Consider the following 137,156-nt stretch of genomic DNA (forward strand, 5'->3'; position numbering starts at 1 on the left):
ACGAGAGTCTGACACCACGAGGGTGGTTTGAAAAGTTCTCGGAGTCACCACGAGAGGTCAGCGCTAGCGCAACGAGTTGTTCACGCGATATTCATTGGGCTGTTGATGTCGTGTTGAATTTCTAAGTCTTAAGCGTCGAAGTATCAGGTATTTGGTAACGTTCAGTATTACGGTTTAATTAAAATTCCTTACAGTAAATATAGTTCTAGTTCGAACAGAACTGACAATATGGTTGTGAAACCTACTAACGAGGCTGGCGCACATTGCCTATTCTTTCTATCCACAGGCATGAAGCCTTATGCCCACCTCTAATTCAAGCTGGCCAATAATATTTGATTGATCACCAGTTCGATTACTCCCTCTTCCCGGGTATCCGCGTTCGAACTGACACCACTGTCCCTCCCCTCGCTGCTGGTTTCCAGTACTTGGACAACATTGCACACACGGAACTCAATGCCCCTATCACTACACAGGATCTCATTGCTACACTCCGCACAAAAGGCAACACCGCTCCTGGTCACGATCGTGTCACCTACCGCCACCTTCGTGAAGCTCCTGTCTCTTTACTCTCCACCCTGGCCAGGCTCTACAATGTAGTCCCGTCCACTGGTTACTACCCCGACCTGAGGAAAACCTCCCATATCCTGATGTTCCTTAAACCTGGCAAACCGCCATCCGCCGTCTCCTCCTACCGTCCCATCAGCCTTACCTCGGTCTTCAGCAAGGTCCTGGAATCTATCCTCACCCGCCGCACCCACTAGCATCTCCGCCAGCACTGCCTCCTTCCCGTTACTGAGTGTGGCTTTCGACCGTCCTTCTCTTCCGACGACCTTCTCCTTCACCTCACTCATCTCCTTTCCGAACAGCTTAATTCCCGTCGCTCCGCAATCTTCCACTCCCTGGACCTCGAACGAGCTTATGACCGCATCTGGCATTCCGGTCTCCTCTTCAAGCTCCAAACCTTCGCCCCTCCCATTAACTACGTCCGTCTTATCGGCTCCTTTCTCTCCCGCCGCCCTTCCTACGTCACCATCCATAACACGGATTCCTACACCTTTTTCCCCTCCGCCGGTGTGCCCTTAGGCTCCGTCCTCTCCCCCCTTCTGTACCCTTTGTACACGGCGGACATGCCGCCGCCGTCACCCCCCGTCCACCTTCTCCGGTTTGCCGACGACACCGCATTCCTTGCCCTCGCCCCCACCCTGCAGCGGTCTCAACACCTTCTCCAATCCCATCTTGACCGGTTCACCACTTGGTGCAACCAGTGGTTGCTCAAGGTCAATCCCTCCAAAACCCAGGCGATCATTGTAGGCAAAACCACCCCTTCCTTCCGCCTCCTTGATTTCTATCTCACCCATCTATGGCCGTCCTATCGCCCTCACTCCCACCTTTAAGTACCTTGGCGTCACCCTCGAGCGTCGCCTCTCCTGCACTCCCCACCTCCGGACAATCCAAGCCAAGGCACGCTCCCGACTCAGTCTCCTCAAACTCCTCTCCGGCTGTACGTGGGGTCTGGACCCCTCCACCATCCTCCACACCTATAAATCCCTCATCCGCCCTATCCTTTGTTATGCCCATCCGGCTTGGATCTCCGCCCCCCCTACCTTTTATAAATCCCTCCAAATCCTTGAACGTCTTGCTCTCCGCCTCGCCTATCGCATCCGTCTCCCCTCCCCCATGCAGATCCTGTACGATCTCATCCCCTTCCCCCACCTCCTCCTTTTCCTTGAAAGGATACGGATCCTGTACACCTCCCGTGAACTCGATCCTCCTCACCCGCTCGTCTCCCCGATCCTCTCCCACCCCCACCCGCTGCCGCGCCTGTATTCCCACGTCCCACCTGGTCTCCATCTCTTTACCCTCCTTAACCTCTCCCAAGGTGGCTTCCGCCAGCTCCCTCTCCCTGATGATGCCCTCCTCCCCTCCATCTACCCCTCCTACCAACTGTGATCCTCCCACCCTCCTCCTGTGCTTGCTCCTCTGGGCACCCTCCCTCCCTTCTCTCCCTTTTCCCTCCCTCCTCCATTTCTCCCCACTCCTCCCCTGGGCTTCCCTGTCCCTCTCCTCCTGCCCCTGTATGCTCTGCCATTGGCATCCTTGATCTCCCCTCTCCCCCACCTCACCTATGTTCCTCTGTTGGCAGGTCCCCGGACTCGCACACGCTAAGTGGACATTCGCGCGCCGGAGATCACTGCCATCAGTGTCACGTGTGTGCCGTCATGTTTAGTGTTCAGTGTTCACCGTCGCACTCCATCGTTCACCAGTGCCATCGGCTTCTTCAGTGTTTGTGCGTCGTATCAACAGTTTGCAGTGTGGATTATCGTCGAGTGTGAACAGCTCCGTGTTTGTGTTTATGTGTCTACTGTTTTATTGCCCACCATTCTGTAACTTATGTGTCTTCTCAGTGTTTTCTCTCATTGTGTATCCTATGGCTGAAGAGCAGCGTAGAATGCTGCTTACAGCCTGCCTGTTGTACAGGTTTAAAATAACAATAAAGAAAAAAAATTGATGAGATCTTGACGCCAATTTAAGCTAAGTTTAATATTTATGCAGTATGGTTTAAATTATTCTTCCATAGGCAGATAACTTTGACATTGTTGCTCTAAAGAGCAAATCTTTTTTAATGAAAACTATAGCGTTTTCCGCGTGGTCACGCTGTATACAATGTAACCTTTGAGATATCAAAGGTTAGGTTGCAGACTATATTTTGTAAATGCTTAACCTATGTCGGTCAATAGTATATAAGCAGTGGCGTTGTTCGCCCTGATAAACCCTACTTTAAATATTAGGTCCTTATTTCTTGGTAGTGTATGTCACAATTTCACCACGCTCACAATAATCCTCATCCAAATTGTTAATAGCCTTACAGGCAATATCCTAAGTAGGTAATATCTGACACACTAGTGTGTATATTTCGACAATTACGGTAGCATAACCTATGTAAATGCATAGGGGTCTTGAACCCACTACTAACTAATAATTAACCTTTCCCCTTAAGAGTTTTGTTCCACGTCACCCTTGTGACTACATATAGTTGGTGTGTGTTTGGTTAAGTTACTACAGGTTTACTAAACACAACGTTGACCATCTGTGCATAAAGTTATAAATGATGCTCTAAGCTTTACACACCCAGTCAGTTATAAATCCGTAGTAATGTAGTGCAGTAGTATAACAACTTTAGTCAAATTTCGCGTTAACAAATTGACGTATTGCTCTCTGTATAATGGAAATTTTTTCATTTCCACCTTGTCCTAGCCCTGAGAAGTTCTCGCGTTACGGACATATAACCTTACTCATCCCCCACATGAGATCGTGCGGAACCATACAACATAGCGGTGATAATATGTGGTTTTTAATGTAACAATCTGAACTTAACGTCTAAGTAAATTTCTTATCAGTTAATAAGGTGTTGGGTTACAGTTAACGCTCATCGGGATCCTATCTACTTAGTGCCTTGTCCTCTCACAAATTTACAGTTTAACATTATAGGTAATTTCCCAGTATGTAACATAAAAGTCAGCCAATGGCAGGCACCTCTGACTTTCCGTGCGCGCATGCGCGTGGTCCGCCGTCTCAGAACATATCCACGTGCCACAGTCAGTTGCGACGTAGCGTCCGCGGCTAACCGACCACTCTCCAAGAAGTGGGGCCGGGGCTGTTCCTCAGCTGAGTGACGTAGCCTCACATGGCACCACGGTACTGTAGCTTTCTATGTTTGACCGTGCCTTGTTCTGACATGTGTTAGTTTATTTTACGCTTCTGAAGAAGGCTAGATTAGTCTAGCTGAAACCTGGGTAAAGACCAGTAACATTTCGCAACTGAGGTGGATTTTTGACGTATTAATTTATCACAGTTGCTGACAGGGCTGCAACGCGTTAAAAATTCTTAGACTGGACTGTTTGTCGCCTGTAAACACGGGCCACGTCAGCGCTCTCTGAAGAGAGCTGTGGCGGTGACGTGGCTCTGTTGTTGTTCCGGCGCAATGATTTGCGAAGATGGAAAAAAATTGAGATTCGAGCAGTGATTAAAGAAAGGTGTGAAAGCAAAGGACATTCGTGCCGACTTCCAGAATACACTGAGGGAATTGGCCGGGAGAGATTAGGTAATGATCCGTGCAGTGGTCGGCCAAATTGTGTCACTACTTCAGAAATCATTGCAAAAGGCGGAGGCGGAGGCGTGTTTGTTGCTGTCAGAAGTAGTTCAACTTGTCGCGAAATTGAAGTGGATACTTCCTGTGAGTTAGTATGGGCAGAGGCCATTGTTGGCAACGGGAATAAAATAATAATTGGATCCTTTTACCGACCTCCCAGTTCAGATGATACAGTTGCTGATAGGTTCGAAGAAAACTTGAGTTTGATTTCAAACACGTACCCGACTCATGCGTTAATAGTTGGTGCTGACATTAATTTCCCCTCGATATGTTGGCGAAAATACTTGCTTAATTCCGTAGATGTGCATAAAATATCATCCGAAATTGTGCTAAACGCATTCTCTGGAAATTATTTCGAGCAGTTAGTTCATCAACCCACACGAATACTAAACGGTTGTGAAAACAGACTTGACCTCTTAGCAACAAATAATCCTGAGTTAATAATCAGCACCAAAACCGATATAGGGATTAGTGAAGACAGGTTTGTCGTAGGAAGATTGAATATTATAATCCCCAAATCCTAGAAAAATAAGCGAAAAATTTACCTATTCTAAAAAGCAGATAAAAATTCACTTGACGCCTTCCTGAGAGACAATCTCCACTCATTTCAAATTAATAATACAAGTATAAACCAGATGTGGCTTAGATTCAAAGAAATAGTATCGGCAGCAAATGAGAGATTTATACCAAATAAACTAACAAACGACGGAGCTGATCCTCCTTGGTACACAAAAAGGGTTAGATCACTGTTGCAGAAACAACGAAACAAACATGCTAAATTTAAACAGACGCAAAATCCCCAAGATTGGCGATCCTTTACAGAAGCTCGAAACGTAGAACGGAGTTCAATGCGAGACGCCTATAACAGTTTCCACAACGAATCTTTGTCTCGAAACCTGGCAGAAAATCCTAAGAGATTCTGGTCATATGTGAACCATGTTAGCGGAAAGACACAATCAGTGCCTTCTCTGCGCGATAATAATGAAGATACTATCGAAGACAGTGCTGCTAAAGGAGATTTACTAAACACAGCCTTCCGAAATCCCTTCACAAACGAAGATGAAGTAAATATTCCAGAATTCGAATCGAGAACAGTTGCTAACATGAGTAACGTAGAAGTAAACATCCTCGGAGTAGTGAAGCAACTCATTTCACTCAATAAAAGCAAGTCTTCTGGTCCAGACTGTACACCAATTAGGTTCTTTTCGGAGTATGCTGATGCATTAGCTCCATACTTAACAATCATATCCAACCATTCGCCCCACGAAAGATCCGTATGCAAAGACTGGAAAGTTGCACAGATTGAAAGATTCACGTCTACAGTCCTAGCCTAGGGACGCCAGATGAAAGTTGATGTCGTCAAGCCCTGAATGAAAATTGCGCAACGGATGACTGGAGATGGGAATTTGAGAGCGCTACCTAGAGAGCGTGTCCTTTCTGTACAATACTAGGCAAGGGGCTCAAGGGCTCACACGCTGATGTGTGGGTCCCTGCATTCTATATCTTTTATTTTAAATAAATTCCTTTAACTTGACTTCTTTGTGATTTTTAAGGTATGTTAAAGATTGATGACAATTGATTACCTATTTATTTTAATCATTATCACCCGATTTTACAGCGATTGCACCAAATGTTCCAGTTTACAGATATTACAATTTTACAACTTTTAGCTCGGGTATATTATACGCAAATTTCTATGGGCAAAGTCTCCCAATATTTTACGTAGGACATCCACTATGTGAGGAGGATAATGGGCAAACTGAGGACCAGAAACATTAACACAGGGAGTCAAATTTCCGAAGTTAAAGAAGAACATTCATTTCCTTACACAATTCGAAGCTGGAAATAAAAGAATTAGTGCAAATATTCAAATACCTCTCTTCCGTGCGTGAACATTGAGACAGACGCACTGAGGGCACGTCTGCTCACTCACCCGTCTTCTGTAACACTCCAAGAATATGGCGGGCACCCAGAGGTCTTCCTGGGCGCGGTGGAGGGGGTGGTCGAACCACTTGGCCGTGACCAACCTCTCCACCACAAATCTTGTGACACTGGAAAGTCTTTGACTTTGACCTGCTTGTGGTGTCTCTCTGATCCCCTAGCCAGGAGTAAGGTTGGCACTACTATACTACAGAACTACTTCCCAACAGAGATTTGGCCACGCTTTAGGGAAAGGTGTGAGGAGGATTAGGAAAGTTCATGTGCAGATTCACATCCTCGTACAAGAAATGCAAATACACAACACATATAAATACTTATTATGAAGCCTGACACATTTCTTTCCACCCGTCCACATGGGTTCTGTTGCACCCGCGGCCGGCCGTGTCGTGTAATAAAATTGTCTGCGGAGCCGCCTCTTTGTATTTCCGGGTGCGAGCGAGCAGCGAAACCTGCTGCTTATAGAGCGGAAACTACTGTACCGTTTCATCACCCCATGCGTGGATGAAAAGAAATGATCCGAAATGTTCTTCTCATGTGAGGACAATTCTGGTTCATTTCTTTTGCCAATCTTATGTTCTATGCTTACGTAACAGAAAAATGAAAACAATTGGAAACAGTAGTTAGTGCTATAGAAAAGGATAAAAAAATTGCAACGTCCTGCTCTCTGGCATGAATGAATATTCCCACTATGAACGGATCAAATAAGCGGCCACTTGGCATATGGCGATGGCATTTAAACGACATAGTAAGTGAATAACTTAGGAAATGTCTAAATTAACCTCCTAGGCAAACAAGTGATGACCATTCAAAATCATTCATTTCGTGATGAAAATTTAAGTTAAAATGAACCACAGAAATGTCATTTGTAAAATCAGATGGTGCTGCCAAGCGAATGTAAATTTCTAAGTGAAAAGTACAAGATCAACAAACAAATCCAATAATGCTAAAATAATATATGAAAGAATTTACATTAAGATGAGCCAAAGAAATGTCATTTGAAAAATCAAATGATGCTGAATACACTTAAAAATCTGAGTGAAAAGTGCAAAATTAACAAATAAATTAGGCATAAAATTCAGTGGACGCCCGTTTTACACTAAGGGCAAAACAAAGCAAAATATTGTTATGGAACGACACAATACTATACCACATCACGACGTCCGTGTCTTAGCAATCAATTATCAAAGGATTTCTCAAACACACCTTAAAGACAACTAATTTTACTTATCTAGCTATGATGTAAGTGCAAAACTAAAAAATTCATGAGAAATATCAAATTATTCGTGAAAATCGTAGTTCTATAATGGAGACAAAAGCTTTTTTTCCTTTTAATATCACAAACATCACAAAATAGAAGAACACCTTTCAATAAAATTATGTTCATTAAATCCTTACCAACATGGACGTGTGCAAACACACATCAACAAATTACAATAGAACTATTCTAATGCACATAAAGGAACATCAAGAAACGATTACAATTATAAGAACACAAGTTATACTAAAATTAAATGTTATCTTATTACACACACAAAGACAAAAGCCTCTAAACTATATGGGACAACGCCCACATTGTGCATGTCACAACTAAGTCCATAACTTATATACACAAAGAAAATAACATTTAAGTTGTCTGCAATGGTAAAAACACTGTGCATAGTACAGAAACAACAACAAAAGAAACATACTTCAGCTACATAATAAAATTAAAGAACCACTAACCTAACCTGTTGACAAATTCCAAATGAACATTATAAAAAACGTCACCAAAAAAACTTCAAGTGAACTATCATAAAGATAAATTATCCAAACACAACACTGTACCACATAGCACTAAAACAAACGTACAAAATAGTGGCAAACATTAGAACAGAGAAAAGTTGTTACAAAAATCGATGGACCTGAAAATAAACAAACACAAAATGCACTTTACCTACTTTCATATCGTCACACGCTAATCGACAATCTACCACAACCTAGGGGCGATGGACAGAGCATTATTCCAAAGATACTAGGAGGACAACCTAACTTCACATCCAAGTGCCAGTGACTCCGTATGCCGTCTGCTTATGTGATCATGTACCTCGCCAAACACGACGTAACAGCATGGCCCACTCCTCTTACATCTGTTCATCAGCACCGCCACCTGTGCCTACCACCAACCAGATTATCTCTGAACAAAACTCCTCAGTTAACCTTTGTCAGTAAACTTTCAATATTACTATGACCTGAGCTATGGATCACCGATAAACTAGGCGGGCATCATGCTCTACTTTTTCACTTGGTCATCACAATCGTATTGCCTGAGAGATCATTTCTTCCTTTGTCGAACCATTCACAATGGCGCCTGTCTCAGTCCTTCTTCACTTTATACCTACTTAGCGATCCACAGGGTAAATAAATCTTCGTAGGTACCTTAGTCTTGGCAAAAATCATATCTCGTAAACAGTTCCTTTCTCTCCTTCTTCACGACAGAGCAGTTTGAAACACATCATCATTCATCAGTCCCATAATGTCTCGACGACAACTATAATGATGACAGCTAGGGCTACCGGAGACCAGGGTGACAGTCATCCGGTCGTCATTCCCCGCTGCATATAGGTGCTTCAGCGCCATAGTCCACTGCTTCACCTCAGGGGTTACCCAACTGAAGGCTAGCCGTGTCCGCCGATGCTTGCTGTGGGGATGTGTCAGATGACACAGCTGTTGACTGGCGCGCCGTGGCTACGGAGGTGGCCAGCCCGCTCATCTGGGGCGAGTGACGTCAGCAGTGGTTACCACTGTGATGCCTGCTGTGAGGCGTGTCTGATGACGCAGCTGTCGGCTAGCGCGGCGTGGCCCCTGAGAGTGGCCGTAGGCTCAGCTGGGGTGAGTGACGTCAGCAGAGGCTCCCCCCTGCAACTTTCCCTTTCACGCGAGGAGGGCTCGTAGCTGCTTCCCTCTGCTGATCGCTTCGGCCTCTCCGACCCGCCAGGTGGTGGTAGAGACAGGGCCAGGAGGGAGCGAGACACGCGCCAGCTCCAGGTAGGTAGCCCCGTTACGTCTCTCCCTCTCCACGCAGTCCCAGCCACTCTCCGTGCCTCTCGACCACTCGAAGCGACTTGCACACAAACACATTTTTGTAAATAAGATTTTACAAAGTACAACTTTCTCATTGTTCATCACAACTTATCCACAGGCTTTTATTTACAGTAAAATTAAAAGTATTCCTATTACAAAAATTATGTCGACCCTTATTTTATAGAATTGGAGGTGACAAAAACAATAATATCCAGATAAAAAAAATCAAACTGTTACGAATTACAATTGCAGTACTGTGGATCACCTCATAAGTTTACAATAAAATTGAGGTACCAGTTAGAGCCTAAACAGATATTAAATCTAAACCTATTTACAACAATTTGACATACACCGATTTACCTCACAGCCTTTAGAATTAAATTGAGGTGCCAGTTAGACTTAAGTTATCTAGGCCTATTTTCTAAACACACGTTCGCCTGTTTTGGGTTGATGACTGGGTCATCAACCGATGAAGGTATTGAAGTTTCATAGGAATGGGATTGTGGTTGTCCCTCATCCTACACCGCAACCGCGAATCACTACATTGATACCGTTTCCACAACTTTATTTACAATCATGAAAGAAATTAGTCTGCTTGGTTAAATTATTCCACTAACTACTTCAAGCCCTTACACCAAAACTTACAAGAAGAATAACCCTCTACCAATGAGTTCAAATGATAAAACATGAGAAATGTGTTCTCACCCCTCAGGACACACCACACCAAAATAGTACAACATTACATCCATTGCTACTGGCAGCACCACTGTCAGTCATTAAATACTTCTCCTTTCCCCCCTTTTTCTTTCACTGCTTCTTGCCATTCGATTTGCAAACACGACTTCCTTCCACGTTACCATACCTTGCCTGGTTATCACCCTTTAATCTCTCTCTAACATTACTTGTGTTACTTCACATGCAGTACGATGCGGATAAGTTCATGTTGAAACCGCGTATTATGCAATCGCAATGCAACGTGAGCAAACCAGCCCACGCTTCATGACTCCACGTTATGAATGAAAATTGCGCAACGGGTAACTGGGGAGAGGAGCTTGAGAGCGCTACCTAGAGAGTGTGTCCTTTCCGTACGATACTAGGCAAGGGGCTGGAGGGCTCACACGCTGATGTGTGGGTCCCTGCATTCTATAGCTTTTATTTTAAATAAATTCCTTTAACTTGACTTCTTTGAGATTATTAAGGAATATTAAAGATTGATGACAATTGATTACGTATTTCTTTTAAATATTATCACTCGATTTTACAGCGATTGCCACAATTGTTCCAGTTTACAGACATTACAATTTTACAACTTATAGCTCGGGTATATTATATAGGAATCTGCACGCACTTTTCTACGTGCAAGACGGAATTGCGTTGGCCAAATGTATACCACCAAAGCCTCCCAATATTTTACATAGGACATCCACTACGTGTGGAGGATAACAGGCAAACTGGGGACCAGATACATTAACACAGGGGGTCAAATTTCCTAAATTACCGAGATCATTCATTTCCTTACACAATCCGAAGCTGGAAATAAAAGAATTAGTACAAATATTCAAATACCTCTCTCCCATGCATGAACATTGAGACAGACGCACTGAGGGCACGTCAGCTCACTCACCCGTCTTCTGTAACACTCCAATAATATGGCGGGCACCCAGAGGTCTTCCTGGGCCCAGTGGAGGGGGTGGTCGAACCACTTGGCCGTGACCAACCTCTCCACCACAAATCTTGTGACACTGGAAAGTCTTTGACTTTGACCTGCTTGTGGTGTCTCTCTGATCCCCTAGCCAGGAGTAAGGTTGGCACTACTATACTACAGAACTACTTCCCAACAAAGATTTGGCCACGCTTTAGGGAAAGGTGTGAGGAGGGTTAGGAAGGTTCATGTGCAGATTCAAATTCACGTACAAGAAATGCATAATACGCGACACATATAAATACGTAATATGAAGCCGGACACATTTCTTTCCACCCGTCCACATGGGTTCTGTTGCACCCGCAGCCGGCCGCGTCGTGCGATAAAATTGGCGGTGGAGCCGCCTCTGTTTGTATTTCTCAGTGCGAGCGAGCAGCGAAAACTGCTGCTTATAGAGCGGAAACTACTGTACCGTTTTAAGGTCACACCAATATTCAAGAAGGGTAGTAGGAGTAATCCACTAAATTACAGGCTCATATCGTTAACGTCGATATGCAGCAGGATTTTAGAACATATATTGTGTTCGAACATTATGAATTACCAAGAAGGAAACGGTCTATTGACACACAGTCAACATGGGTTTAGAAAACATCGTTCCTGTGGAACACAACTAGCTCTTTATTCACATGAAGTGCTGAGTGCTATTGACAAAGGATTTCAGATGGATTACGTATTCCAGGATTTCCAGAAGGCTTTGACACTGTACCACACAAGCGGCTCGTAATAAAATTGCGTGCTTATGGAATATCGTCTCAGTTATGTGACTGGATTTGCGATTTCCTGTCAGAGAGGTCACAGTTCGTAGTAATTGACGGAAGGTCATCGAGTAAATACAGTAAGTGATTTTAGGCGTTCCCCAAGGTAGTGTCACAGGCCCGCCGGGCGGGATTAGCACAGCGGTCTGGGGGCGCTGCAGTCGTGGACTGTGCGGCCGGTCCCGGCGGAGGTTCGAGTCCTCCCTCGGGTATGGCTGTGTGTGTTTGTCCTTAGGATAATTTAGGTTAAGTAGTGTGTAAGTTTAGGGACTGATGACCTTATCAGTTAAGTCCCATAAGATTTCACACACTTTTGAACACGTTTGTTATAGGCCCTTTGCTGTTCCTCAACTACGTGAGCAATTTGGGAGACAATCTGAGCAGCCGTCTTCGGTTGTTTTGCAGATGACGCTGTCGTTTATCGACTAATAAAGTCATCAGAAGATCTAAACAAAATGCAAAACGATTTAGAAAAAATATCTGAATGGTGTGAAAAGTGACAGTTGACCCTAAATAACGAAAAGTGTGAGGTCATCCACATGAGTGCTAAAAGGAACTCGTTAAACTTCGGTTGCACGATAAATCAGTCTAATGTTAAAGCCGTAAAGTCAACCAAATACCCAGCTATTACAATTACCAAAGGCTGCGTTTTATTGGCAGAACACTTAGAAAATGCAACAGACCTACTAAGGAGACTGCCTGCACTACGCTTGTCCGTCCTCTTTTACAATACTGCTGCGCGGTGTGAGATCCTTACCAGGTGGGACTGACGGAGTACATAAAAAAGTTCAAAGAAAGGCAGCACGTTTTGTATTATCGCGAAATATGGGAGTGAGTGTCACAGAAATGATACAGGATTTGGTCTGGAAATCATTAAAAGAAAGGCATTTTTCGTTACGACAGAATCTTCTCACGAAATTCCAATCACCAACTTTCTCCTCCGAATACGAAAATATTTTGTTGACACCGACCTACATAGGGCGGAACGATCACCACGATAAAATAAGGGAAATCAGAGCTTGTACAGAAAGATATAGGTGTTCATTCTTTCCGCACGCTATACGAGATTGGAATAATAGAGAATTGTGAAGGAGGTTCGATGAACCCTCTGCGAGGCACTTAAATGTGATTTGCAGAGTATCCATGTAGATGCAGATGTAGATGTAGAAAAGTGCACAAAATGGTCACGGAGGAATGCCTATTGAAAGTGCGTGAAATTGCTCACGCTTGCCAGATGTCATCTGAAAGGGTACATCACATTATAACTGAAGAATTAGATATGAAAAAAATATCTGCAAGATGGGTGCGGCGGCTCTTCTCGCTGAGTCAAAAACACACGAGAATGGACACATGGGAACAATGTTTGGCCCACTTTAGAAGAAACGAACATGATTTTTTTGCGCCGTTCTATGACCACAGATGAAACTTGGGTGCACTACTATACCCCAGAGACAAAACATCCGTCAAAGCAGTGGAAACATGCTGATTCTCTGCCACCAAAGAAAGCAAAGACAATTCCTTCGGCAGGAAAGGTTATGGCATCCGTGTTCTGGGATGCGAAGGAGATTCTGTTTGTAGATAATCTCCCCACTGGGCAAACAATTACTGTAGAATACTATGCTAACCTCCTGGTCAAGTTGCAACAAAAGCTACGGCAAAAAAGGCCAGTTTTAGGAAGGAAGGAAATCATCTTCCATCAAGACAATGCACGCCCGCTCACATGTGCCGTCGCCATGGGAAAATTACACGAACTAATTCACTTGATACGGCTCGGTCAGACATCCATCTCTTCCGAAAACTGAAAATTTGTCTTAGTGGACGCAGATTCACTTCAAACGAAGAACTGATAGCCAGAGTTGACAACTATTGTGCAGGCCTGGAAGAAACTTATTTTCGAGATGTGATCAAGGCACTGGAACATCGTAGGACCAAGTGCATTAATCTACAAGGAGACTACACTGAAAAATAAAAAAAAGTTTCAGTAATGTAAGTACTTTTTCTATTCCGTTCCGAGAACTTTTCAAACCACCCTCCTATAACAGAATACTGGCTTGCTCATCTACATTCAACTAGATGTTATTTTCAGTGCAAAATGCGCAGCATTGTGCTGTTACGGTAAAGTTTGTACATTATTTTAGTACCGCTGGTACCGGCTCAAGTGAACATCCTCTCCTTCGTTTTCATTTTCATTGTCATCCACGAGAGCAATAGTTTCACGTGAAGAGACAGCTGTCTCCTCGTTTACTGTTGAAACGAATGAACTGCAGCCTGTTATATCCGAATCAGTGTCAGAGGAAATTACCGCCTCCTGTTTTCCGCATTTCAGCCTTGAAGAGTTTTGCCGCCGTTTCTGCTCTAGTTTACGTATCACATACATAATTAGACCCCGTCATGCGCGAATGCTTTGTTGATCCCTTTCTTAACTTTTTCGTAACACAATTTCAGGCTCTTCCAGTCGCGATTTGCCGCGATGTTGCGAGAATTAAAGTCAACAGCAACTTCTCTCCATACCTTTATCTTTTTTGGCCGCAGTGACTTTAATCTGAGTTTTCTTTTTTTTTTTCAGTTGTATCTTTGTACTGGTCTAACACAATTTCCGGCAGCAAATCTTGCATGTATTTAGGAAAAGTTTGAGGATCTCTTCCTTTTCCTTTTGCTTGTCTCCACGGTTATAGCTCGACATCTTCTGTGTCTCTAGGATGTACGATAAATACAGGGTGTTTCAAAAAGAATATACATATTACGAAGTATTATTTTGTCCAAACTATCGATTGCTGCGTCTCGGCTCGGCTATTCTAGAAACGAATACGTAATCTAGTTTTTATTAATAGCCACTAGATGTCAGTGGTCTTCAGTTTTTCGTCGTAACCGACATATGTTTAAAATGGCTACTCTGCAGCAGAAATCATTTTGTGTTCTCGAGTTTGCGCGACGTGCAGTTCCGTGATTACAGTGCAAAGACGTTTCAGCTTGAGGTACCAAATTGATGTATCCGAATGGGCGGAACATTCGCAGATGGTATCGACAGTTTCTAGATACAGGATTTGTATGTAGAGGAAACAGTGCTGGCCACCATCATGTTCCCGAAGAAAATGTTACATGAATTCAAACTGCTTTCCCACGCAGTCCTTCAAAATCAACTCGTCGTGCCAGTCGGCAGCTACAACTGCCTACAACAACAACTTGGCGTGTTTTGAGACGTCGGTTGGTTGTGTCGCCGTAGAAGTTACAGCCGTTGCAAGCTCTGCGCCCTGATGACAAACCCAAAAGTGTGACATTGTGTAAACGAGATTCTTTATGCTGTTGGCAAGGTAACACTTTCGCATAACATACCGTGTTCAGTAATAAAACGTTTTTGATGATGTTAGTGGTCAGGTAAACAAACACATTGTTCGAATTTGGGGCCTCCAGAACCCACATGCTGCCATTGAACATGTACGAGATTCGCCAAAAGTCAATGTGTTTTCTGCGATATCCCGAGCATCTGTTTACGGCCCATTCTATTCCACATGAACTTTCCAGCACATCCTCAAACAATGAAGACGTGTGTAGGATATGCAAACTTTTAGGGTAAAAGCTTTCTCAGACATCGAAGTTACGAATTTATAATCGAAATAAATAATATACCCTTGAGTCTTAAGTCAGTGCTAGTGGCTTGCGATACTGGTGGGTTTAGTGTTGGATTTAATAGATAACTGTTGCTTATTTGACATGAGCACTTTAGTGCATATGTTTTATTATCTCTCTATCCAATGTGAGTGTACATAACTGTAACTTATTTTTGAACTGGAAAAGAATAAGCATTATCCACAGTTAACGGTCAGCAGTATGTCGCTATGTTACAAAACTGCTTGCTTTCGAGGCTGCACGAAGAATACTTCATTTTCCAACGAGAGAGGGCACCCCGTCACTGGAGTGGCCAAGTTCGTGGATATCTGAATGAAACTCTACCGAACCGTTGGATTGGTCGTCAAGGAGCTGGCGAGTTAGCATGTGACACCTGGGCTCCACGGTCACCAGATTTGACACCCTCTGACTTCTTCCTATGGGGTTTCGTTCAAGAGAAAGTTTATGTATGAATAGTCCCACAGAATCTGGAGGAGTTGAAGAACCGGATTCGTACTGCTATAACATCAGTGACAAACGACATACCCGAGTGTGGAAGGAATTTGAGTATCAATATAATATTTTTCATGTCGCTGATGGAGGGCATATTGAACATCTTTGATCTGAACTTCAAAGGTTCGTAAATATGTGTGTAAAGGTTCATATCTGTATGTCTTAAGGTTTACTAAATATATGCATTCGAAATACGTTTATTCTTTTTGAAACTCCCTGTATATGCGGTCGCAGCGCAATAATGAAATATTCAAACATGTGTGAAATCCTATGCGACTTAACTGCTAGGGTCATAAGTCCCTAAGCTTACGCAGTACTTAACCCAAATTATCCAAAGGACAAACACACACACACACCCATGTCCGAGGGAGGACTCGAACCTCCGCTGGGACCAGCCGCACAATCCATGACTGTAGCGCCTTGGACCACTTGGCTAATCCCGCGTGGCAGCGCAATAATCGTCTCGATAGGCGACTTGAGCCGTGTTGCAAGGCGTGTTACGTGCTAGTTTAGATGACACCTGAACCTGCTCCGGTGGATCCAGGTATAGCGTTTACACAGTACAGCTGAGTCCAGAAGATGGAACAGATTCTCATCTGTCAGACTCGATCCCCAGCCGGCGACGTTTTCACAGTCTGGCCGAAGTACAGCCGCGGCGCGCCGCGCCGCACCCCGCCTCTCTGCCGCACAGTGCTGTCCCGGCCGTCGGCCTGCTGCTGGGGGACGAGCTGGCAACGCCGCCCCGTGACGTCAGCGCCGGCTGCTGCGGCTCTCAGCTGTGTGCGCCGCTCGCCCGGCTCAGTCCTGACAGAGAAGGCAGGCGGGCGGCAGCCATGGGCGGCGCAGTGGCGTCCGCTGGAACACCCGAGAGAGAGGTAAAGCGGCCAGCTGCACTCTGCTGGAGCGCGTTTATCTGGTTTTGTGATTCGCTAACTACTAATGTCTGTGTGGCTGTTGTACCATTAAGGCTAGTTTACACTACGGCATTGCGCTGCGATTGCATAATACATGACAGCACACACGGCGACACCGTTGTTCACATCTGTAGCTCGTGTTCTAGTGGCTAGCATTGCTACCTCTGCATTATGGGGTCCTAGGTTCGATTACTGCCCGGGTTGGGAATTTTCTCCGCTCGGGGCCGGGTGTTCGTATCATCCTCATCATTTCATGATCATTTATGAAAATGGCGAGATCGGACTGAGTAAGGATTGGCAATTTGTATGGGCGCCGATAACAGCGCAATTGAGCGACCCACAAACCAAACATGATCAGCAACCTGTGTTCACATAAGTTTCATAGTTTTGTGAGTGCCGTAGTCGAGTCTAAACTAAAAATGGCTCTGAGCACTATGGGACTCAACTTCTGAAGTCATTGGTCCCCGAGAACTTAGAACTAGTTAAACCTAACTAACCTAAGAACATCACACACATCCACGCCTGAGGCAGGATTCGAACCTGCGACCGTAGCGGTCTCGTGGTTCCAGACTGCAGCTCCTAGAACCGCACGGCCACTTCGGCCGGCTAAACTGGAAGTTTTCACAACTTCACGAGTTGTGGCAGAGCCAATTAATGCCTGTTTCCGTGAAATCACTGCATGAGAAAAGAATTAAGAAACGTGTTAGGGTCTGTGAGTGAATAAAAAAGAGGTATCAGCTCTCCGTTGTTCAGCGATCTTGCAGAGGGAAACTGTAATGCAAAACCCTTCAAGTTATCATAGAATGCTCCCAGAATAGGTTATGTTTCCCCTAAGTAGTCAGTACTGCAGTGACGAAGGAAAAATATGGTAGTGAGTGAAACAATGTCGCCAGAATCGAAATTACAAATGCTTGTAAAATCTGGTGAGTGAACGTGTAATTGGCATTCTCAGTAAAGGAGCCCTGTTGAAACCCAAACTGTAATTTGATAAGGATACTATTGTCACCAAAGTGAGATAATATCTTAGAATACGTCATCTTCTCAAAAATGTTTGAGAATGTCAGCCGTGAAACAGTTTGGTACTGACCGACATCCGTCTCATTAGCTTCCTCCAACAGAGGTTTAACAACTGCACATTTCAGTCGCATGGAAAAATGACCTGGAGTTGGTGATGCATTACACATTTCATATATGACTGCGCTTATTGAATGGGAAAAATTTTTAGTACTCTGTTGGAAAAACCATCAAAATCAGAAGAGTTTTTATTTTCGAGACAATGTGTAATTTTATTAATTTCAGAAGGCGAAGTTTGGATACATTCATATGATTAAATTTTGTGGAAGTTATGTTTTGGACATACTGCTGTGATTTTGGTCTTTAACTGTCTATCCCCACCCGTTTCTATTATATATAAGAAATGATTATTAAATACATTTGCTACCTGTGACTCATCATTTATAGCCCTTCCATTCAGTTAAATGATGTCTTTTATGGCTTGTTATCCTGTCTCTCATTTCACTAAATTCCATATAGTCTTGGGTCTGGTGTCAGGAATACTAATTTCTAACGTTATGTACATTCTCTTTGATTTTTTAATAACGTTACTTAGTAATTTTAAGTATCTTCAGAGTGTGCAACTATTCAGGATTCCTACTTGTTGTTGCAGAAAGATAAATTTCCCTTTCCTTTCAAAAGATACTTTGATCGCTGTAGTGATCCTTTTACATGGCTGTTTAGTATCCCTTGTGATTAGCTTGTGCAGAGGGCCGTTTTCAAATAATATGAATTTATCATGGAATACATTAAATTTTTTTGTTAGTATTTGGTTATCTATAAATTACATCCCTTGCCATCTCCTGTAAGCTATTCCTAAAGGAATTTGCCCTCTAGTCACTAATTATTCCAAGTGATTTCCACTGTGGAGTATCCATCCACACTTGTCACGCATGGCAACACTGATTACACGCTTAAAAATAGAATTAAATCACTTACCACACTTTTCCCTGCACGGATTTTTGTTACTTATGAGCAGCAAGAATTAGGCCTCCATGTTAGCGCTTCAGCTATATGATACAACGTGAAAAGTTATTACCGCTTGCAACAATAATTAAGCACTCACTCAACTGCAGAATTCGCTAAATTATCTTAATCACAATAAAATGAAACTTCATTGTATGCAAACTGCACATAAACAACCAACTAGTGCGAAAGATTCTATATCAAACAAATTAAGATTTACGCCACTTTTGGGAAATACGAACATAACAGTGAACGGACTTGCTCATATTAAATTGCTGTAAAGAGATATACAACAATTAAGCTGGATTGTCGGATTTAATTGTGCCATAACGTAAACAAATACATAGTTACAACCCGACCTTACGATCTTTTTGCCTTTTGTAGACTGTGTTTCATAGTTCTGTGACGTAAAATGTTATGTTGTGTGATTTGCTGATGTAAGTAAACGGACGAGGCGGCATTACGACTTTATAAACCTTGCAGCGCTTACCAGGCTCTTGCTGTACTCAAATCTGCGTGACAGGAAAGCGTGACGTCTCGTCACGCAGCGCGTGTTAGGTCCACCTGAACGGCGTCGGTTTCCGTGTGGCGTGTTGTGCAGGCAAGTTGTTGCAGTCGTGACTGTGCATTTGTCGTATATTTCGTTGCAAAACAGCGAATGTTAGTGGACACGACGCTATCGTTTACGAAGTTGTGCCCTCGACGTTAAAATCTCACGATGAAAGTGCAGCATAAATTTCTGTGCCCCCTTTACCGACGATAGAAACGTCATGAGCTCAAAACGACCCATTCATTTCCATTGCGAGAACTGTATGAATTGACTTGGCTCCTGTTTTAGTTTCCATCAGAGGACTGAAATCTGTCGGAATTATAAAACTGATAGAGGCATTTGTTAAATACGTTTGAGCAGATTTTGCTTGGCCAAATACTAATCTTACGAGACGTCAGCAGTACTAGTGATGCTAAGTCATGGCTCTTGAAACACGGGCAGCCTCTGACATCCCGTTTCCCGACACCAGCACAAGGAAACGTAGAACACTGACTTATCTTGAAGGCACCCTTAACGTGGTGTATCAGTTAAACTGCACATTGTCGTAATATGTAAGTGCGAATGCAAAAGTATGAAATATGCCATAGTAGCTTCGCAAGCACACAGACCAGCGTACAGTGAGACCGAGACGTACTTAACCTATCTGTATATTTTTAAGAAAGTAAGGTTATGCAATGTGAAAAGAAGTGTATACAAAATCAGAAGAGCCAATGCTGTGGAAAGAACAGTACCTCAATTAATGTAAATGTAAATGCCGTGTGGCTAGGGCCTCCCGTCGGGTAGACGGTTCGCCTGGTGCAAGTCTTTAGAGTTGCCACGTCGGCGACTTGCGTGTCGGCGGGGATGAAATGATGATTAGGACAAGACAACACCCAGTCCCTGAGCGGAGAAAATCTCCGACCCAGCCGGGAATCGAACCCAGGCCGCTACGTATGACATTAGGTATGACGCTCAGCTACCAGGGGCGGACACTTCAATAAATGATTTTACTGAGAAACGAGGGACAGAATACGTTCGTAGCGATAACCAAGTTAATAAAATAGAAAAATTAATGCAAAAGCTACTTCATAAATTATTCATCTACTCAAGTTTCTTATATTTACAGCCTGGAAACGGGTCAACGGAGGCGTCCGATGCCACCTGTCGGCTTTCACCCATGACGTAAGGGTGTTGTGGTGTGACGTCATGACGGCGCGGAGTTTACTTTGTGTGTGTTGCGTTTGTAGATGTCGTCTTTTTTGCGGTTGGTGGTGTCCTCTGGTGGTGTGTGTGTGTGTGTGTGTGTGTGTGTGGTACGCGCGTTATGTGGTGTACTGGGTTCATTTGGGTCTCGGTGCTTTAAGTGTGAATTTTGTCGGTCGTGGCTGTTATAGAAGAACGGAAATTAGTTTCAGTGAGTTAAGAACAAAGTTTCCGTTGTGTTTTTTTTTTGCGGTGTTGTTTGATGTTGTTGGTTTGCTGTTTATCGCGCGGTAAGTCGTTTCATTCAATTTGCGACTTCTTTTGTTACATGTGGATATGACTTACAAGTTTCATAGTGCGCGTATGCTGGTTGCAATGGGGGACGACATGTTGTCCGTCATTAAGTTTGTGCAACTTTTGGGCTTGTGGCTGAGATAGTGACATACGGCGTATGCAAGCAGAATATGCGGGTTGGGGGTTTGTTTTGGTTGTGTTCCTTTGTTTGTTTGTGTATGTCTGTGTGCATGTGTGTCATTGGGGTGGTTGACCTAGTGTATAGCGCCGGAACTTTTTTGTGGTAGGTAATCGTTTTTTTGGGTCTATTGTGCGTGTGTTATGACGTTTGGTGAGGTTTTTATGTGTTCTTGGGTCAGTGTTATTTCCGGCATGTGTTGGTGGTTGATGATTTGGTATCGGCACTTGTGGTTGATTTATGTATCGTAGGGGAAGTACTCAATTTAAATTTTTTTGGTATCGTCAGTTGTATTTGAGTTATAGAGGGAAGTGTCAGATTCCAATGTGTCGTAGTTATGTATGTCTTTTGGTATCGTGAGCTGCTGTTACCTATATAGGTCAAGGGAAGTGTCCGATTCCTACTTTTGTTGTTATAGGTGTTGCTTCTGTGGTATGGACAGTTGCGGTGTGATTATAATCTTTGGAATAATTGGTTTTTATTTTGTGGTTTCAACAATTGCGGTTGAGCTATGTAGGTGAAGGGAAGCGACCGGTTCCTGTCGATATTGTGAGTGTAGCGGAATTTGGGAATTTTGTGGTCTTTCTATGACGCCATTTTGTGTGGTGTGGGATCGTAGTGTGTGAATGTGTTTATAATTAGTTTGTCCCCACCCAAAAACTCCCAATTTTCCGCGCTCGTCCCGTTAGTTTGATTATAGTTTTGGAGGGAGATGTATTTGTTCGTTTTATATGTATTTTCGTGTCTGTTGTCGTGTTTATGTAATGACATAATAGGCGCCTTATTAGAGACATTGAGAATGGTCGTTTCCGCAATAATGGTGATGTCATGGGTCAAAGCAGACAAGTGGAATCGGACGCTTCTGTATTCCCATTGAAACAATCTTTAACTAAAAAAAATAAAATTAGTTGTGTTTTATTTTGCAGTTGTCACTGTTTGCTGCCTGGAGAATGGAATTTTGTCCTGTTCTTCTAGAAGAGCTTGTTTTACATCCTCCTTGTCAGACATTTGTCTTTTGCTAATGTTTCCTTCAAGCAGTTTCAAAAAGTGTTCAGTGGTATTGTCTGTGTCCTGAGAATGTATGTGGAGTTTCATTATATTCTTTCAAGATGTATATAAACATGTTTTGATGCATTCTACCTTCTCTAAAATATAGTTTCCAGTGCCTGCAGCAACCACACAGTCAGGGAATCCTCAGCACCTTTTTCAGTGGGTACAAGCTTCCTTGACAATATCTGTGTTTTCGTACGCCACCCTACTTGCCTGCCACCCAATCTGTTTGTGCTATATTTACTTCGTCACAAAATATAAGTATTTCTGAAGTTCACCATCTTCAATCCTTGTTCCCAGGCAAAATAAAAGACATTTCTTCAGATTCTGTTGGAACTCTAAATGTCTTTCGTGCTATCTGGGCCTTATATCTCTACTTCTGTGTCAACACGTACTGTTTCGTCCCTCTGCTGTTAACTCCTCAGATAAATTAGGCACGCTGATTTTAAAATTTTGATTTCCCTCGCTTTAAACCCGACACCTTCATCGGTCAGTGAGCTAGGGTGTCCGGTCGCTGGCTGGTTTCTCAATGTTTTGGTATGCAGAAGCGATCTGTTACCAACTCATCCGTCGATGTAGGTCTGCCGTTTACCTTAGCAGTGTTTATGCAGGTGTGAAACGTTCTCTTTGAGTCACGGTCTTGTCGCTTCCCTCGGGGTTGCGACACTTGCCCGGAGCGACACACTGGCTGGCTCTTCACAGCAACAGGCGCACAGGCTGACGCGTCCAGCGGCTCTGCACGGAGCTGGCCCGCGCTCACAAGAGCAGCGGCCAGCCGCGTGTCGCTTCAGGGGGCCCGTCATCACGTCCCGTGGTGAATTTCAGTTTTAGATCTGTTGTATTATTGAGAACTGACAGTAAGATTCAACGTAATGAGAACTGACAATGAAATTCAATGTCTCTTTTAACATTTTAGAAGATGCAAAGAATGGGGGCAGGCAAGTAAGAAACGTATTTCTTAAAACTGTTGCAGTCTTATGATGACTGCTGTTTTAGAACGAAATTTAGATACACAAATTTATATTTCCTCGGTATAAGACATTATTGATACTAATGCTCCAAACTAGCTGCAATAAGGTATGTTTTTCAATATTTTGCAAGACAGATCTGTTTCAGCTTACTGCCGCTATCAAGTGACCTGCGAAATAACATTAGTAAGAGTGACTGTACATAAGCGGTGGCTGATTCGCGTTTACATTTGCACTGGTACTTACGTCTAGTTGGAAGTGACGACCATATTGCATATATATACTAGTCTTTATGTCATTCTCACAACGTGTAATAGATCTTGTACTTACGAAACGTAAAAACAAGTTTTTGTCAGATATTTTGACAATGCAGTTTTGACAGTTTTTTACTATGTATTTACAGAATAAATAACAGCTTACCGGAGATTGTTACCTATCAGTGTCATTATTTTCCTTTAAAGTTTATCTACGGTCCACGTACGTACTGTCTTTTCGTGTTCTGTTTTGTGGTGTTGAGTTTTCAGGTGGAAAGTGAAGTGTGATGGATCACTGTTACCGCTTCTAGTGTGTTCTCTAAATCTGAAATTAATTTCCTGCGCTTTGGCCAATATATTAATTGTTGCAATAGTCAGTTACTTTTTTATATTCCAGAAGTGGCATGTTCTGAGAATTTGGTTGCACTTGAACGAAATTTCGTTGTAACATTGTTGTTTGTATCCAAAGCCAGTTCTATGTTTGTGGATTTAAACAGTGCATTTATCTTTATTTGATATTCGTCCTAAGTAAATTGTAAGTATGTGGTTCTATGTTTTGCTGAGGTTCCTTTGGTAAGATTTATGCTCTGTATCGTGGTTGGTTTCGGCTGTGTTTTTTCGTTGGTGTATCTGGATCAAAATCATTGTTGTAGGGTATGTGACAGTGTTTTCATTTCCTTTTATATAGCTGGTTTCTCTAGAATTAAATTATGTTAATCGTGCAGTGGAAAAAGGCATGCTTTCCTGTTTCACGGTGCCAAGAGTTAGCATTTATAACATTATCTGTGGTCGTCGGTTTTCTGTATATGTCACATGTGTGGCGATTATTGAATTTGCTAATTTTTAGGTCAGGATAGTTTACTAAATTGCCTATTTCCAATTCCACAGTAAACTTGGTATTGGGATGGAGGATGTTCCGTGATTTAAGGATAATATTGTCTGTATTGTCTCCATCAATCAACATTAGCGTGTCATAAACATATCTATAATAGTAAACGATCTTATTAAGTACTGGGCACTATTAGCGTAAAAAGTTTTATTCTGATGTGTTGAGAAAAATGTTCACAATAGTGCCAGCTACACAATTTCCCATAGCTACTCCAATGCTTGAATGTAGATCTTTCCATTTCATTCAGAATAATTTTTTGACAAATTCGTTTTAAGGAGATCTCTGATTTAATAAGTTTCTACAGTCGTTTTCCTCTGCTGTAATAGATTTTGCTACACAATTCATATTCTTTCCTGTACTGGTATCTTTGTGTATAGGTTTGCAACGTGAAAAGAGAGAAATTTCGCATTACGTGAATTCTGGATGTCTTTTATTGCTTTTGCAAAAGTACCAGAATTCTTTGTGGTACGTTTCTTGTTATATGTATACAGCTCTGTTAGTAGTTTGTTCAGTTTTTACTGATCAAATATATTGCGCTATTTATCAGATTGACAGTTGAGCGAGTATGAGTTTAATTTATGTATCTTCAGTTAAGCACCTAACGTCAGTGTGCGTGGGATCATTAAAATACGTGATTTCTTTTGGTATTCCGTTAGTATTGCATTACAACTTTTAGTACTTTTCTTTAGTTATGCTGTATATTTGTTGGTTTATTTGATAGTTCTGTTATGTTGTTAGCTTCGAAAAATGTCAAAACCTTGTAGTCATTGAGGTCGATTATAACTGTAAACTTTCCTTTATCAGATTTTATTGCAGTTGCTTCGTTTACTTGCAATAACACAAAAATTCCTTAACACATACTCGTAATAGCCACTACAAAAGTAGCAATTGATATAGCAAGCCTGTCAATTAGAAAGCAAAATGAACTAACAAAAATTGGCTCTAAGCAGTATGGGACTTAACATCCAAGGTCATCAGTCTACTAGACTTAGAACTAATTAAACCTAACTGACCTAAGGACATCACACACATCCATGCCCGTGGCAGGATTCGAACCTGCGGCCGTAGCAGCAGCGCTGTTCCGGACTGAAGCGAATGAACTAACAGTTAATATAGCAAAAATCGAAGAAAAGGAATTAACGTGAAAATACAAAAGCAAACAAACACATTGTCCTCAACGACATAAATCAAAAACTACAAGCAAAAGATGCGCTACGTAACATCATTTGATCGTCCCATTTTCCGGCGAGCGGGCGCCTAGCCGCATTCTGAGCAGGACTTCTGTAGTCGACGATATGTGTTACTGGAAATTAGCTTCAGCAAGTGTGGAAAGGCTGCAAAACTGCAACCAGTCGCTTTTTTATGATTATTTCGCCCTTACCAGTTACATGCTGGTTTGCTCGTCTTGTAACAGAGGGAGGAGGTATGGATTTAATTCAACGTCATTTGCTGAAGTTTGCACTGTAAAGAATTTTTATTCGGTGTCCGCCCATGCAGATTTTGATTCAAAAGACCCTCTCAAGGCAAGTGCTGCGATTATTGCGTAGAAAAGGTTTGGTCTTTGAGATAGTCTTGTCAGTCTTTATTAGAGAATATTTCACAAATTTCAAGAGACATGTAGTCGACTTTGTGTTGTTTCGAGGGAACGCCAGGAGGTGGTAGTCATTATTTACAGTATTTACAAGATAGCAAACAGTTAAAGTACCTTCCAACATTTACAATTTTTTTCAGTGGTTCTGACGTTTTCTTCGTCATTACAAATTCTGTACGTAGCCCACCCAAGTCATAAATGGTTTAAGTTTACACAAGTCTGGAGTTTCTTTGGCCTTTGTAACCGACTCGCCATTCTTCATTGCTGACGCCCTTCTTTCTTCTTTTCCCATCAAAATTTAGGTGGCCCTGGTATTCTGCATCTTCTCTAAGATTTTTCACTAGTGAGTAAACATTAGGATGAGCTTCAGATCTTGTACTGTCAGAAGATATCAAATAAGACGATTAAGTACAAGTTCCTCAACCACTAAAGAAATGTATTTTAAGGAAAAATTTTCGATATTAATCGATATTGTGAATATCAGTTTAGAAAATGAGACACTTAAAGGAATAGATGAGTTTTGCTATTTGGGGAGAAAAATAACTGGTATTGGTCGAAGTAGAGAGGGTATAAAATGTAGACTGGTTATGGTAAGAAAAGCGTTTCTGAAGAAGAGGAATTTGTTAACAGCGATTATAGATTCAAGTGTCAGGATATCTTTTCCGAAAGTATTTGTATGCAGTGTAGCCCTGTACAGAAGTGAAATACGGAACATAAATAGTTTAGACAAGCAGAGAATAGACGCTTTCGAAATGTAGTGCCACAGAATAATGCTGAAGGTTAGATGGGTAGATCACGTAACTAGTGACGAGGTACTGAATATAATTGAAGAGGAATTTGTGGCACAACTTGACTAGAAGAAGGGATTGGTTGGTAGGACACGTTCTGAGGCATCAAGGCATCACCAGTTTAGTATTGGGGGGCAGTGTGGAGGATAAAAATCGTATAGGGTGACCAAGGCATGAATACACTAAACAGATTCAGAAGGATGTAGGGTGCAGTAGTTACTTGGAAATGAAGAAGCTTGCACAGGTCAGGGTAGTATGCAGAGCTGCATGAAACCAGTCTCTGGACTCAAGACCACAACGACAATAGCTATTAATGTTTGATGTTTTATCTCTTTAGATTATCTCCCTAATGCTGGAGCATTCGACAGTTCTGCACGGGGAAGGTTGGTATAGCAGTAGTATATCTAAATTAGCAAAGCAAATGCAACATTGCAATTAATATGAGCCAATGTGCAGCAACAAGAAAAATAAACCAGTAGCAAAACTGGCTTCATACAATGTAAAATTCAGTAGGACAACATGTGACAAACAGCAGCAGCAAATGCAGTAAGTTATACCTAAACATGACAAAGCTCAAGCAGAAAAAATATTACAGTAAAGATATAAAATGTCTAATACCTATGTCAGATTTTAACACTAGAGTGATGCATCACAATAACTTACTCTACCAAACAAGTTACCAAATGGTTGAAAGAATTATGTATGCAATTCCTGTGAAGAGAAATGTCTATTTGTGCTCCCTTTTTCATGAAAGTAGATCATAAAATTTTTATTTAATGCGTCTGTAGACAGAAAATAGTGATATTAGTACATGTATTAAATTTTATTTTAACCAGTGCTGCAGTGCAACTGTGCAACTAGAAACTAGATATTAAACAAAATGAGCATATAATGTCATTCACTAGCCATATGGCATTTCAGTAAATCTCAGGAAGTACGAGCTCCAAAGTGTAATCATATGTTTTCAAGTTTGGGCGTGTCGTATTTGTGATGCTTTCTACAAAGAAATGTGAATAGCGAAGTTAATGGCCTATTTTTCTCCACCTAATGGCTTTTTCCAGGCGACATCAAGGTCACTTACTTTCCTTACCGGAATATTTACGACAGTAGTTTCCGCTACAGTGACAGTCTCATATCTACAAAAAAATTCGAAGATTGAAAAATTACTGTAGAAATGTGTAGAAACGAAATCTCATGAATAGCACTGTTGTGATACTCACATTCACGCAAATACACATATTTCCTAACTCTTAAAGTACGATTCTTGGTTTCCAACATCCTTTTCCACAAATCAGAGTCCATAACCACAACTCATTATTCCTTACCTTATTACACATATGCGTATTCGTTGACACTTCTTCAGTATTTCATCATAATAAATACGCAGCATGATCAAATTTCTCATATAGCATCATCTTATTGATCATAAACATACCTTAAAAGCACAATACACATCGTTGTCATAATAATATCATCATAGCACATGAATCATATCTCAAAATCGTCGTGGTGTTACCACTACGAGACAAGATCTTCTAGTTCGACTATCGTCAGATCTCAGTCAGGAACAACAGAAGAAGCTACTTGCTATTCTTCAAGAGTTCTCTGAATGCTTCAGTCCACAGGTGAAGAGCAAATTACAGAAATCGACGGCGAAGAACCGAATTAGCACTGGAGACCATCAACCAATAAGCCAGAGAGCAACGGAACGTTGAATTCATGACGAGGTAGAGAAAATGATAAAGAATGACATCATTCAGCTTTCGCAGAGCCCATGGTCATCACCAGTGGTCCTCGCCAGGAAGAAGGATGGCAGTTGGCGCTTTTGTGTTCATTACAGGAAGCTTAATAAGGTAACTGAAAAGGACGTTTACGCTCTTCCACGAATTGACGATACACTAGATTGTCTGAAGGGGGCTAAGTTTTTCTCAACCACGGACATGTACTCGGGATACTGGGAAATCGAAATAGATGAGGCTGATCGTGAGAAAACTGCATTCATCACCCCTGTATGTGTTTAAGGTAATGCCATTTGGTTTGTGTAATGCACAAGCAACTTCTGAACGGATAATAGATAATCTACGTCACCTGAAGTGGACTATCTGTCTTTGTTATTTAGATGGCACTATAGTGTTCTCAGAAACTTTTGATGAACATATAAAAAGACTGAGGGCGTTTCTTAAGTGTCTCCAACAAGGCGGACTGAAACTTAATCCAAGAAAGTGTCTCTTTGGAGGAAAATAAGTCAAAATACTTGGACACCTTGTGTCAAACGAAGGTGTGCGGCCAGACCCAGAAAATGTGAGATCTATAACGGAATTTCGTATTAAATGAAACAACAAGTTCACTGTTACCAGTCACCATTTTATTTATTTCCACGACGCGTTTCGAAGGTTTAAACCTCCATCATCGGGTGCATTTACATTAGTAAGTATTACATTTGTGTGTGTGTTGTGTTACGACTTTTTGAGGAACTTGTGGCACTGCCTAGTGGAGAAACAAGACACTATTTCAGAATATGGTTTAGGATTACTTTTGACAAAAAATTAAACTGATACCTAATGGTAAACACTAAATAAGTAAACTAGAGTACCTTCAGTGGTCACAGATTCCTTTTGCTGTCGTAACACATCACATGCATACTGCCACATTTGTAAACAAATATGGCGTCTGGAATCAGCTGGGTGCAAGGTTCGTATAGCAGAAGAGAAGACATAATCGCAAAGTGCAAAGAATATACATCGTAACAACATTATTACAGAATAATTGTTTTAAGCATTTGGCAGTGTTTGTTTAGAGGTGTCAAATATATGTGTGTGTACTTCAGGTGATATATAAATCCAATTCTGACAAGTTAAAACAGCTAAACATTCGTACTCGTTTATAAAATCAGGTGAAATGTTAAAATGGCTTAAATTTCATACTTGTTGATAACAATTAGGTGAAATGTTACAGACTTTAATTACAACGATCATATTGGCTACAACAGTAAAATCATACATACATTACACTCTTTGATTGGGATTAATAAACAGATGTGAGGTGAGGGGCTGGAGGCAGAAGGAGAGGTAGAGAGAGGTAAAAAGTGTGTGTGTGTGTGTGTGTGTGTGTGTGTGTGTGTGTGTGTGTGTGAGTGAAAGAGCGAGAGAGAGAGAGAGAGAGAGAGAGAGATTATATGAGAGAAAACATTCAAATGGCAAAGAGTCTTAAGATTGCATGTTGGATATATTAGCTGCCTAAAGGTTGGGGTAATACATTGGTTAATGCTATAAAATACGCAGATAGATATACATTTGTGCCAGTAGTTGATGTACATACCGTTTTAAGCTGACAAGGGGTACAAGCTGTTGGTGTGATGAATTATCTGTGAATGAGGTCAATCTCTTGTACTCTTGGCAGCTGTCAATATTTATGGTAAGACATTAAATGAAACAACAAGTTCACTGTTACCAGTCACCGTTTTATTCATTTCCACGACTCGTTTCGAAGGTTTAAACCTTCGACCTTCGAAACGCGTCGTGGAGGTAAATAAAACGGTGACTGGTAACACTGAACTTGTTGTTTCATTTAATGTCAGTAACAGTCACGGTAAAGCCTAACCTAAAAAATGTTCGCATTTAAAGGAATTTCCTATTCCTAAAAGTATTACAGATGTGAGAAGCTTCCTCGGACTATTTTCTTATTATTGTCCTTTTATCAAACACTTTTGTATGAAAGGCAGGCCACTCCAAGTGTTGTTAAAAGCTGATGCTAAATTTATCTGGGGCGGTACTCAACAAGATTCTTTCGCCGTGCTGCAAAAAGCTCTGACGGCTGACCCTGTACTGGGTCTGTATGATAAGAGAGCACCTACAGAACTACACACAGATGCCAGTGGGTATGGGATCGGTGCTGTTATGGTGCAAATTGCGGATGGAAAAGAGAAGGTTATAGCCTATGCTTCTAGGACACTTACAAAAGCCGAGAGAAACTATTCAACTACACAAAGAGAGTGTCTTGCTGTGATCTGAGCCATGTGCAAATTTTGACAGTAACTCTATGGGAGACCATTCACAGTTGTTACAGACCATCATTCACTTTGTTGGGTGACAGGTCTTAAGGGTCCAACAGGACGACTCGCCAGGCATTCACTACGTCTTCAAAAGTATGACATTACCATAGTGTACAGAATTGACTCTCAAGAAACCCTGTGCAAGACCATAAAGACATTGATGAAGTTAGTGACTGACTCGCTGTACTCGAGGATCTCTCTGCTGAGCAGAAGAAGGACGCCAAGATATCCCAAACTATGCTTGCCTTAAATCGGTCAGAGGATGTGAAAGGATAATTTAAGGTGGTTAATGGATTACTCTGCAAGAAAAACTTTGATCCGTTTGGAAAGAGGTGGCTACCAGCGATTGCTAAAAACATGCGCTTTGATGTTCTACAGAAATTCCATGACACACCTGAGGCCGGACATTTAGGATTTATTAAGACATACGATAGAATCCGCAAGAGTGTCTTCTCTCCAGTTTATTCAGGAGTGTCCTTCACTATGTGTCGCACTGTCAAGAGTGCCAGAGGAGAAAGGCAGTTCCTCAGAAACCACCTGACCGAAACGCCTTTCCAGCGTGTTGTGATTGACCTCCGCAGACGATTTTCAACGTCGGCAAGTGGCAATAGATTGATTATCGTTTGCACTGATTATCTGACACCATATGCCATTACAAAAGCCGTGAAAACAGCCGAAGCATCCGAGGTAACCAAATTCATCGTGGAAGACTTTGTATTAAAACACGGTGCTGCGAGGTCGTTAATTACGGATCGAGGGAAAGTTTTTCAATCGAATCTTGTGACAGATGTAAAGTGTCGGTGCAACACTACTCATCACATGACGACTGCCTACCACGTGCAAACTAACGGGCTTACTGAACGTCTTATTAAGACCTTGGCCGACATGCTATCAATGTTCGTCAATTGGAGCAGAGCAACTGGGATGAGGTGCTACCTTTCGTGACGTTTACCTACAACAAGACACCACATGATTTACACCATTTTTCGTGGTGCATGGGCGTGAGGCGACTACGACGATGGACGCTGTGTTTCCCTTACATCCTGATGACGTGGACGACGACTACATTGGCCAGGTGTTGACCAGAGCTGAGGAGGCTCGGCAGTTAGCTCGACTCCGCATGCTGCAGGCTCAAGGAAACGATCGCCGAAGCTAAGGCGCGAGCCACCGCCCTGTTGTCTACCAGCCTGGTGAGCTCGTCTGGATCTTCATCCCTATTCGGAAGGTTGGTCTCTCGGGGAAGCTCCTCAGGCGCTACTTTGGACCTTATAAAGTTGTAAGACAGTTATTTGATGTTTCTTATGAAGTTGAAGATTTCGACCCCGACACAAGACGACGAAAGATCAGAGATAAGGTCCACGTCCTTCAAATGAAGCCCTACAAGGATCCTGCAACCCAGGGTAAATTCGAAGCTCCAGCGACAGGCAACAAGCGGGAAGGTGACGAAGAGCGTAGCGACGAAAGAAGTTCTAAGAAGACCACCGACAGGGCGGGTATAAGTCAGAGGACCGCGGACTCGTTCCCCGACTAGGACGACGCAACACCGAGAAGCTATTCACACACTGTCGCAGAAGAAGCGGGGTGACACCGTGCTGTAGTGGTTATAATACTGAACTTTTGCATGGAGGGTCGTGACATCAATACTCACCTGTACAAAAAGAAAAGCCTGTACTATACAGTTTTGTTTCCCGTATTTGGTTACAGTACATTCTAGAAGTATCCATAAATATGAAGAATGATAGTACATCAGTGTTCTATAGCTGTATATATACTGTGTTCTAGCCGGAGACAGTTCGCTCTGGCGCTCTTGTATGTCCAAGTGCTGAATATACCTTCGTTAAGTGAAGTTAGTGGTCGTCATTTATTTAATGACACCTTCTTCTACGTGACAATATATATTATATGTGTGTGTGTATGTGTATATATATGAAAGTGATAAGCGGTGTAGCATTAACAGCCACGTTTACAGAGAGACACTATTCTTGCCCATTAATGGAACACGCCTATTTTTTCTAGTTTTTCTCATAAGAGGGTCGATGGTTTTTGTTGCTACCACACCTTGATTCCACGGTACCGCCCTAAACTGTGCTTTGTGATAAGAAATGTATCATATTTCGCAGTACTTGTGACGATTAAACGAGGAAACAAGATATACACTACTGGCCATTAAAATTGCTACGCCAAGAGGAAAAGCAGATGATGATATACGGGTATTCATGGAACAAATATATTATACTAGAACTGACATGTGATTACATATTCACGCAATTTGGGTGCAGAGATCCTCAGAAATCAATCCCCAGAACAACCACCTATGGCCGTAATAACGGCCTTGATACGCCTGGGCATTGTGTCAAACAGAGCTTGAATGGCGTGTACAGGTACAGCTGTCCATGCAACTTCAAAACGATACCACAGTTCTTCAAGAGTAGTGACTGGCGTATTGTGACGAGCCAGTTGCTCGGCCACCATTGACCAGACGTTTTCAATCGGTGAGAGATCTGGAGACTGAGCTGGTCGGGGCAGCAGTCGTACATTTTCTGTATCCATAAAGGCCCGTACAGGACCTGCAACATGCGGTCGTGCATTATCCTGCTGAAACGTAGGGTTTCGCAGGGATCGAATGAAGGTTAGAGCCACGGGTCATAACACGTGTGAAATGTAACGTCCACTGTTCAAAGTGCCGTCACTGCAAACAAGAGGTGGCCCAGACGTGTAACCAATGGCACCCCATGCCATCACGCCGGGTGATACGCCAGTATGGCGATGACGAATACACGCTTCCAATGTGCGTTCACCGCGGCGTCGCCAAACACGGATGCGACCATCACGATGCTGTTAACAGAACCTGGATTCATTCGAAAAAATGACATTTTGCCATTCGTGCACCGAGCTTCGTCATTGAGTACACCATCGCAGGCGCTCCTGTCTGTGATGCAGCGTCAAGGGTAACCGCAGCCACGGTCTCCGAGCTGATAGTCCATGCTGCTGCAAACGTCGTCGAACTGTTCGTGCAGATGGTTGTCGTCTTGCAAACGTCCCCATCTGCTGATTCAGGCTTCGAGACGTGGCTGCACGATCCGTTACAGCCATGCGGATAAGATGCCTGTCATCTCGACTGCTAGTGATACGAGGCCGCTGGGATCCAGCACGGCGTTCCGTATTACCCTCCTGAACCCACCGATTCCATATTCTGCTATCAGTCATTGGATCTCGACCAAAGCGAGCAGCAATGTCGCGATGCGATAAACCGCAATCGCGAGAGGCAACAATCCAACCTTTATCAAAGTCGGAAACGTAATGGTACGCATTTCTCCTCCTTACACGAGGCATCACAACAACGTTTCACCAGGCAACGCCGGTCAACTGCTGTTTGTGTATGAGAAATCGGTTGGAAACTTTCCTCATGTCAGCACGCTGTAAGTGTCGCCACCGGCGCCAATCTTGTGTGAATGCTCTGAAAAGCTAATCATTAGCATATCACCGCATCTTCTTCCTGCTCGTTAAATTTCGCGTCTGTAGCACGTCATCTTCGTGGTGTAGCAATTTTAATGACCAGTATGGTACATATGATCTATATGGTGGTTGAAAGAGATTAAGTTCCCAGTCCTGATATCATTTCGTGCTCGAGATACACGGTTAGACCGCAACCCAGTGGGTTTATCAGAGAAACGTATCGTGATTACGCAGGTGCGCTAGGGTAACGAGCTTACTGCTTACATAGCCACGTCACAATAATAGCTTCAGTTTATTTATTCTCATTGTGTGTAAGCGGTCCATCGACAACGGGGCGCCATGGACCCTTTGTAAACACGATGCCCTGGATGCTTGCGTGGCCACACACACAATTAAGGGAAAACCCAGAACCTAAACAGGTGTATTTTATTTATCACACTGGATCACGTAAGCTGCAACAGAAAGCATTGAGTGAGTGCGATCTCTTATTTCTGTCCCAGAAACGTGGCCACCAACATTATACTACTAACATCACTCCATAAAATCTAAATCATGGCCGCATAATCGTCTTTATATCGTTTTAAAGTTGATATATTGACACACAAAATCACAAAAATAGAATTTATTGCTGAAACACATTGAAAATACTGCAGCCAATGGCTTGTCGCTGGGCGGAGTACTACAGTTTCTGCAGGTGTCTGAAGATGGAATTAGTGGCAAATGTGAAGGACTGGTGACGAAGGAGACAGTCGGTCCTTGTCAGAGACCAGCAATCTGATGTCAACAGTAGTTGTTGTGATTGTTAAACTGTCAAGAGCGTTTTTACGGTGTTGCTATAGAAGGTATTTAAGTGGACGGAATGTCTACAAACAAGTAAGGCGACTCTCTTCGCAGCAATGAAGTGCATGCTCTTCAAAACAGCTTCATTTTCTGAGTCAAATTGTTCAAATGGCTCTGAGCACTATGGGACTCAACATCTGAGGTCATCAGCCCTTAGAACTTAGAACTACTTAAACGTAACTAACCTAAGGACATCACACACATCCATGCCCGAAGCAGTATTCGAACCTGCGACCGTAGCGGTCGCGCGGTTCCAGACTGTAGTGCCTTGAACCGCTCGGCCACCCCGTCCGGCTGAGGCATCAAGAGGTCATCAATTTAGTGTTGGAGGGAAGTGTGGAGGGTAAAAATCGTAGAGGGAAACCGAGGCACGAATACAGTAAACAGATTGAGATAGAACGAGGTTGCAGTAGTTACTCGGAGATGAAGAACCTTGCACAGGATAGAGTACCATGGAGAGCTGCTCTCTGGACTGAAGACCACAACAACAACAACAACAAAAACCTCCTTTGTTTCATGTAATTGCGAAATATTCAACGAGGGTGGAAACTTGTCTTAGTCGCTATACAACGTACATAGTTGGTAGCTTCTCTGCGGCGCGTCAAAAGATTTCTGGCCCGTTAGAACCAGTCCGTACAATCCAGTCTCCAGCTCTCTCTCAAAAGACGCCACTCACCTCCCACCAAACAACACCAATCCACCGTACGTCGATACAGCAGTGATGGACTCTGTCGCCAAAGATCCGCATTTCTCTGCTCAGCATGTTTCGATTCAGGAAAACTGCTACCATTCCCTTCAGCGTTTTATGCACTCGATTAGATGATTAAGTTTCGTTTTTGACAAATTTTCATTCTGCATAATTTTTTTTTAAAATGTTGCCTTAGGCATTTCCACGTGGTACTTTTTAGCAACATCATTTAACGTCTTCTAAAAGCCTGTAATACCAGTTACATCCAAACAGTCTGATATCGATTGGTATTCTGCTATAAACTATACAGCGTCATTAAAGAAGAATAGCAAATAGTTCAGGCGGTGCTGATATAAACAAGGGCGAAGAGAACATTTCATACGGGTGTCCAGTTTTTATAGGTTACAGAAATACATGTGGTTATACAGAGAAGTCTCCATTTCACGTATTCGTACTCCATTTGATACTTTTGTTTTTGTCGTTTTCGTTTTGCAGTTTAAGTTGTGAAGTTGTGCTCGAGTTTACATCGCATTGCTTAAGTATGCAGCGCAGACATTGATGAACCAAAACATGACCACCGCCTCAGTAGCATCTTTGTCCACCTTTTAGAACGAAATAAATTACTGATTCTGCGTATCAGGGATCCGACAGTTTGTTGGTAGGTTTAAGGATATATGTGGCATTAGATGTCTACGCAAAGGAAACTTAGGGTGGTCCCCAGGGAAGTGTGTTCGGACTCTTGTTGTTCATATCGTATATCTATCACCTTGCGGACAATATTAAGGGTAACCTCAGAAGTTTTACAGATGATGCAGTTATCTGTAATGAGTACTGTCTGAAAGAAGGTGCAAAAATATTCTGCCACATCTCAATAAGATTTCAAAGTGTAGCAAAGATTGTCAATTCGCTCTAAATGTTCAGAAATGTAAAATTTTGCATTTCACAGAACAAAAAAATATATATATATATATTATCCTGTGACTATAATATCAATGAGTCACTCTTGGAATCGGCCAACTCTTTCAAATACCTGGGGTAACACTTTCCAGGAATATTATATAGAATGATGACATAGGTTCAGTCGTGGGTAAAGCAGGTGGTAGACTTCGGTTTATTGGTAGAATTATGAGGAAGTGCAGTCAGTCTACAAAGGAGATGCTTACAAGTCACTCGTTCGACCGGTTCTAGAGTGTTGCTCAAGTGTGTGGCATCCAAAGCATATAGGACTAACAGGGGATATTGCACGTACACGGAAAAGGGCAGCACCAATGGCCACATGTTTGATTAATCTGTAGGGTGGTGTCAAAGAAATACTGAAGGAACTAGACCGGCAGATTCTTGAAGTCAGACGTAGACTACCTTGCGAAAGTCTCTTAACAAAGTTTCAAAAACCTGCTTCAAATAATTACTCTACGAATATACTACACCCCCTATGTATGGTTCACATAGCGACAGTGAGGATAAGGTAAGAATAATTACTGCACGCACGCAGGAATTCAAGCAGTCATTCTTCCAGCGCTCCATACCCGAATGAAACAGGAAGAAACGCAAATAACTGGTACAGTGTGACGTGTCCTCTACCATGCATCTGACGAGGGTTTTGCAGAGTACAGAAGTAGATGTGGGTCACGCAATTCGCGTAAATAACGAGCCACCGATTTGCAGACGTGGTGATGGCACACGATAGCGACCCAGACTGGTTCCATAGGACTTACATCAGTCTTATATGGTCGCCTAGATACCAACGTAGGTCCACTATAACGATTCTCAAACAGCTGTAGCACGGCTCTGGCTCCGAGCCACGGACAGTTCTACCACTGAAAGATGACGCAGCCGTCAGGGAAGACATCGAGCACGAAGGGACGCAGGTCGTTCGCATCCGTCAGTGTGTCTTCTATTCCTACCTCAGGCCCCACGCATGCGCAGCAGAATGTCTCCCACAGCACAATGCTGCTGCCACCAGCCTGCGTCCGTGACGCGCTGCACGTTTCGAGCCACCGTCCACCTCGATGTCGGCGTGTGTGGAGACGACCATAGACCTAGTCTAGCAGAAAACGTGCAGACTGCAGTCGTAATTGTCGATGTAGTTCACTCAGCATGTGAACACGTAGGGGTGGTCTGCCGCAGAGCTCCACTTTCTACAACGTGTGACGAACAGTGTGATCCAAACCACTCGTGCGCGCACAAGCTTAGAGAGTTCTTTCGGCAGAGATGTCACAGTACTTTACGTCTGTGGTCACACGTTTTCTTGTCATGAGACTACCATTTTCAGTCTATAATGATCATCTTCAGATCTGTTTTATAAAAAGACATGTCCTAATGTACTGCAGCCATAGTGGCATCGTCAAATGTTAAACACAAAATTATAACCAGCATCGTCGAATATGCATAAATAACAGCATATGCAAGGGTCATCTTGTCAGCACCAGTACTGATCAAAACTACTGTTTGTTTTGAACAGTAGTGCTGCTGACAGGATTGCTGATTTAGATACCCACATTGTACTGGATGCATGTGCATCGACAAATATAATCTCACAAGGTTTATTTAACGAGTTATATAAGCGAACACACATACCAACCCTCCCCGTGCAGAACTGTCGAATCCTCCAGCATTAGGGAGATAATCTAAAGAGGTAAAACATAAAAAATTAATAGCCATTGTCGTTGTGGTCTTGAATCCAGAGACTGGTTTCATGCAGCTCTGCATACTACCCTGTCCTATGCAAGCTTCTTCATTTCCAAGTACCTACTGCACCCTACATCCTTCTGAATCTGTTTAGTGTATTCATGCCTTGGTCGCCCTATACGATTTTTATCCTCCACACTGCCCTCCCATAGTAAACTGGTGATCCCTTGATGCCTCAGAACGTGTCCTACCAACCGATCCCTTCTTCTAGTCAAGTTGTGCCACAAATTCCTCTTCAATTATATTCAGTACCTGGTCACTAGTTACGTGATCTACCCATCTAACCTTCAGCATTATTCTGTGGCACTACATTTCGAAAGCGTCTATTCTCTTCTTGTCTAAACTATTTATGTTCCATATTTCACTTCTGTACAGCGCTACACTCCATACAAATACTTTCGGAAAAGATATCCTGACACTTGAATCTATAATCGCTGTTAACAAATTTCTCTTCTTGAGAAACGCTTTTCTTACCATAACCAGTCTACATTTTATACCCTCTCTATTTCGACCAATACCAGTTATTTTTCTCCCCAAATAACAAAACTCATCTACTACTTTGTCTCATTTCCTAATATCTGATGTTCACAATATCCATTAATAACGAAAATGTTTCGTTAAAATACATTTTTTTAGTGGTTGAGAAACTTGTACTTGTCTTATTTGATATCTTCTGACAGTACAAGGTAGAGCTCCACACAGGACAGTGAAACTGTTTCTTTGCAATTAATGAACAAAGGTTACTGAACTGCGATTTATTTTCAAAGAATATTCTTACGAATTTATTTGATTTATTAGCGATTCATCAAGAGCATTAACACATTTAATCACACTATGTAAGTATGGGAGTAGTTGTCACGGAGTAACTGATGAAAACATAGCCACATTTATTTTAACAAATGGGTATTTCATTCACTTTAATAGTGCCTAAAAGCATTTTTTGAAAGAAACAGATTTAAAATTATAATCAGAAAGCACCCTCTAAATATGAAACTTACAATTTATTCAGATGCAGAAGGAAACAAGTTTTGACTGTATGAGCTTTTGGGCAGAAAACCTTGACGCTCCCTTTTGACATGGCTGTAGTTACGACCGCTCACAACAGCCTCTTAAAGACTACACTGGTGCAAATCTGCAACACGCCAGATAACTTTAAACTAAGAGTTTTAACAATTTACACAAGCACACAAACTATGCACTCCCATAGGAGGGATGGAAATAGTACAAAACACTAACAGTTAAAATATTAACCTTGCCACCGAAGGTGCAACTTGATTTTAACTTCTAAGAAAAGTCTTACGGTGAAAGGGTGGCAACTTTATATACTAAAATGATCATTTAAATAAAAGCCCATGAAATGCAATCTTATATAAAACTCTACAAGGTTGGCCAAACGATAGTTAAGATGCTCTACAGTACACAGATACCGCCTCTCAAGATCATAGACAATAATATCAAAGTTTCCAAAGAACAAAACATATTTCAGGTAGTAGGCCGTTACACTCTGAGTAATAAATTCGTTAACACACCAAATCCGACAAACGTGACAGAGGCAGCTACTAACGTATGGTAGATTGATAGGGAGATTACCAAACAACCCGAATCGTAGGTTGCTCTAACCTGCCCCTACCCCACAAGGGAAAAACGGACCACCCAATTTATAAACAACAAGCTTCCCGCGGGTGGGCAAACGGAGAAGAATGGTGGGACGACCCAAAAGCAAAACAGCTGATGACCTCACTCAGAAAACAAGTGGAATTTAACAAGAGTAAAGAAACAACATATCACCAATCGCTTGACTTCTAATAAACTGCGATTTCTCGAGAAGACCTGGCGCAGCACCCCCAAATCGCGCCGGGGGTGTGGCCGTGCGGTTATAGGCGCTACAGTCTGGAACCGCGAGACCGCTACGGTCGCAGGTTCGAATCCTGCCTCGGGCATGGATGTGTGTGATGTCCTTGAGTTAGTTGGGTTTAAATAGTGCTAAGTTCTAAGGGACTGATGACCACAGATGTGACCACAGATGTTAAGTCCTATAGTGCTCAGAGCCATTTGAACCATTTTGAACCCCCAAGTCGCTCTCCCGAACCGTCCGCTGCCAGCCGCTTCAACGGACGCAGGAAGGCGCCGATCTCCCATCTCACGGCGTCGCAGCTCGCCCCGGCCACACCGAGGTCGTGGATTGTGTCGGCCGCGAAGCCACTACCCCCCGCTATACGCCGCGGCCCACTGGACTCACGTGGCGACCTCACGTGCGCCGACGCTCAAGACGGACCATTCATCTTGTGCCCCAGTGCGCGACCGACCAACCGATCGATCCAACCGCCAATGACATATGAACTCGAGCAGACTGGCGGCCTAACGCGCAGATGCAGGAACTAAGCCCCGACCGGGCGACCACCCGGTGAGTTCTCTTACTGGCGGAGTCGGAAGACTCTCGTTTTGCCGGCTTTAAAGGTTGATCCGAACGACAGACATACTAGCACTCCCAACGACAGACAGATACTAACTGCCTAACAAATGTGGACGAGAGACAGACTAGCAAGCTGGGGACGAGAGACTGACCCACACAGACCCACTGGCGAGCTCGTAGCGCCCCTTAAATGCACGTGAACAGGCAACCTTTCCGCTTTCCCACCACAGGGAGACACCAAAGCTGCGACTGCCACAGCGGCGCCACCGCCAGAAACGGAGGGCGACTGCTTCACACTACGCGCTGCGGGGCGCTCTTCAAAGCAGCAACTTTTTACCACGGCTCAGTTATCAGTGAATGTAATCAGAATCAATAAAGTAGAAAACAAACCTCTGCCAAATACAGTCATCAGAGTAAAATTCTCTTATTCAGATATATTGCGCCGTGATGCGCAAAAGACGAACAGCTAAGTGAAAGAATTATGAATCTAGCAATAGTACAAGCAAAGGTAAGTGAATCAGTTTGTGTGGAGCTACATGTATTAATACATCGGTATGTGAATGCATTTGAAAAGCTTCGAGCAATAAAAAAAGATTACACATATAAAATGGACGCCTATCCACATGAAACATTCCGTTTTCCATCATACCACATACCAGGTCCAAGAAGGAGGCAACAAGGAAGGAAACAGAGCATGTTAGATTGGGTTGTCATACAACACTCATATTCGCCTCACTGTAGTCCCCTTTCAGTTGTCGTTAAGCACTACTGTGTTTCAGGCATTTACTTGACGCCCATAATATAAACAAGATCATTCTTCCTGTTAGAACACGTCGTGACAACTTAGAAGAACAGTTACCAAAGTTCCACAAAATAAAATACCTTAAGACAATCGATTTAAAGGCATCAAATTGGCTTAGAGATCTCCATGAGGACAGTGGGAAGTACAGAGGCTTAGGATTTGGTGGCAGAAGCTATGAACTTTCTGTCTTACTCTCCGCTTAAGTGTGAGCCCGGGTGTCTTCATTTCCACATTAGACACACACTATGTGATCAAAAGAACCCGGGCACCCCCAAAAATACACGTTTTTCATATTAGGTGCATTGAGCTGCCATCTCCTGCCAGGTACTCCATACCAGCGACCTCAGTAGTCGTTACACATCCTCAGTGTTGTGGACTGGCAAGACAGCCAATCCACTATGACAGGTAGCCGAAAGGCACGCGTTAAGCTCACGCAGGCTGGCGTGAGGTCTGGAACAGGACAAGGTCTTGAGACTAGCAAATAAAGTACGTAGCTGCTGGAATACTTAACTTTAATCCATAATGGGTGAACATCGCTCTTGACGGTACATGTTTTACAATCTCAATATTAACTGGTAATGGCGCCTTGCTAGGTCGTAGCAAATGACGTAGCTGAAGGCTATGCTAACTATCGTCTCGGCAATTGAGAGCGTAATTTGTCAGTGAACCATCGCTAGCAAAGTCGGCTGTACAACTGCGGCGAGTGCTAGGAAGTCTCTCTAGACCTGCCGTGTGGCGGCGCTCGGTCTGCAATCACTGATAGTGGCGACACGCGGGTCCGACGTATACTAGCGGACCGCGGCCGATTTAAAGGCTACCACCTAGCAAGTGTGGTGTCTGGCGGTGACACCACACTGAGAGACCAGAATGGGGCGCTCCGTAGAACTCGCGGACTTCTAACGTGGTCAGGTGATTAGGTGTCACTTGTGTCATACGTCTGTACGCGAGATTTCCACACTCCTAAAAATCCCTAGGTCCACTGTTTCCGATGTGATAGTGAAATGGAAACATGAAGGGGCACGTATAGCACAAAAGCGTACAAGCCGACCTTGTCTGTTGACTGACAGAGACCGCCGACAGTTGAAGAGGGTCATAATGTGTAATAGGCAGACATCTATCCAGACCATCACACAGGAATTCCAAAGTGCATCAGGATCCATTGCAACTACTATAACAGTTAGGCAGGATATGAGAAAACTTGTATTTCATGGTCAAGCGGCTGCTCATGAGCCACACATCACGCCGATAAACGCCAAATGACTCCTCGCCTGGTGTAAGCAGCGTAAACATTAGACTACTGAACAGTGGAAAAAACGTTCTGTGTAGTGACGGATCACGGTACAAAACGTGGCGATACGATGGCAGGGTGTGGGTATGGCGAATGCCCGGTGATCTGCCAGTGTGTGTAGTGCCAACAGTGCAATTTGTAGGCAGTGGTGTTATGGTGTAGTGGTGTTTTTCATGGAGGTCGCTTGCACTCCTTGTTGTTTTGCATGGCACTATCACGGCAAAGGCCTACACTGATGTTTTAAGAACCTTCTTCGTTCCCACTGTTGAAGAGCAATTTGGGGATGGCGACTGCATCTTTCAACACGATCGAGCACCTGTTCATAGTGCACGGCCTGTGGCGGAGTGATTGCGCGACAATAACAACCCTGTAATGGACTGGCCTGCACAGAGTCCTGACCCTAATCCTCTACAACACCTCTGGGACGTTTTGGAACGCCGAGCCAGGCCTCATCGACCGACATCGACACATCTCCTCAGTGCAACACTCCATCAAGAATGGGCTGCCATCCTTCCTGCACCTGATTGAACGTATGCCTGCGAGAGTGGAAGCTGTCATGAAGGCTAAGGGTGGACCAACACCATATTGAATTCTAGCAATACCGATGGAGGGCGCCACGAACTTATAAGTCATTTTCAGCCAGGTGTCCGGTCACTTTTAATCACATAGTGTAGTTTTAGGTGCAGAACTACTTAATAAACGACCTTCTAATTGCAACGCCTACCTGAGAAGACCATTTACGACTTTTGGTGCAAGAAGTATACTGATTCACAGAACATGGCGTTACAGCAAATTTAAAGAAGTCTGAGTTAGGTAAGGAAAAGGTCAAATTCCTAGGACGAATCGTATCACCACACGGTACTTTTGCCAGATCCGCGGACACTAGATGCAATCAATTCCCCCGCCCCCCCCCCCCCCTCAGAACAAAAAAACATCAGAGCTTACTTGGACTTGATGTCTTTCTTTAGAAAATTTATTCCTGACCAGTGGCTGAACAGCGATTTCCATGGATAACCCATGGATATGGACCAATCAATGTCAAACCGACGTTGTAAATGTAAAAGGAGCTTTGCTCAACGCAAATATATTGAATCAGCAAGACATGTGACAAGAGTTTTGTTTAAGCACTGATGTGTCTGGAGTCTCGTGTCATGCCTATTCTAAATCACCGGGACAACCGACACCCAAGATAATTAGTTTTGCAAACAGAACTCTTACTGAATGTGAGCGATCATATTCAGTAACGGAGCTTGAAGCTCTCTCTATAGCTTTTAAGAAATTCGGTTATCATTTGCGGGGAAAACACAATAAAGTACTGCGAACAGCAAGGACTTTCTTTTCTGTTGACTTGTAAACTGTTGCACAGGTGTATAGCGAGGCGGTGTTTTTGGTAGCAGGAATTCAGTTTCGAGATAGTGCACATCAAAAGTAAACAAAACGTAATTGCTGGCGCCTTGTCGAGGCTACCCCAAGGATTAATGGAATTTTTAGAATTCACCAAACAGGATTCTGAAATCTGCGTCCTACTGATGCAAGACAAAACACACCACCCTATTACCTAAAAATGCACAACAGCCTGGAGCAATTGCAACAAGACCCGAGCCTGAAAAAGGTAAGACTCAAACTGTGTGAAGGAGAAGATGATGACAACTTCAAAAAATTTATACTGTTTTGTTTTTAAATTCTCTGATAAGATAAAACACGTACTGCTGCTACTGCAATATGCGGCGTAGAGTTCTCCAAGTAATTCGAGAAAGTATTACTTGTCAGAAGACCAAACACTCCAACAAACGAAAATTACTTGAACTACATCCAACAGTTCCCACAAAACCTTTAGATTTAGAATCATTAGATGCTGTCGGTCGTTGTTCAAAAGGAAAAGGGGATGTCATTGCCTTCTGTGATGTTTCTCCCAGGCGTATTAATTGTATGCAGTGAGGTCAGTGACCGTCGGTTCAGTTATTAGAAGAATGATGGATGACTATCTTCCGAAAGTAGGGAAGCGACAGATACTGGTAAACGACAATGCATCATACTTCACACCTAACAGATGGAAGGGATTCAAATCTACAAATAAAATAAAACGCATACTGGTATAACGATTCCACCCCAAAGCAAGTCCCATAGAAAGGTGTTTAAGGAGTTTGATTGATTGATACGCTGCTACACACTACAGAAACATGTTAAATCGATCGATTTCGTGTAACCATTTCAGCAAACCACTAATAACTTGCCACATACGTCGACAGGTTTTGCCCGAACCTAATTAATGTTTATGATTTTTAGATTAAGGGTGTCAGAAGGTTTTGGCCTTCAGCCTAATTTAAGAACTGTTTTACGTAAAGCCTTTGGCATTTTTAAAATTAATGTTATTGAGTCGTAAGTGCTGGGCCTTCAGCCGATTTTGAATTTAGGTTGTTTGTTCTTAAAGTGTCAGATTCTTTGGGCCTTCAGACTAATTAATGAACTGTTTTAAGATAAGATTTCGCCTTTTAAATTTCTGATTTTGGTTGAGCTTTCAGTTATTAGCTTTCAGCCGTTTTAAAGCGGTCTTGCCCTTAAGGCATGAGGTTGTATGGTGCTTTCAGCCGCTAATTAAGTTCCAAAACTAAAGGTATGTGTTTTTTTTTTTAATTTTTCCGGGCTCTTGTAATGTTCGATCAAATATGTATGTTCTAGTGTAACCGACGGCCACTTATTTCGGCCCCTTTCCACAACTTAAAGTATCTGTCCCGTCCTGCAGGCTTAGCAGGGCGTCTCAGTTTAAGAAATGAGAAATGGACGAGTGGGAAAAAATACTTCCTAAAGTACTTAACGGAAATACATCACTTGAAGAAAAATACGCCAAGCCTATATTTCTTTAGGAGAAAAGGCCGAACAGGGATAAAAGCCTTATGACAAAAGATTAGGGTGCGCTTTACAATTCCATATAGGATAAGAAGTATGTTGTGCATACACCAAAAGTCTACCAAAGATCTGAAATTCGGCCACAAGTGGAAACTCTTATACACTGGCCCATTTGTAACTACACAAGTCCCTCATCCAGCATCATATAGACTGCCTTACCCTATAAGCGGAAAAGACAAGAGCCTTTATCCACACAGGTATCTAAAAGAGTTTGTACATTAAATGGGTTTGACAAAAGATTAGAGCATCTCACGAAGTTAGTGTGTTTAAGTATAGTGAACACATTTCACTATAAAATATGAAAGACGTTCGCTTAGCTTTATAAAAAGTTTCTCTCTTCCTATTTATATGTGTAAATAGAAATTACATAATTCATTAGTTATTTAAGGTTTTGTTCGCTGGCAAAAGTGTGTTTTGAAATAAGTAATAAGCTCAATTAAATCGTCATGATGCCAATTCACTACTAAACTACATACACCCTCCTATCGCAAATTGATAAATGAGGTGGGGGAAAATAAACGATGTAGTATTACGATGAGGGATAATGCGCGAGCTGAATCGCAGGACAGTGACCTCAAGCATGGGCGAAGGCAAATCAAGTCCAACACGCTGCTTAACACACCAGCATTAGTATCTGTACACCAAGTAGAATACATTCGAAAGATAATGAATCTAAAATGATTGCTGAAATAAATACGGAGTGAAACGTCCTCTTAGAAAAATTATTGAATTACGGTGCTGATCAATCTCCTACATTATTTGATTTTCAAACAGCTGAGCAAAACTGAACGTACTCAGACATTTCGCTCTTTACCTATTCTGATCAACACTAAACTGACACACAATATTTTGTTAGCACAACGCAGTCTGACTTTCAACAATCCCTACAAAAGAATGGCCCTGACTACTATTAACCTATACCTTTCACAAATCACTTACCTCACGAAAATCTTCGTTACTCGAACTACTGCAATACAGCGAGTGCCACTACTGCCAGCTAAATAAAATATTCAAACTACTGAAGGCACTAACTACTGATAGGCATAGTAGGCAAATGAAAGATTTCGATAGAGAACAAACACTGTATTTACCTTAATAGTGTTCAAAAATCGTAATATATATATCAGTTGATGACATCCGTTCTTACAAGTGAAGTGTTTCTGATGGACACACGTCCAGATCATCCGCTCTCATAAATCAGCCATCTCACTTCCCCACATCCACCACTGCTGGCGGCTCACCTCCAACTGCGCAACGCTACGCGCTTTTAACAGCCAACTGCCCAACTACAATGGCGAATATTGCAACAATGCCGACCAGCCTCAGACTGCACACAGCACAGCCAGTGATTTTCATATAGAGTGTTACCAATATAAAAACCTAAACAGCCCACTTACACGAGGTTTACACTGTATGAGTAAAACTAATGGGAGAAAGAGAACTAAAATAAGGAAATATTTACCTGGAAGGAAAAAAAAACAACAAACCACAGGAAAATCTGTACATAGTACGTTATTGTCTACAATATATACAAAAAATCTACATTATGGCTATGTACAAAATAAACTAAACAGTGTAGTATAAGAAATAGTATGTATCATGAAAGAATGAATAAATCTAGGCATATTCTCACACTCTGAATACGCTACGAGAGGGTGTGGGAGGCCAGCAACACGGTATCGGGTCCACTGTACACACCAACTCAAATTCGCTACAGCGATAACAAACGGCTGTAACTTACGCATAGCGGTTCATCGATAAGCATTACAGAGGGTGTAAAAGGAAGTTCAGAATGAAACTTCATGGCCGATTAAAACTGTGTGCCATACTGGGACTCGAATTCGTGGCCTTAGCCTTAGAGCACCTGCACACGAAAGGCCAAGGTCTCGTGTTCGATTAACGATCCGGCACACAGTTTTAATCGACCAGTAAGATTCATATCAGCGCACACTCCGCTGCAGAGTGAAAATTTCCTTCTGAAAGTTCAAAATTTCCATCAATGCGCAAGTGCTTTGCATCGGAGGCCGGCGCACTGTTTTAATGAAGTCTCCCAGAACGTCGAATCCCTCGTACTGCGTCCTCTGCTACCTGGACCTCAGGGCATCACACCCACGGATTTCTTTGCATTGGGTTGTGCGAAAGACCTCGTGTATGCGCGTCCTTTGCTGAAAATCATCCAAGAACAGAACGCAAATATTTACTTATGGCCTTTTGCAGAAAAGAAACCCTATCGCCTTGTGACATCCTGATAAGAGTTTCTCTATTTTGTTCCACGATTTTCTGAAATTACGACTGGTAGTCTCCAATGTACCTCAAGAGCTACGAAATATTATTTCATCTGTAGAAGAAGATGTTTAAAAAAACCACAGTCACAATCGTTAGCCAACAGCAATAAATTTTTAGTTTAAGTTGATGACACGTCATGTCCAACGAGACCGATTAAAAAAGAAAAACTAGTTGATTTTGTACATATCAAAGAAAAAGGAAAACTGTCTACAACTGTATTTCCTGCGAAATGGCAAAGAGAGTTCACGAAAAGTGTGCAAAACTGGTGCAGTGAAATGTAAAATTTTCTTGTAGCATTGTTCCTGGGTATTCAGTTACTTTACATTGTGGCCATTTCTTTAAAAAAAATGCCAATATAATATCAACAACGAAATGCAAAAAATTAAAGTTGTATGTAATAATATATTTGTGTTTTTGTTACTTCGACAGGGCTTATTTTATATATATATATATATATATATATATATATATATATATATATATACTCCTGGAAATGGAAAAAAGAACACATTGACACCGGTGTGTCAGACCCACCATACTTGCTCCGGACACTGCGAGAGGGCTGTACAAGCAATGATCACACGCACGGCACAGCGGACACACCAGGAACCGCGGTGTTGGCCGTCGAATGGCGCTAGCTGCGCAGCATTTGTGCACCGCCGCCGTCAGTGTCAGCCAGTTTGCCGTGGCATACGGAGCTCCATCGCAGTCTTTAACACTGGTAGCATGCCGCGACAGCGTGGACGTGAACCGAATGTGCAGTTGACGGACTTTGAGCGAGGGCGTATAGTGGGCATGCGGGAGGCCGGGTGGACGTACCGCCGAATTGCTCAACACGTGGGGCGTGAGGTCTCCACAGTACATCGATGTTGTCGCCAGTGGTCGGCGGAAGGTGCACGTGCCCGTCGACCTGGGACCTGACCGCAGCGACGCACGGATGCACGCCAAGACCGTAGGATCCTACGCAGTGCCGTAGGGGACCGCACCGCCACTTCCCAGCAAATTAGGGACACTGTTGCTCCTGGGGTATCGGCGAGGACCATTCGCAACCGTCTCCATGAAGCTGGGCTACGGTCCCGCACACCGTTAGGCCGTCTTCCGCTCACGCCCCAACATCGTGCAGCCCGCCTCCAGTGGTGTCGCGACAGGCGTGAATGGAGGGACGAATGGAGACGTGTCGTCTTCAGCGATGAGAGTCGCTTCTGCCTTGGTGCCAATGATGGTCGTATGCGTGTTTGGCGCCGTGCAGGTGAGCGCCACAATCAGGACTGCATACGACCGAGGCACACAGGGCCAACACCCGGCATCATGGTGTGGGGAGCGATCTCCTACACTGGCCGTACGCCACTGGTGATCGTCGAGGGGACACTGAATAGTGCTCGGTACATCCAAACCGTCATCGAACCCATCGTTCTACCATTCCTAGACCGGCAAGGGAACTTGCTGTTCCAACAGGACAATGCACGTCCGCATGTATCCCGTGCCACCCAACGTGCTCTAGAAGGTGTAAGTCAACTACCCTGGCCAGCAAGATCTCCGGATCTGTCCCCCATTGAGCATGTTTGGGACTGGATGAAGCGTCGTCTCACGCAGTCTGCACGTCCAGCACGAACGCTGGTCCAACTGAGGCGCCAGGTGGAAATGGCATGGCAAGCCGTTCCACAGAACTACATCCAGCATCTCTACGATCGTCTCCATGGGAGAATAGCAGCCTGCATTGCTGCGAAAGGTGGATATACACTGTACTAGTGCCGACATTGTGCATGCTCTGTTGCCTGTGTCTATGAGCCTGTGGTTCTGTCAGTGTGATCATGTGATGTATCTGACCCCAGGAGTGTGTTAATAAAGTTTCCCCTTCCTGGGACAATGAATTCACGGTGTTCTTATTTCAATTTCCAGGAGTATATATATATATATATATATATATATATATATATATATATATATATATATATATATATATATATATATTAAAGAGTGATAAAAACGAGGTGCACTAGCGAAAAAGTGAAAAAGGGGGAGAAAAATGCAGTTTAAAAGACTAAGCGGTCTAAGAGATTGATGTTCCATCTTACCACGTTTACATGCGACACATCCTCCGAAAGACGAAAACCGAATTTCGGAAACAGGTTTCGCTGTCGTCTTTACGTGTTAAGGTCTGAACAACTTTGCTACCCCAGTTAAATATGGCGCCTGGAAAACAGCTGATTTAGTCCGTAGAATCACTATTGCTCTGTAAACAGCTTCAGTCTAATATTTTCACATACCTTTGACTGTACTAAAAGCCAGTCCGTCCACATAAGGCGAAAATTTTTAAAAAGAAGACGAAATATGACACTCCAAGTACGTTTCAAAACCGGTTACGTTTACATGGAATCGAAAACCGATTGCAGAACTGAAAAACCGGCAACTAGGAACGGATTTCCAGAATCGATTATGAAGTGTTTGAAAGACCACCCAGAAGCGGTATTGGGAAACCGCTTTACGAAATCCGGTTGCGGGAGCCCCATGAAAAAGGGATGAATATAAATGTGTTAATATCGCACATCTGATCTGGGGTAGCGTTCCAGCACAATTAAAAATTTAATTTTATTGTACTGCTCACACTTGCCACATTTGATGTTCCGCTTACACATACAGGAACGTATTGAGAGGTCGATAGGAGGAAACGCCAACAAAGATGCGTGAGTGGGAGTGAGGCACTGAATGTCCAGACACTCGTGAGTGCGGAAACCGGAAAGCGTAGCTGCCGTTTTGAGTCTGTGCTTTATCGGCACATACTGCCAGCGATGAAGCGAAAAGCTAAACAGGAATCACATCGTGGACTGACACGCAGAATTTTAACCTCGAAATTACGATGTAGAAACAGCTGAATTGTGTGTTAGCTGTGTGAACGGTATCTGTTGCGAACAGTACAAAGTTGTGCTTATCGCTACTGCTAAATTTTAATATCAAAAGTATCCGGACACCCCAAAAAGATACATTTTTCATATTAGGTCCATTGAGCTGCCACCTACTGCCAGGTACTTTATATCAACGACCACAGTAGTCATTAGACATCGTGAGAGAGCAGAATGGGGCGCTCCGCGGAACTCACGGACTTGGAACGTGGTCAGGTGATCGGGTGTCACTTGTGTCATGCGTCTGTACGCGAGATTTCCACATTCCTAAACATCCCTGGGTCCACTGTTTCCGATGTGACAGTGAAGTGGAAACGTGAAGGGGCACGTACAGCACAAAAGCGTACAGGCCTACCCCGTCTGTAGACTGACAGAGACCGCCGACAGTTGAAGATGGTCGTAATGTGTAATAGGCAGACATCTATCCAGACCATCACGCAGGAATTGTAAACTGCATCAGGATCCACTGCAAGTACTATCACAGGCGGGAGGTGAGAAAACTTGGATTTCATGTTCTTGCTTCCCACTGTTTAAGAGCAATTCGGGGATGGCGATTGCATCTTTCAACACGATCAAGCACCTGTTGGTAATGCCCGAATTGTGACGGAGTGGTTGCACGACAATAACATCCCTGTAACGGATTGGCTTGCACAGAGCCCTGACCTGAATCCTATAGAACACCTTTGGGACGTTTTGGAACGCCGACTTCGTGCCAGGCCTCACCGACCGACATCGATACCTCTCCTCAGTGCAACACTCCATCAAGAATGGGCTGCCATCCTTCCTGCACCTGACTGAACGTATGCCTGCGAGAGTGGAAGCTGTCATGAAGGCTAAGGGTGGGCCAACACCATATCACCGGTGTGGGGCACCACGAACTTGTAAGTCATTTTCAGCCAGGTGTCCCGATACTTTTGATCACATAGGGTATCAGTGAACTTCTTCATCGAGAACTGTCGTCTCAGGTAGTGAACTTAAATAGTGCCATGGGTGGACTGTTCAGCAGGCTAACTGCCGTATGGACAATTTTCGTTAAACGGAGCAAACTGAACAAGCGAATTGTAGTGTTTCCATTTTAACGTGTTGTGTCGTAAACTTAGAAGGTGAAAGCTATCATTTGGAGTGGTGATGAGATGATTACTCAGTGCTGAAAGCTTTCTGTGGACACTGCAAATTGCGATGTTGTGTTAATACACTCATCTTCGTGCCACGAACCGACATTTCGTGCAATAATTATAATCGCAACATTGTAGTGTTGGGAATGTGAAGCTATGTGTTTGACGAGTGAATATTTTCCGAGACTCGTCGCCAACTGCTGTAAATGATGTGCTTCTGGGAGTAGTCTGAAATTAAGCTACAAAATTAGAACTGTGACTGGAAACGATTAACAAACGCTGTGACTCTGGAATACACCACGTGTCTTCTGACTAAAGCGCGTCTGGTTAGTGTTGCCAGCTAAGAATTTCAATCAAGAGGGTACTACAAACAACGTACGTAATTGCGGCATCTTCAGACAGGTGGCCAGTTCCTAGAGCCGTTATTACCAGGGTAACACTCACGGATCTCGGACCTGCAGCGCGGACGACGTCACACCGATTTCGTCAGCCAAGTGACTAATCATCCGAATATAGAGCATAACCTAGTAGGAAAATTTTCTCTCGTGATCATATGTTAGAAACATTTTCGCAAAAAAAAAAAAAAAAAGAAACATCAAATGTGCTGAAGTTATTTTTGTTCGCTATTGTTACGTAAATGAAGCTCTCGACATTTTTTAATAGCGCTTCCCGTAAATTTCAAACCCTTCAGGCAGAATTAACTTCATTTGTTCAACAACATTCCATAACCAATATTACATCGTGTTAACTGAATCTTCCGTCGGTTGTTGGTAGAACAACATGATAAAAAATGAAAAGGACCAGTTCTCTTTCGTTATAAAGTATTACTTTTATTGTTTTTCGGCTTACGAGGCCATTTTCAGACATCTACTGAGTATTGTCACCAAGGAAGGTACAATATCTGCGAACAACGTTGTATTCTGTAGTTACATTGATAATTGTTTCTTCTTTTAATTGGTTTTTGTATCACTCTCCATGTTTTATACCTGCTTAGGAAGCCTTGTCAAGTACTAATTTTATTTTATTTTATTCGTTTTGTTTGTTAATAGAAGCTGTCATGTAGGCGTGCCGTTCCCATTTTAAATTAAAGTTTTTCCTGTCTACTCCATTTCTATTTATTTACTTTTCAATTTTCTACTTTTTCATTGCATGATCACCACACTGTCAAAGATGTCACTTACTGTATGTTTCTGCTTCACTCTAGACTTGTAACTTTTCTTCCAATGTCATTTTCAAACATTGTAACTTCTTTGGTGAGAATACTCAGTAAATGTCTGGGCATGACCGCGTAAGCCGAAAACCGGCTAACACAAGAAAAGTAGTAGTGCAGAACAAAAGCAAACTGGTGCTTTTCGTTTATTACCAATATTGTATTTCAGCAAATAATTTTTCTCTCGACACTGTACTCATTTTTACATTTCCGACTACTATTATTGGCAGTGACACACACTTTTCCAGTCTATTTTTCTTCCGTTGTCACTGAATATAAATGTACAATGTCAGTGTACGTAAGTGTTGGTCTCGCACTTTGCGTGTCGTCCAGTTTTTACGTCGTAATTTGTCTTTATTGCTGTGTGCTGATTTTCTTTTTCTTAATCCTGTGGTGTTGGGACTCGCCGCCGGGCGCAAGTCTTTTTTGAGGCCATTTAGACGAGTTTCGTGTCGGTCGTGAAATGATAATGAGGACAACGCAACATCCAGTCCCAGAGAGGAGGAAAGCCCCAACTCGACAGGGAATCGATCCCTTGCCCGTTCGGTTGGCACCCGGCCACGCTGACCGGGAGCTACCGAGGCGGACAGTGTGTTGGGGGAACACGTGCATCGTCTACCAGTCAGTCACAAAACATTATGTGTGTTTTCGCTGGTGAGGTAGCTAGAAGTCTCTGAAACCTACAGAGGCGTGTTGCATAGCACGTGTTTGCGAATCAGCAACCACTCTGCGACGGCATTCTACGCCACTGTGAGGCCTCATCCTCTTATTAGGTAAAGATTAATGACCAGATCCTACCGTGTCGGCGTAATATTAAATTGTTTCTGGCAACAGTTATATTTTCTCTGTTTCGGATTCTCCAGAGTTTTACGTACACCAGTCCGTGTGTACGTTTCAGTACGGACGTATCGGCTTTACTCCACATCCGCTGCACGGGCGCGGTCATTCCCGGCGGTGGCCGTGTTACGGGGGCTCCTGTTCAGCCGAGCGCCCGCGCCTGCTGCGCTGCCGGACCTGCACGGAGCGGGCGCCTCCCGTGGCGGGCAGCGCACCGCCCCCTCGCCGCCCCCTCGCCGCCCCTTCGCCGCCCCCTCATCACCCCTCACTACGGCAGCACGCGCTCCAAGCCACCGGATCACAACCACCTGCCAGAGTCGTCGCTTCGTCAGCATCTTTTCTGATTCACTGCCCTTACCGTCGCAAGAACGACCTTCCCTTCGTCAGTAGTCTGTTTGCAAACTTCGCTTAGCGCGTCACGTGCCGGCGACGCTCCCTGGTGGCTTCATCTCGGTGGCCGGTGGTCAGAATGTTTTGAATCATCTTCGCAATATCTACATAAAGTGTTCAGCATCACTCATTGTCATCAGCAAAATTAATTTTTACAATAAGAGCAGCTACCTACAGTCTGTCTCAGTTCTCACTTCAATACTAAACAAGGTCAGGTCTGTCGATTTTTTTTTTTTTTTTTTTTTTTTGCCATCACTTGTGTACATCTCCTACAAGTCCCTTAGTGGAACTTGCTGTCGTCCTAAAAACGTGGTGACTGTTCATCAGGAGTCCCCCACGGTAGTGTGATAGGACCGTTGTTGTTCTTTATATACAGGGTGGTCCATTGGTAGTGACCAGGCCAAATATCTCACGAAATAAGCATCAAACAAAAAAACTACAAAGAATGAAACTCGTCTAGCTTGAAGGGGGAAAACAGATGGCGCTATGGTTGGCCCGCTAGATGCCGGTGCCATACGTCAAACGGATATCAACTGCGTTTTTTTTTAAAATAGGAACCCCCATTTTTTATTACATATTCGTTTAGTACGTAAAGAAATTTGAATGTTCTAGTTGCACCACTTTCTTCGCTTTCTGATAGATGGTACTGCAATAGTCGCAAACGTATAAGTACGTGGTATCACGTAACATTCCGCCAGTGCGGACGCTATTTGCTTCGTGGTACATTACCCGTGTTAAAACGGACCGTTTACCAATTGCGGAAAATGTCGATATCGTGTTGATGTATGGCTATTGTGATCAAAATGCCCAACGGGCGTGTGCTATGTATGGTGCTCGGTATCCTGGACGACATCATCCAAGTGTCCGGACCGTTCGCCGGATAGTTACGTTATTTAAGGAAACAGGAAGTGTTCAGCCACATGTGAAACGTCAACCACGACCTGCGACAAATGATGATGCCCAAGTAGGTGTTTTAGGTGGTGTCGCGGCAAATCCGCACATCACTAGCAGAGAATCGGGAATTTCAAAAACGTCGGTGCCGAGAATGCTACATCAACATCGATTGCACCCGTACCATATTTGTATGCACCAGGAATTGCATGGCGACGACTTTGAACGTGGTGTACAGTTCTGCCACTGGGTACAAGGGATATTACGGGACGATCACAGATTTTTTGCACGCGTTCTATTTAGCGACGAAGTGTCATTCACCAACACCGGTAACCTAAATCGGCATAATATGCACTATTGGGAAACGGAAAATCCACGATGGCTGCGACAAGTGGAACATCAGCGATCTTGGCTGGTTAATGCATGATGCGCCACTGTGGGAGGAACGATAATTGGCCCCCATTTTATCGATAGCAATCTAAATGGTGCAATGTATGCTGATTTCCTACATAATGTTCTACCGATGTTACTACAAGATGTTTCACTGCATGACAGAATGGCGATGTACTTCCAACATGACGGATGTCCGGCACATAGCTCGTGTGCGGTTGAAGCAGCATTGAATAGCATATTTCATGACAGGTGGATTGGTCGTCGAAGCACCATACCACGGCCCGCAAGTTCACCGGATCTGACGTCCCCAGATTTCTTTCTGTGGCGAAAGTTGAAGGATATTTGCTATTGTGATCCGCCGACAACGCCTGACAACATGCGTCAGCGCTTTGTCAATGCATGTGCGAACATTACGGAAGGCGAACTACTCGCTGTTGAGAGGAATGTCGTTACACCTATTACCAAATGCATTGAGGTTGACGGACATCATTTTGAGCATTTATTGCATTAATGTAGTATTTACAGGTAATCGCGCTGTAACAGCATGCGTTCTCAGAAATGATAAGTTCAGAAAAGTGCTTGTATCACATTGGAACAACCGAAATAAAATGTTCAAACGTACCTACGTTCTGTATTTTAATATAAAAGTCCTACTTGTTACCAACTGTTCGTCTAAAATTGTGAGCCATATGTTTGTGACTATTACAGCGCCATCTATCACAAAGTGAAAAAAGTGGTCCAACTAAAACGTTCATATTTCTTTACGTACTACACGAATAAGTAATGAAAATGGGGGTTTAAAAAACGCAATTGATATCCGTGTGACCTATGGCAGCGCCATCTAGCGGGCCAACCATAGCGCCATCTGGTTTCCCCCTTCAAGCTAGACGAGTTTAGTTCTTTGTAGTCTTTTCGTTTGACGCTTATTTCGTGAGATATTTGGCTCGGTGACTATCAGTGGACCACCCTGTATATAAATGATTTGGCAGACACGGTGGGCAGCAAATCTGAGGTTGTTTGTTGATCATGATGTCGTGTACAGTGGTACGTCGAAGTTCAGATTCCGTAGGAAGATGTAAGACGACTTAGACAAAATTTCCAGTTGAAGTGAGCCGCGTGGTATGAGGAGCCTTGAGCCTTGCCACCGTGGTTCCTCCCCCCCCCCCCCAGGAGGTATGTGTGTGTTGTCCTTAGCGTTTGTTTGTTGAAGTAGTGTGTGCGTCTAGGGACCGACGACCTCAGCAGTTTAGCCCCATAGAAATTTACCACAAAATTCCAAAAATTTTCCAGATGATGTGGTAAATGGCAGCTAGCCCTAGATGTGGAAATGGTAAGTTAATGCAGATGAGTAGGAAGATGAATCATGTAATGTTTGGATACAGTGAAGTCGTTTTCGACTCAGACAAGTCCTTTAAATATCTGAATGTAACGTTGCGACGTTACATGAAATAGTATGAGCATGTGAGAACTATGGTAGGGAAGGCGAATGGTTGATATCGCTTTATTGGGATAATTTAAGGAAAGAGTTTTTCACCTGTAAAGGTCCGACCAATTCTTGAGCACTGAAAGAGTGTTTGGGATGCCTGCCACATCGGACTGAAGGGAGGCATCGAAGCAATTCAGAGGCGGGCTGCTACTTTTATTACCGGTAGTGAAACGTCCCCTTTGAACAATTATACACGACTGTGCTTAAACTGACACACAATATTTTTTTAGCGCAACGCAATCTAACTTTCAAAAATGCCTACAAAAAAAAATGACCCTGACTAACATTAACCTATGCGTTTCACAAATCGCTTACCTCACAAAAATCTTGGTTACTCCCACTACTGCAATAGAGCGAGCGCCACTACTGCCAGCTAAATAAAAGATTCAAACTATGGAAGGCACTATCTACTGATAGGGATAGTTAGCAAATGAAAGATATTAATAGAGAACAAACAATGTATTTACCTTAATATCATCATATATATATATATATATATATATATATATATATATATATATATATATAGCAGTTCATGACAAATTTCAAAACTCCGCCATCTCTCTCCCCACGTCCACCACTGCTGGCGGCTCACCTCCAACTGCGCAACGCTACGCGCTGTTCACAGCCAGCTGCCTAACACTACAATGGCGAGTATTACAACAATGCAAAGCAGCCACAGACTGCACACAGCACAGCCAGTGATTTTCATACAGAGCGCTACGTGGCGTTACCAATAAAAAGAACCTAAACAGCCTACTTACAGTAGGTTCGAACAACGCATTAGTATTGCGGAGGTGCTTCGGGAATGCGAGGACGACGTTTTTTTCGAGAAACGCTACTAAGATAATTTAGAGAACCGCCGAACGACTGCTGAACGATTCTACTGCTGCCACCATACACTGCGCGTAAAGACCACGAAGATAAGGCACGAGAAATTAGGGCTCATGTGGAGGCATACAGACAGCCGTTTCTCTCTCACTCTATTTGCGAGTGGGACAGGAAAGGAGATGACAAGTAGTGGCACACGGTACCCACCGCCACGCACCGTACGGTGGCTTGCGGACTATCAGACGTAAATGTAGATGTAGTACGGATAAAAGGAACGGATAGCTTTGTGTGAGGGATGTGTGTGGGCAGCTGGCCCTTCGCACGGGCGAGAGGCGCCGTACTCGCTGTGGTCAGGATGTCCTGCGGAAAGACTCCCGCCACGCATGTCGTCATATAGGGCCTGTGCCCTGTGCGGCGCGCACGGTGTGCGTGTTTCTATGTCAGTCCCAACTGCTGATCATGAATCCGGGAGACGTAGCTGCATCGTTGGTGGATTTACTGGTAGCAAATGACAACGCTTTGCTCGTTTGTGTCTGTAAACAGACCTGTCGGGTAGAGTCCCAGTCAGTCCTGGTTTACTAGAGATATGGAGTACGTACTGTATACTTAACGGTGAGTACTTTTTTTCTTACATTATGGACCTGCATGACGTTAAGCGCTGTGCGGTTCTGAACAACTGAAAGTTGGTTTGCCTTGCACATACTGTTGTGAAGGAAAATAATACGCTCTCAACCTCACACTAAAGGACTTTCCTTAATTCTGAAAAATGCAGTTAATTTTCAACCTTTTAGGTCAATGACATTTTCAGCCCTTTTTGCACTGAGAAGATATCGTGTATTACCGTTTCTAAAGACTGTAAATTAACCATCTACTTTCCTCCATTCAGCCCGAAACGCTTCCCACATGTATGAGACAGGTGTAAGTGAGAGGTTGCCAAATGTATTCTATAATACTGAAGGATTACCGTCAAGCCTCCTTACCTAGGGACGCCAGATGAAAGTTGATGTCGTCAAGCCCTGAATGAAAATTGTGCAACGGATAACTGGGGAGGGGAGCTTGAGAGAGCTACCTAGAGAGCGTGCACTGTCTGTACAATACTAGGCAAGGGGCTGGAGGGCTCACACGCTGATGTGTGGGTCCCTGCACTCTATATCTTGTATTTTAAATAAATTCCTTTAACTTAACTTCTTTGTGATTTTAAAGGTATGTTAAAGATTGATGACAATTGATTACGTATTTAGTTTAAATATTATCACTCGATTTTACAGCGATTGCCACAATTATTCAAGTTTACAGATATTACAATTTTACAACTTATAGCTCGGTTATATTATATAGGAATCTGCACGCACTTTTCTACGTGCAAGACGGAATTGCGTTGGCCAAATGTATACCACCAAAGCCTCCCAATATTTTGCATAGGACATCCACTACGTGTGGAGGATAACAGGCAAACTGGGGACCAGATACATTAACACAGGGGGTCAAATTTCCTAAATTAACGAGATCATTCATTTCCTTACACAATCCGAAGCTGGAAATAAAAGAATTAGTACAAATATTCAGATACTTCTCTTCCGTGCGTGAACATTGAGACAGACGCACTGAGGGCACGTCTGCTCACTCATCCGTCTTCTGTAACACTCCAAGAATATGGCGGGCACCCGGAGGTCTTCCTGCGCCCGGTGGAGGGGGTGGTCGAACCACTTGGCCGTGACCAACCTCTCCACCCCAAATCTTGTGACACTGGAAAGTCTTTGACTTTTACCTGCCTGTGGTGTCTCTCTGATACCCTAGCCAGGAGTAAGGTTGGCACTACTATACTACAGAACTACTTTCCAACAAAGATTTGGCCACGCTTTACGGAAAGGTGTGAGGAGGATTAGGAAAGTTCATGTGCAGATTCACATCCTCGTACAAGAAATGCAAATACACGACACATATAAATACTTATTATGAGGCCTGACACATTTCTTTCCACCCGTCCACATGGGTGCTGTTGCACCCGCGGCCGGCCGCATCGTGTAATAAAATTGTCTGCGGAGCCGCCTCTTTGTATTTCCGGGTGCGAGCGAGCAGCGAAACCTGCTGCTTATAGAGCAGAAACTACTGTACCGTTTCATCACCCCATGCGTGGATGAAAAGAAATGATCCGGAATGTTCTTCTCATGGGAGGACAATTCTGGTTCATTTCTTTTACCAATCTTATGTTCTATGCTTACGTAACAGAAAAATGAAAACAATTGCAAACAGTACTTTGTGCTATAGAAAAGGATAAAAAAAATTGCAACGTCCTGCTCTTTGGCATGAATGAATATTCCCACTGTGAGCGGATCAAATAAGCGGCCACTTGGCATACGGCGATGGCATTTAAACGACATAGTATGTGAATAACTTAGTAAATGTCTAAATTAACCTCCTAGGCAAACAAGTGATGACCATTCAAAATCATTCATCTCGTGATGAAAATTTAAGTTAAAATGAACCACAGAAATGTCATTTGTAAAATCAGATGGTGCTGGCAAGCGAATGTAAATTTCTAAGTGAAAAGTGCAAGATCAAGAAACAAATCCCATATTGGTAAAATAATTTACGAAAGAATTTACATTAAGATGAGCCAAAGAAATGTCATTTGCAAGATCAAATGATGCTGACATACACTTAAAAATCTGAGTGAAAAGTGCAAAATTAACAAATAAATTAGGCATAAAATTCAGTGGGCGCCCGTTTCACACTAAGGGCAAAACAAAGCAAAATATTGTTATGGAACGACACAATACTATGCCACATCACAACGTCCGTGTCTTAGCAATCAATTATCAAAGGATTTCTCAAACACACCTTAAAGACAACTAATTTTACTTATCTAGCTATGATGTAACTGCAAAACTAAAAAAGTCAAGAGAAATATCAAGTTATTCGTGAAAATCGTACTTCTATAATGAAGACAAAAGTTTTTTTCCAGGTAATATCACAAACATCACAAAATAGAAGAACACCTTTCAATAAAATTATGTTCATTAAATCCTTACCAACATGGACGTGTGCAAACACACATCAACAAATTACAATAGAACTATTCTAATGCACATAAAGGAACATCAAGAAACGATGACAATTATAAGAACACAAGTTATACTAAAATTAAATGTTTCGTTATTACACAAACAAAGACGAAAGCCTCTAAACTATATGGGACAACGCCCACATTGTGCACGTCACAACTAAGTCCATAACCTAGATACACAAAGAAAATAACACTAAAGTTAACTGCAATGGTAAAAACACTGTGCATAGCACAGAAACAACAACAAAAGACACATACTTCAGCTACATAATAAAATTAAAGAACCACTAACCTAACCTGTTGACAGATTCCAAATGAAAATGATAAAAAACGTCAACAAAAAGCTTCAAGTGAACTATCATAAAGATAAATTATCCAAAAACAACACTGTACCACATAGCACTAAAATAAACGTACAAAATAGTGGCAAACATTAGAACAGAGAAAAGCTGTTACAAAAATCGATGGACCAGAAAATAAACAAACACAAAATGCACTTTACCTACTTTCATATCGTCACACGCCAATCGACAATGTACCACAACCTAGGGGCGATGGGGAGGGCATTATTCCAAAGATACTTGGAGGACAACCTAACTTCACATCCAAGTGCCGGTGACTCCGTATGCCGCCTGTTTATGTGATCATGTACGTCGCGAAACATGACGTAACAGCGTGGGCCACTCCTCTTACATCTCTTCATCAGCTCCGCCACCTGTGCCTATCACCAACCAGATTATCTCTGAACAAAACTCCTCAGTTAACCTCTGTCAGTAAACTTTCAATATTACTATGACCTGAGCTATGGATCACCATAAACTAGGCGAGCATCATGCTCTACTTTTTCACTTGGTCATCACAATCGTATTGCCTTCCTTTGTCGAACCATTCACAATGGCGCCTGTCTCAGTCCTTCTTTACTTCATACCTACTTAGCGATCCACAAATAATTCTTCGTAGGTACTTTAGTCTTGGCAGAAATCATATCTCATAAACAGTTCCTTTCTCTCCTTCTTCACGACAGAGCAGTTTGAAACACATCATCGTTCATCAGTCCCATAATGCCTCGACGACAACTATAATGATGACAGCTAGGGCTACCGGAGACCAGGGTGACAGTCATCCGGTCGTCATTCCCCGCTGCATATAGGTGCTTGAGCGCCATAGTTCGCTGCTTCACCTCAGGGGTTGCCCAACCTAAGGCGACCGGAGTCCGCCGATGCTTGCTGTGGGGGTGTGTCAGATGACACAGCTGTTGACTGGCACGCCGTGGCTACGGAGGTGGCCAGCCCGCTCATCTGGGGCGAGTGACGTCAGCAGTGGTTACCACTGTGATGCCTGCTGTGAGGCGTGTCTGATGATGCAGCTGTCGGCTAGCGCGGCGTGGCCCCTGAGACTGGCCATAGGCTCAGCTGGGGTGAGTGACGTCAGCAGAGGCTCCCCCCTGCAACTTTCCCTTTCACGCGAGGAGGGCTCGTAGCTGCTTCCCTCAGCTGATCGCTTCGCCGTCTCCGTCCCGCCAAGTGGTGGGAGAGTGCGACAGAGACAGGGCTAGGAGGGAGCGAGACACGCGCCAGCTCCAGGTAGGTAGCCCCGTTACGTCTCTCACTCTCCACGCAGTCCCAGCCACTCTCCGTCCCTCTCGACCACTCGAAGCGACTTGCACACAAACACATTTTTGTAAATAAGATTTTACAAAGTACAACTTTCTCATTGTTCATCACAACTTATCCACAGGCTTTTATTTACAGTAAAATTAAAAGTAATCCTATTACAAAAATTATGTCGACCCTGATTTTACAGAATTGGAGGTGACAGAAACAATAATATCCAGATGAAAAAAAAATCAAACTGTTACGAATTACAATTGCAGTACTGTGGACCACCTCATAAGTTTACAATAAAATTGAGGTACCAGTTAGAGCCTAAACAGATATTAAATCTAAACCCATTTACAATTTGACGTACACCGATTTACCTCACAGCCTTTACAATTAAATTGAGGTGCCAGTTAGACTTAAGTTATCTAGGCCTATTTTCTAAACACACGTTCGCCTGTTTTGGGTTGACGACTGGGTCATCAACCGATGAATGTATTGAAGTTTCATAGGAATGGAATGGGATTGTGGTTGTCCCTCATCCTACACTGCAACCGCAAATCACTACATTGATACCGTTTCCACAACTTTATTTACAATCATGAAAGAAATTGGGCTGCTTGGTTAAATTATTCCACTAACTACTTCAAGGCATTTTGCTCTGATTGTTGCCAGCATCATATTTAAAGGACCAGGGAAGCAGGTTGCTAGCCTTACTTGCCCCGAGTCCCATTGGTTTTACCCCTAACGGTTGAGGGATTAACCGGTGGCTTTGGTAGTCTTTGCCGTATGAGCACAAAGGTGACCACGGCTCAGAATATGTCCGAGATGCCCAGTCTTCTTCCAAAGTAACTGGCATCCCGACTGTCGGGACCACTTACTTACTATGGTATGAAGATTAGCATCTCCAAAACGAAAGTAATGTCAGTGGGAAAGAAATATAAACGGATTGAGTGCCAAATAGGAGGAACAAAGTTAGAACAGGTGGACGGTTTCAAGTACTTAGGATGCATATTCTCACAGGATGGCAACATAGTGAAAGAACTGGAAGCGAGGTGTAGCAAAGCTAATGCAGTGAGCGCTCAGCTACGATCTACTCTCTTCTGCAAGAAGGAAGTCAGTACCAAGACTAAGTTATCCGTGCACCGTTCAAACTTTCGACCAACTTTGTTGTTTGGGAGCGAAAGCTGGGTGGATTCAGGTTACCTTGTCAGCAAGGTTGAGGTTACGGATATGAAAGTAGCTAGGATAATTGCAGGTGCTAGTAGATGGGAACAATGGCAGGAGGGTGTTCACAAAGAGGAAATCAAAGAAAAACTGGGAATGAACTCTATAGATGTAGCAGTCAGGGCGAACAGGCTGAGATGGTGGGGTCATGTTACACGCATGGGAGAAGCAAGGTTGCCAAAGAGACTCATGGGTTCAGCAGTAGAGGGTAGGGGGAGTCGGGGCAGACCAAGGAGAAGGTACCTGGATTCGGTTAAGAATGATTTTTAAGTAATAGGTTTAACATCAGAAGAGGCACCAACGTTAGCACTGAATAGGGGATCATGGAGGAATTTTATAAAGGGGCTATGCTCCAGACTGAACGCTGAAAGGCATAATCAGTCTTAAATGATGATGATGATGATGATGATGAACTACTTCAAGCCCTTACACCAAAGTTTACAAGAAGAATAACCCTCTACCAATGAGTTCAAATTATAAAACATGAGAAATGTGTTCTCACCCCTCAGGACACAACACACCAAAATAATACAACATTACAGCCATTACTACTGGCAACACCACTGTCAGTCATTAAATACTTCTCCTTTCCCCCCTTTTTCTTTCACTGCTTCTTGCCATTCGATCTGCAAACACGACTTCCTTCCACCTTACCATACATTGCCTGGTTTTCGTCTTTTAATCTCTCTCAAACATTACTTGTGTTACTTCACATGCAGTACCATGCGGATAAGTTCATGTTGAAACCGCATACTATGCTACCGCAATGCAACGTGAGCAAACCAGCCCAGGCTTCATGACTCCACATTATTCATGCTATGATTAACGAAAGGCAAATCCAGTGACTACCGTTATGAATGCTGGCAACACGTGGCCAAGTTCGACAACAAAGAAACGAGTAAAATAAATCGTTGAATCATGGAAAATTTATATTGCTTGTATCTGGAACTAAACTATGCAACAAATGAAACATTAATGAACCTATCTGCTATTGACCTAAGAACAAGAACCGTTGGTTCATGCCCTCAATCACCTCGCACCCAAGTCCGCTAGTTGAAACACATTAATCTGAAAAATTACTACAAATACAATATCGCTGAACGATTCCCGGTATTAATTCACACTTGAACATGTTTCATAATCAATGTTACCCCAAAAGGCCTACATTATGAATAACTTTTCTCACCATCCATGACGAGCGCCGCACCCCTGCGTCCGTCTCGTTCAATCGACGGCCCCAGAGAGCCCTAACATGTCGCGTTCGAGGACCAACCGCCAACCGTTCAGAAAAACTGGTGGTGGGGGGGTAGGACCTCAGTGAGGACCAACCTCACAAACTCTGCCCTGCTCATCCCCACTATCTTTGGAATCACGAACTCTCTCCAGAATCTGCTCACGTTGTTATGTTGGCGCTAAACTACCCTACTGCTACCATCTTTCATTAACCCAGATTATTATATATTCCATGCATAATTACGTTTATCCATCCACATACACCACGGGATCAAAGGATGAGAGAGGAGGTGTGATGCCAACAGAAGAAAAAATATACACGGAAGCATTCTTGAATCCAGAGGTTAATTAACTAGACGAAACATTGAAAGAACGCTCTCGGCGTAAAATGAATTATTAAACAGGTAGAAATTAATCAGTTAGTTAAATGAAGCGTAAACCTGTGACGTTTCAATAGGAAAATATTGGAGTGTCACCAGTGGAGCCAGCAGGAGAAATGCACACTGAAGATCTTGCAAGAAGAGTATGGGAGAAGAAGAGAAAGAATGAAGAGGTTCTGGGAGAAGAAGAGGAAAATGATGTCCACAAAGGGGCTACCCGTGGTCCTATAGACGCTGTAACGTAAGAAGAAGGAAAAGAAGAAGATATAGTAACTTGTCATGATTACGTATTTCACAATTTATCTGAAATTTGAAACTTCCTGGCAGATTAAAACTGTGTGCCCGACCGAGACCCGAACTCGGGACCTTTGCCTTTCGCGGGCAAGTGCTCTACCATCTGAGGTACCGGAGCACGACTCACGCCCGGTCCTCACAGCTTTACTTCTGCCAGTATCTGAAATTTATTTTAGCTAACAGACACAATCATCACATGTATTGCTACTTCCTTTCAAAGAGCTTTTTCATGATGTTCCAAGTACCAAAAAAAGTGTTGCTTGTTAGTGCCAAACTAAAAGGTTTGTATAGTGTTGTACATATTAATATATTTGCAGTTAGTAAAACTTTTCCAGAATGTTTAGTACTCCAGATTACATCAAGCACCACCTGGACCATATAAACAGGGTCTTGTGTTGCACTCCCACTTCTTTGTAGCTAATGAGGCTACCGTGGGGATAAGCATTTGGAAAGAAAACATTCAATTTTTTATAGCAGTATACTTCAGGTGCTAGAATAATCACATCTCATAATTCATGACTAAATGGACAAAAGCGTTCACAACAGTTTAATATATTTTTTATGACTGCACCTCGTATTATACCAATCATATGAAACTGATAATCAGAAAGAAATGGTTATGAAATTATTTTCTGTCAAGAATAACAATACTTAACAAAGTAGTAGTGCATTCTGTCATTACTCTCCTTTATGCAGAACAAAATCACTAAGCTTTTACATTATTGCAGAAGTAGTCATTTGCATCCAAGAGGTCTTTCTCACATTGCAACATAGTAAAACATGTCTGTATCTGTATAATTTTAATACAATGACTGCCATGTGAGATAACTATACCTCACAGGAAGTGTTCTCTTGGCCAACGTGATGTAAATACAACTCACTGACATTTCTCCATTTAAAGCTCCATGGTGCAGTTGTAACTCACAGGAGCGTACTGAGACTCGGTGTTATAGTAGGTTATGGCCACAGTAACAAATCATGTTCGTGGCCTATGGTTTTCAAGAGCTCAAGAGTAGTTATTCACATTTGAATTCGTGAGTTATATATAACTCACATGGCTGAGTCGTATTGGACTTTTCTTCTTTTTATTATTTATTATTTAGTTTGACATATTACTTACACAGTAGATTGCAAATCACATACAGTTTTATTTACATTCTTCAACTTTAATTGCAACCAACAATTAAACTGAAAAAAATGGGTCATTCCACTTTCTCTAACACCTGTATGCCGTGTGCTTTATGAAAAAACACTCTATGGTAAAATATGAGTCACAATTCTTACATTTCCATGCAGTTTGTTTGCATTTCTTGACCGCAGGATCCCGCCCTAATTTTCTTCATTTTTTCATAGCACACTGTACACCTACGTCTGGCTGCTCCCATCTTCACAAGAGCACAATCTGCAGGTAACGCGGTGGCTTTGGTGAGAGATGTCTCAGGCTCGTTACCATCTTCTGTATGGAGTAGCCTCAAAGTCACTTCCTCTTTGATTTCTGTGGTTGAGATCTTCTTGTTGTTGATGTATCGGTAAATCACATGAGCATTTACCAGTGCTGACCCTGTCAACAATTAAATTTAAGCTTCCTGTACCATTTCAAACCCCACCTTAGACAATGCGAGTACGGCTTCATTTGGTCAGAAAGCTCTATGAAAGACTTTAACTAATTATAGTCAATTATCACTGCTGGTTTTTATTTGTGCCCTTCCTGCTTTGAATTTCTGCTTCTTCTTCTCCATGAACAGCACTCAGCATCAGAACATCCCTCTTATCTTTCCATTTCAGTACTACTACACCTGTGGTACTTTCCTTTGCTTTGTGTTTCCCCTTCTTCAGTTTTGCCTGTAAAACATCTTGAGGATTCAGTTCTCTGTTTGATCTTAGAGTACCAACTAAATGTGTTGATTATTCAAGAAGCTGGTGCCCTAGATGAACACTTGTGCAAAAATTGTTTGTATGTAAGATTCTGCCCTCGAGGCTCATAACAACAAAAGTGGCAATAGGAACACCAGGATTCGGCTTCTTCCTACAGAAAACTTTCATATTCCAGATGTAGCTACCCTTCAGATATAGTTTGAACAATTTCATTCCGAATTTATAGCGCTTATCCTTTATATACTGAATGAAACTTAGTCTTCCTCGAAATGGCACAAGTGTTTCATCAATGCAAACTTCTTTCTCCTGCAAAACAGTACTTTGAAATCTCTGCAGTAATTTACTAGTAAGAGGTTGAATTTTGAATAATCGGTTTCCCGGTGGGCACTTGTTGTTATCGGAAAAATGCCACATACATAAAAGAAGTTCAAAACGATTGCGTGACGTAACATTTTTTACATTGTTGTGATACAGCATATTTCTTAAACAATAATTTGGAATCCTTGGTTTTACATTTAGTGACATCCATAAAAAGATCCTAAACATTGTTGAATTTCAGTTTCGCTGACATCAGTCCACTTTTTCAATCATGAAGTAATAGTTACTGAATGACTTCCTAAGACTTGTTTTGCTTGCAAATTAGTTTGTAGAGTCACACATTATAAAATTTCATCAGTTACAAAATATTTGAAGAATTCGTATGGTGCCTTTGTGAGTTAGTGAAACAGAAGCACTTACAGCAGAAATGGAGTGAATAAATTAAAGTTATTCATTTTTTTACCCATAACTGGCCCTCAGACAATCTCATTAGAATTAGTTCTACGTGTATCATCTTCATTCCGAACTTTCAGAAATCACACTTACTTCAATTGAACCTGCAGTAGTTATGGCACTAACACGGTTACAGGTGCTTTGTTGCCTGGTTTTTACAGTTGTGAAGTCTGGTTCTTCGGCTGAATGTGGACATAAAGCTCTTCTTCCTACCTTCACTAATGTGATTCCATCATCAGAACTCCCGGTTTCGCTTCCGGTCTCCTCTGGTAAAAATTCGTCTGAGCTATCACCAAATAAAGACACAGAATCTTCATCACTTATGTCCATAACTTCATGTAAAAGCTGCTGTACGTGCCTTTGTTCATCTTCATAACTTCTATGAGACATTTTATTCTGCCACAATATCACTTTGTTATGGAGCAACAATACTGAATATAGACTGTGACAACAATGCAGGAAAGCAATAATGGAACTGTAAACAAATAATGCTGTGGAATGAAAAACTGATAGGAGTACAAACCTAAAATTATTAGCGACGTAGCAAATGACACACCTGGTACTTTTACTCTGGGGCCCTGTGAATCATATGTAACCCACACAAAAAAATTAAAAATAAAGGTACTAAAGTGCCGTATTTTCACGTTATTTGCTCTTAACAAATTTACTTGGAGCAAACTAAAGCAAGATTTTGAAAAAAAGTAAATGGCTCCAAGGGGTCGGTAACCCAGCTATACCATGGCAGTCAATGTGTTAAACTATGCAGTGGAAGTTTTGCATGAAATTTCATAACATTATAGTTCAATATGAATAAGTTACCAAGAGAATAATAAGCCAACAGTTAACTGTTGACTGATTCCCCATGTAGAGAAACAAGGTAGACTGCTTGTACTTCGATTGTCAACACAAAACAAAATTTAAATTTCAATGGGTCCACCTCAAATGTCCAGCACAGTGAGTAATTTGCAAATATGTGAAATGAGCAAGGTAATAAGTACAACAAATTCTATAATTACATACTTTTATTGACTCAGTAAAATTCTTGTAACTACTTAACACACTGGAATAAATCAAAAATGGAAACAAACTGTAGGTGACATACAATTGGATATCTGATAGTTCAAATTTTCAGTTGACTTTGGTAGTGTGATAAGTTCAACAGTAATGATAAAGTTAGTTGTTATGAATGATTTTATTCTGTTAACTCTGTACTAGATGATTAAAACATCTTCAGTGTTTACTATAGTGAAAGAAACTCTGACTATTTCAAAGGACAAAAGCGTGTGTCCTAGGTCGTCTAAAATTTAAATCTTTATCTAATGTTTTGAAATAAGTTAAAACCCCAATTAAATGATTACTGTGGTTTAGGGGTGCCAAATTAATTATTGGTGCACTTTCCAAAAATGCAGTGAGACTAGTGTGGTTTCAGCAATGAATGGAATGATTCTTCACATTTAAGTCGTGTTCGAATTGGAAAGGATCCATCCAGCACTTTGTGGAATCAGTTTCGAATGAACACATCGTATAGATCAACGTTTCTGTTGCCCTTCCTCGGGAATATTCTTTTGGTGGTGTTATAATCTGGTTAAAGTAAAATTCTTATCACGTAAGTAGCACCGACAGGTAGACGAACGTTCGTAATTTTAACAGCAGGCATTATTTCGCTGGGCTTCTGTGGGTTCACTGTGGAAATATGCCGCCTCAGAGGCCTGTGGTAACTGCACTCGTTTCCTCAAACGTGACATCTGAAAGAATTCATTTCAAAACACTGATGCAGCGAAGAAGTACAACCGTTGTAAAATAATGTTACAATGACAAAGCAAACGCTGTGAAAGTCACAAAGGAAACACGGAAAAACCGCAAATACTGCTACAACGCATAAGTACACTGCTAAGACGGCGAAGGAAATGCGTTAAAAGACACAGATACTGCAAAGCCGAGGAACACTGCTCGGTACTGTAATGAGCAAACAAACGCAGTAAACGATGTGGGTCAACTGGAAACATGCGATCAAGACCAAAGACTACGGGAAGACCCCAAAGGATATGCATAGTCGCTGCAGAAGGGGTGAAAGGGCGGGACCTGTTCCAGTAATTGTTCCTTACTGTAGAGGGGGGTGGATGGCCGGGATCTGTTCCCGGTGAAATCCTGGCGCTAACGATTCCCCCCTCAGCCGGATTCGCTGTCCACATTCCGCGTCGCGCCCCCACATTCGAGATTCCCCTCGGCGACTGCACTGGCCGTTTGCCCCGTCACTCTGATAGCGGGAAATGTGAAGCGTGCATGACGCGCCCTTTTGATATTTGTACGTGAATGAAAGTACTGTAAATGATTTTGCCTAAACCACAAGATCGAATGTTTACACTGGGTTCCATTACATAGACACTTATGCAACATGTTAAGATATGTTGTTGTTCACAGAAAGAACTCCATGCAGAAGCTGTTAACCAGTACAAATTGTATAACTCGGGACGTTCAAACAGTCTCTCCGCAGTGCTATATGATTGTTACCCATGCGTGGCATATGTCTGTTTTTCAACGAAACAATAAACGCACAACGATACTGCAGTGATATTCTGTACCTTTTCGTAGGAGGATTTATGTGAATTGAAATACAAAACGGTTATTTTGAACGAGATGCTGCAACCGTGCATACAGTTCGCGTTTCAATGTCCCTGCTTACTGATGTTTTCGGTGAGCACATAATTTCACAGGGACTTTGGCCTTCATGATCGCCTGACCTAACACCACCTGAGTTTTTCTTCTGGGGTGCAGCGAAAGCAACTGTCCAAAATCCATCGATAAATTGAAAACCGCAATACCCAGTTTCACTGTTTCTATTACACAAGAAATGTTACAGCTTGTGTTTGGAAATATAATTAGACGAATTTAATTGTGTATTCACCAACAGGGGGGACAGATGCAGCATTTAATGTGAAAATTTGTAAGTAAAAATGTATATTCAATCATAATAACTTGTATTTCACTGAGTTTCATTTCGGTGTATTCACTGCGGCATACGGCACGCGATGCTAACGATCGTACGGCACTGTAGAGAGACTTTTGGAACACCCCGCATCTATCAGTGACGCGAAAACAGATCCTGTAACAGTTCATAAATCTCTCAGGCAACGCCATCAGCTGTCAGTGTGTATGAGTCAGCCTTGGATCCTTTTCTTAGGACCGGCCGGAGTGCCCGAGCGGTTCTAGGCGCTACAGTCTGGAACCGCGTGACTGCTACGGTCGCAGTTTCGAATCCTGCCTCGGGCATGGATGTGTGTGATGTCCTTAGGTTAGTTAGGTTAAAGTAGTTCTAAGTTCTAGGGGACTGATGACCTCAGGAGTTAAGTCCCATAGTGCTCAAAGCCAAGCCTTTTCTTAGGACGTTCCACAAAACACTAAATGGTATTTCAATAGAAACAACAAAAGTATCCTAAAAGAATATCCTCAAGATGTGGGCATCTTTCTAAAAGACGATTGTGACCCTAATCCAGTACATCGTTTATTGTCGCCATCTGAATTGGTAACGTGGCAGCGTGAGACAGGGACGAAACGTTTCCACTGCCCACTGGGCCAACTACTGATGAGGCCCTGCGTTCCGCAACTTCTGTGTTCGGAAGTGACCCGGTGCACAGTCTTTGGCGCCAGAATAAACAAATCGCACGAATCACTGCAAAGTATTTTTCTATACTCTTTGGGATTGCTACATTTGGGTGATTTGAAACTGTCAAATAGGTTAACACACGTTTCAATGAAATAAGCTGTAACAGGAGGTGAGGGTGGCAAAGAATCAAATTTCATATGTACTTGAATACCGCAAGCAAGAGAGTGACTTTAGGGTTCTCACTGCTAAACACACCTTGATTGGTGAGAATGGAGGGAGTGTGATGCATAGTTTTGTGAGGTTGAGGGCAAGTCTAGGTACAACTACTGAGTCTTTCTTTTAAAATTCTTCACTGTGAGTCCAACTACAGACCTTTGCTTTCCACTGGAAGTCATATTTCTTGAGATTATTCCTCAGTGACTTGAATAAGTGAGGAGTGTCATAGAAAACAAAATACTTTTTCTCCATTCACTTCAGTAAATGGATTTTCTGAGTTAATCCCTCAGAGTTTTCTCATTTTTACATTATTTGTTCCTTGACCACAAACTACAGTTTTAGGTCATAGACCACTATCTTGAATTTGAACCAAAATGTTAATCAACATATCTTTTATTATCACCCCTGACATGACTTCTCAGGTCAAATAATAAACTATTATTTGCTTAATATTTAAGTATAGACGTTTGATCGTCACTGCAATGACTGTCTTACATAACTGGCGCTCAGTTAACTTTGAATCACAACAACTTTCTACAGTGGTATCCTCAAAACCTTGAAGTAAGTAATTTTGTGCATTCTAGGTCCAAAGTACTTCAGTGACATCAAATACTACTGACACAATTTTTTCCTATGGTTACATTTTTTCAACTTTTAGTTGTAACAAATCAAGCACTAAGCTATTAATACCTGGCGTACCCTCTGAATTTTTCAACCAGCTCCTCGGTGTCCTTGGTGTAGGTAAACAAAAATATATCGTCCAAAACCTGTATGGTTTTGGTGAACAGAAATGAAAAGTCAAAGCAAAGCTCCTGTCTTGTTCTGTATACCTTCTTCCCTTATGTTTCCTGTTTTTCATAATTCCCTGTAGATTGATAAACTTGCCTGTCAAATCATGAGAAACATTGCTTTTAACAGTGCTACACTTCATTACTTTGAGCTTTAAAATACACATCTCAGATCTCAGAGCACGAATCACTCCTTTCTGTCTCGATACTCTTTTCTGCTACATTCTACACTTTCAAATCAATTGGAATCATGTTCCCCGCTTTTTTTCCACTTTGGAAATGACATTATCGTTCACTTCAGCCTGAACGTCAGCGACTGACTCTTGTAGCTCCACTTCCTCTTCTCGCTTTCTCTTCTTTGAGCTTGATCTGAAATTAGTTTCCATTCTATAGGGAAAAACTGAGGAACAGAGCCAGGCCTAATACTGAAACGAGGAGAAATATTGTTGTATGTAACAAATCATTGGTCAAGCATTAAATATAGCCATTTTATTGCTTTACAAACAATTCTTATCCTTGGCTTAGTAAATTCTTGTTCGTAAAGTTCTTCTCTACAAAATGATGAGAGCATACTACATGACTTCTGTTTAAATGCTCTGGTCCTTCTTTTCTAAATATTCCGCCAAGATCTGCCCTCCTGCAACGAATAAATCACTGTTTACATTTGGAAATAACAAAAGCCAAGTTAGAATTAATAACTTTCTCAAATATAAAAAGCACAACTAACCCACTGAAAGACACTAACCACAAATTTACATCAATACTTACATTGCTTTAGTCTTCGGGAATCTGCAGAAAGACTTTCGATCACTTTGTTGCCAATAATCATTTCAAACATGTATGGCTCAAATAACACCTCTACCATGCATTTTCTGCTCATGAACAAACAGGAACTATCTCTCAGGTAAGCCCTCCTACGTTTGTTTACACACGCCAACCTATTAGTATTCATTTCCAACCAGGAGGGCATACTGCAATCGCTGTCACACACTCAGCCGTTGTTTCCGCCATTATCTTTATAGGCTGTTTACTTGCAAGTGACGCGCTATTTAATGCACCAACTCCATTCTCAACAATTGTTTTAAGATGTCTGCTTGCCAATATTGAGAAGTAATAAAGACACAAGGAAGCCGATTGCTTCAAACCACCTCAATAGTTTTTTGTTTTTTTTTAACAGCCCTGCGGTTGAAGATTTCAACGAAATTGTTTTGACGTAATGTGGATTGTTATCGTTTCGTTTGTTGACACAATGGCTTTTAAGGACGCGGGACTGAGTGTGTGTTACTGCGTTAATAGCTAGTACAAGGGAGAGGATCTATTGACGGGATGCGTGGAGCGTAACCTCGTCGTCGAGCTAAATTTTCACAGTTTCCAAGTGTTGCGCGATTACTGGACGCGTATGGAAAGCTGAATCATAATATTAAGTATTGCTTCTACACACACTTTCGAACGCGAACAGTCACTATGGATAAATTCGTCGTATATTTGCCGTCGTCCTCATCATAAGTGGATATTACTGACACCGACAATAGTGAGAGGCATGTTCAACCAAAAAATAAGGAACCGAAGAATATGTCTTCTTCGAGTTGCCGTAGTAAGTCAGCAAAAAATTTGAAAAAACCATCAGGTAGGTCATGCCATGAAAGATGGAAAAACACATTTTCTTTGCAGAATGAGATTTTCACTCTGCAGCGGAGTGTGCGTTGATATGACACTTCCTGGCAGATTGAAACTGTGACGAGATACTGGCAGAAGTAAAGCTGTGAGTACCGGGCGTGAGTCGTGCTTCGGTAGCTGAGATGGTAGAGCACTTGCCCGCGAAAGGCAAAAGTCCCGAGTTCGAGTCTCGGTCGGGCACACAGTTTTAATCTGCCAGGAAGTTTCACATTTTCTTTGATTTATTACGGCAAAGAATGGACAAAATGTTCAGTAGTGTGTGGAAAAAAGCTTTTGATTCCAGTGTAGTGCTTTCGTCACCAGCTGCTACTTCTGCAGACAATGTAATGCATTTGTTCGAAACAAATTTTCCCCGTGAAACAGGCAATTGAACGTTTCAGAGTTCATGAAAAACGCCTGTGACTGCTCCGGCAGCTGCAGAACAAGGTACCAACGTGATATCCCTTAACATATAAATTAGAAGATATGAAAAATGCATGCAAGGCGACTTTAAAACTTATATCGTGCCTCCAGTTTTCAAATCAGTAAGGAATAGTAATTCGTGGTCACACCGATGAAGCATCAAATATTCATCAGTTGCTGTTGTTAGAGCAGAAGATGGCCCTGACTTGAAATCTCGGCAGCAGACAACTTCAAATAAGTGGGTCTCCCACGATATATTGAATGAAGTTGTCTCGTTATTATCCAGCGATGTGCAGCAAACATTGTGAAGTCTAATAAAGAGTCACTATACTTTTCTCTTATTGTAGATGAGGCTTCCGACACGTCAGTGAAAGAACAACTACCCAAATGTTTCAGATACGTCGATAAAAATCTTCAAATTAGAAAAGAAACTACAGGCTTCTATTAGGTAGCTTCAGCAAGTCCTAGGACATTGTTTGAAATCGTCCAGGATGTCATAAGACGTTCATCCCTCGGCATAAAACACTGTCGTGGTCAATTTTATGATGGCGCGAGCAATGCCAGTGGACGTTTAACTGAATGTCAAAGTAGGATTATTCAGTTGCAGCCGTGACCCACATTTGTTCATTGTTCACAGAATAATGTGAATTTGGTAGTACCAGATGCGATGCAAGGTGCTAGTCAAGTGCGAAACTTTCTGATGATTCTTCGCGAATTAATATCATTTGTAAGACATATATCAAAAATATTAACAGTGTTTCAGTCTCTACAAGAAGACAACGAAGATGGTGTTGCAGAAAACGTTCAGATTGACTTTGCGACCATTCTGTCCTATGACGTGGTGTGACAGTGTACAATTACTAAAATCACTGAAAAATAATTATGACGATCTCTCGCAATTATTGGAAGATCTGTCCGAAGAAAACAGTGAAGTCGGTGGAATGGCTAGCAGATATTTTTCAGGCTTGCATCAATTAAGATTTTTATTTCCATGAAAATGTTAATTTCAGTTTTTGGGAGGATTGAGGAAATTCATTCTTCTTTTCAGAAGAAATCGTTATCATACCGTAAATCAAAGCATTGGTGGAAACTTTGTCTGCAAGTGTAGCTTCATAGAGGAATATATTTTTTGAGTTGTGGAATGAAACCATTAGGAAAGGAGTGGAAAGTAACATTCATGAACCAGTTTTTCTCAGAAGAAGGAAGATGCCGAAAATGCTACGACGAAGTTAGTGATCCTCATACTTGTCAAACACCAGAGGAAATGTACACATGAATATTTTTTCACATATATAAGAAACTATCAGCCTCGATTGTGGTAATGAAACCAACCTTTACCAAGGTTTCAGCCCAAGAAATTGAACCTTCTTCAGAAGATAAACCTGATCCTATATTATGTCTACGAGGGCATGGTCTAGAAATGAAACTAAAACAGCCTGAACAGTTTTATTTCCAGACCATGCCCTCGTAGACATATTATAGAATCAGGTTCATCTTCTGAAGAAGGCTAAATTACTTGGGCTGAAACCCAGGTAAAGGTTGGTTTCATTACCGCAATCGATGCTGATAGTTTCTTATATATTAGATTATCACGATTGCTGACTGGGCTGCAATGTTTAAAATACTAATTTTTTTAAATAGTTGATGTGGGGGTGGATTCGCTAAATCGTAGATTTGACTCAAATGTTTTGGAACTTATCTCATAATTTGAAACTTTTGTCATCGCTAAAAATTGGAGCTGATCGAATCGTGCAGTTCTATGGCGCAGAGTTTTGTTGAAGATAAGCAATTTAGTATCTCAAATATTGAAGTGGAAAAATGTAGAGCTTGATAAAGCGTGTTATTTTGTTCAGCTCATAATTTATCTTGCTATCAGTACAATTTTTAAGAAGCAGTGTCTTGGGCTACTTTCTGCTTTCGACGAAGAGACTGCAATAGTAATTCTTAGAAATGAATGTGAGGAGGATTTATCCAGTAAATTCCTAGACCAAAAAAGCTTAGAAACAAGAAATAGCCTCATTAACCTGGACAGCTGATTAACAGAACTGTCAGTAACAGAGAATTCAATCGTAGCTATAGCGTTCCAGATTAGTACATAAAATGTTGCCTGTTTTTAACTATTCCTTTTGCTGTTTCTTCAGCTGAATGCTTATTTTTGAAACTCGTAAAGAACAGTCTGTGGAGTTCTATGACCCAAGACAGAGTTAGTGAACTCAGCCTCCACAGTATTCAAAATGAGCTGTTGATGCCAGTGAAATAATCAATACCTTCCATCACAGAAAGTTCAGCCCATGGTCCAGTTTCTCTAGAGGTCAATGTGATTACAATCGGGTTTTATACATACAAAGCAATCAAAGAATAGACAGATCTATAGGTCTATGCTTCTTGATAGTGACTGCCAATCACTATAATGTATTTAATTTATAAAAACATTTATAACTATTAATACCTTTTGTTTAATACTTTGAATATAATAAACGAATGACCTCTTTGTTTATATTACATGGGATTTTACAACACACTCCAAGTTCTATTTTTAACCGCTGTAATAAAAGTTACATTAATTAATGATAAGTTGTACATTTTATGTTAAGGGGTCACGATTTTTAATTTTGTAGGCGGGCCCATATTGTATACATTGCGCCTCTTAGTCTGTAGGTTCGTCCAAATACATTTGAACCCGAGTTTGATGTCATTTCTGTTGCATTTAAGTCAGCTGCCTTACCGATTGAGCTAGCGCAGTCTCAACATACTCTAATAGCACTGGTATACTTTACTTTATCACAATACAGATCTTTGACACAGGCAGTATTCATAGAAGATTATAAAGGAAAGAGAAGCATTTTAAAATCTATCATATCTCCCCAGAAAACATATACTACATTCCGTCATTAATAGACGCCCTTGAATAGATATGCTAGAATGATTAGTGTTCGCTTCATGTTTGTGATGGGCAATGCTATACAGTTCGCTTGCTACTTCTGCGACCAGTTGTATGAAGGAAGCATTTAGCCTTGGGTTGAGGCAGTAAATAAACTCAGATCAAGCTTCAGCTGCAAACAGGATCGTGCTTGGCGCGAAAATCGGCGCTCCAAACTCAGGTTCACTTGTTGAGAGGTCCCATGCCTTCTTTTGCATTTCGCCTCTCATTTTCACCAATTTTATTAATGTTTTGTATCATTTCACGGTGGGAGCCGGCCGAATAAGATCATTCTGATGAGAGTATTTGTACTGATATCTCAAATTACTTTTCACTTGACTGCTATGCATGTTGGGAGCTGTAGTGGTCTTGCTTTTAGTTTTCTCTGCTACTTCCCTGGGAGGCTTGTGTCGAGGCGGGCAGCGGAGGACGCGTCACACGGCTTGCATTTTCATGGGGGGGAGGGGTGGGGGTCTGCACTTCCGCAAATACGGAGAGGGTCGTACATCAATGGGCTTGAGACGCTGGCGGGGCAACTGACCTCGGTCGAGTTTCGCCTGTTGTATGGACGGCGAAACGACCTCCGAGCTGTCTGAGTGTCACCCTGGTTTATGTTTACCGTCCCGGTGCGTCTGGAACGAAGGTTGTTGGCGCTGACTGAATGTATTGTCTTCGTGATTCTGAGAATTCTTGTGGTCGGTGCACTGGTGAGCGAGACTGTCTGCCGCCAGATGGCCGGTGGTCTTGCCAGGTTGTTTTCGTAGCCGGTAAAACGGCAAGTTCAATGCCTCCAGCTAAATAGCAGAGGCGTGATTATTCAACTGAAACTGAGACCAGTTGACGTCACAAAGACCAGCTCAAAATTGGAGGGAACGGACGCTAATGGCGCGAATGATGTTCTGACATAGTGTGGAGGAATTCCGGAATCAATATTGAGTGCTGATTCGCGGCTTTTCGAGGGTAGTGGTGAGCTGAGTAACGTTGGATTCGCTCCTGCGCTGCACAGGCGCATGGCATTCGGGATCTGATGTTCATGAGAATTCGACGGTCTTGCGACTTAGTTCCACTCTTTCGGAATCGTTGTGGAGTATGACTTCGGTCATACTCCAGTTTCGTTCTGCGACCTAAGACGCAGATTCTTTCTCCGCGTTTTCGCACGTGTACCGACAGGGCGAGTTTAGGCGGATTTGCTGTGCCTCTTCCTGGAGATACATCCTTGTGCATCCAGGAGTTTCCCTGCTTGGCGAGCAGAACTTAGAATTCTCGGACAGCATTCGAGGCCACGGGTTGAAACAGAGTTGCTGCACGGCAGGAGTCGGCGCCTACATCATCAGAGCGCTGCCTACCGACCACGTGCTGCGGGTTTCAGGTCTGGTAAAGTATTCTGCGGCTCCAGCATTGCAGGACCTGTCGTTTCTGCACAGAAGTCCTCGGCAGCACGAGGGCTAGCTTTGCTACAAGTCCACCTTGTTTGTTTCCCCATGTGTTCCCATTTCAGCTCTCGCTACTAATCGCGATACTGCGTTATAGTCGGTGGTGGTGGTGGTGGTTAGTGTTTAACGTCCCGTCGACAACGAGGTCATTAGAGACGGAGCGCAAGCTCGGATTAGGGAAGGATTGGGAAGGAAATCGGCCACGCCCTTTCAAAGGAACCATCCCGGCATTTGCCAGAAACGATTTAGGGAAATCACGGAAAACCTAAATCAGGATGGCCGGAGACGGGATTGAACCGTCGTCCTTCCGAATGCGAGCCCAGTGTGCTAACCACTGCGTCACCTCGCTCGGTGCATTATAGTCGGGGGAGTAATATTTGATTAATTAGAACCTACAGTCATTATCGTCAATCTATTGCATCACAGAGAGTAGGAGCCCCTTGTTCTCGAGCCAACTCTTTTTCTCACAATAGTTCGGTATACCCTATCGTTTAGCCTACTGTTTGTATCGACAGTCCTGTACCTTTCTGTTCTGATTCATAATAAATCTCACTGTAATGTTTAATCAGCATAGCGTTTCGTAGATAAATGCAGAGTCCCATTTCCTGTCATTTATTATGATAAAATTCCTTTCTTTAATCAGTAGATTACTATTTTTATTGTGAGTATGCACTCCTTATCTTACCAACTAGCATGATCCACCATCAACTCCCTTCGTTACCGTTGTGCACATAATTAATTAGGTGGTAGGTAAGGAGGGGGGTCGAATGCATTTCTGGTTTTCATGGAGAATTCGCCAGAATGAAAGAGTTACAAACTCTTCTCCACCCTATCATCTCCCACTGTAACTGCCAGTTTATAGTGTAGTGGTATAGCTAAACATCGCTTTTGCTTTTAACAAAAAGAAATAGAAATAATGAAAAATTATTATTAACATCAAAAATGGTAAGTAAATACATGACTACACCATTCCCACCTCGCTGATGCCCGAAATACTTTCCTCCTGGATCTGGAAGGTTAGTTAAAGAAATTACCGGTGACCATTTGTATGTAATGATTAATCTCATAACAGTTCCCCATTTAGGTGATTAGTTCAAAGACATTTTTAGGGCCTTAACTGTTTACTGCAAATATTTCGAATTTCCTTTCTTACTCTGCCGCTAAGTATGGGAATTCTGACAGCAACCAACAACGATTCACCGTCTCTTATGTATGGTATCTCTTGGCTCCATTGGCAGCAACTATGGAGTTCGTATCAAATTCTTAACTACCGAATACGTCCTCAGACTGCTATGGCAATACTACGTGTCTTGATGAATGGAACTTGAGCAAGTATTTAGCGATATGCCACTAACGACGTCAAATATCTCAGCTTTGTCGCTGGATCACAGGGTGCGTCATGCACTGCAGTGCAAAGGATCTCATGTTAGCACCCACGTCAATTCTCGGAAGGTTTTTTTTCCATTTGTTACTAGTTCTACCACTGCACTGGTCGTAACGATAATTACAGCAACACTACCATGTGATTCCATTACATACTATTGAAACCAAACCGTACTCTCCGTTTTCCGAGCTTTCTGGACCAATGTTGGGCAAAATTATGTGTCCAACAACCCTACACGATATGAATTCCATCGTTTCATTTCGTCCATTTTACAGATATCTGAGCATTCGGGTGTGTCCACTAAAAACGACGACGACGACGACGAGACCCTATGAGCTCCACACACGTTCCACGAAAGGGCGAACCCACTGTTGGAAGTAAATAACAAATCGTTTATGCTGACGTTTCGCTTGGATAAAAACACAGCAGGGCGGTTGCAACTAAGGTTCAGAGACTATCTGATGAAACCAACCAAAAGAAACCAGCCACTGACTGCAACGTGCATGTTGCTGTTAGCTTGAAGATTTCACGCCACAGGAACCTTTGAAATGGATATTGGATACCTTTGTAAATTTAACGTAGCAACAGCTTGCAGAGTGGAAATGATAATTAAATCAAGACCCTAAGCTGTCGACAGACGTTCATACATCAACGTGGGCAGTTGAAACTGTGTACCCCGACAGGGACTCGAATCCGGGATCTCCTGCCTACATGGCTGCACAGAGGATAGTGGGACTGCAGGGATTTATCCCTTGCTCTCTCCCCGTGAAACCCACATTCCCAACTTAATGGCCACACACTACATTCGTAGTGTGTCTGCCCACTACACTCATTAGTCGCGGCAGACAATCTTACCGAGTCCGGTAAGAGTTCGAGCAATGCGTGTGCATCCAGCACAGAAGAAGAAGTTCAATGGTCGGACAGCCTTAACTATATACAGATGGTATCTGTTCTTTCGGACATACCATCGGTGACCATGCAGCTCACTTAGAATGAAATGATAATTAAATGAAGACCCTAAGCTGTCGACAGGCAGAGTTGTCCACAAGGTATTAATCAAACTGCTCTTGGGTAAAAAATGGCGCTACGAACACCCAACATCGATTTGTTGTAGACTCGTAGAACATATTCTGAGATCAAACTTAATGTGGTGTCTTGAACAGAATGACCTTCTCAAAGCCAACAAGAATGTATTTCGAAAACATCGATGATGTGAAACCTTACTCACACTTTTCTCACATGACATATTGATAGCTTTCGATCAAGGCAAGAAGGAAAATGCAGTATTTGTTGATTTCCGAAAAGCATTTGACTCAGTACCACACCTACACTTACTGTCAAAAGTACATTCGTGTGGGGTAACAAGTGAAATTTATGACGGGACTGAGGACTTTTTGGTAGGGACGACACACCATGTTATCTTCGACGCAGAGTTATTGTCAGATGTTGAAGTAACTTCAAGTGCGCCACAGGGCAGTGTGCTGGAACCATCGCTGTTGATGCTGTATATTAATGACCTTACAGACAATACTAATAGCAAAATCAGGCTTTGTGCTGATAATGCAGTTAACTATAATGAAGTACTATCTCAAAGAAGCTGCACTGATAAGATTTCTACGTGGTGCAAGGATTGGCAAATTGCTCTAAATGTTCAGAAATGTAAAATTTCAGACCACAAAATGAAGAACCGTATTGTCCTATTACTCTAATATAATGAGTCACTGTTGAAGTCGGCCGACTCATACAAAAACCTGGGTGTAACATTTCGTAGGGATATGAAATCGAATGATCAGATAGGTTCAGTCATGGGTAAAGCAGGTGGTGGACTTCGGTTTACTGCTAGAATACTGGGGAAGTGCAGTCAGTCTACAAAGGAGATGGCTTACGAATCACCTGTGTGACCAGTTCTAGAATACTGCTCAAGTGTGTGCGTGAACCGTACTGAGAAGGGCAGCACGAATGGTCACAGGTTTGTTTCATCCGTAGGAGAGTGTAACAGGGGTACTGAACGTTCTGAATTGCAAGGCTCTTGATGACTATCCCGAGAAAGTCTATCAACAAAGTTTCAAGAACCGGCTTTAAATGATTACTCTAGGAATATACTACAACCCCCTACTTATTGTTCATATTGGGGTCGTGTGGGTAAGATTAGAATAATTACAGCACGCCCACAAGCATTCAAACAATCATTCCTCCCGTGTTCCATACGTGAATGGAGCGGGAAGAAACCCTAATAACTGGTAGAATGGGACGTAACCTCTGCCATGCACCTCACGGTGGTTTGCAGAGTATATATGTAGATGTAGAAGGAGATTTTTGCCATTTTTCTGGCGTTTTAGGTGCTCTTGACCCCACTCAAATCTCCATCAATCGCTTGGCGGTGACAGTGGTCGCACGGGATCGCCGCGCGGTCTCAGGCGCCTTGTCACGGTTCGCGCGGCTCCCCCTCGTCTGAGGTTCGAATCCTCCCTCGGGCATGGGTGTGAGTGATGTCCTTTGCGTAAGTTAGTTTAAGTTAGGTTAAGTAGTGTGTAAGCCTAGGGACCGATGACCTCAGCAGTTTGGTCCCATAGGACCTTACCAAAAATTTGCAAAAAAGTTTTGGCGACAGTGCTGAGATATTTAGAAATCGTCACGTGTGATTTTATGTACAAGCGATGTCAGACGCTCAGCGGCGATATTTAAATATCGTGGCTAGATGACCAGAATCTGCCCATGACAGCAACATTTACGGAAACTCCCATGTACATGTTCAGTTAAGAACAAGAGAAATTCTGGAAGGCGTACTTCTGGGAGACAGTGACTGTCAGTGAAGGAGGTATTTGCTGACGCCGGTACTTCGCAAAGCAACGGCGGCTGAGGGAATCTGTAATCGTGCCCACGAGAAGGCCAGACCAGAAGTCGAAAGAATGTTTGGAGTGGCGAAAAGGCGGTTTCCCTGTTTGAGTTTAGGACTCAGGACGAAAGTAAATCGTGCAGCAGTTATAATAGTTGCTGTTGTGGATTGGCAAGAGAGCCAACCCGGTTTTGAGAGGAAGCCGAAAGGCACGCGTTTTAGCTCGCGCAGGCTGGCGTGAGGTCTGGAACAGGACAAGGAATTGAGACTAGCAAATATAGTACGTATCTGTTGGAATACTTAACTTTAATCCATAATTGGTGAACATCGCTCTTGACGGTACATGTTTTACAGCATCAATAGTAACTGGCAATGACGCCTTGCTAGGTCGTAGCAAATGATTTAGCTGAAGGCTATGCTAACTATCGTCTCGGCAAATGAGAGCGTATTTTGTCAGTGAACCATCGCTAGCAAAGTCGGTTGTACCACTGGGGCGACTGCTAGTAAGTCTCTCTAGACCTGCCGTGTGGCGGCGCTCGGTCTGCAATCACTGACACGCGGGTCCGACGTATACTAACGGACCGCGGCCGATTTAAAGGCTACCACCAAGCAAGTGTGGTGTCTGGCGGTGACACCACAGTTCCAACATTTGTCTTCCACGATATGGCTGTCAATGCATCAGAGCGGCTACCTGAAACGATGACTACGTATTTGCTGGGAGAAGAGTGTGTGCAGAAATTCCTGCATCTGCAGAGCATGAAGACAACAGAGATAATTATGGCGTGAGGGAAGGCGTTTATTAACAATAAATGTATGTAAAAAGTTTTTGAAAAAACTGAATAAATGTGAAAAGTTTCAATTTGAAAGGCAGATTTTCCTTCCCTTTCTCCTGGTTATTTAATTCCCCATCAGAAGAAGAACACCACGAATAATATTAAAAACTGCCTTCTACATAACAAATTGGTCTCAGAAAATTGATTAGATTGTATTAAGATATATACAAAACCCCACATATAATAATCTACAAAGAATTTAAAACAGACTACATACCCTAAGGAAATGAAGGTAACAGCAGTCACAATGCAATGCGTGCGAAATTTATTGACAAGGTATGTATTGAACATTACAAGACTGGAAGAAATTTACAGTGTGTCAGTTTAAAAGTCTGATAATCTTTTAATTTCTTCAAGTTCTAATTCTTTAATTTCTTTATGTATTTCGAGGGTTTCCATTCTTATTTCATGTTCTGCAAGAGAGCACTATACTTTGATTTTATGTTCACGCTCGAGGCATGCAAATCTTTGATCCCCAAACTGGAATTTCTTATCGAGATTATTTTCTGTTCTTTCGCACTTGCAACGAGAGTCTGACACCACAAGAGTGGTTTGAAAAGTTCTCGGAGTCACCACGAGAGGTCAGCCCTAGCGCAACGAGTTTTTCACGTGATATTCGTTGGGCTGTTGACGTCGTGGTGAATTTCTATGTCTTAAGCGTCGAAGTATTTGGTAACGTTCAATAGTAAGGTTTAATTAATATTCCTTACGGTAAATAAAGTTCTAGTTCCAACAGAACTGACAATATGGTAGTCAAACCTACTAACGATGCTGGCACACATTGTCTTTTCTTTCTACCCACAGGCATTAAGTCTTATGCCCACCTTTAATTCAAGCTGGCCAATACTGTTTGATGAGATCTTGACGCCAGTTTAAGTTTAATATTTATGCAATATGGTTTAAAGTATTCTTCCATAGGCAAATAAGTTTGACCTTGTTGCACTAAAGAATCTTTTTTAATGAAAACTATAGCGTTTTGCGCGTGGTCACGCTGTATACAATGTAACCTTTGAGATATTATTCCTATCTAAGGTTAGGTAGCAGACTATATTTTGTAAATGCTTGACCTATATCGGTCAATAGTATATAAGTGTGTTGGCTGTGTCGTTGTGCACCCTGACACACCCTACCTTAAACATTAGGTGCTTATTTCTTGGTAGTCTATGTGAGAATTTCACCAAGCTCATAATAATCCTCATCCTAAATAGTTAATAGCCTTGCAGGAAATATCCTAAACACGTTATATCTGATATATTTTTTTTTCTTTATTGTATTTCGATTCCCCATCGGGGTGGGCTGGCAGCAGCATATGCGCTGCTCTTCAGCCAAAAGACATAGAACAAACAACAGAAGACATTTAAAAATAACAAAGGAGAGAATATGGCGAACATAGATATAAAAAAGGGGGAACATCATGGAAGGCAATAGACAAAAAACAGGGTGACCGTAAAATGGAGATAAAAAACTGTGAAAACTGTTTAAAAGTAGCACACACAAAAATTCACACACTGCAACAATTAAAAGAACACAAGGCACAGTATGACTGGAGCATAAAAGGTATCAATGGATGGCGTAGCACATAACAAACACTGACAGCGAACCTCAAGGCAGTACACAATTAAAATCACACCTCTTGACGCACAGGAGAAACATCACTAAACACAACATTGATGTGGCACGCTGACGATGATCAAAACAGAGGATTGGCCAGGCGCAAGGAGATAAGGGAGACTGGAAGAAGGGAGGGAGGGGAAGAGATGGGGGAAATGAGTGGGGGGCGCGCTGAAGAGGGCCAGGTAGGGAGGGATGTGGGAAGGAAAGAGGCAAGTATGGGGTGCAGGGTCTCAGGGGAGGGGGGGGGGGGAAGGAGGAAAATCCGCTCTGGGAGAAGGAGGGAAGAGGAAAAAAGGGGGCCATGGGGAGGTGGGGGGCGGGAACAAGGCCAGGTTATAGTTGGAAGGAAGGGTAGATGTCACGGCGAAGTTCGTTAACCGGGAGGGGGAGGTGTTGCAAATTGCCCTGATGGAGGGTGTGGAGGTGGAGAGAGGGAGGGATACAGCGATAGAGGCGCGGCAATGGGCGGGGGGTGGAGAGGAAGGAGGAAACCAGAGGGTGGGGGGGATCAAGCCTGCGGACAATGTAAAGGATGCGGAGATGTTGGAGTAACAGGAGAAGGTGGGGGAAGAGGATCAGTTCATACAGGAGCTGTGTGGGGGAAGGAAGGCGGATACAGAAGGCAAGGCGGAGCGCATGGCATTCAAGGATTTGGAGGACCTTGTAAAAGCGGGTGTGGGCGGAGCTCCAGGCAACGCTGGCATAACAGAGGATAGGACGGATGAGGGATTTGTATGTGTGGAGGATGATGGTAGAAGGATGCAATCCCCATGTCCGGCCAGATAGGAGTTTCAGAAGGTGGAGGCGGGAATGGGCTTTCTGCTGGATGGTCTGGAGATGAGGGGTCCAGGTGAGGTGTCGGTCAAGGGTGAGGCCAAGGTATTTCAGGGTGGGGGTAAGCTGGATGGGACGACCATAAAGGGTGAGGTAGAAATCATGGAGGCGAAAAGAGCGAGTGGTGCGACCTATGATGATTGCCTGGATTTTGGAGGGGTTGAGACGGAGGAACCACTGGTTACACCAAGTGGTGAACTGGTTAAGGTGGGTTTGGAGGGTACATTGAGACCGTTGAAGGGTAGGATAGAGAGCCAGGAAGGCGGTGTCATCAGCATACTGGAGAAGGTGGACTGGTGGGGGTGGCTTGGCCATATCAGCTGAGTACAAGAGATAAAGGAGAGGGGAGAGGACAGAACCCTGGGGGATGCCAGCCGTGGGATAAAAGATACGGGAGTTGGAGTTGTGGAGGGTGACATAGGAAGGACGGTGCGAGAGGAAGGAAGCGACCAGACGGACAAAATTGAGAGGCAGGGCGTAGGTTTAGAGTTTAAAGAGGAGACCGGGATGCCATACACGGTCAAATGCATTTTGGAGATCAAGGGAAACAAAAATGGCTGAGCGATGGGAGTTGAGCTGGAGGGACAGAAGGTGAACAAGGCTGAGGAGTTGGTCTTCAGCAGAGAAGGAGGGTCGGAAGCCACACTGGGTAAGGGGGAGTAGGTGGTGTTGAGCAAGGTGCTGATGGATACGGTGGGAGAGGATGGATTCAAGGACCTTACTGAACACGGAGGTGAGGCAGATGGGACGATAGGAAGAGGTTTCTTGGGTTTGAGGAATAAGAAGATGCGGGAGGTCTTCCACAGGTCAGGGTAGAAGCCAGTAGAGAGGATGACATTATAAAGATGGGCGAGGACAGTCAGGAAGGAATAGGGGCTTTCTTGAAGGTGACGGTAGGTGACACAGTCGTGACCAGGGGCTGTGTTGCGTTTGGAACGGAGGATAAGTTTAATTTCTCGTGCTGTGATGGGAGTGTTTATGTTGGAGGGGGGCAACTGCCCCAAGTACTGGAGACTAGGAGCAAGTGGAGCGACCGAGGTATCGGCAAGTTCCATGGCGGTGGGGAAAAGAGAATAATCAAAGTGGGGATCATCGGGGATGGAGAAGACCTCAGAAAGGTGGGAAGTGAAGTGGATGGCCTTACTGAGGTTGCCAGGAAGGGGGCGATCGTTATGGAGAAGGGGGTAGTGGGGAGTGGAAAGGGAACCAGTAAGGCGTTGGAAGGCGGAGGAGTTGATAGGGAGGGTGGTGTTGAGTCTTGTGCAGGTCTGGTGCGAGTCTCGGCGTTTCGTTGCTGTAATAAGGTTCTGTACGTGTCGCTGTATTTGCCGGTGGCGTTGGAGTGTATCCCTGTCACGAGTGCGCAGGAAGGAGCGATAGAGGCGGCGGGATTCACGGAGGAGGAGGACAGCCCGCAGAGGGAGAGTGGGACGGTGGATGGTTTTGGTAGGAACATGTGCCTCCACAGCGTCAGTAATTACCTTCTGAAGGAAGGACGAGGCGTGGATGATGTCGTCAGGATGGCGATACGTAAGAGGGTGGCTTTCGACCTGGGTGGAGATGGAGTCCCGGTAGGCATCCCAGTTGGCACGGCAATAGTCATGGACGACCTTGGTAGGGGGTGCAGGGTGCGGAGCCGGAGGGGGGCAGTGAGCAGACGTTATGGTGAGAAGGACAGGGAGGTGATCGCTACCTGTGGGGTCAAGGACGGTAACAGCGATACGCCCAAGGAGGTTGGCGGAGGCAATGACAACATCATGGGTGGTGTCACTTTCAGGTCGGGTGTGCTGGGGAAGGGTATCAAGGTCACCTTAGATTGTGGAGAGGAACTGATGCCACCGCCGAAGGGCAGCAGGAGTGCGGCTATGGATGTTGAGGTCGGCGGCAATCACATAGGTGAAGAAGGTGCGGTCAATGTGCGAGATGAAGTCAGAAGGAAGAGGAACAGTGGAGCGGACATAGACGGTGGCACAAGTAATGGTGAGGGAGGGGAAGAAGACGCTAAGGATAAGGTGTTTAGTGGGCTCATTGAGGAGAGGTTGTGGCCGGACAGGGATATGCTTAAGGTGGCCAATCGCGAATCCACCCTGCGCATGAGGACCACGAGTGTCAGTGCGGTGGAGGATATAGGGAGAGGTGCGGATAGAATGGTGGGGCTGGAGAAAGGTTTCGTTCAAGAGGAAGTTGTTGACCTGGTGGTGGGAGAGGGTGTGCATGAGGAGGTATTTGTTGGAGCAGAAGGAGCGAATGTTCTGGAAGAGGATGAGATTCTCGTGCCACGCCATGGCGGGAAGGAGGGGGGGAAGAGAGGGAAGGGAAGAGACTTAAACTAGGCTGTCGAGGCGTGTGAAGGTGAAGTGGGCTTGGTTGTGGTAGTAGGTGGCGAAGGTGTTCAGGTGGAAAACGGAGCGAGTGGCAAGGGAGATTTGTTGGAAGGTGTTGGGGTGCTGAAAAGGGTGAATGGTTTGGAGCACAACGGTAAGGAACCGGATGATGTCCTCGGCCGTGGGGGGTGGACGGAGGGAATTGTTGGGATGGACAGGGGGATTGACGGTATGATCTGGGACTGTAAGCTCAGGGGTGGCTGGAGGGGGTTTAGCTTTACACTTGTGGGAGTAGGTGGGATGGGGGCCATTGCAGGTATTACAGGAAGGAGGAGCAGCGAGGTTGGGGCAGTTCTTAAGAAAGTGGATCTGACGTCCCCAGATTCCTTTCTGTGGGGAAAGTTGAAGGATATATGCCACCGTGATCCACCAACAGCGCCTGACAACATGCATCAGCGCATTGTCAATGCATGTGCGAACATTACGGAAGGCGAACTACTCGCTGTAGAGACGAATGTCGTTACACATGTTGCCAAATACATTGAGGTTGAGGGACATCATTTTGAGCATTTATTGCATTAAGGTGGTATTTACAGTAATCACGCTGTAACACAGAAATGATAAGTTCACAAAGCTACATGTATCACATTGGAACAAGCGAAATAAAATGTTGAAATGTACGTATTTACTGTATTTTAATTTAAAACAACCTACCTGTTACCAACTGTTCATCTAAAATTTTGAGCCATATGCTTGTGACTACTACAGCGCCATCTATCAAAAATGTTTAAATGTGTGTGAAATCTTATGGGACTTAACTGCTAAGGTCATCAGTCCCTAAGCTTACACACTACTTAACCTAAATTATCCTAAGGACAAACACACATACCCATGCCCGAGGGAGGACTCGAACCTCCTCCGGGACCGCGCCATCCATCACAAAGCGAAAAATGTGGTGCAACTAAAACATTAATATTTCTTTACATACTACACGAATATGTAATTAAAATGGGGGTTCCTATTTTTAAAAAAACGCAGTCGATATCCGTTTGACCTATGGCAGCGCCACCTAGCGGGCCAACCATAGCGCCATCTGGTTTCCCCCTTGAAGATAGACAAGTTTCGTTCTTTGTAATTTTTTCGTTTGACGCTTATTTCGTGAGATATTTGGCCCAGTCACGATCAATGGACTACCCTGTATCACGAACGGTCGTACATATTATATTTATAGTTAGTGTATGTTTGGTTAAGTTACTACAGGTTTCCTACACACAACGTTGACCATCTGTGCATAAAGTTATAAATGATGCCCTAAGCTTTACACACCCAGTCAGTTATAAATCCATAGTAATGTAGTGCCATAGCATAACAACGTTAGTCAAATTTCGCGTTAACAAATTGATGTATTGCTCTCTGTATAATGGAAATTATGTCATTTCCACCTTGTCCTAACCCTGAGAAGTTCTCGCGTTACGGACATATAACCTTGCTCATCCCCCACATGAGATCGTGTGGAACCATACAACATAGCGGTGATAATATGTGATTTTTAATGTAACAATCTGAACTTAACGTCTAAGTAAATTTCTTATCAGTTAATATGGTGTCGGGTTACAGTTAACGCTCATCGGCATCCTATCTACTTAGTGCCTTGTTCTCTCACAAATTTACAGTTTAACATTATAGGTAATTTCCCAGTAGATAAGAAAAAGACAGCCAATGGCAGGCACCTCTGGTCCGCCGTCTCAGTACACACCCGCGTGCTGCAGTCAGTTGCGACGTAGCGTCCACGATTAACCGACCGCTCTCCACGAAGTGGGGCCGGGGCTGTTCCTCAGCTGAGTGACATAGCCTCACATGGCACCACGGTACTGTAGCGTTCTATGTTTGACCTTGCCTTGTTCTGGCATGTGTTAGTTTATTTTACGCTTCTGAAGAAGGCTAGATTAGTCTAGCTGAAACCTGGGTAAAGACCAGTAACATTTCGCAACTCAGGCGGATGTTTGACATATTAACTTATCACAGTTGCTGACAGGGCTGCAAAGTGTTAAAAATTCTTAGACTGGACTGTTTGTCGCCTGTAAACACGGGCCACGTCAGTGCTCTTTGAAGAGAGCTGTGGCGGTGACGTGGCTCTGTTGTTGTTCCGGCGCAATGATTTGCGAAGATGGAAAAAATCGAGATTCGAGCAGTGATTAAAGAAAGGTGTGAAAGCAAAGGACATTCGTGCCGACTTCCAGAATACACTGAGGGAGTTGGTTGGGAGAGATTAGGTAATGATCCGTGCAGTGGTCGGCCAAGATGTGTCACTACTCCAGAAATCATTGCAAAAGTGCACAAAGCAGGATCGCCGATTGAAAGGGCGTGAAATTTCTCACACTTGCCACATATCATCTGAAAGGGTATATCACATTTTACCTGAAGAATTAGATATGAAAAAAAATATATCTGCAAGATGGGTGCGGCGACTCTCGACGCTGGGTCAAAAACGCACGAGCCGGCCGGAGTGGTCTTGCGGTTCTAGGCGCTACAGTCCGGAGCCGAGTGACCGCTACGGTCGCAGGTTCGAATCCTGCCTCGGGCGTGGATGTGTGTGATGTCCTTAGGTTAGTTAGGTTTAATTAGTTCTAAGTTCTAGGCGACTGATGACCACAGATGTTGAGTCCCATAGTGCTCAGAGCCATTTGAACCATTTGAATCAAAACACACGAGAATGGGCATATCGGAACAAAGTTTGGCCCATTTTAGGGGAAACGAACAAGATTTTTTGCATCGGTTTGTGATCACAGATCAAACCTGGCTGCACTACTATACCCCAGAGACAAAACAACCGTCAAAGCAGTGGAAACATGCTGATTCTCTGCCACCAAAGAAAGCAAAGACAATTCCTTTGGCAGGAAAGGTCATCATCTGTGTTCTGGGATGCGAAGGGGATTCTGTTTGTAGATTATCTCCCCACTGGGCAAACAATTACTGGAGAATACTATGCTAACCTCCTGGTCAAATTGCAACAAAAGCTACGCTACAAAAGGCCAGGTTTAGCAAGGAAGGAAATCACCTGTCAACAAGACAATGCTCGCCCACTCACATGTGCCGTCGCCGTGGCTAAATTACGCGAACTAATTCACCTGATATGGCTCCGTCAGACTTCCATCTCTTCTGAAAACTGAAAATTTGTCTCAGAGGATGAAGATTCACTTCAAACGAAGAACTGATAGCCAGAGTTGACAACTATTTTGCAGGCCTGGAGGAAACTCATTTTCGAGATGTGATGAAGGCACTGGAACATCGTTGGACCAAGGAGACTACACACCCTCGTATGACAGAATACTGGCTTATGTGTTGCTGATCTACATTTAACTACAGGCTATTTTCAGTGCAAAATACGTAGCGTTGTGCTGTTACAGTATAGTTTGTACATTATTTTAGTATCGTTGTAACCAGCTCGACTAAACATCCCTTCCTTCGTTTTCATTTTCATTGTCATCCACGAGAGCAATAATTTCGCGTGAAGATACAGCTGTCTCCTCTTTTACTGATAATGTGAATGAACGGCAGCCTGTGTTATCCAAATCTGTATCAGAACAAGAACATAACGAATGGGGTTATAAAATATCTTCTAAACAGCAAAATTGGTTGCAAAAAACTGGCAGATCAGTGCACAAAAAAATTGTGGCTTCAGGAGCTCCACTTTCCATTACAGCCTTAGGAAATTACTGTCTCCTCTTCTACACATTTCAGCCTTGAAGAGTTCAGCCATCATTTTTGCTCCAGTTTACGTATCACAAACATAATTAGACCTCGTCACGTGCAAATGCTTTGTTGATCCTTTTCTTATCTTTTTGGTAACACATTTTCAGGCTCTTCGAGTCACCATTTGCCGCGATGTTACGAGAATTAAAGTCAACAGCAACTTCTCTCCATGCCTTTACCTTGTTGGCCGCAATGGGTTTAATCTGAGTTTTCGTTTCTTTCCAGTTGTATCTTTGTACCGGTCTAACACAATTTACAGCAGCAAATCTTGCTTGTATTTAGGAAAAGTTTGATGATGTTTTTCCATTTGCTTGTCTCCACGGTTATAGCTCGACATCTTCAATAATAAATACTGTGTATGTAAGATGTACGATGAATACAGGGTGTTTCAAAAAGAATGTACATATTACAAAGTATTATTTTGTGCAAACTATTGATCGCTGCTCCTCAGCTTGGCTATTGTAGTAAGGAATACAGAGACTAGTTTATGTTAATAGCTGCTAGATGTCAGTTGTCTTCTGTTTTGCTTGGTAACCGACATATGTTTAAAATGGCTACTCCACAGCAGAAATCATTTTGTGTTCTCGAGTGCAGTTCCGTGATTACAGTGAAAAGACGTTTCAGCCTGAGGTACCAAATTGATCCATCCGAATGGGCGGAACATTCGCAGATGGCATCGACAGTTTCTAGATACAGGATTTGTATGTAAAGGAAAGAGTCCAGCCTGCTGTCATGTTCATGAAGAAAATGTTGCACAAATTCATACTACTTTGCAATCTAGTCGTTCAAAATCGACTCATCGTGCTAGTCGGGAGTTACAACTGCCTACAACAACCACTTGGCGTGTTTTGAGATATCGGTTGGTTGTGTTGCTATACAAGTTACAGCCGTTACAAGCTCTGCGTCGCGACGACAAACGCAAAAGTGTGGCATTTTGAAAACGAGATTCTTTATGCTATTGACAATTATAACACTTTCGCATAAGACATTGTGTTAAGTGAAGAAGCGACTTTTCATGTTAGTGGTCAGGTAAACAAACACGACGTTCGAATTTGGGGCCTACAGAACCTATAAGCAGCCATTGAACATGTACGAGACTCGCCCAAAGTCAATGTGTTTTGTGCGATATCCCGATCATCTGTTCGTGCGGCCCATTCTTCTTTGATGGAAACATGGTTAACGGTCAGCAGTATCTAGCCATTTTACAAAACTGCTTGTTTTCGAGGCTGCACAAAGACAACTTCATTTTTCAACAAGACGGGGCAGCCGCTCACTGGAGTTGCCAAGTGCGCGAGTATCTGAATGAAACTCTACCGAACCGTTGGATTGGTCGTCAAGGAGCTGGCGAGTTAGCATGTGTCACCTGGGCTCCACGGTCACTGGGTTTGATACCCTCTGACTTTTTCCTGTGAGGTTTCGTTAGAGACAACGTTTATATTCTAACATTCCCACAGAACCTGGAAGAGTTGAAGAACCGGATGCATACCGCCATAACAACAGTGATAAATGACATGCCAGAGTATAGAAGGAATTTGAGTATCGATGTGATAATGTTCGTGTCACTGATGGAGGACATATTGAACATCTGTAATCTGAACTTGAGAGGTTCGTAAATATGTGTGTAATGATTCATATTCGTATATATATGCATTCAAAATACGAATATTATTTTTGAAACTTCCTGTATATGCGGTCGCAGCGCAATAATCAAATGTTCAAACACGTGTGAAATCTTATGGGACTTAACTGCTAAGGTCATAAGTCCCTAAGCTTACACACTACTTAACCCAAATTATCCTAAGGACAAACACACACACCCATGTCCGAGGGAGGACTCGAAACTCCGCCGGGACCAGCCGCACAATCCATAGCTGTAGCGCATCAGACCGCTTGGCTAATCCAGCATGGCAGCGCAATAATCGTCTCGATAGGCGACTTGAGCTGTGTTGCAAAGTGTGTTACGTGCTAGCTTAGATGACATATGAATCTGCTCCGGTGGATCCAGGTATAGCGTTTACACAGTACAGCTGAGTCCAGAAGATGGAACAGATTCTCATCTGTCGTCAGACACGATCCCCAGCTGGCGACGCCCACACAGTCCGGCCGAAGTGCAGCCGCGCCGCGCCGCGCCGCCCCCCGCCTATCTGCCGCGCAGTGCGGTCCCGACCGTTGGCCTGCTGCTGGGGGGCGAGCTGGCAACGCCGCCCCGTGACGTCAGCGCAGGCTGCCGCTGCGGCTCTCAGCTGTGTGCGCCGCTCGCCCGGCTCAGAAGGCAGCCAGGAGCGCAGTGACGTCTGCTGGAACACCCGAGAGAGAGGTAAGGTGGCCAGCTGGACTCTGCTGCAATGTCCAAGAGGCCCGCTGTTCGGAGTGTGTTTATCTGGTTTTGTGATTCGCTACTAGTGTCTGTGTGGCTGTTGTTCCATTAAGGCTAGTTTACACTATGGCATTGCACTGCGATTTCATAATACATGACAGAACACACGGCGACACCGGTGTTCACATCTGCAGCTCGTGTTCTAGTGGCTAGCATTGCTACCTCTGCATTGCGGGGTCCTAGGCTCTATTATCGGCCGGGTTGGGAATTTTCTCCGCTCGGGGCCGGGTGTTTCTATCGTCCTCATCATTTCATGATCATTTATGAAAATGGCGAGATCGGACTGAGTAAAGATTGGCAATTTGTATGGGCGCCGATAACCGCGCAATTGAGCGACCCACAAACCAAACATGATCAGCAACCTGTGTTCACATAAGTTTCATAGTTTTGTGAGTGCCATAGTCGTGTCTAAACTGAAAGTTTTGACAACTGCACCAGCGGTGGCGTTGTTAATTAATGCCTCTTTGGATGAAATCACTGCATAAGGAAAGAAATAAGAAAGGTGTTTGGGTCCGTGAGTGAATAAAGAAAAGATGTCAGCTCAGTTGCTCACTGATCTTGCAGGAGGAAAACCCTTAATCTTATCACAGAATGCTACCAGAAAAGGTTATGTTTCCCCTAAATAGTCAGTGCTGCAGTGACGAAGGAAAAATATGGTAGTGAGTGAAGCAATGTCGCCAGAACTGAAATGAGAAATCAAATTGTGTAGGGTCCAGAACTCTCGTCCTGCTAGAAGGTTCAGATGTAATAGGTGGTGACGTGTTTGCATTAACACAACATTTAACTTAGCCTTTCTCGGCACATGCTACTCTGAGATTCGAAGAAAGCATGTGTAGTGACTTGGCAAGACAGTCAAGCCACTATGATTGGTAGCCGAAAAGCACGCATTAAGCTCACGCAGGCTGGCGTGAGGTCTGGAACAGGATAAGGTAATTAATATAGCCAATAATGTACGTTGCTGCTGGAATACTTAACTTTAATCCATAATTCGTGAACATCAGTCTGGCAGCACATGCATCACAAGATAAATAGCAAATGATAATGGCGTCTTGCTAGGTCGTAGCAAATGACGTAGCTGAAGGCTTGGCTAACTATTGTCTCGGCAAATGAGAGCGTAATTTAACAGTGAACCATTTATAGCAAAGTCGGCTGTACAACTGGGGTGAATGCTAGGAAATCTCTCTAAACCTGCAGTGTGGCAGTGCTTGGTCTGCAATCACTGACAGTGGCGACACGCGGGTCCGATGTATACTAGCGGACCGCGGCCGATTTAAAGGCTACCACCTAGCAAGTGTGGTGTCTGGCGGTGACACCACATTCCTTCCCGGAAATCGGCGTACGGTGGTGTTATAAGGCTTCTGCCCGCCGTTGGGAGGACCCCATGTTGACGTATGTGATGAGGTGGGGAGCCTAACAACAGGCGAGGCTGTGCCACCCGCACCCGGCCATTCGGTCCGAGGGAGCTAGGAAACGCCTGAAAACCTAGTCCAGGGTGCACGCCAACCGCCAACTTGCGGTGTATGTGCCCGTAGATAATCAGGAGGGGCCGAAGGGTCGACCTCCATCGGACCGGAGCACCCGACGGGCGAAGACGACATATGGTCCGGAGCGGGCAAGAGTTCCATGGCGGAGGACAACTGGTCACAGGAAGCGATCGGCGACGCGTACCCAGGGAGGCGCCCGGCGGTTGCAGCGACGCGTCCACTGCAGGCGTCGCCGGCGGGAGAACAGGCTGCGGCGGCGGCGTGTCGCCATGGGGCAAAATGGAAGGCAGCGTCGGTAACACCTGGGGCTGAGGCGAGCCAGTAGATGGGTCCCCAGGGCGCTGACCGGACGGCACCGTCGCTGAAAGCAGACGGGGAGCGGCAGATCCCGTGCGACGACAAAGGCGCAGCTGATTGAGATGCTGACACACCTCACCAGAGGCCCCCAAAACCAGATACATTGTGCGGACGAGGCAGCGAAGAATGCGCCCTGCGAACCAACACTGTGAACCGCGATAGTTGCGATAGTATACGTCACCTGGAGCAAACCAGGTGGTTGCCGCTGCACGGGAACCTGATGTGGCGGATGTAGCAAAGACATCAAGGTTCGATGAGGGCGACCGTGAAGCAGCTCAGCTGGCGAGAGACCATCTCGGGGCTGAGAGCGATATGAGGACAAAAAGAGTAATAACGCGTCCTCCCGAGCATGCTACTTTTTCAACTTCTACATCTGGGACTTGAAAGTCCTAACCAATCGTTCAGCGGCACCGTTTGACTGTGGCGAAAACGGCGCGGACCTCAGATGTTGAATACCATTGGCCTTGCACAATGACTGAAATTCTGCGGACATGAATTGGGGGCCATTGTCGGAAACAATAGTCTGTGGTAGACCTTCAACGCAAAAGATAGCGGACAACGCTTGGATGGTGGCAGAAGACGTTGTGGAAGACATCCAGACAACAAAAGGAAAATTACTGAATGAATCGACCACAACCAACCACCGAGCATTCCAGAATGGACCAGCAAAATCGATGTGTAAGCGTTGCCAAGGGGAAGTGGCTTTTGGCCATGCAAAGAATTTCCGCGATGGTGCTGATTGTTGTTCAGCACACGCCATGCAAGAAGAGCACATTTGTGTAATCGCAGCATCGATTCCGAACCAAGTACAGTGCTGATGAGCAAGTTGTTTCGTTCTCCCTATACCCCAATGTCCTTGGTTTAGAAGCTTTAAGACAGAGCACTGTAACGAACGTGGGACCACGACCCTGGACTGATCATTATCAGAACGCAACAGCAAAACACCACGTTGTACAAGAAGTCTCTCCTTGTGAGCAAAAAATCGGCGAACCAACAGATCCTTGATCCGTGACTTTGACAAGGGCCACTGCGTAGCAACAAAACGCAGGACAGGGTCGGCAGCTGTGGCTGTAGCTACACGACGAAAATCAATCGGAAACTATTCGACCACATCATCGGTTTCCGAATCAATGAACAAGCAAGCAAATTCGGAGGAATCGAATGCTCTATCCTCAGCAACAGGCAAACGGGACAACGCATCGGCGTTGCCATGCTTAGCAGTGGACAGATACAAGATATCGTAGCGGTACTGCGAGAGGAAAATAGACCAGCGAATGAATTTCTGTGCTGTACGTGGAGGTACAGGCTTATTCGGATGAAAAAGGGATGTCAAAAGTTTGTGGTCTGTGATGATGGTAAAGTGACGACCATACAAGAAATGAAACTTTGTAACACCAAATACTAGAGCCAATGCTTCTTTCTAGATGTGTGAATAATTTCTTTGTGCAGACGAGAGCAATTTGGACGCAAAGACAATAGGGCGATCGTGCGAACCATCTTTGTGCGCAAACACAGCACCGATTCCGAAATCCGATGCCTCCACCATCAACAAAAGGGGTTTCTGGGGATCGAATGGCGTAAGGCAAGTATTGGAAAGCGACGCCGATTTCAACTGGCGAAAGGCGCGTTCGCATTCCGTCGTCCAGACGAACGGAACACCTTTACGGCGTAAGCGATGAAGCAGACCTGAAATGGAAGAGGCGTGGCGCACATATTTATGGTAGTAATTTATTTTTCCCGGCACACTCTGTATCTGCTTCAAATTCTGCGGCGGGGGCTAGTCTTGTATGGCACAGAGGTGCTCTGGACTGGGATGGATGCCTTGGGCGTTGAGTACATGTCCCAGATATGGCAAATCACGAGCAAAATACACACATTTGTCCTTCCGCAAGCGAAGACCATTTTGTCGCAAGACCTGAAATAATGTTCTGAGATTGGCTAAATGTTCTTCTTCCGTCTTTCTGGAGATCACAGTATCGTCCAGATAGTTTGCTGCCGCAGGGACCGACACACAAACAGTTTGTAGATATTGCTGAAACAATGCAGGGGCAGATGCACACCCCAATGGCAGTCGTTTGAATCGGTACAAACCAAGATGCTTGTTAACCACCAAAACGCGCTGGGATTCTTTGTCCACCGGTATTTGCAAGTACGCATCTGCTAGGTCCAACTTCGAAAAATATTTACCTGGGCACAGTTTCTCAAAAAGATCTTCTGGGCGGGGTAAAGGAAAAGTTGCAATCACTAGTTGTGGATTCACTGTTGTCTTGAAGTCCACGCAAAGTCTCAATTTTCCGGAAGGTTTTTGCAAAATTACTAAGGGTGAAGCCCAGAGAGAAGCCTGCACACGTCCAATTACACCTTGAGATTCCAAATCGTGTAATGTTCTTGCGATCTCATCACGCAATGCGTGGGGAACATTGCGCGCTCTGAAAATTTTCGGTTGCGCGTTGACTTTCAGTTCCAAATGTGCTTTATAGTTCGTAGTGCAACCGAGGCCCGGTGCAAAAATGTCTGCAAATTCTTCACATAGACGAGAAACACTGGCTGAAGGCACAGTCTAGTTCACTGACAGGACCTGATTGACTATAGACAAGTTAAACAACTGAAATAAATCGAAAACAAAGAAGTTCACTGCAGAAGAACAACGAAGGACATAAAATGTCCCTTGTATGCTGCAAGAAGGCTGCACTGTCCTAACACAGGGATAGCCTGTCCAGAATAACTAGTTAGCTTAACATTTGCGGCACGCAATAGAGGTGTGCCCAGCTGTTTGTACATGTCATGATTGAGTAGTGTAACTGCAGTTCCGGTATCGAGCTGGAATGGTATCACATTGCCGTCGATGTCCAAAACAACAAAAAGTTTATTGTCCTGCTGACGACAAGAGCGACTATCTCGTGCAATGTGAACTGACACTGGTACAGAATCACTTGCGACATGACGGGATTTCCAGCGACGTCGACGCACACTATTTGTGGGACGAACACAGTCACTGTTAGAGAGAGTGGCACTGCGCGGAGTGGAGTGAACTACATGAACTTCCATAGGCGAAGAGTTGCGAGCATGAGTATCCTTTGTTTGATTCCAATTCCAGCGTGAAGCAAAGGGCCTGGAATGGTTGTGAGTGTCCGTTCTGAGCTTTTTCTGGCAAACACTTTGACATGTCCTTTTGTATTACAGAAAAAGCAAATGGCCTGGCGTGACGGGCAATTCTCACACGAATGTCTAGTAGCACACCGCAGGCATGATTTCACTGCATTTGCATGCTGGCGTGGGACACGTGGCTGAGAGCCAGGTGGCATTGGCGCGGCCGGGCGCGAGGACTGTTTACTGTTCCGTGCAGCTCGCCCAGCGGGCCGGTTAACCTGACACACGGGTGGCGAAGTTGCAAATGATTCCTGAGCAAAGTCAAGTGTGTCCTGCCGATCCAATATGTCCATCACTTGTTGAAGGGAGGGATTGACTAGTTTCAAAATCTGTTCCCTTATACGAACATCAGAAACATTCTGTGCAATTGCATCACGCACCATAGTATCTGAATAAGGGAGTCCACATTCACACTCAAAATCACAATCCCTAGTAAGGCCTTGCAAGGTTGCAACCCATTCCCGATTAGTCTGACCGGCCGTACGTTTTGTACGAAAGAAGGCATACCTTTTCGCAACTACATTGACTGATCCTTTGAAATATGCATCTAATGCAGATAAAATTTCGTCGTAGGACAGAGTTGCTACGTCGCGTCGGGGAAATAATTACACTATCACACGGTACGTTTGCACCCCTACACACGATAATAAGAAAGCCTGCCGCTCGTTACCTTGAATTTTGTAGGCGGCGAGATGGAATCCAAATTGGCGTGACCACTCTGTCCAGCTTTCCAGTTCCGCATCAAAAGGACGAAAAGGTGGTGAAACGGCGTGTTGTGGCTGCGTGAGCGGTGGAGCGGCGGCTGCCGCATCGTTTTGCATTGCACGTTGACACTGGACGAGCTGTCCAAGGGCATCCAATAAGGCCTGCGTCTGCTGGTTCTGTAAGCGATAAAATTCGGACAGTACATCTGGAGATTGTGGCGAAGCCATGACACAAGTAAATCAGGGCAGGAGCGGTAGTATTAGTACAAACGCGAATTGGCTCGACGCCAATCCTCGGCGCCAAACTGTTGTGACTTGGCAAGACAGCCAAGCCACTATGATTGGTAGCCGAAAAGCACGCGTTACGCTCACGCAGGCTGGCGTGAGGTCTGGAACAGGACAAGGTAATTAATATAGCGAATAAGGTACGTTGCTGCTGGAATATTTAACTTTAATCCATAATTGGTGAACATCGGTCTTGACGGTACATGCATCACAAGATAAATAGCAAATGATAATGGCGCCTTGCTAGGTCGTAGCAAATGACGTAGCTGAAGGCTAGGCTAACTATCGTCTCGGCAAATGAGAGCGTAATTTGACAGTGAACCATCGCTAGCAAAGTCGGTTGTACCACTGGGGCGAGTGCTAGTAAGTCTCTCTAGACCTGCCGTGTGGGGGCGCTCGGTCTGCAATCACTAATAGTGGCCACATGCGTGTCCGACGTATACCATTTAGACACCTTTAAGTGTAAATTAATATATTTCTTACTTCAATTATCGAGACTTTACTCTTCTCGTTTTCAAATATATTTTTCAAACAGAGCCAAGTTTGAGTGGTTCATGGTGTGGGTTCCTGTAGTCATGTCCTAGTTCATGAACCACGGGAAACGTATGAGTGGCCAAGTAAGTGGTCCCAACAGTCGGGATACCAGTTACTTTGGAATAAGGCTGGGCATCTCGGACATATTCTGAGTCGTGGTCACCTTTGTGCTCATACGGCAAAGACTATCAAATCCACCGGTTAGTCCCTCAGCCGTTAGGGGTAAAACCCAATGGGACTCAGGGCAAGTAAAGCTAGCAACCTGCTTCCCTGGTACTTTAAAATATGATGCTGGCAATAATCAGAGCAAAATGCCTCGGACCTTTGGAGGTGACGGAGTCCCACCTCTAACTGACAAACCAGGGACTCCTAAGATACGACTTGGCAAACAAATGGTAATGAGATGGGGAGCTATTAATATCAATGGGGGCTACTCTGGGAAGACGGTAGAGCTGGCAGAGGCTGCAAGTAAGAGGGGGCTGGACGTTTTAGCTGTTAGTGACATTCGGGTAAGGGGTGAGAAAGAAGAGGAAGTGGGAGAATACAAGGTCTACCTGTCAGGAGTCAAAGCAGGAATAGCACAATGGGGTGTAGGGCTTTACATCAGGAAAGAAATTGAACCCAGTGTAGTTGCAATAAGGTATGTAAACGAACGACTGATGTGGATAGATTTGACAGTGTCTAGCAAGAAAATTAGGATTGTGTCAGTATATTCGCATTGTGAAGGGGCAGATCAAGATAAGATGGATAGTTTTTATGAGGCACTCAGTGATGTAGTTGTTAGAGTAAAGGACAAGGACAGTGTTCTGCTCATGGGTAATTTTAATGCCAGGATTGGAAATCGAACAGAAGGGTATGAAAAGGTTATGGGTAAATTTGGAGAGGATATGGAGGCCAACAGGAGTGGGAAACAACTCTTGGATTTCTGTGCCAGTATGGGCTTAGTAATCACAAACTCCTTTTTTAAACATAAGAACATTCACCGGTATACTTGGGAAGGCAGGGGAACCAGATCTGTCATTGACTATATAATAACAGATCAGGAATTCCGGAAGGCTGTGAGGGACACACGTGTATTCAGGGGATTCTTTGATGACTCTGATCATTATTTAATCTGCAGTGAAATTGGGATTGTGAGGCCGAAAGTGCAGGAGGTCAGGTCCATATGTAGGAGGATAAGAGTGGAGAAACTTCAGGATAAGGAAATCAGGCACAAGTACATAACAGCGATCTCAGAAAGGTACCAGTTAGTTGAATGTAGTCAATTACAGTCATTGGAAAAGGAATGGACAAGGTACAGGGACACAGTACTAGAAGTGGCTAAAGAATGTCTTGGAACAGTAGTGTGTAAAAGTAGGATGAAGCAAACAGCTTGGTGGAATGATACAGTCAAGGCAGCCTGTAAAAGGAAAAAGAAGGCGTATCAAAAATGGCTACATACCAGAACCCAGGTAGATAGAGAAAGTTATGTTGAAGAAAGAAACAAAGCCAAACAGATAATTGCAGCATCGAAGAAGAAATCGTGGGAAGACTTTGGAAACAGGTTGGAGACTATGGGTCAAGCTGCTGGAAAACCATTCTGGAGTGTAATTAGCAGTCTTCGAAAGGGAGGTAAGCAGGAAATGACAAGTATTTTGGACAGGTCAGGAAAACTGCTGGTGAATCCTGTGGATGCCTTGGGCAGATGGAGGGAATATTTTGAAGAGTTGCTCAGTGTAGGTGAAAATGCGATCAGTAATGTTTCAGATTTTGAGGTAAAATGGGATAGGAATGATGATGGAAATAGGATCACATTTGAGGAAGTGGAAAAAACGGTCAATAGATTGCAGTGCAATAAAGCGGCTGGGGTGGATGAAATTAAGTCGGAACTCATCAAATACAGTGGAATGTCAGGTCTTAAATGGCTACACAGGATAATTGAAATGGCCTGGGAGTCGGGACAGGTTCCATCAGACTGGACAAAAGCAGTAATCACACCAATCTTTAAACATGGAAACAGAAAAGATTGTAACAACTACAGAGGTATTTCTTTAATCAGCGTTGTGGGTAAAATCTTCGCAGGTATTGTTGAAAGGAAAGTGCGAGTATTAGTTGACGACCAATTGGATGAAAATCAGTGTGGGTTTAGGCCTCTTAGAGGTTGTCAGGACCAGATCTTTAGCTTACGGCAAATAATGGAGAAGTGTTATGAGTGGAACAGGGAATTGTATCTATGCTTTACAGATCTAGAAAAGGCATATGACCGGGTTCCTAGGAGGAAGTTATTGTCTGTTCTACAAGATTATGGAATAGGAGGCAAACTTTTGCAAGCAATTAAAGGTCTTTACATGGATAGTCAGGCAGCAGTTAGAGTTGACGGTAAATTGAGTTCATGGTTCAGAGTAGTTTCAGGGGTAAGACGAGGATGCAACCTGTCTCCACTGTTGTTCATATTATTTATGGATCATATGTTGAAAACAATAGACTGGCTGGGTGAGATTAAGATATGTGAACACAAAATAAGCAGTCTTGTATATGCGGATGACTTAGTTGTGATGGCAGATTCGATTGAAAGTTTGCAAAGTAATATTTCAGAGCTAGATCAGAAATGTAAGGACTATGGTATGAAGATAAGCATCTCCAAAACGAAAGTAATGTCAGTGGGAAAGAAATATAAACGGATTGAGTACCAAATAGGAGGAACAAAGTTAGAACAGGTGGACGGTTTCAAGTACTTAGGATGCATATTCTCACAGGATGGCAACATAGTGAAAGAACTGGAAGCGAGGTGTAGCAAAGCTAATGCAGTGAGCGCTCAGCTGCGATCTACTCTCTTCTGCAAGAAGGAAGTCAGTACCAAGACTAAGTTATCTGTGCACCGTTCAATCTTTCGACCAACTTTGTTGTATGGGAGCGAAAGCTGGGTGGATTCAGGTTACCTTGTCAACAAGGTTGAGGTTACGGATATGAAAGTAGCTAGGATGATTGCAGGTACTAGTAGATGGGAACAATGGCAGGAGGGTGTCCACAATGAGGAAATCAAAGAAAAACTGGGAATGAACTCTATAGATGTAGCCGTCAGGGCGAACAGGCTTAGATGGTGGGGTCATGTTACACGCATGGGAGAAGCAAGGTTACCCAAGAGACTCATGGATTCAGCAGAAGAGGGTAGGAGGAGTCGGGGCAGACCGAGTAGAAGGTACCTGGATTTGGTTAAGAATGATTTTGAAGTAATAGGTTTAACATCAGAAGAGGCACCAATGTTAGCACTGAACAGGGGATCATGGAGGAACTGTATAAGGGGGGCTATGCTCCAGACTGAACGCTGAAAGGCATAATCAGTCTTAAATGATGATGATGAGCCAAGTTTGACTGTAGTAACGTGAAATAAATTTCGCGCATGGGATTACTGAAAAATCAAATTACTTCAAGTGGCCTCTTTGGCTTCAAAAAATTGTCCAAAAGTTAAGAATTCTCTCAACTGCGGGCATTAACAAGAGCCATCTTGCTTTTCAATGAGATAGAAGAGTTTCATGATTTACATCAACGTATAAGCAGAACTTTCTCAACTTGTCCTCCCAGAGTGTATTGAAACACAATTACGTATTTTCACGACGGTTGTTTCAATGTCTAGAGATAAGATTGCAGCAGCGCTTGATACTAGTACTGTGGAGAATACGGGCAGGCCATCCAGTTCCCTCTACATTGTCTCCTAGTCGCTCCTTAATTTGGTGAAACACATTCCGCTGAGCGCGTAGATGAAGGTTTCCGAAGTTATTGGTATTGCCTCCACTAAAGCGATTAATTTATCCGATGGAATTTGCAGTTGTCTTAAAGGGTCTAAAGAAAACTTTGCAATTGTCTCCGATGTTCGTTATTACGTGACTCAAACTTGAACAGCTTCTTTTGGATTCTGTCAGTTTCAGCTAAGTAGTGGTCAACTAAAGGAAACACCTTTTCGGCCTCCTGGTTCGATGCGTCGGTGCCAGTGTTCTAAGATTAAACTGTCTGCGAATGTTTTGTGCGTTCATACACGGAGTGTGGTGCGATAATATTTTTAACAATCGCTATAGCTTTGGTTGTGGCAGTAGACTGCTTTGCTGCGACTTTGTAGTCGGGATACATTGAGGCATTCACTTTTACGTCACAGTCAAGAGAACTGAAGGGCTGACGATGCGTGACAACTTCGTAAGCTGCTGTTAGTGCCGCAGCAGCAACGAGTAATTCTTCCTCAGTATCATCTTACACCATAAATGTAGCCACGTGCTTTGATGTCGATGCTACCGCGAATCTATTGGTAAGATTCTTCGTAGAAAGGTGGATGCCTCACGTCTGGCTAACCTCCGTGAGTTACTGAGATGAAACAGCAACGAAGCTCTCAGCTCTGCCTGATCTGCACGTCCTTTCTTGACAAAAGACCGCTTTTTTGTGTAGTCATTCGAAAAGTGACACACTTTTTCCAGACATTTTTTAGCTGTGATAAGGTAACTAGGCGGTAAAAAGTCGACAACACTTTCGTCACCGTACACGTGACTATACATTACCAACTCGCACACGTTGTTCGTATTACGTTTAGGAAGAACCGTCTTATCAGATTGCAAATGGGAACTGGCCGATTTTTCCGTGTGGCGCTGCTTGTATAGTTGCAGCCCCGTACTACTGGAGATTTCTGGTATTACCTCGAATGACAGTGCTGCAGCTAGAAGGTGCTTGCATCGGCAATACAGGATACAGAACATGCAACGCCATCTGTGAGATGATCTTATCAACATAAACTTGTAGACATAGAGAGGAATTGAGGCTGCATTTATGTGTTGCGCTAAGAGATGGTGTTGCGTCAGTACGTCAGCCGAGCTCGTTAAGAGTATTTTGCAAAATGGGGACATAAATTTCCTCTTGTCAGGGGTGTCGGAGGGGGAGGTCCGTACCAGTGACGGTCCTGACGTATCTGGACTGATGACAGCCGTACCTGCAGACCACCGCGCTCTGTGAAGTGGATGGAAGCTCCGACGGTGCCGCCTGTTTTCGTTCAGCCAGAAGTACCGGTCGCGATTCGCCTCGCGCCAAAGATTGGGACTGCTTCTGCTACGATGCAAGGGCAAGGATTTTTGATCGTTAACTGACACGAATTCATTTAAGATAACCATAAGACAGTAGCTATGCGAAATATGAATATGCTATTTCCCTTTGTCGACAAGTTTACAGCCACAGTCATTAACAAATATCATGAGACATCATTCTTCTGAAACACGATATACTGTACTACAAATAAATTATATTACTGTATTATGTCTTTTTGGGTACCTATATTTTCGGAATGGAACGTATTGACCTATTCTGCATGGATTCCTACGAAAAACTGTTGCACTTAAAGAGGGTTAATTGAGTGAGATTTAGAAATGCATCATGCTCATTAAGCGAAGTTACGATGAAACTTAATCGTGCAATAATCATTTACTTTTATTCTACCACCAATTAAAGTACAAATTAACTAATGGCATATATATCGTGTAAATGAACACTTTAATTGTAATTAATTATGACACTTCCTGAAACTTTACTGTACCTAAGTAACGTAATTCAATAAACATAATGAAATTAAGCATTGTAATTATGATTAATAAAATTTATGTAATTGTAACATCCCACTTACAACTGTCCACAGCTCGTGGTCTAGTGGTTAGTATTGGAACCTGTCTATCACAGGGTCTCACGTTCGATTACCGGCTAGATCGGCGGATTTTTTTCTGCCCAGAGACTGGGTGTTCCTGTTCTCCTCACCATTTCATCATCATTCAGCAAAATGGGGAGACTGGAATGTCAAAAAGATGGATGTTGAGCGCCCTAGAAACCAAACCACCACCACCACTCACAATTGTCTATGGTTGTGAATCAAGTTTACTAGTGGGAATCATCAGCAGGACTTCGAATGCTGCTCATCACTTAATTTACATCTGTAAATATTTTTGTCTGTTTCACTTAGCAGCATTTTTCTTCACAGGTCAACAAAGCGGAAGGGAAGGACATGAGCAAACTTCTGCAGCTGGTCAAACTGTGTGAGTGGGAGATTAAATTCCAGCAACCATCTTCATAAAAATCGCTAAATTGCGAATCAACAGTTTGCGGAGCTGATGCAAAAATTGGGTTCTGAGTAAGCAATTGCATTGAATTTAGCGTTAAGGCAATTTAAATTAAATTACTCAGTGCTAAACTCACTGTATCTTCACTAAGAAACAGCAGTGGCAAAACACAATAGTCCATTACATTTTGCTTTTCGGGTGGCACATGTTGAATACAACATGGTGCTATACTACTGCACCTTTGTACTCCTCGGAAGACGTCACCGCCATACATTTAACACTGTCAGAAGTAGTTGTAACAATGTGTAAAGCGCAGCACGTGCATCGGCTATCAACGTGGCAATGAAATGACCTGGATGCTTCCCATAGGTGAACAGAAACTGGGTGTCCGGTGCTTTCTCTCTGAACTCGTCTTCTCCTCCACCACCTCTCTTCCAGGTCCACTCACGTACACCTCCAAGGTCTGTACCTCGGCTGCAGCTTCCTCTAGTCCTCTCACTAGTCTCAAAAGTCTCGGTTCACTCCGCGGCTCTCTGTCGCCTGTTTCTCTTGAAGTGTACCCATTTCAGTGGTAGTATACACGGACCGCTCGAAGGTTGATGGTCATGTTGGGTTCGTTTACGCTCATGCACGACATACTGAACAGCGCTCCTTGCAAGATGGCCGCAGTGTTTCCACTGCAGTGCTGGTAGCCTTCTCTCGCGCCCTTGAGCATATCTGTCCCTGCATCAGAAGTCCTTCATTTGTAGCGACCCCTTGAGCACCTCACAAGCTCTCCACCAGTGCTATCATCGCCATCCTTTGCTAACGGTCATCCAAGAGTCTGTTTACATCCTCAAACAACGTGGACGATCAGTCTTTCTATGGACCCCAGGTAACGTCGGAATCCTGGGAAATGAATTTGCTGAAAGTCTAGCCAGATAGACTAATTGTAAAGTCTGGAGATCGGCCTACCGGAATCTGTTGTTCGGTTCATTATTATGCCGCAAAGTTTTGGGGCTCTGGTATACAGAATGCTGCTCCCTGACTCTACTGAATAAGCTACGAATGGTAAAGGAGACGACTACATCGTCCTTTGCAGGCTCCTCATCGGACATACTTGGCTGGCTGACGGTCACCTACGTTGCGAGGACCCACCAAAGTGTCGCTGTGGTTCTGGACAGTCCAATAAGACTGTCCAGATTTAGCCGCCCTGAGACGGACCTTTAACCTTCCTGGCGCACTGCCTGCAGTGTTAGGTGGCAGTGCCTGAACAGCCGACCTAGCTTCAAGTTTTGTTCGAGAGGAGGATTTTAACATTCAGTCTAAGGGTTGGCATGTGGCCTAGTCTTCCATCCCTTCACCCTAGGCCGGCCGCGGTGGTCTCGCGGTTCTAGGCGCGCAGTCAGGAACCGTGCGACTGCTACGGTCGCAGGTTCGAATCCTGCCTCGGGCATGGATGCATGTGATGTCCTTAGGTTTGTTAGGTTTAAGTAGTTCTAAGTTCTAGGGGACTGATGACCACAGCAGTTGAGTCCCATAGTGCTCAGAGCCATTTGCACCATTTGAACCTTCACCCTACCTGCATTTTAACTCATCCCCGCCCCCTCTGGTGCTGTCTATTCGACTTGGTATTCATCTTTTCAGCATTTGTGTTTCTCTTGCCTTTTGCTCTTAGGCTGGGTATTTTAGTGTGTGGCAGTGGCTGGCTCATCCATTTTTATTACTGCAGTCAGCCAGCCAAGGCGACCTGCTATATTGTTTTTAACACTGTTAACAGCTTTTCTTCCTTTCCGTTAATGTTTCCTATTTTTCCTTGATATTTCGTTTCCGACTTCAATGTGATTACTCACAGAGTCTTACACATTTTGTTCCCTCCCAGATTTCAAGCAATAACAGCTGTTCATTGCGTAATGGCAACTGCAGTGCCACTGTCAGCTCGTAAACAATGACGACAGTGATAAGCGTCACAAAAACTGAATTGTACCGAGGTGAGCAGAGCAATACTTGTATCAGGCCTCAGGAAAACTTAGAGGCTGTAGCCAGGTCTTGCCCTTGGGATTTAGCGGAACAGCCAGTGTGGCCGTTAGGCTAAAATGTTTGGAGACACCCGATATACGGCATAGGCCCCTAATTTAGCTTTCATTTGTCGCGAATCTCTTGTCTAGCACAAAATTACAAGCGACTGGAAAAAAATGCATCCATATAACCAGAATAAAAAAACGAATCTGCAAAATTACAGATCAATGTTCTCAACATTCGTCTGCTGTAGAATCCTTGAACCCTGGCAGACAGCGTGGGCAGCAATCTGCAGCTATTCGCTGATGATGCTGAGGTACAGAAAGGTGGTGTTTTTGAGTGACTTAGCAATGTACAAGGTGACTTAGACGAAATTTCTTGTTTGTATAATGAATGAAAGCTACCTTTAAACGTAGAAATATCTAAGCTATGGCAGATGAGTAGGAAAAACTATCCAGTAGTGCTCCACTACAGCATTAGAAGTGTGCTGTTTGACAGTCACGTCGATTAAATATCCTGGAGTAACGCTGCAAAAGCGATATGAAATAGAACGAGCACGTAAGTAGGGTAGAAGGGATGGCGAGTACTCAGTACATTTTAGGAATGTGTAAATAACCTGTAAAGTAGTTGTCTATGGAACAGTAATGCGACTTATTCTTGGGTACTGCGTGAGTGTTGATCGTCACCGGGTCGGATTGAAGGAAGGGCATCAAAGAAATTGAGGCAGGCTTCTAACATTTGGTAGCAATAGGTTTGAAGAAAATGTTACAGAGCTGCTGTGGAAACTCAAATGTCAATCCCTGGGGGGCAGCTGATGTTCTTTCAAGGAACACCATTGAGAATACGTAGAGAATTGGCTTTGGCAGCTGACAGCAGAACGATTCTGCTGCTACCAGCGTACATTTAGCGTAAGGACCCAAAGATAAGATGCTAGGAATTAGGACTCATAAGGAGGCATATAGACACTTGTTTCACTGTCCATTATAATTATCCGGGCTGTTATGCCGTGGTCGATTGATGAATTCTGTGTCAATTCCCAACGTTTCGTCTCCGACTGCGGGAGACATCTTCAAGGGGGTCAGTAGCTTGATGGAAGGTCCAACACACCCAGTACAGTCAGTAGCGAGCCAGTGGGTGTGTTGGACCTTCCATCAAGCTACTGACCCTCTTGAAGATGTCTCCCGCAGTCGGAGACGAAACGTTGGGAATTGACACAGAATTCATCAACCGACCATGGCATAACAGCACGGACAATTATAATGTACATGATATTTCCGCCCGTGAAAGTCTACATTTTAGTACTTGTTTCACTGTCGCTCTACTTGGGAGTGGAACAGGAAAGGTAATTACTAGCAATTTCCTAAATACCGGGAGTGATTATGAGCTATAGATTCGCCAGGCCTTGTTTGTATTGCTCCTGATCTCCATATTTAAAACCTTCATTGTTTTGTAACACTGTACTGCGACTAGAAATTACAGAAATAGTGTCTTCACCCCTTTCTGTCGACTTCTTGTGGGAAATACAGGTGTTTGATATTGTATTGTTGAAGACACGTGGCTATCACCTGTGGCTATGGAAGGATGTCATGCAGTTGTGATTGACATGTAATGGGCGATATTTACCCGCTGCTGCTGAGCACAGATCACCTATGCCTAATACATGAATTTACGGTGCTGTGTAAGGGCAAATGGCTGTTAAGTGATGCCTTGTTTCAGAAACATTCACAATGGCAGCCGCCAAGGAGGTGCAAGAGGCTGCTGCTACGGATGCTGGGGAAGGGGACACGGTGACTCTGGTGGCCGGGGACACGCGGCTGGTGGCGCACAGGGCCGTCCTGGCAGACAGGAGCCCCGTGTTCGCCGCCATGCTCTGCCAGGACACGCCGGAGGCCAGCAGCAGTGTGGTCACCGTCCCCGACGTCGAGGGCCCGGTGCTGCACCAGCTGCTGGCCTACATGAACTCCCTCCATGCTCCCGAGATGCCCCGCATGGCCCCACAGCTGCTGGCAGCTGCAGACAGGTACGGCGTGTGGGGGCTGAAGGTCCAGTGTGAGGAGCAGCTGGCCAGTCAGCTGTCAGCAGAGAACGCGGCGCGCACGGCAGTGCTGGCAGTGAGGCACTCCTGTCCCAGCCTCGCAGAGGTCGCTGTCGCCTTCATAAAAGCCAACTCGCTGGTGTTTGCCACAGCGGGTTGGGCCGATGCGGTCCTCAACCACCCTGATGAGGTGGTCAAAGTGAGTCAGTTGCTCGGTGGGCCACTAACAGAAACCAGGTAAGTGCGACACAAGATGATCACCTGCACTCTGTCACCATATCTGAGTGTGTGTGTGTCTGTGTGTGTTCAAGGCTATAATGTTTGCCACTGAGTTTGTATAGATGTCTCTGTCCTGTAAAATGCAGCCTCATTGATGCCTACAACAGCCATTTGCTGCTACCTCAGAATACTTTTGTTGCCTGGCAGATTCAAAGAGAATTGTTAAGGCTTTCGTCACCACTTGTTGACAAACTGGCTACTGGCTTCTATCTCGAGTTCTTTGGCCGATGTTCGTCTGATGATTTTACTGACGTTTCGCCAGCACGAGTGGCTGACATTGTCAAAGCTTCACCCTCCACTGCCAGTGGTGAACTGGAGCCCACCTCGCTGCCGCAGACGGGATGACTGGACGATCAATCATTACCAGGATGAAAGAACATAAGAGACATTGCAGATTGGGCCAGCTTGAGAAATCAGCCGCTTAGTCAGAGAAGCTGTAGAAATATAAAAACACGTGAATGGCTTCAACAAGAAAGCGGAAAGCCTTAAGGTAAACGGATCCTGGATTCCTGTCATGCAGCGAACGACCGTCGCAGGTAGCACCGGAAATGACCATGGAAAAGCCCCCAGACATTGATGCAACAGGTACATATGGTCTCTGGCTGTGAGCTCGGCTCCAGTTCATCACCGGCAATGGAGGGTGTAGCTTTGACAATGCCAGCCACTCATGCTGCCGTAACATCAGTAAAATCATCAGACGAACATCGGCCAAAGAAACAGAGATAGAAGCCAACAGGCAGTTTTGTCACATTCAGACATATCTCTAAATTTAACAGTGTTTACCAGCAGATGTCATGAAATAGCCCAAGTTTTCATAGCTTCAAAAATTTTGACCTTTAAACAGACCCTCCTTATTTGTTGTCACTATTAAATTGCATGTGTACAAAACGTTGCCCTATGGCTTTCTCCATCAGGTATCTCAACAAAGGTACAAACTCTTTGTATACAGCATCAGTCATTTTGCTGTGGGCACAAAGATGTGTTGTTCAGCACATAAGCCGAAGCAGTGATGTATCTAGTTTGGGGCCAAGACGAGCTGTGCCTCAGGCCTCATTCTGTGCACTGTACAGGTCACTAAAATCCTGTTTGCTTAAAGTAGAGTTTAAAGCGGTTTAGTGTGTCTTCTGCAACTGCTACTTGCAGTAAAATACCTAACAATAGTGTCACGTTGCGTAAACACAAGAAAAGATGATGACTAAGTGTGTCACTCATAACCAGCACCTGGTACAAAGTAGCCTACTGTAGCACAGATCATGTTGAGCAACAACATATTTACAGTTTTCGATAGATGATGTAGCTAATATAGACCTGAGGAAATCAGTTCATCTAAAGTAGATAGTCAGAGCAATTGCTATTCCGAACTCGGTGTTTACAATCTGAAAATAATTTTCTCAGCACAATCCTTTATTGTCTTTAGACGGTACAGGAAAACTTTTTAACTACATTTAAGGCACAGCAGATGAAACAGTTCCTCATTAATGTCTTGTATAGAAGATTCGCAGAAAAGAAGGTGACGTGAGCGTCTGTGCACCCATGTGAGGTTGATCATTATGCATGCAACCTGTGACCAGCTCAAAGGATAAGAACCCAGGCCTAACGGCAGCTCTGGGTGCTCCCATACAGTGTGGAGTCTCCCCATATTGTTTCTCTCTGTTCAGCCATCATGCAGATCACACGTAACACTGACTCCCACAGAAGGGGTTTAGTGGTCAACATGCTTTGCTTGCTTCCTTGATGAAAAGGCGTCATATTTGTTTGCCTGTCTTTCAAGTTTTCTGTATCTCCACAAAACTGTCCAGTAAATACCACAGGATTTCCTTCAGATAGGGTGCTGCTGATGGCCTTCTCTACCCTACCCATTGCTGCTGCTGTACCTTCTCTGATAACCAGAACATTGAAGAGTCACTGATATTTAACTTCCATTTGTTCCACGCCACTTACTTATATATTCCCCTGAATTTCTGATAGCTAATAAAATTTTTGGCTAGACTTAAATATTTATGCAATACTTTGTGAATTTTACTTACTAGAAATTTTCTCTTTTGGTTAAATTGGCTGCACTTCCTAGATCATTGATAATTAACTTCTAGCCCCTATTGTTAATTATTCAGCCTGGTTCTCTCTTGTTTGGTTAGCATGACATGAAAATTCATGTTTGAAACACGAAATATATTAAAATTGCTCTACATTTTCTTTAAAGAAGCTGTTTTCGAAACACATCACCCATGAATATACTATCTAATCGCATTAATGTGACAACCTGTCAAAGACCTGAATAAGATCCTTTGGCAGCACAACGTATGTGGGAAGAGAATCAATGAGTTTCTGGAAGGTACAGACAGGCCAGCTGCACTAGGCTTCTCAGTTTAGAATCCATGACATGAACAGCACACTCGAGGTAGTCCCAAAGATCCTCAATTGGAGTGGTGAGGGGGAAAGGGGGGAGTTGTAGGAAGGCTGGGAAATATGAAAAAGAAAATATGGTGCCTGAATCTAGATTTAACGTGATCAGCGAATTGAAATGGAAAGAAGGATGGCCTTTTAGAGGAATGTGACGATATCAACAGGATGAGGAAGTTGAGGAAAAGGTCAACGCTGAATAGCAACCCAGGAGTAATTTTGAAGAGTTCAGTGATTTACTTGTGTCATAATTAGCAAAACAATAGCAACAATTATTCACTTTTGGAAGCCATTGTCACTCCCAGAAAATCAAGTGACAGGAAGAGAGTATACAACAATAGTGAATAGGTATCTCTGTATGTAAAAAGAGAGAAACAACTAATAATCATTGGGTTGCTGTAATAGGGGAAGGTAAAAAGAAATAGTTAAGAGACATTATAAGATTATTGGAAAGAATGAGAGAGGGGACAGTTTCCTAGAATTCTGAATTAAATATCTACTGGTAACAATAAACACGATCTTAAAGAGTCAAATCAGAAGAAAGTGGAAAAGGCCTCTTCTGCCTCAGCTCCTCAAGATATGGAGCACCTTGGTCGCGCCGCTGCAGTTTTGCATAACAGCCTGTCCCAGCATTGACGCACATATAGAGCAGAAACTCTACCTGTTATAGATTACTTTTCTGGCTGTTCCAAGAAATTTAGTGCTGATAGCACCACCTACGTTTATGGGAGATATGGGGGTGGGGGGAGGAACTGAGTTTCTTCACATGAGAGTAACAATACGGCTCCCTGTAGTACCATGGCTGTTATTCCCTGATGTCTTCACATACTATTACTCTGTCCCTTCTTCTTGTCACAGTTTCCCACATATGAGTATCCTCACCTGTTTTGTGGAGAACTTCCACAGTTCCTTTATCAGTTCACATCTTTCTATAGCCTCCCATTCTGAATGTGGTATTCTCTTTTCTTGCTTTTCTCACAGCCCACGATTCATTTTCATTCACTACTCAGCTCCAGATGTACATTCTCAGATACTTCTTCTACAGATTAAGCTCTGTGTTTGGTATTTGTAATCTTGTTTTCTGAGGAATGTCGTATTACCCTGGTGGAGCAACTTTCATTGTCCCTCATGTCTATGTTGGTTGCTAGTGTGGTCCTTAATTTTCATAACTATGTTATCAATGTTATTTCTACTACTACCCAATACATTCATCTTTCTTTTGATTGTAAATCCTAATGCTGTATTCATTAGACTGTTCATTCCATTCAACCGCTCTGTTGATTAATTCTTTCTCTTTTGCTAATGATAACAACACCATCAGCGAATCCTTTCATTCTGAATTTTAATTCTGTTCCTGATTCTCTTAAGTTGCAGCAGTGATACCTCGATTTTAGTTTGAAACGATTAGGGTGAACCATTTCTAGCATATTTTGGATTAGTTCCTCTTTCTTCCATTCCTATTTTTCCCTGTCGATTATTGTATATAACTATATATTACCTGCATTTCCCCTATTTATTAAACTATTTTTCAGGATTTTCTACGAGTTGCACCATTTTACACTGCCAAAGCTTCCTAAAGATAGACTAATCAAATGAACATTCCTTTATTTTTGGTAAATATTGCTTCCATTACCAAGTGCAAGTGCCTCTCTGAGGCCTTTATCTTTCCTAAATCCAAACTTATCAGACTATATAATAGATCTTAAATTTTCCTTACCATTCTATTGTATGTTGTTCTCGTCATAAATTTGGATGCATGAGTTGCCAAGCTGATTGTGTGGAAGTCTTCACTTATTGGCCTTTGCCTGCTTCTATAGTATCTGCATGACATTTTTTTCTGAAGGTCTGCTTGTATGTCCCTTGTCATAGGTTGTGCAACCAACTTGAACAGTCATATGGGTGTCACTTTCACCAAATGTCATAGAAATTCCAAAGTAATATTATCCAACCAGATTGTCTTGTTTGTGTGCAAGTATTCCAAAGCTTTTCTTAAGTTCTAATACTGAGTCCCCTATGTTTTGTTATTTGATGACCATTTTTTCTTGTGTCATGTCATCTGATAGTTCCTTTCACTCATAGAGGTCTTCACTATACTGTTTCTATCCTTGCTCTGCTCTGCTTTTAACAACGGAATTCCTTTCTAACTCTTGATCTTGAATGCTCACACTTTTCCAGCAACCATTTTGCTTTCTTTCCAGAACTTCCTTTCTCATTGGTTCCTTAGTGACCTGTAATGCTGTAGGGAACAGTTCCAGAAATGACATACTATTTTAATGTTTTGTTTTTATTCAAAAAATTTAATCATTTTTTATTATGTAAACACTTCAAAATCCAGGACATACACAAAAATGATTACAGATCATTAAACATGAAACTACAATATTAAGAAAAAATTAAGACAAGAAACTATGCCCATGTGTCATTTTATACTTACAATAGGGACAAAATGATAGTGCACAATTTTCTGAAATAGTAAACACCCTAAGCCAAAACGTCTTGAGGGTTTAATACATATCCATGCATATGTTTCTAAGGTCTTAAAAGATTTCTCACAAAATTCATAACTGTAGCTGGGATATCAGCATACTGTGAGCCCATACCTTACATCTAGTATATTTAATGCACGATTCCCCTGGTCTTGAATGGGAGAAGATAGTGCACTACATACAAACACAGTCATCTTCATCTGCACTGAGATCTGAGTTATAGGCTTCCACCCTGCTTAACTATTTTCTTTTGCAGGGTTGTCGACATATATCAATCCTCAGTTAATTTTCACTGGTGCACTTTCTCTTCTAGAAGCTTGTTGTTGGTACAGCTGCTCAGAAAGCCAGAAGAAACCAGAGTTATTTTACATGTCTTTAATGAGCATTGTACTGCAGCATGAACTGGAAATACTTCATCAAATGGTGCCTTGAGTCATCTAGAGCTATCTTTTACAAGTCTGAAAGCTGTTTGTGGAAGTATTCCTCTTCAGATGGTGAAATATTCTGTAAAACATGTGAACATGCAGGAAAATTGGAATATTCGTTGTCGCACCTAGGTGGATGTGAATTTTGGTCACCATGTACAGGCGAAGATTGTTTTCGTCCAAGCTGCCGGCCGAGCCCATTGCATACAGGGAGCATGCAGCACTGTGTGTCCCATGAGCCAGAGAGGCGGCCGCCGTTTATGCCTTCTTCTCACTCTCCTTTGGCAACAGGATGGCTTGGATGTTGGGCAGGACAAAAGCCTATGTGGTGATGCCAGAGGGCAGCTTATTGTGCATCTTATTGTTGCAGATTGCAGGTCCAAGTGGTGCAGGGTGACGTATGTCTTATTGTTGCAGGCTACGACTCCATCCAGCTCAAGCACTCAGCTGCTAGGTACTCAGTGATGGCGGCGAGGTAGAATGGTGCCCGGGCACCCACAGGCCCTGCATAGTTAGCCTTGTGCAAAAGAGGGTGGATTCTGCTGACTAAGAACTGAAGCCCAGCCCTGCTTGAGTGGTACTTTCACTTTCCCTTGACTTAGCCTCCCTTTTTGCGTGTGGACATTTCAGCTAGCTAAGTGATGCAGGCGAACGAGAGGGCAGCAACAGTGTGATCTGGAGTGAGTCAAGCAACCTTAGGAAATCCACTCTTAGTATAAACCACACAGGCTTCTATACCTTATGCAGTGGCAAAGAGCTAACGCATTTGGCACTGGGTGACGTTGGGTGTGTTTCTAGGAGGTTTGAAATCTTCATTATAATGGGTCTTCATGGGCCCAAAAACGCAAACGTGTATTGGCTGAAGTTGGCAATTACAGTGGGATAGTAGGCAAAATAGAGAAGCTCCATTTTCATTGGCACATTTCAGCACTTGAACATGTTTGAGATTCCTGCTATCGTCATCAGTGATAAACACTTTATTCTCTTTGCTTACCTTAATGAAACTAGAAAAATTTCTCCAGCCATTTATCCACTTTCTCGCCCTATTTCTAGAGTTCTTATAGGTACTCCATCAGTTAATTGCTCTTTCGGTTTTTTCTGGGGTAGAGTAAAGCTGGAGGTATAAAGTTAGCAGCAGAATTCATGCACGCTAATGTTGTAATGTGCAACCCTCTTTCAACAATTGTAGGTACCCCCACTTGTTTCTCCAGTCATTGCAAAAAATTTTTGACTCATGTCCACACATGAAAGTACAGATAAATTCATGCTGGCGAAATTCCTTCTTTATTGAGGACATTCATATACCATGTAAAATCTGTTAACCTGAACTCTATTAAATACCATTGCATAAGCCAAAGTAGCAGCTTCCAGCTCCCTTAAAGATAAATCAGGATTGTGTGTCATAAATCCTTTCAGTCAGTCCTGCCAGCAATTTTCTTCTCCTTATTAAATTTGTGAGAGATACTATTTTGTTCTGTAGCTTAGTAAGCTAGTTCCTTTGGGACACTATATCCTGCATAAACCCCTCGTCAAATGTAGGCGAAACCTCTGACCCTTCATTTGTGGCATGCCTTCCGAAAGTCACCTGTGATACACCAAATTGTCTGGCTGCTCTCAATCAGCCAATTTCTTTCTTGTTTACTATATTGATGGCCCTTTCCATGGCTTATTTATCCCATGATGGGCATGTAGTCTTTCGGACAAATATTTTAACAAACTGAAAAAATTTGGTAGGAATTGGGATCCAATTCTTTTATGTTATTAGTAATGCCATTGCAATGTATTTGTAAATATTTTAAATGGTTTTATTACGTCAGTTGATCAGGCAAAAATGAGTCGTTTTGCCCTTACTCATGATATGTCATTTGACATAGAATAAGTGACTTAGTTGCTCTTTACCATAGCCTCAGATTCCAAACAACAGGGTCTATTCACCATACACAGTACCACGATGCTTTAACTTGATTTTGGTATCTCTGTGCACTCTGTGTTGTAAAATGAAGTAGCAACATTGCTACTATGTAGTAAATGTCACTGTTGGTCCGTGTAAACCAGTGGACACAACAGGGGTAGGCAGTGGAGCACAAGCACCACCACCACCACCACCACCACCACCACCACAACCATTGGTGGACCTAGTAAAGCACTATGGGGGTCATCACGATTTGCGGGCTGTTAAATACTGTAGACTTGTTCATGATTCACATTGTCTATCTCATTATTCAATAGGACAGGTTATGGAATGTTACATAAATTTTCAAAAAGCTTATTCATCGAGAGTACATGATGTATGTAAGAGTTCATTAATTTTTCATTCCATTTCATGGATTTATTTTAATTTGGAACAGTCGTATTACCATTTTAGTGCGCATTTGATATTTTAACAGAATGGAGCTGAGCATATGGAAGATGAATATTATGTTGATAAGTTGTAATAAATCTCTTGACAGAATAAGAAAAGTACATATCATTTATTTGCTTTGTTTGTCCAGAAGTTGCCACATTTTAGTTACCGGCACATGCCACACGCATTTTACAGTGTGTATTCTATTCTAGGATGACTGTAGTGAACATGTCAGATACAAGTGACACTTTGTGTGTGTCGGTGTTTCCCCGTTTTTTCAAATATGTTCATGTAGAAGACTGTACACTGTTAGAGGCTTCAGTTGCGCGCGCGCACACACACACACACACACACACACACACACACACACACACACACACACACAATGGAGAGGTAGTAGATTACATGCCATTGTTACATATAATGTGTTTCGATGAATTTCTTTTATGTGAAACAGAAGCTGGCTAGATTTGCTGATAAGTTCACCAAATTTACCAATAAGAGGGTTGAGGGATTTTGCTTTAATGTCAGGAAAGTCTTTAACATGCAAATGTAAATTGTTTTGTGTGTAATCTTTGATAGTTTCACCGAGAACTAGAATAAGCTGCCTGAAGCATCTATTTTAGCGGATATAATGACTGATAAGGAACAGCACACCTAGTTGAAAGAAAGTGAGTTACAGGAATCAGCGTGTCGGAATTTGACAGATGAAAATCTTGAGAGGTTGCATAAAGAAACTTTTAATGGATGATGGTTGAAGACAGAACCACTATACCTTAATATACGAGTTTCGTATGATAGAAGGGGAATATAGTAGGGTCGTTGTTGGACATATGTATACATTTTTGGTTGTATGTTTTCTTTATTAAGTGTGTGTTTTCAGGAAGGTGTGAGAATTTTTATGTTTTGTGCAGGAGCCTTCCTGGAAAGGAGAGTAGCCGAGGACTGATCCAGGCAGCTAAGGAGGGGGCGGTGGAGGAGCTCAGGGTGCTTCTCGCGACAGGGGCGAAAGTGGGGGCGAGGGACGAGGACATGTGGACTGCTCTGCACTGGGCAGCTGAGAGGGGACACCTGGAGGCAGTAACATGTCTGGTGGAAGGTGGAGCAGAGGTGGATGTGAGGGACAGCAGGCACAACACGCCGCTGCACTGGGCTGCATACCGGGGTCACGTGGCTGTGACACGGCGATTGCTGGACTCCTCTGCTGACCCCGATGCCAGGGATAAGTATGGGTGGACGCCGCTGCACTGTGCAGCAAGATGCGGCCACACAAAGGTGGCAGCCGTGCTGATCGATGCAGGGGCTGACACTGAGGCCAGGGACGCACACGGGCACGAACCCTGCGCCATCGCCAGGCAGAACGGCAAGCAGCAGCTCGTGGAGATGCTATCGTGAAGGATTCAGTGCAACAAACATCTCTGCAATGATGCTGAAATGACTCACTACATCTGTTTGTGATATTGTTCTAAATACAGAATGCGAATGTGAATTCTACAGTCCATCATTTGTACTCACCTTTAAGTAGGACTCACGTACAGTGGTGCCATTATCATAAACTTTGTATTCTGTGGTGTGCGAGGCAATTGGGGTTAAGCAGCCATTCATGCAAGGTGCCTGCCACATTCAGACTTGACGGACAAATGATTAAACAAGAAATTCTGTATTTTGATAGAATGCAACACAATCATACAACTGTTAGAATGATTATTGTTCATGGTCCTATGTGATAATGCAGCTGTAGTTCCATTGTCAACAGAATAAAAATAAGGTAAATTCTTATAAAAGAAAAGGATATAGCCAACTTTCCAGATTAAAAGATAAGAATATGTTTCTCTGATATATCATGGTATCTACTTCTGCATCTGCTGCGATAATGGAATAGCTCGTTTATTTTATTATAATGTCATACTGGTAGTATTATTCACATTATCTTATATGCTGGTCATCTGGAATTGTAAAAGCAGTTCACGTTTAACTACAGAGAAGCAAAGCACAATCTAAAATCTCATGACCTTCATGTGGCCATGGCAAATCTCACTACTTTCAACATTTCCCTTCATTCAACCTTCTGTGCATTCCTCCATCCAGCTATCGTCAGATGAGCGCTTGTAGCAACTCTGGACAGACAGGCGCCATTGCTGACAGCACCCTCACTGCCCCAGTTGGCAGTCTTTGTAACTACAAATTGCAGGAATTCTACAGCCGATACCACAATGTGACGTACTTATGTAGACTATTGGGTCACTAAAAGGAACACTTAACATTAGATATATATGCCGCCCCAATACAAAAGAAACGAAGAAAATTGGGCTTGTTACATTTTATGGAATAGCTATACTGATAGAAAGAACTTGGCAATTTGCGAAAATGAGAAGCAATATGGTCGGCAGTCTCATTTGCCAAGGGCGGACTTACAGACGACTACCAGAGAGCAGCACAGCAAGTTGTGATATCATGAAACATAATACACACATCAAAAAATATTTTGCATCACCCCAGTTCCCAGAACTCCTGAACATAGACGTTCATTGTGGATATTGTATCACAGACACAGTCCCTTTGATGGTTCAGAGATGTCACTAAACACGCCCAAAGATGTAAAAGAACCATGGCTCGTGTTTTCTGCAGTTCAACCATGCCTAGACGATCAATACTGCGGTTCGATCACGTCCGCATTGTTATTTTGTGCCATGAAGGGCTCTCAACAAGGGAAGTGTCCAGGCATCGCCAAGTGAACCAAAGCAATGTTGTTCGGACATGGAGGAGATACAGAGAGACAGGAACTGTCGATGACATGCCTCGCTCAGTCCTCTCAAGGGCTGCTACTGCAGTGGATGACCGCTACCTACGGATTATGGCTCGGAGGAGCCCTGATAGCAACGCCACCATGTTGAATAATGCTTTTCGTGCAGCCACAGGACGTCGTGTAATGACTCAAACTGTGTTCAATGGGCTGTATGATGCGCAGTGTCATTCCCGACATCAATGGCGAGGTCAGCGTACGCCACTGGTGGTCATGGAAGGCGCCGTAATGGCTATAAGATACGTGAATGCCATCCTCCGACCGATAGTGCAACCATATCAGCAGCATATTGGCGAGGCGTTCGTCTTCATGCACGACAATTCAAGCCCCCATTGTGCTCGTCTTGTGAATGACTTCGCCGGCCGCTGTGGCAGAGATTTTCTAGGCGCTTCAGTCTGGAAGCGCGCTGCGGCTATGGTCATAGGTCCGAATCATGCCCCAGGCATAAATGTGTGTGATGTCCTTAGGTTAGTTAGGTTTAAGTAGGCTAGTTCTAAACTCTAGGGGACTGATGACCTCAGATGTTAAGTCCCATAGCGCTTAGAGCCATTTGAACCATTTGTGAATGACTTCCTTCAGAATAACGACATCGCTTCACTAGAGTGGCCAGCATGTTCTCCAGACATGAACCCTACTGAACATGCCTGGGATAGATTTAAAAGTGCTGTTTATAGACGACGTGACCCACCAACGACTCTGAGGGATCTGGGCCGAATCGCCATTGAGGTATGAGACAATCTGGACCAACAGTGCCTCGATGAACTTGTGGATGGTACGCCAAGATGAGTACAGGCATGCAGCAATATAAGAGGAAGTGCTACTGTGTATTAGAGGTACCAGTGTGTAGAGCAATCTGGAGCACCACCTCTGAAGGTCTCGCTGTATGGTCATACGATATCGAATGTGTGATTTTCATGAAGAATAAAAAGGGCAGAAATGATGTTTATGTTGATCTCTATTCCAGTTTTCTGTACAGGTTCTGGAACTCTCGGAACTGAGGTGACGCAAATTTTTTTGTAGTGTCTGTAAACATGCCAGAACGTAGGAAATTTGTGGGATTTACAGGGAGTTCGTTGCAGACCCCTTAATTTTTAAGTACAGCGAAAATCCTCTTTGATTACGTTCAAAGTACTGAAACAGTGCCCAGTGATATAGTAAGGAATTAATGATGGCTCATAGAAAACCAAAGAAAATTCTATGTTTCTAGTATCATTGTGTGTACTCTCTGTAATAAAATTACAACCATCAAATTAGTCGTATTTGAGGCAGAAGAGTGACTGTCAACTTTGAGCACAACATAGTAAGACAGATTTTACAATGTCACTCAGGGAGCTTGACACATACCAGAGAGAATGATACTGGGAGGCAGTAATGCAACTCATGAAAGTACAGGTAAAAAATTACATAAACTTTGGCTCACAAATCAATTGAATGACAGTAATAAGTGTGTGTGTGTGTGTGTGTGTGTGTGTGTGTGTGTGTGTGTGTGTGTGTGCGTGTATGTGCGAGGGGGGTTCCAACAAAGAGAATAGTCTTACCTTATTTAATTCGTTTATTCCTTTATTGCTGGTAATAGCACAGTTTCAGTGACTAAAACAAATCTTTAGATAAAATAAAACTTCTACACTTACGTAAAAGAGCAGGTATTCCATATCGACTCAAGTACCAACAGCATTAATGTGCCTTTCATTAATTCAGCGCCTAGATACAACCATGCCACTGATGTCCTTTATGTAGTCAGTCATTGGACATTCAGCAAATATAGAAGAGTCGTGATATTTTGTAGTTAAAGCAACCACTTTCTTTGGCTATACTTGTACACTGTTAGTGTAAAGAAATTTCCAGAAATTCTGCAAAATAATCTTAAAAATCGATTAAAATTTTGTTCTGAGAAGGGATGAAAATGCCTCAGGGTCAAATTAGCTGTATAGAGGCTCTTTTATTAGACAACACAGCCACACCATTATTGGTGCAATGTACAGTGACAATTACACTGCATAAGGCTAGAGACGATGTAGGATGTACCAACATTCAAGTTGCAAACTGATTAACCCTATAACCAATGGAAATGTTATCAGATTAGCTTAACTCTGAATTCTACAGCGTAAAGTGAACGTCTAAAGTGTCAAAACTCATGACTCATTAAGAAACCAAAGCTTTGTTAAAACCATCCCAAGGTGTAATATGGTGACTCCTTATTAAATGTGGTCTTAAAATGCAGTTTCGATTAAAGAGGAGTGCCGTTAGCACCTGCAATTTCTCCGTCGTGTGGATAAAACCATTGTTCACTTAGACTGCCCATAAAACTGTGCTAAGTGACGAAGGAGCTACAACATTGTATCCAGCTTCTTGGACCCTGCTAGTGTGAGTTCATCTTGTATGGGGTCCATTACAGTGGGCTGTTGTGACACTCGCCCAATAGAATTCACTTTGAGGAACTAATATGAACCAAAATAGTGGATGGGGTAGGAAATGAACATGTCAAATGAATGATGGAAACACTAGATGGTTTAGTCATCACATAGCACAGTTTTATTGACAGTCAACATGAACCATGGTTTTATTCACATAATGGAAACATTTCATGTGCAACAAGAACACTGTGGGCTGTAAGGCATGACGGAGCTAACATCTGGCTAGGTGGGATGGTTTAATCTTTCTCTATTCGTAGACACTCACCTCTACATTCCACAAATCTGCTTTCTGATCTACAGCGACGAGCAGTGTCACTCCATCAAATAGTGTAAAATAACTGAATGAAATATTTGTGTCCCTAAATTGCATTACTGTTTGCTGTAAGCTTGTCCTACACATGAAGTCTTCGTCCACTAGATAATTGAAGTAAGCTCTCGGAAAAATCTATACATAGTAAAAGTCATAAATGTTGATCTGCTTCACTCAAACTGCACACCCTTACTGAGTGGTACCCACATCAAACCTATGACCTACTAAGTAGAAACCGCAACATAGTCAGTCTTTGAACTGTATGTGATTCAGCACCTGATTAAATATTTTGTTCATGTTCATACATGTTAAATCCCAAAAATGTTACATTTTCTTCATACACTCTTCAGTCAGTGTAATAAGAGTATATAGTAGGTTGGATACCCCCACCTACTATGTTTCCATTGCTCAGTAATACAGCAGACACACAAAAATTTCTTCACAGCCAGTCTTAGGCCACTGTAACTTTATTATGTGGCTATTGTGAATCTATTAATTTTTTTGAGCTATAGATTTTTTGACTGGTTTGATGTATTCCACCACTAATTCCTATCCTGTGCCAACCTTTTCAGATCAGAGTAGCACTCGCTACCTACATCGCCAATTACGTGCTGAATTTGTCAGGTCTGTCTTTCTCTACAGTTTTTACACTCTGCAGCTCCCTCCAGTACCATGAAAATTACTGCCCGATATCTTGACAGATGTCCTACCATCCATTCCCTTCTTCTTTTCAGTGTTTTTCATACATTACTTTGCTTGTATTTTCTGGAGACGACCACCTCATTCCTTATCTTATCAGTCCACCTGATTTTCAACATTCTTCTGTAGCACCACATCTCAAATGCTTCGATCCTGTCCTGTTCTAGTTTTTCAACGGTCCGTGTCTCACTACCATATAATGCTGTGCTCCAAACGTACGTTCTCAGAAATCTTCCTCAAGCTGAAATCTATTTTAGATACTAGCAGACTTCTCTTGTCCAGGAATGCCCTTTTTGTCAGTGCTGGTCTGCTTTTTATGTCCATCATTGGTTATTTTGCTGCCTAGGCCATCAAGATTGGTTATCACAAAGTATATGAAAACTTCTTGCTGTTGTCATCTGTGCTACTTCTCATTGTATTCGCGTTTCTTCGATTTAGTCTCAATTCATATCTTGTACTCCAGTAGACAGTTTATTCCATTCAGCAGATCCTGTCATTCTTCTTCAGTTTCACTGAGGATAGCGTTGCTATTAGCAAATCTTATCACTATCCTTACACTTTGAATTCTACTCCCACTCTTAAACCTTTCTTTTATTTCATCACTGCTTCTTCGATTTGTTAATTGAACGTTAATGATGAAATACTAGACCCCTGTCTTACATCCTTTTCAATTTGTGTACTTCATTCTAGGTCTTCCAGACTTATCCTTCATCTTGGTTCTTGTACGTATTGTATATTACTTGTTATTCTCTGTAGCTTGTCCATATATTTCGCAGAATTTAGAGTATGTTGCACCATTTTACATTGTCGAATACCTGTTCTAGGCCAAGAGATCGTATGAAAATATCTTGATTTTTCTTCGATATCACTTCCCTTATCAACTGCAGCACCAGAACTGCCTCCCTTGTGCCTTTATCCTTCCTAAAAATAAACCATCTAACAGATCCTGACTTTTCTTTTCCATTCTTCTGTATACTATTCCTGTTGAGAACTTGGACACATGAGCTGTTAAGGTGAATTCTCAGAGTTATTGACTCTTGCGAAATTCGAAATGGTGTGGATGCCGGTTTCTGAATGTCAGACAGTATATCATATCATACATTCTACACACCAGTGTGAACAGTCGATTTGTTGCCACTTCCCCAAGTTATTTTAGAGATTATCTTCCAAAGCTCTTTTAAATTCTGATTCTAATATTGTATCACCCCTCTCTTCTATATCGACTACTGCTTCCTCTTCTATCACCTAATCAGCCAACAGCTCCTACCCCTCATAGAGGCCTTCAATGTGTTCTTTTCATCTACATACTGGGAAATGAGAGCAAAGTATGATGAATTTCACTGCCAGGCCATCGGAACGATGAAGTTTTCTCACACTGTCAAGCATTGAGGCTAGCATCGGGTTTAGGGACTGTTCAGGGAAAGACAAATACTTAGGAGATGATTGCACAGCCTATCTTGTAAAGGGGTGTCTACAATAGATTGACAGGCAGAAACTCCTGTAATACAAGCAGGTGCAGTGCAGTTCAGTGGCACTATGGCATTGTGTAGTACTGAAGAAAAGGTAGTGATGGGAGAGTCAGCATATGGCCAGTTGCAGAGTTGAGTGGAGGGGGTGGGGGGGAGGGTAGGGTTGAGGCAGGGACTGCAGGTGAATCTGCATCCACACCTGCATACCACAGGCAACCTTAGGCTCACTTAGGGTGGCTACTTGTTGGGAAGCTGTCACTGCCACAACACTCTCTTTTGATCCACTCAAGAATGGTGTATGGGAAGAATGAGTGAAGGAGAGCTTGCCTCACAATCGAAAATCATGGTTTATAGCTGCTTGAAAGTCGTTGCTAAAGTGTATTTACATATTCAAATTCTTCTGGAATATACATATGGAACGCTGGTGGACAGTTTAATGTATAAAATAAAATGTAAAACTAACTTGAAATCAATCTCTTTGAGGTTGATACAGTTTCTGTTAGGACAAGTAATTGGATTAAGAGCATGGCATGCACCTAGAGTTAGTGTGTGGTGCCACTTCATCACAATAGGTGTACTAATGTGGGCACTGAGAGTCACCTAGATGACATATTATTATGCAACTTGACATGTGACCCACGTGAGTGCTGAAGATTCTCTCTTTGGCTGCAGCTCTGTAGTGAGCAGCCATAATCCTCAAATCTGGTTGCACATTACTTGTAAAACTGACACTCGGTTGAGACATCAGAAATATGTCTGAAAGCGATGCATTCCAGAGCAAAAAGAGGCGAGAAACTGACTGGATCTGAAATTCTGAGTTGTGTAGTCTACTGTGGCACTATACTCAGCCTGTCCCCAAACAGGTGTTTACCTACATTGCAGCCTGCAGAGATACTCCTGTTAGCACTGGACTCCTTCCTGCCTGTTGGCCAGTAGACTATGAGAAGCCATGCAGAGCATGCTGGAGGTTCTGTGTGGCAGCAGCAGCTCTGAGTTGCACAGAGGCAGCTGGCCTGAGTGGTGCCTCTCACAGGTGGGGGTGCAGCATGTACTGCCTTTGACAGTCAGGGAGGTTCCAACAGTGGAGCGGCACGACTCAGTCGGCACACAGGGCACAGCGTGGCTTCTGATGCATCCCGAGACTGCGACCTGGAGGCCCTTCCTGCTGTCTAAATAAAGATGTGAGTGCCTACCTCTCCTATCCCCATCCCACACACAGTGTCTCATGTGCCAACTGTACTAGCTGCACCAGCGAGCTATACAGTGTGGTATAAGCGATCTAGTTCTGACAACCAGAGGGCTCCCTGTCATATTTAACTTAGGATAAGTGAATTACTCAACATTATAATTTTAGAACAAGTGAAATTTGAATCATCTCATCATTTAAAACTTTGGAGAAATGAGCTCTTGGGTTCTGAACTTAAGGTAATTTCAGTGGGTTAAATTGTTTCAATGGTAATATCAAAGTCTCAATTGTTTCAACTACAGTCAGCTGGGCTAGGAATCTTTTAAATTTAGGGAAAGAAAAGCTGTATATTTCACCTGAAATTGTATTGATTTGAACTGAACTGAGATGAATCTGAACTGAACTGAGATGAATCTGAACTGAACTGAGATGAATCTGAACTGAACTGAGATGAATCTGAACTGAACTGAGATGAATCTGAACTGAACTGAGATGAATCTGAACTGAGGTGAGTTGAGTTGAATCTGAACTGAACTGAGTTGAGTTGAATCTGAACTGAACTGAGTTGAGTTGAATCTGAACTGAACTGAGGTGAATCTGAACTGAACTGAGTTGAGTTGAATATGAACTGAACTGAGATGAATCTGAACTGAGATGAATCTGAATTGAACTGAGTTTAGTTGAATCTGTACTGAACCGAGTTGAGTTGAATCTGAACTGAACTGAGTTGAGTTGAGTTGAATCTGAACTGAACTGAGTTGAGTTGAATCTGAACTGAACTGAGCTGAGTTGAATCTGAACTGAACTGAGTTGAGTTGAATCTGAACTGAACTGAGTTGAGTTGAGTTGAATCTGAACTGAACTGAGTTGAGTTGAATCTGAACTGAACTGAGTTGAGTTGAATCTGAACTGAACTAAGTTGAGTTGAATCTGAACTGAACTGAGTTGAGTTGAGTTGAATCTGAACTGAACTGAATTGAGTTGAGTAGAATCTGAACTGAACTGAGTTGAGATGAGTTGAATATGAACTGAACTGAGTTGAGTAGAATCTGAACTGAACTGAGCTGAGTTGAGTTGAATCTGAACTGAACTGAGTTGAGTAGAATCTGAACTGAACTGAGTTGAGTTGAGTTGAATCTGAACTGAACTGAGTTGAGTTGAGTTGAATCTGAACTGAGTTGAATTGAATCTGAACTGAGTTGAGTTGAGTTTAATCTGAACTGAGTTGAGTTGAGTTTAATCTGAACTGAGTTGAGTTGAGTTGAATCTGAACTGAGTTAAGTTGTGTTGAATCTGAACTGAGTTGAGTTGAGTTGAATCCGAACTGAGTTGAGTTGAATCTGAACTGAGTTGAGTTGAATTGAATCTGAACTGAGTTGATTTGAGTTGAGTTGAAACTGAACTGAGTTGGATCTGAACTGAAAGCTAGAGTGCAGACAAGTTCACCTTGGATACAACCCATAGCATGAAAAACTTATTTACATATCCTGGAAGTACCCAACAGGCTCAGACTAGCAGGGGCCAAATATGTCTTGTCTAACAGGCATGGTTCGAGCTACAAGATGAACCAACACCTTTTGTCCTGGCTGTGTATAGCAACCCACACTGGCTAGGACTGGCATGAGTGTTGGGGAGAACTTTGGAAATGTTGCAACAATATGGGTGGTGCCAGCACCAGAGATGAACCATGTTGAATGGTAGTAGACAATGCCTCATCTACGATTTCCTGCCCATTTATACTTAGGACAAGAGTTCTGGTTCCACAGTGACATCATAGGAGGAGGGATGGGCAAACCCACTAGCAGAACGGCACTACTTTCGAATTTCTCGCCATCTTTGAGCTTAGCTCCCTTTTTTGAATTTTTCGCCATTTAATACATGGAGCAATTTGCCTATGTTGTAGGATGAGGAGGAGGAGGAGGAGGGGGGACAGGGAAGGAGGAAATCTGGCAACGATGCATGGTATGAGAGAAAAGGATGTAATTCTGGCAACACTACATATGGTGCCTGACTAGCTGACTATACCTACTGTTTGAATTTCAGGTCATTCTATACTTACGACGATTGAGGATATGTCCACTGTGATGCCTTAGGGTGTGGAGGCTGTTGGACATTAATATTAAGGTATCTTGACTACTGTGTGGTTTCCCCTACGGTACAGCTACCTTTCCTTGTGTTTCGGTTGTCTACCTGTATTGTCCCTCTTTTCAAACACACGTAGGTTAATTGCCGAAGAATTCTTAACAAAGTGTCCGAGTTCGATGCGCCCTTAAAAAGCGGCAAAACACGTGTAATATTAGGTCCAGATAACTGGTTACTCCCGAACTGCAGAGCAGTGAGATTTGTGGAAAAAATTCAAACGTATATCGAAAGGATAGGCTAATGAGAGATGGATGTGTTGTAAATGTTGATGTAGACAAGAAGCATAAAACCGTCAATACAGAAAATAAAGATCCATGGGAAACTCTTTAGCCAAGACTTAATACCAAGTGTGGGTATAACACAGGTAATCACTTCATGGTGTAACAAAACGTTAAGGAAAAACCTCAGTTTGCTACTAAATGACTTTCACAATCACTCTGTAGTCATCCGAGGAGACATTAGTCATCCAGCAATCAGCTGAGATAATTACAGTTTTGTTAATGGCGAGAATGACGAGACATTCTGTGAAACACTGCTAGGTGCCTTTTCTGAAAACAACTGTGAAGTGATGGTTCAGAATCCCATTCACAAAAGACGTTAGATCTAATGACAATAAATAGACCTGATCTCTTTGAGGATGTCCACATAGATACTGGTATCAGTCCTGATGAGGTTGTTACAGCAAGATTTATTACCAAAGTCCAAAGGGCGACTAGAACGAAAGGAAGTATTTATATATTCAGTAAATTAGACTGAATTGTATCGAATTTTATTTTATCCTGTAGGATTACAAGGTGTGTACATAATAAAGCCTATGTCAAAAAAAAAGAAAACATTCATTATCATGTACTTCCTTACCTTTTTCCCTATGTTCTAACAACAATGATTACTAACTAATAACAATATACCCAAATTTAATGTGGTAAGTACTCTTCAACACTGTGACATTTCTTTTCCACCAGTTAGTGTTTGAGGTCCTCTGGAGAGTTAGTCATGAACACTGTTACACCACATTCAGGGCAGACTTCTTTGGAATTTAATACCTGAGTACTCAGGTCCTTTTTCGATCTCTGGCAGTTGGTGGGATAGCAACGTTGTATCTCAATTAGGAACTCTAAGCATGTTGAAGCACTCTGGCTCACGTTTATAAGATTACTTGACCATGTGTTCGATAGATATGTATCTAGTAAAACGTTTCATCGTGGGAAACGCACTCCATAGCATACAACCCCAGCAAAAAGCTTCTAAAGAAACAGACTACTGCATAATAAACGTTAAACAAAGATTCGGGCTAGAGATGGAGTTGCTAAATTAAACACATTTCTGCCGAGAGGGCAATGATGAAGCTTTCAACGCCTACTGAAGCGGACCGTTGAAAGAGATCTCTCACAAAACCCAAAAAAATTCTGGTCGTACATGTAAAGACTGTTAATGCTACCAAACTTTCTGTCCAACCACTCATACACGATAAAGAGGCTGAAATTGAGAGTAGCGAAATAAAAGCAGAAATCTTTCACTTTCTGATGTTCATTTGTAAATGAAAATCCAGTTTTATTCTCACCCGACTTGTAATCTACGTCCCTCTATCTTACTTGCAGCAATTGTCCACAATAAGCAAAGTCTTTTATGAAAAATTTGAAAGGGTCGAAGATTACTATAAACTTTCTGTTTACTTAGCTTGTCATACAGAGTTGGCTCCTGTTCTTCTTGTCTAGGGGTCTGATATTTGAAGCTGAAAATATCACAGTTTAGGTCCTCACGGTTCGATTGATGTAAATAAATTTGAAGATTTTTATTGCAGAATTTTAATTTTTATGTAAAACTATTTCCTCGGATTTTGGTTTATCATATAGTCTTTTGGTCACATTGACAAAGCCGAAATTACATTGTTCCACAAAATACAGAAATACATCCGATCGTATCAGAGGCATAACTATAGTACAAAGAGATTACAAGTTTTCTTCATAAACGCATTTCTACTAATTTCTGTTACATTATTACTTTCCGTTATTATTTCATAAATGAATCCAGAAATAAACATAATGGCCAGTACAGTATTGCATAGTTAATAATATAAATTTTAAGTATGCCAATACTTCGTGATTTCAAATGCTTCTTAAAAAAAATTAACTGTACGTTGAGAACTAATACTTATGGGTTATAACACAGAGTAAAACATTCTATAAAGTAGTTCATTTTCATACATTTTAGCTTGAAATATAAATTACTATATATAAAATTATGCGAAAGTTTTCAGAAAAGCAACTCAGATAATCCTGACACGTCCAAAATTCGAAAAATAGTTGTAGTATCGACAACTGCTATGGAGGAAAAGTAAAGCTAGAGAAGGATGTCGCGTTACACATTGCTAAGATGAATGATACAGATATTAGTGTTCGAGTTGTCCTAAGTTGAGGAAGGCTCCAAAGCCCGTTGGAATCCCTACTCAATTCTATACCAAATTTCGGAGAGTTAGCCTGTGTTTTAACTATAATCTGTCGTAGATCCCACGAAACAAGAAACTGTGTCCAATAGTTGACAGAAAACACAGACTACACCCAGTGGAGGTGATTCACGAAACTACTGTCAAATGTCCTTGATACCCATTTGCTGCAGAATCTGACCTCAAACTTAGTGAGTTATCTTGAGCAAAATTCTTTTAGCTTGTCAGCGAGCACGGATTCCGCAAACATCGAGCATGTGAAAGCCAACCCACGCTTTTCTCACGTGACGTCCTGAAACTCATGGGTCAAGGGAGTCAGATAGTCGCAGCAGTTCTGTTTTTTTGTTATCAAAAGTTGAAGCGTATTGGTTATCAAACGAAATCTATGACTGGATTGAGAGGTTTTTTGGTAGGTAGGATGCAGCAAGTTGTCTTGGATGGAGAGTCTCCGACACATGTAGAAGTAACTTCGGCTATGCTCCAGGAAAGTTCGTTGGAGCCGTTGCTGTTCATGATGTATGTTAACGACCTTACATACAATATCAATAGTAACCTCAGACTTGTCATAGATAATGCAGTTGTACATAATCAGGTACTGTCTGAAGAAATATGCACAAATATTCAGTCAGGTGTTGATAAAATTTTTGAAGTGATACAATGATTGGAAACTTGCTTCAAATGTACAAACATATAATCCTCTGATATAATAGGTCAACTAGTAGAAATACGTGGATGCTACAATTTATAGGAATATGAAACGCAATGATCACATAGTCTCAATTGTGAAGCAGGTGGCAGACATCGTATCACTGGTAAAAAACTGTGAAAATGCAATCGGTCTACAAAGGACATGCTTACAAATCCCTTGGGTGACCCATTCTGGAATATTGTGAAAGTGTGTGGGACTTGTTCCAAATAGCACTAACAGAGGATATTGAATGCATGCAGAGAAGGGCCGCTTGAATGGTCACAGATTTGTTTGGTCCATTGCACAGCATCACAGAATTTCTTCAGAAACTGAACTGGCAGACACAAATTCGCTCGAGAAAGCCTACTAACGAAGTTATAGTTACGACTCTAGGAACATCTTTCAGTCGCCCACATATTGCTCCCGTAGAGATCGTTAGGACTAGGGTGGATTAATTACGTTACAGATGGAGGTATTTGAATAACCATTCCTCCCGTGTCCCATACAGAAGTATGTAGGAGCTCAAGTAACTGGTACATTGGAAGTACACTCTACCATGCACCTCACAATAGTTTGCGGAGTGTGGATGTAGAGTTAGCTCATTTGAACGATTCTCGTATCGCCATGATGTGGAACGAATTATGGACGCATTATTTTGTAGTCCTGCTCGTTCAACCACACTCATGCTAGCAGTTTTTACACAGAAATTTGTTCATGGAATAGGAGTGTCAGTACCAGATGGAAAGTGCTCCTAGAGCAACTCCAATATCGCCTCATCTTTCAGTTCACTTGCTATTGTCGTGTAAAAACATGACCTACACGTGCAGATTTTTTGTTACGAAAAGTTTCTAAAAATTTTCAATATTTTGTGCTTCTAATCTATTATTGCTATAAATAGACTTCCAACAAAATGAGGAAAATGATTTGAAGACCGGATTACCAGAGGAAGCACTCAGAATCAAGTTCAGAACGACACCGTTACAGCTGGTATGCAAACAGCAGTTTCAGTGCTCTCGCTCATACTCAAACAGCTCTAGAGCGACAGATAACACACCCGTCAAAGTTCTGCGATATGTTAACAGCGTACCAAACATTTCGTTACGATGTGAAAAGTCATTTTAATCTCTTACGAGGCCCATTACGTATTCTAGTAGCGCCATAACTACTGTTTGGTCACAGATGCCTTGCTGCAGTAATGACGACTATGAAGCGTCGTGCATGTGTGGGCTCCAGAATGATTCATACCGCCGCGAACTTATTTTCGAAGTCATTGTCGATATGTCGATGTCCCTAATGTGATGGAAAAAACGATGGATGGTCATCTGTTAAATGTAAACAACAAAGAAGGAGAAGAGGTTGCGACTGCAATCCCTTGTGACAAGCAGGTTAACTACGTTTTGTAAAAGTGTACCCTCGCCTCCTCTCCACTTGCATTTTTTGTAGTTAATGTCCAACAGTCATGCGTAATATGTATCAAAATACTCGTTGGAGGCTTGTTCATTGTATTATATAGATTTTCTGCATTCAGTCTGGACTTTTTACTTTTATAACGAAAAGTGTGTTAAGCAAAGTGAGAACGTAGATATGAGGCTATGCAGCAGATCAAGATTTTACCACAATGATAGATTTGCATTCACAATCTTTGGCTTGACCAACTCACAACCAAACTGTTCGAATTTTTTTTATCAAAGTCTGTACTCTTCCAACTATTCTTGTAATCAGTGCAATTAGCACGTGATGTAAACGAAGAATTTAAATTTCAACAGTTACCACAGTAATTATGTGTCTGCACTTTATTGCTGTAGCGAAGCAGCGAAGCTGAACAGAACACTTAAATTGAGACATTACAACCCAGTGTAAATTTCAAATGTGGTATTTCTAAGCACACAATATTTGCTTCTTCCATCGACTTTCCTATTTTTTTTTTTTTTTTTTGCAAGATTCTATAAGACATTACTGTTAGTGCTTATTTAGTATCAGATCCTTTTTCTCGTTACTTATCGACAATTCACTTCACGGTAAATGATAACAGCTAAACAGTTACAGGATAAGATTTATTGAAATACTAGACCATGGCTTCAGTATATCTAAATATACCTTCACCAGAAACAAAAATACACTAAAATCACATCCTGCAGTGGAGATACATGAAACAATCGTGCCGAACGCGTCGTCAGTAGTTAAAATTAAAATATCACCTGTATGTGTACAGGATAATTATGCAGAGAAAGTCGATGCCAACACGGTACATCATTAGTACTTAGCCTGTGAACTACACACAACTAACAGTAACTACTGGATCCAGGTAAATACGTGATATACCGAATAGATTTCGTTGTGTAAATGAGTTGAGCTGGTGCACATAAACAGATATATCTAAATAGCGAATTGTATTTCTTGTTAGAAGAATTTGAAAAGCATTGTTTCACAATTAAGAATGTTGTCCGGTAGTGATTTAGATACAGATGTCAGTTTATTTAACGCATTCGTAATGTCAAGTTGTCGTCCATGAAGCTGTGCGGAACTTGGCTGGGAAGTTGGCCTGTATCAGTTTTCCAACAGCCAAGACGGCTGCTGCTAAGACTCTCCCAAACAAATGACAGAGTAGTCAATTGCGGCTAAAGAGCATGGAAACTGAACTTATAAATCAGTTAAGGTGTACCTTAAGTGTTCAGTGTGTTTTTTGTGTTTCTCACAATGACTTTAATGTGAATTCCATTCAACACGTATGTAAATGTGATCACACATTTAAGGAGTATCGAATGGAAACAGCAATATCGAAAATTTCAGCTTTTTATTATAGGCAGCGGATCGTCGCCGGCTTTTTTCGTACAACTGATCGTATCAACAACGACATGATTTATATTCATTAATAATGCAGTATTATGTCGATCCAGCGTGTTCTCGTAGCACGCGAATTTCATTACAGAAATTAATGAATATGGAAATTTACCTACAGAAAGAAGTAGTGCATTACGACGTCTGCTCATTTGCTCCTTCCACCAATCACCGCTAAGGACCCATGACGTCACGCATGTCTGTACCTGGCAGTAGAACACGTCTCCGACGCTTCGATATTAAACCAGCTGTCCACCACGGCGAATGGAGGCGAACGCGAAATGTAGGCAGTTCGCCAGTGGCACTAC

The 137,156-nt window shown here is 43.0% G+C and overlaps 1 protein-coding gene across 3 annotated transcripts; it reads left to right on the top strand.

Annotated features, from left to right (window-relative positions):
- Positions 1-16,542: 16,542 nt before the first annotated feature.
- LOC126427166 (serine/threonine-protein phosphatase 6 regulatory ankyrin repeat subunit C-like) lies at positions 16,543-121,645 on the top strand. Of its 3 annotated transcripts, none has more exons than XM_050089390.1 (4): positions 16,543-16,602; positions 95,007-95,256; positions 111,604-112,159; positions 120,771-121,645. In XM_050089390.1, exons 1-4 carry the CDS (start codon positions 16,561-16,563, stop codon positions 121,249-121,251), a joined length of 1,329 nt encoding a protein of 442 aa, XP_049945347.1. In that variant the 5' UTR covers positions 16,543-16,560; the 3' UTR covers positions 121,252-121,645. The 3 variants fall into 3 exon arrangements, with proteins under 3 accessions (XP_049945347.1, XP_049945349.1, XP_049945348.1); XM_050089392.1 differs by lacking the exon at positions 95,007-95,256 and adding an exon at positions 107,811-107,960 and having other exon boundaries at positions 16,548-16,602; XM_050089391.1 differs by lacking the exon at positions 16,543-16,602 and adding an exon at positions 107,811-107,960 and having other exon boundaries at positions 95,128-95,256.
- The last annotated feature ends 15,511 nt before the right edge of the window (positions 121,646-137,156 follow it).

The sequence above is a fragment of the Schistocerca serialis genome, chromosome 11 (assembly GCF_023864345.2).
Source record: "Schistocerca serialis cubense isolate TAMUIC-IGC-003099 chromosome 11, iqSchSeri2.2, whole genome shotgun sequence".
Lineage (NCBI taxonomy): Eukaryota > Metazoa > Arthropoda > Insecta > Orthoptera > Acrididae > Schistocerca > Schistocerca serialis.

Bases quoted from the DNA above. Each gene is read 5' to 3' on its own strand.
- LOC126427166 (XM_050089390.1), top strand. From the start codon at position 16,561: ATGGGCGGCGCAGTGGCGTCCGCTGGAACACCCGAGAGAGAG. The intron at 95,257-111,603 runs GTAAGGTGGCCA...GCCTTGTTTCAG, and splicing joins CTGGAACACCCGAGAGAGAG to AAACATTCACAATGGCAGCC. The intron at 112,160-120,770 runs GTAAGTGCGACA...TGTTTTGTGCAG, and splicing joins GGGCCACTAACAGAAACCAG to GAGCCTTCCTGGAAAGGAGA.